General features: G+C 43.3%; 2 protein-coding genes across 6 annotated transcripts in view; both read right to left on the bottom strand.

Annotated features, from left to right (window-relative positions):
• Positions 1-27,385, bottom strand: part of ASMTL (acetylserotonin O-methyltransferase-like) — a 57,031-nt gene extending 29,646 nt beyond the window's left edge. Inside the window, exons 1-7 of one of the 3 annotated variants that reach the window (XM_019529395.1) lie at positions 27,198-27,385; positions 23,392-23,523; positions 21,564-21,611; positions 20,913-20,977; positions 17,287-17,348; positions 13,586-13,694; positions 2,834-3,260 (exon numbers count right to left, since the gene is read on the bottom strand). In XM_019529395.1, coding sequence (XP_019384940.1) covers positions 2,834-3,260; positions 13,586-13,694; positions 17,287-17,348; positions 20,913-20,977; positions 21,564-21,611; positions 23,392-23,523; positions 27,198-27,290 — 936 coding nt within the window. In that variant the 5' untranslated portion in view covers positions 27,291-27,385. Of the gene's footprint in view, positions 1-2,833; positions 3,261-13,585; positions 13,695-17,286; positions 17,349-20,912; positions 20,978-21,563; positions 21,612-23,391; positions 23,524-25,301; positions 25,359-27,197 lie in introns of those variants that run through there. The other 2 variants (XM_019529396.1, XM_019529397.1) reach the window with 2 other exon arrangements.
• A 27,184-nt stretch (positions 27,386-54,569) lies between these two features.
• P2RY8 (purinergic receptor P2Y8) lies at positions 54,570-105,272 on the bottom strand. Of its 3 annotated transcripts, XM_019529391.1 has the most exons (4): positions 105,198-105,272; positions 92,089-92,188; positions 85,889-85,933; positions 54,570-58,997 (listed from the first exon to the last, which is right to left on the bottom strand). In XM_019529391.1, the coding sequence occupies exon 4, from the start codon at positions 58,931-58,933 to the stop codon at positions 57,857-57,859; it is 1,077 nt and encodes a 358-aa protein (XP_019384936.1). In that variant the 5' UTR covers positions 58,934-58,997; positions 85,889-85,933; positions 92,089-92,188; positions 105,198-105,272; the 3' UTR covers positions 54,570-57,856. The 3 variants fall into 3 exon arrangements, with proteins under 3 accessions (XP_019384936.1, XP_019384938.1, XP_019384939.1); XM_019529393.1 differs by lacking the exon at positions 85,889-85,933; XM_019529394.1 differs by lacking the exons at positions 85,889-85,933; positions 92,089-92,188 and having other exon boundaries at positions 105,198-105,266.
• Positions 105,273-122,356: the final 17,084 nt, after the last annotated feature.

Below are 122,356 nucleotides of genomic sequence, written 5' to 3'. Positions count from 1 at the left end.
ATCCCCCCCTCAGCCTTCTCTTGTGGAGGCTGAACAGGTTCAGGTCCCATAGCCTCTCCTCGTAGGGCCTGCCCTGCTGTCCCCTGATCGTGTGAGTGGCCCTCCTCTGGACCCTCTCCATGTTGTCCACATCCCTCTAATTTTCTAAGATTCTATGAAAAGCTATTAAATGAAGAAGTCAACAGCCTCACAGAGGGCATATCTACATGTCTTCAATATCCAGTAGCTTATTTTAATGTGCAATAAAGCATTGTAAAAGGAAGTGTGCGTTTGCTAGTGAGCAAAATAATGCTAATATTTTAGTATGTTAATGCACTGTTTTCTAGTACTTCACAATGAAGGGTGCATTTATATCTGCATTTTAACGTGCATAAAGCATCACTATAAAACCCATATTATTTAGCCTATTTTAATGCTCATTAGCTACTGTGCATTAAGCCTCACCTAAAAACCATTTGTGTTTACAGCTGTGCTCCACAAAGGCAGGTGGGGAGGAGGAGGAAGAGGAACAGGACACATGCTTTAATTAGCGCTGTTCTGAGAGCTGTGCTAATTAAAGCATCCAGAGTGTCACATGTATCAGTATCCCTGCACTGAAAAGTGGCATAGGGACACTTCAAGCTTTAGTTAAAGTACTTCTATTTTTCAGTTCGGGGATACCAATACATGTGATGCTCAAATCTGCTGCAGCATAGAATCATAGAAGTAGGGTCGGAAGGGACCTTGTAGATCTTCAAGTCTGACCCCCCACCTGGGTGGAAGAAAAACTGGACTCAAATGAGTTCAGCCAGGTAGGCATCAAGCCTCTTCTTAAAACCCCCCAGGGTAGGAGCCAGCACCACTTCCCTTGGAAGTTAGGGCGGCTAGCATCTGGAACCAACTGCAAAGTAGTTCTTGCGGATGTCTAATCTAAATCTACTCTCTAATAACTTGTGTCCATTGTTCCTTGTCATGCCAGGGGGCACTAACGGAAACTGTCTCCCCCAAACCCTTCTGGTCCCCCCTAGTGAGTTTATACAGTCACCAGGTCCCCCCTCAGCTTTCTCTTGTGAAGGCTGAACAGGTTTAGGTCCCACAGTCTTTCATGGTAGGGTCTGCCCTGTAGTCCCTGGATCATGAGGGTGGCCTTCCTCTGAACCCTTTCAATGTTGTCCACATCCCTCCTGAAATGGGGCACACAGAACTGGACGCAGTACTCCAGCTGTGGCCTGACCAGCATCGCACAGAAGGGGAGGATCATCTCCCTGGCTCTACCTGAGATGCACTTGTGGATGCACAACAAGGTCTGGTTAGCCCTGCCAACCATGACCTCGCACTGTCGGCCCATGTTCATCTTGGAGTCAATGACTCCAAGATCCCTTTCTGCCTCCGTGCTCTCAAGAAGGGAGTTTCCCATTCTATAAGTGTGCTGCTGGTTTCTACTGCCTAAGTGCAGCACCCTGCGCTTGTCAGTATTGAAACGCATCCTGTTCATCAGCCAACTCCTGTAACCTTGCAGATCTTGTTGCGATCTTTCCCTCCCTACTAGCATGCTCACTTCACCCCAAATTTTGGTATCATCAGCAAGTTTAAACAGGTTGCTTTTCACCCCGTCGTCTGGATCGCTGATGAAGAAATGGAACAGCGCAGGTCCAAGGACCGAGCCCTAGAGGACTCCACTGCCCACTTCCCCCCAGGTCAAATATGACACATCCACCACCGCCCTCTGCGTATGACCCTTGAGCCAAATCTGCAATCCATCTGACTGTGTAGGCATCAATGCCAGTCACCTATTTTTTTTAAATGAGGATAGGGTGGGAGACAGTGTCAAAGGCCTTGCTGAAGTCTAGAAAGACTACGTTCACAGCAACACCTGCATCCATTGCCTTTGTGACCTGATCATAAAAGGCAATTAGGTTGTTTTGACATGACTTGCCCCTAATGAAACTGTGCTGGTTGCCCTTGAGCATCATCCCTGAAGCCAGCCCATCACAGATGTGCTCCTTGAGGATCTTCTCAAAGAGTTACCATGCTCCAGCAGACTCAGTTGAGTCCGCTCCAATGTGCTGTAATTACAGCACATCAGAACAGACTTTCCACACGTGTATAGGAGCATGCTCTTCAGTTAATGTGCATTTTCCTAATACCTCACAATGGAGGGTGCCTATACATTACCTGGGAGGCTGCTCCAACACGCTGGAATTCCAGTGCGTCAGAGTCAACTTGATTGAGTGTGGCAATTACCATGCTCCAGCAACCTCCTGTATCATCATCCCCATGTTTCAAAATGGTGGCAGGGGCGATTCCTCTAAACCTCACCATTTTGAAGCACAGGGACTCTGATACATGAGATGCTCTGGGCACTTTAGAACAGCTGTTGGAGCCACTGTAATTAAAGCCCGCCTGGTACTCCCAAAGCTATATATAAACACCTGGAAGTACTAAGTTTGATGCGGAGACACAGAGACCGAGTGTATCCACATTCCCTACAGGCACTTTAAAATGCCCCTCAGCTTCTCTCTGCGTAATACGTCTTTTGCCTGCTGGATCAGATGCATACAAGTCAGTCCTGAGGCCCCTCCTGTATTAAACAGCTTCCCACTGGAATGTGCACTATGTAAATACAAATAGTGCAGCCTGTGACACTGGTGTAGATAGAGCAACATACACATAGGTATATCAAAGAGCTGGCCTAATATGCCAGGGTATTTGCCAATGTTTTATTTTTGAAAGCCTCTTTTCTCATGCCATTTAGTAGTTTCCACAGCTTTTATTGTTAGAACCTGTATATGTATTAAAAATTAGTAATATGAATTAATATTTTAATGCTAAAGAGTATATAAGACTGGTTTACCTTTGAAGCTCTAAATCCATCCAGAAGTTCTAAAATTTTAGATGGGAATTTATCTGGATTTTCCATCACTCCATTCTGATTTTCCACAGGCATCATGCAATTAGGCTTGATGATATTACTGCTTCCAGGGCTGCAAACACCTCCTGAAGAGTGTGTTTTACTTCTGTCCAATTTGATAGCACCTTTATACTGTAGGGGACTTGAAGAATCATTCTCCTCATCACTTAGGTTCTCAAAAGTCTCTACAGACGGGATAGAGTCATGCTTTATATGATGTATAGTATGTTTGGGAGGTGGATAGTACAGCTCTACTAACTTTTTGCAGAAGTGATTCAGAGGAAATCCCACCACATTTAAAAAGTCTCCGTGAACGTATTCCACTAACATTCCACCAAGGGCTTGGATTCCATAGCCTCCAGCTTTGTCCCTGGCAGAAAAAAAATGCAGTCATGATAACAGTTAGAAGGAAGCCTAGCAGTAACTAACAGCATCAGTCACAGATCTCAGTTTGTAAACATGCCCTCACAAGAGAAATAGCAGAACTTTGCATAGTTTGAACCATCAAGTTAACACTAGGGATGGATTAAACCAACCTGTAAGAGGTCAAAGTTCAACATTTCAGCTTTTGAGTTGCAATAGAAATACTGTGCTCTATCACTACAGCCCCAACAGTTCAAGTACAGAAGGTATCAACATCTATCAAGCTTTTCAGCCCTGTGTAGCTCCAATGAAATCAAGGTGGCTCTTGTCCACTATCTATTCTTAATCTTTATTTAACCTAATTAAAAGTCATTTTGTAGATCTAATTTCAGTGTCCGGTGCATAGCACTTCAGATTTCAATGGGCCAAATTCTACCCATGGAAGCAGGTATGCAAGTTTCACTAGATCAAATGCACCCCTAGAAAATTCCATCAATAAAAGATCCTCTTGGCCGATACCAGTAGCCAATTATTATTAACCAACCATATTGGTCAATACCAATCCAATAACCAATACTTAGTATATTTAGCACCCTTTCTAAGTGTAGGGAAGCCGATACAGGAAACATAGCAACACTTTAGAGTGGTTCTGAGAGCAGCTCCAATTAAAGCACCACCCCTCCCCATTCATAGAGCACATGTAAAAGTGCCTGTACTAGTTGCAGCAGACAGGGCTAGCTTAGCAGTGCCTGTGACTGGCTGTGCAGAGCCCTTCAGCCCCTGGCCTATAACCCCAGCCTGGGGACAGTTGCCAGAGCTTGCCTGGCTGCTCGTAGCTGGGTGGTCTCTGGCCCAGGCTCCCTGCTCTCCTCCCTCTGCCCAGGGCAGGGCCATGTGCAGGGGTGACTGGTGCCTCCCGAATCTGGGGGGGTGAGGGGTGTCACAATTTGTAGGTGGGCCCAGGGCAGCCCGAAAGCCCCATATCCACTCCTATACTTCTGTGCCACAGCTTAGTGCCCTGCTCCCCCCCGTCCCACCATTGGCCTGCATGGCAAAAAAACTGCCCCATCCTGAAGGGTGCTGAGTCAGGGGCCAAACTCAGGGAGAGCACATGCCTACCCCCACCATGCTCCTCCTACCACTCACCTGTGGCCATGGGACTGAATGGACCCAGCCTTGGGAAAGGCAGGACTCTGCTGCACACAGCAAGGGGGAGCAGCTGCCTCGGCCGCTGGGGCACAGACCCCCGGGCACTGCAGGTTGAGTCACATTAGGGTGGGTTAGGCAGCTCAGCTCTGCCCAACCTTCCCTAGTCAAGTCTATGGCATTTGGTGCCTTTTTCAGCAGCTACCCTGACCCTAACCCCAGCCCAGTCTGTGCCGTGCCACACCAGCACTCAGCAGCTGCTCTACCCCAGCCCAGCCTGGCTCAATAGTGAGGGGATGGGGGTGTACCCGGGGTCAACCTGGCTCACAGGAGGTACCTCAACTATCCAGGGTCCCCTGCCAGAAGGCATAAGTATCAGAGAACATCTTTGGCTTCAAATGTCCAAAAAGAGCAGATAGCCAATAATGTAAGTTTCCCATTTACTGATGCCGATTTAATGTGTACCAATTCATCAGTTGCTTCTCTAGAATTTTCTCCACACAAATCCATGGTGAATTAAGCTCAGTGACAAGTTACTATAAAATGTTTTATTAAACAGCAGTCACAAAGCCTGCAGAACTCTGAAGAGTATATTACCTGGGACAAGCTTCTGCCATTTTTATACACAGTGTACTCTTTTTCCTTGAATTCAGTGCCACCTGCACAATAAATTACTATTTCATAAGACTAAAGTTGATGAACTCTAGCACTTAAGTTTGAGCAAGATAGGCTCCTGACATTTCACAATATTCTCTTTCCAAATTGTCCACTCGCCAACAATTACTGGAACAGTAAGAAATCAGTAAACTAAAGGAGTCAGCCTCACTGGAATTGTGATATTCCACACAGACCATGGGATCATCTGTCCTTCATATGGTTTCTAGACATCTTTAAAAAAAGACAGTATTTAAAAAGAGTTTTGTTGACTATATGAACATTTGTACAGTACTTTGAAGATAAAGTGTTTTCTGTAGGACTGTTATTTAAATACTAATATTAATGACTAGTATTAACATTAAAACTTATTTTAAAAGGAAATAACGCAACACTTCTGAAAAGTGTATTGTGCAAAGACATTACACTGTGGCAAAATGCAAGTGTTACACTGACCGCCTACACCAGTAATACTGTTATGCCAGAACAGATGCAATAAATCATACAACATGACCATGAGAATACCCTTCTCTGCTTCTATAATTTTAGACTCATCACCAGGGATCCTGGTTTTCTCCAATAAAAAAACCCAAACAAACAAACACCCCCCCTCCCCCCAATTTCCAGGTTAAAGTAGTAACCCCAAATCCACATTTTTTCCCCTGTGATCAAAATGAAACGCCTCTATATATGCATTTCATTTTGATCATGGAAAAATATGGATTTGGGGTTACTTTTTTCTTTTAACCAAAAAATTGGGGATTTTTTTTTTTAATTAGACAAAGCCAGGATCCCTGCTAATCATCTCCCACTATAAAAACTATTGATTCAAACATTCGATTAATAGTGCTCACAGTTCACACCTGCTGCAGTGCCTCAGCACTTTCTTGTACAGAACTGCATGCAATGCCACAATATCACCTAAACAGAAACTGCGTTCAAAAGATGAGAGGTCACGTGGTTAAAACATGACTTTTGGTTAAACTCCCTCCCACTCATTTCCTAAATAACTCCTCCAGTGCTAAATTTTAAGTAACTGGTAAATATTTATACTTTCTAGCTTTGATAGTGAAAGACTTGCACCTCACCGACATTTGAAACTAGATGCAGTTACTGATATGTGGCTAATCATAAGCATTTTTTCCTCATTTAAGGTCAGAGGCAGCATATTATAACAGTTCAACTCTATTAGATCCTGCAACCAATAAAATGCCCTCAAGGCCCTGGTTTTCTGAAAAACAAAATGTCTTTTTGTTTTGTGTTTAATCCAGTATACAAGTATCAGTGCTGTCAACAAAATACTCTTTACTGACTGCCCCCTAGATCACTATTGAAAAATGTAACCCGTGATCTAAGTCACTATTTTCCTACAGGCAAACCAAAGGAGACAGGATTTACATTTCATAAAAATATTTCTAAAGCTGTCTGAGAAATATGGTAGAAAATACTCTTTTTGTCATTTGTTCAACTAGTAAATCTTGCCCCCTTAAAACTGTTAGTTCCAATGTACTCCAACTGCTTAGCAAAGGGCAAGTGGGCAGGACAATCTCTCTGCTACATTGGCCACTGCAAAAGGCTATAGTGGACAAGCCAGATGGTAGGATAATGTACTACCTGTCTCAGTCTGACTGAGACGTTTTAGTTTTTGAGCAGACACAATATTAGACTCCAGAATCCCTACAAGTTAAAGTTAGGTTCAGAATTAACTGTGGTTTGAAGTGGGTACAATTCCCCCGATTTCCATAAAGCTGTCCTTAAGCCTACACTCCTTGGGAAGACAGGCTAAAAACCTAAAGCTCTCTCTTGCCAAATCTGCACTATGAATTTTAATTACACACAGGGTTTGAAGAGTCTGCTTGCCTACACTAGAGGCAAACAGGAAATGTTTTCTGGAGATAACACACATGATGGGAGGAGACCCAGGTCATTTCCGTAGAAACTCAGTTTCATTACAGGAATTACTTATAACAGTTCCAGCACTTGTACAGCAACATCTCAGAGTTTTCCTAAGGCGCAGCACAATCTCACAAGATTTGACTGTCACCATTCAAAAGTCACAGACCACAAGTCATTAGCCTACACCCTGCAAGCTGTACCCAGCCCAGGGAGCCATTTGATCCAACCTGCAGACACGGGGTTTTGGCAGCAGGAGCTTTCTCTGTGTTGCCACAGGGAGAAACGACACTGGTGGCTGGGTCCTAGTGACCATCTCTTCCAAGTGCTCATATTATTTTGCATGCATTTAATAGGTTGCCATCTTTAATTTCTCCAACACAAAACCAGAGATCAGGCTTCTACTCCTTTCCATTACACAGTTTGAAGCTGGACTGGCTTGTGCTAGAGGGAGAAGTAGAAGAGATGCTATGAGCTTCTGACCTATCAAAGCACTCTTGGACACTGGGTAGTAGCAGAGACAACCATGCTGAAGATGTGTTCACTTGCTCTTTCAGAGGCATAACCATAACATGCATTTCTCATGACATGCCTGATATTCTAGCTAAAATTGCCAAGAATTTGCCCCTCAAGGTCACAGTTTAATCAGCTGTATAGGCAGGGGAGATTAAATCAAAGTTTCCAAAAGCATACTTCAAATTTCTATTCTAATCTGTACTCTACAAAATGTATTCCTCCCACTCTTAGGCAGCTTAAGTGACCACGCATTCTTTGCAACAGACTGCTAATGCCTTAGGTTTCTTCCCCCACCCAGGAATGAATATGCTCCTGCCCAAACTTAAATGTTCTGGTTTCAATAGAATTTACATTGGTTCTTTTCACTCTAATAAATATTTATTAATTAATTTTGTAGTCAGTTGCTTAAAGCAAGGTTAATGAAACATGAAAGTTGATTTTAATGCAAGGTGACTTACGGAGTCAAGTCTTCAGGCCCAGATGAGCCATGTTTATTGAACCACCCTACGGAACTATCATAAACTAGGTGAAAGCCACCTTTAACTTTCAGAACTGGAGTCGGCTGGAAACCAGGTCTGCTCCAGGTGCTATAAACTGCCAGACAGACAGACAGTTGGACACACCCATTCACCCGAAGCATGTCTCCTGTAGCAGAAGAATCCGGCAACTGTGGGCATAGAGCTGGCAGAAATGCATTTCCGATGCCTTTACATGTCAAGAACAGTTGAAAAGAAATAGAACTGAACTGAAAAGTCAGATCCACGGCTAGTCATAAGAAAGTTTAATTGATTAAAATAACTAAAGTCAAAACAGTGGACAGCATGATCAATGATATGGGGAACAGCTACATATAAATGCCATACCTCTCACTTGGACATGCAGGGCAAGTTAAGCTTGGCGCTTAGCTTATTTACCCCTAGCAACATTTGTTATTTATTTATTTATTTAAGTGCAAGATGGCATACGATTGTTCTCTGTAAATACATGAGGAAAGGGGAAGACTTAAGCTAGCATGCAATACTAGTGCAAGGACAAATGGGTCTAAGTTGGCAGTGATGAGAAATATTTTTGAAAATTCAAGGAAGTTCAACTATCAGAGTTTAGAAATGGTACAGCAGTAAGAGTAAAAAGAAAGCTACCTAATTAGTGGTAAGATGGAGACTGATCAATGTACAGAGGAGATTGTATGCCATGACTATATGAATGAGCAAGGAATTGGATTTAGTGCCTTACAGTTAGAGAGAAAGAGTTGGGCTAGGTCTTGTGGGAAACCAGAAAGAAAAAAAAAAATCTTACAGCATCCTCACGCTGCTAAGGGATTCTATACCATCAAGTACCAAGCATTTCAGTGGACATGGTCTACACATGTAACTGATGCAAAGCAATAAACTCTGGTGCTTTTTGCACCAGTTTACTGCTCCTGAGCACCATGTCTTGATGTGCACCTGGGACCACAGCACACCAAGCTGGACTGAACAGCCCCAGTTCACAGGAGACCCTAGGAGTCAGCCTGCCAGTCCAGGGCTGTTCCGACTGGCTGAACATACTAGAGAGAGGCTGGCTGGGGCACAAGGGTGCTCCAGTGTGGGGCTAGCTAACAGGTAGCATGCCCCACTCCACACTGAAGTATCCTCATGCCCCAGCCAGCTCTATCAGCATCTACAAGCATGTGGCTGTGCACTAAAGAATGCTGCTGCAGGATAGTACTTGTAAATACAAGTACTACCCTTCAGTGGAGCTAATCAGTTTCCTGCAGCCTAACAGGGCTGCACATGTAAGTGTTGAGACTTTACTGGACAACTAATTAGAAAACACTGCAATAAACATCTCATGTAGATGTGCCCTGTGAGATGTTTCACACTTTCAAGACCCATTCTAGTAATGAACAAGTTTCACTCCAAAAGACATGACAGAAGCAAGCATATAGCCAGTTAGCATTGAGTGTTCCAGTTATGCATCCCCTGACAGAACTCTTAAAGGAGACAAAACACTTTCTGACTTGCACTTGTTAGTAGAGAGCATGAAAACAAGCCAGGTTCTATTCTGTAGCGATTGTCTAGGTCAGTACTGACAACAGAATTAGGATCCATAGAGAGCTAGAAAAAAGTGCTTGCTTAAACTCAGTGTGATAAGACTTGAATTTAACCCCTTAGGTAGAAGACTTGAAGGGACTGTACTAAAATTAGTGCATCCATCTTCTATGTTTAGATTTTAGACTGGTAACACCTGCAAAATGTTACTATTTGCCCGCCCAGTCTAGTGGTCTCATTTGGTATTAAGACCCCTGTGGACAATTATCTAGATGACCAGAATCAACACTACAGATGGCACTTTTTATTTGCAGAGGGACTGAGGGTTAAGTGAGGCTAGAGGCTGAGAAACCCTTCCAAGCCTAGGAAGCAGTCCATTTACTAGAATATAGAAGAGGTAAAGCCCAAACTATATGTAGTGAGCCCACTCAACAATCAGAAATTTGGCTGATGCACAGACAGTTGATAAACTTTGGGCAGATCTCAATACTGTTTTATTACCAACTCCAAAGCTGAGTTGGTCCAATCAACTTGCAGGTTATTAGTGATATACAGTTCTCCAACAACAGTAAAGGGACAAGCCCTAATCATGTGTAAGCAGCCAAGTATAATCTGGTGCCACACTAATTGGTGTCCATGTTTAAGTGGCGAGTGCCTTCTAATGTTGAAATCAATGGGATTTGGGCAGTTTACATGGCTCATACTGAACAGTGGTTGGACTGTTTAGGTGAGTTTGCTGTGTTACTGCATGTCAACTATATCTTGTAAGCAGAAAACTTCAGCCTTTTAAGGGACCTGACAAATGTTACATTTATGGTGCAATTAATGGATTAATCTCACCATATATTGTAATGCATCATGGATTCAGCCAATTTATGGCACAATAAAAATGGAACACTTTTGTAGCTGGTTTTGACTGCACTTTAAAAATTGAAGGTGTAGCACGGGCCAGACGTGTGACTGCCCAATTTCTAGTCCTGATTTCTGAGCTGAGCATTGGGATTGAGGACTGGGTCTCAGGGTTCAGGACATAGTTGTTCCCTGCCTGAGGACAGGGTTTGGTCAGGAGACCTGAACCACAAGCCAGGGCTGCCCTGTGCCCAATCCTAACTTGACACTCAGAGCTGTGTCCAGGCAAGCAATCGAGCATGGCTATGTAGTGTGTGGCACCACAGACCCACCTGCAGTACCACAAACACACCACACATTCAGGTGTTCCCTGAACTGCAAGATGCAGTGTGGGAGGTTCTTTTGTTTGCCTGTTTGATCCTGGGGTCAAAACACATGCAAAAAAGAAAAGAAAAAAAATTATTTACTTATTTAATAGGGAAGCAATGCATGCCACTCAAAACCAGAGCCTGGCCGGCTGTAGCGACACTTCAGCTGCAAGCCAGGCTCCAAGCAGAAGGATTGCCATGGTTGCAGCTGCCCAAGGCCCCCAGGACCCAGCTAAGGCTGCTGGGGCAAGCACAGATGCCGATTTCAGCCTACCCTACTCTGTGTGGGGTAACTTCCTGCACACCAGATAGGTGTTCCCCAGGGACAAATAGCAGCACAAGGTGTGCTGCTGCTTCTTGTCCCCCGGAAAACAAATGTCTACGTTTATGTGGGTATGGCTGAGATGAGCATCAGGACTAAGTACAGGGCAGCTTTGCATTCTGGGACACAATTGCCTCCTACCAATTGCTGGCTTAAGCTGGGAATAGCCCCAGGTCTAAAAACCTGAGGCTGGGGAGAGGCACTTGAATTTTGGGTACCCTGGGTTTTAAACAGTTGGGCTGCACACACGCAAGGCTGCCCACATGTCTCTTAGACCCAGGACTGGCCCCTGCCTGACCTTGTAGCTCAGCTGAGCATTGGGACAGGGCATAAGACAGTCCTAAGGTTCGAGACAAAGCTGTACCCTGCCCAGTCCCTAGACTGATCCCAGGGACAGTAGCTGGATGTGGAGCAGTGGCGGGCATCATCGCATGCAAGCTTCCCCTGTTCCCCATGTCCAGCCAGGCAGGCTGTGCCTGTGCAGCCAACATGTACCCCTGGTTGACAACCCATTATAGACCATCTCTGCAGCTGTTCCAGTTTGGGTTCACCTGTTCTGAACATTGCTGGCCAGAATTGTACACAGTATCATCTCACCAGTGCCTTGTACAATGGTATAATACTTCTATGTCTGTATTGGAAATCCCTTGACTGCTGAAGCCAAGATTGCTTTTTGCCCATCATGGCTACACCACATTAGTAGTCTACTAATACTGCCTGATATTGCTTCCCCCCCATCATTTCCAAAATGACAAAATTCAGTTTATAGCAGATTATTTTAATCTAAATATACAACTTCAGACTATTAATAGCTATAAAATTTGGATAAAATTTATGTGGTAAATTTCTGTTTCCATAACATCCTTTCCATTAAGCATTGTTGCTTCCATGTTCTACACTACTGTCCATACTGAAGACTGGGGGAAAAGTCCTCTTTTAGTTTTTTAATCATATGCAGATGATTTAAATCTCAACCCCCCCCCCCCCTTCTGTTACACTTGTTTCCTTGGGCCCTTGTTATGTATATAGTTGAAAAGGAGTGTTGCTACTCATTTTAAATATTCTTGCAAAAAAGCAAAAAACTCAACTTCCAGCTATTACCACTCCCATAACTATACCTGCTGACTGCTAAGGTAGGATACAGACATTCAGTTTCTGGAAGAAGTTACCACTATTCTGGTAGAATCCACAAGTCTGCATCCATTCAAGCTTTTTTTTACTAGAGCAAAAAATGGAAGTGCCAGGAAAACAATACCACAACAACAAAACAACAACAAGGTAGAAGTAGAAGACTACCTTGCACACTTTCCTCTGGGTTAACTCCTCCTGGGGACCAGGAGAAAATGGAGCTAGGGGAAAGGCTACTATCCCTTGCAGAATGCATGGGAGGCAACTACTCCCACCCCTCCCATAGACCAAGAGAAGGGAAGAACAGCTTGTAAGCTGCTCCCCATCCAATTCTTACTCTCAGGTTCCCAATTCTTACTCTCAGGCCTTTACCCTGCTGCTCCATTCCCCTGGGAATGAGGGGACTGAAACAGCTTATACCTTTCCTCAAACTGCAGTGATTCTGGTCTCAGAAAGGTGCAAGGAGTAAGGGAGAAGGCGTGATTGCAGGCTGAATGCCTGTTTTGTTGCTCCCAACAAATGAATTTCTAGAGGTAGAAATTTCCACCACTCAAAGTGAATGCTTACAAGCAGCCTAAGATGTAGTTCTCTTTGTTAATGGAGTCCTTCTCATCCATTTTTGTAAGTTCTCTGCTTATACCCAATACCATTTCTGAGCCAATTATCCAAGCAATTAGTTCTGGAGCTCTTTTCCACAATATTGTTTTCTTTGCTCGAGATACACATTCCAGTTTTCGCACATTTGACTTGAAAGAATTAAGCCATCTCCCCTTGCAAATATTTGGGCTGTTTAGTCTTGCCAACTTCAATAACTAGCTCATTTAAATTTTTCTTGAATTAGTTTCTTTATAGAAGAATCTATCATGGAACGTTACAGCTGTCCCTGCCCACTAAAAGCAAGTCTACAGACAGACCGCATCACCTCTAGTTGTTTCAGTTACTTTTTGATGCGATTCAGTTCCACTGAATTTAATAATATATCATTTTTACTTCCCAATATCTTCAATGGCATTAGGCCCTTACACTGGTAAGCAACTCTGTAAGAAGATAATTAGCTAATGTCCATCATGTACATGCATTTCTGTAATATACAAAATACAAATTGGCTTATTGCAGAATATTACAGTATTTAACTGTGCTGTCTATTGCCTGAATTTTCAAATGAAGGGAGTATTGAAAGTGTTCCTAGAAGTCTTGGGGAGAAAAAAAATTATCGTTAACAATTTTTAAACTGGGAACTCCTGTACTAGTAAAATACTGAGAACAATATCCACATCACTTGCTTCACACAGAGCATCAGCTACTGTATAGAGCTATGACCAATTTCTTCAGAACACATGGCAAAGTGCTTCTATACAATTGAGTCTCAGAGCCCTCTAAGGCCTTAATTCAAGTCAATGCTGCTGGCTTCCACAAAACTACTTACATTGGTTCTCCACTGTGAATGTATTCCCATAAAAGCTCCTCAGATAAGTCAGCAAATTTAACTTTTGTCTCTTCATAGAAATCGGTGACTTCAGTCTCTAGACGATTATCTAAAACGTTAAAAACAAAAATTTGATAGAAATTAGAATAAAAATGATAAAACAGGCAGTGTTTTATCTTTAGCCTATACTGTACCAGTCACTGTTTACCTGACCAAAAAAATAAAAATTGAACTATTCCCTTTAAGAGACATTATATATATATGTTGATGTTCCTAGAATTAATGGGAACAAGTAGGGAGAAGGGAGGGAGATAAGTGGACCTATGCGAGTCAAAAAAAAAAAGTCAAAATGAGTAGAACTCTACCACCTCTTTTTCTGCAGGTTCACCTCACAGCATCTCTCTACCCAGAGAAGTCATTATTTGTCAAAATCTGGATAGTAGTAGCTTCTTCCTAAATGGGATGCTTGCAGAATTAATTCTGTTCTTGCATAACTATTGGTCAACTGCTGACATTGACAGCACATCTCACTTGAGCAAAGTCACATTTATGGCACATGTCCAACACCAAGTAAAAGAAATACAGGTTTCCCCTTGCTTTATATGGTATATGCATTCCTGGAAAACTGTGCACAACTCAAATTCACATAAAGGGAACCCACTTTACTATGTAACAAATAGGGATATGTTCCAAGACATCGACTGTACTGACCCCTAGACCCATTTCTACCACTTTTACAAGATAATTTTGGTGCTCTCCAACAGCAGACAGTGCCCACTGCTTGTGTGTACCATCATAATGGGGATGGCAACTACAGAATCACACATCACAGACCACAAGCAAGGAGTACGGATCCATGCAGGAGATTATTGTGGTCCCTGTCACTCTCACAATGCCCCACACAAAGTAGCCATCTGCAGGTTTCCACCACACTGATTGCATAACAGTGAATTTACCTCACATAATGAATGTTGGTATCAAGAGGGTGATCACATGAGAGCAAATTCGCACATAACAAACCTGCATAAAGCAAGGGAAACCTGTACAGCAACCACCCTCTAACACCATAGATGTCATCAAAGACCCATTATATCCAAGAGGGTGCTACATAACTGCAGCTGCATGCATATGCATACAACAGCTGCATAAAAGCAAATCTGATCCAGAAGTCCCCACTGACCAATTGCTTCCTTTTAAAATGTAACATCCTCTCTCCCCTTTTTAAACCTTGCCTCAGGCTGGTTTCTAGAGCTGGATGGGGCAGGGGGAGGCTGTTTTGTTTTTTGTCTGAGACAGCCTACAAGTTTCACATATACTGGTATCAAACCAGGTTCTTATTTCTTAAGGCATGTTGATTTCCTTCCCTTCCCCTACCACATCAATATCTTCTTTTCATTTGCAGTGCAGAACTCCAGCTAGCATTCTGATAGCAGCAGAAGTTGCTCAGGCAAAATATGCAAGAGATCTGCAGCACAAGTCATAGTGAGGAATTTTATCTAAGGCTATAATGAGTAATGAAAAGTTTAAGAACATTTCCCATACAGCAAACCTTGTTTGTTTGTAACCATCTGGTTAAAATAAATAGTGTGCACGTGTAAGTATATATTGTTGATAATATATGAACAGAATATACATTTATAAAAATCTGACTGCTGTTTAAAGATAACAATTCAGTAACTAGGTTTCCAATGACCCACGAACTGAAAAACTACATGCTGTAAAAAGATCTTGTCAGCTGTAGTATTTTGGGAAGTATATTCATTTGAGTACACAATATTTTAAATTACATTCTACTGTGACTTAAAAATTCATATGTTTAGCAGACTCTAATGTAATGCCCTCAATACTACAGGACTAGTCTTCCTTACATAGACAGTTATTACTAGCATTTTATACGGTTTGTATTAATCCCCTCAAAGTTTTTGGTCTGTTGTTAGACAGGGCTCTTGCCTACATCCGCACATTATATTCATAAGAGTATGGGCCTACTGACAAACTTTTGTTTTCAAAGATTAAAAAGCAACCCCCCCACCCCAAAAAAAAAAAAGCCCCAAAGCCACCACATCCATTCTAGGGAATGAAGCTTCCATAAGTGTTATACAGAATCTATAAAAACAGAGAAAAAGATCTGGTCAAAATTCAGCAATCTGATCCTCATAAAGGGAGTTTCACTAGCGAACGACCTTCTCAGTTTTTAGACCGAGTTGTAACCAAGGTGGGGGAGGAGAGGAAATCAAGCCATGGAATAATACAACACAGAACAGTTTAAAAATAGAATCCCTTATTGGTCAGATTTTTTTTGTGATGTTAAACAGATTTACTGTGATGTTAAACACAAAATGGTCCAACTCAAGTCTTACAGAATTAATGTCTTAATACACTGCCTTTTATTTAATCCAGCACCCAAGGAGATTTATTTAAAAAAGGACTACTATTAAAAAGAAAACTATTAACAAAGGAAACCTGTTTCTACTAATCTCTTTCTACCATTTAAGTATTGAAAACACTAGATAATCTTCATGTTATGTCTACTCTACGGAACCACAATTCTCAAAATAAGCCAAACAAACACAAACAAGAAATTAACTATGGGCCAGATTCTACCGCCTCTCACATGTTCTACAGGATCATACTCCCAAGTCTAATCCAATACCCAGAATAGCGAAAAAATATTCTTGTACATTTAGCACCACTGAAGTGACTACTGTGCCTCATACTCCTTGGATGAAGGCTGTGCAAGATGTACAAAGTGTTAGCAATAAAAACCTAGGATTCTGGACTAGCCCAGGGAATGATACAACACCTTGTTCGATGAGTGACAAAAAGATTTTAAATACTCGTAGTAAATCAAGCCAAGTTAAGTGAGCCTAAACAAAATCAAAGTCCAGTAATTAGCTATAAAGTGATGAATTCTCAAACAGGTGACAAAGAGGCAGTCTGTTTCTCTTCAACTTCTCAAGTCAGTCGGGCTCTTCGGCAACTGGTGTCAGAGACTTCTCACTCTTGAAGCGCATGAGCTGTTTTACTGCCTTTTTATACCCTTAGTTTAGCATCCTCAAAGCATTCTTTAGTTGTGTAAATCAAGAGCGTCCCAAGCAGTAATTGACAGGAAAAGCCTGCTCATTACTGTTATCAGGAATTTTTAATTTGAATGAGTTAACCTCTTCTTACCGAAGAAGGTATCCAATTTGAAACATCAAGAAACTGATTAACAGCCAGGAAAACCATTCTAAAAATCAGGAGGAGACATTACATAATGGAAAGTGTCTCTTCCTGCACATAAACATGAGTTAGTCGCAAAAGAAATATTTACCATACTAATTAATCAAGGATAGATATTTCATATGGTTACACACCAGACAACCAAGAGTCTGCTTGAAATCATTCTGAATATAGCAAGATAAGCTGGAAGAGATACTTCATTATTCCTTCTTAGATGGCCTAGCCATGAACTTGCATCCTTCTGCGTAATGCAGTTAGCATTACTATTCTGTATTTTAACTTTTAGTAGGCCCAAGCTTAGCATGAGTTCCGGAGTCAGTCATTATAAAGTTTGTGTTTTAGTGGGGCTGTTTATTTAATCAACTGACAAGGGGAGCAGAAATAGACCCTCTACCAAAAGACTCTAACCTCCTATTTAGGCTATGGATGCGTATAAAATACTTGGACTTTTATAAAGTGCATCTCTACTCTGTAATTACCTTTACTGTTGCAATGAACAATAGCCACTCCTGTAAAGACACTGTGTTCCTTCCCACTCAGCCTATAAAAAAGGAAAAAAAAAAAAAAAAAGAAAATTACAATTCAGACAATAACTTTATGAAATCTGTCATTTGCAAAAAGTCTTAATAATACAAAGATGCATTACTTATACCAAAGTCGGTTGCCCAGTGAAATAAGCAAGGCCTGGAAAACTACAAACAGCGCTATGATTTCCTATATATAATATACAGGGCTTGGATTTATACTTCTTTCACCCCTCAAAGTGATAAAAAGGCAAACCCCCCCAAAAACAACAAACCCCCCCCCCCACTATGGAAGGTTTTTAGAAACTACCAAATCCAACACACAGGTTATGTCCCCATGAGTAGGAACACGCATCTCCCCAGCGACAAGCAGTGGCACCCGAGTTGCCCCCAGCAGTCTTACCTAGGGTCCTGGGGGCCTCCCATGACTGCAGCAATCTGGGCACCCAGAGCCCAGCTGGCAGCCAGATCATAGTTCTGTCTGTCCAGGCTCTGGTTTTGGGTGGTGCACACTGCAGCCACACACACCATCCTGCTCTTTTTCCGGCATGGGTTTTTTAAATACCAGGAATTCCCAGTATCCAGTTTTGCCACTGCTACAAATATGAAGAATGGCAAACAAGCAATCACAAGCACCATGTGCATTTCACAGTGCCTCAAAAGGCTTTGAGGCGTCACACGTTCCTGCTTGTGGGGATGCGCCTAGTGTCCCAAAGGGATAAATGCCTGCTGGCTCTTCAGGGGTTAGATAGCTGGTGATGTCAGCATTTACAACGCCAGAAGAGATGCAGCCATCCGACAAAATAGAAAAAAACCCCACATTATAATTTCTGTAACCAGATACCAACACCTAGGTTATACAGCCTTTTTTCGTGCCAAGTAGTACATGAGCGAGTATTCGCATATATTTCAAATCAGCCTAATGACATGGCAGGTTACCGCTAAAAAAAAGAGTCAGTAATCTATTTGTAGGGGACCCCAGAACCTCACACTTCTCCCAATGTACTGTCTCTTGTACCAAGAAACAGACTGAGGTTGCCCTGGAATAACTCTTTACCCCAAAAAGCCTCTATTCCACTGCCCTTATACTAGACTCCACAGCTACAGTAAGGACTCTGACAGCTCTAGCTTGTGAAAGAAATGTTAGGTCCCCCTTTGCATATAAAGAGCTAGTGTGAATCATCTGAAACTCTCTACTGACTGCTTATGGAAAGAGTAGACAGAAGAACAGAAGGATTTATTACATAGAAGAAAAAAGTTATCCAAGGAATATCTCTGGAATTCAGCTAGTGATTCCGCCAGCACTGGCTCCTGGAACCCCTGAACCTCAAAGCCTGGGATCAAAAAGCCCATGATTCTCTCCTACTAGACAGTAAAGAGCCTCCAGGATAGCCCCTAACATTATACTAGTTGCTTATGGAGTCAGAAGCCTCCAGAACGGTCTTGTCTTTGAGACGTCTGGTATTCCTCTGCTAGTGATGGCACATCTCCCTCAGCTGCCTTTCATATGGGGGAGTTGATTTTCCCATTACAGGTAGGCAACACCGAGTGCCAATTCAGTAATGTCTCCTGCTTGTATCCAGGAGGAGCAATCACCTTTAAATATACATCCCTAAGTTCCTCAGCTAAACCACCTCCAAAACTATGAAGACGTACATAAACCACACAACAATCTACATGGTGATAGGTGATGTAAATGGATACAACCCAACATATTCTTTCCAACAAGAACATGCATGCCATAGCTGTACAACAAAATATTTGTGAAACCCCATGGACCCCCAAAACATAACTGGGACACAAATATCTTTACTCATTGTTAGGGGCAATGCTTTTAAATTAGGCTCGAGTTGGTGGCAGGGCAGCGTGCAAAGCCAAACTTGCTGTTTTATAGCAAAAGGATTTTATTCTCCAGAACAAGCGATGGATGTTTCTCAGGGAACGCTGAGCTTATACTTACACAACTGCTAATAAACTTAACAAGCAGCTGATCATTTTTGCTTTTTATCTATGAAGTGTAGCCATAACGTATATTAATAATGCAATATTAGAAAAACAAATATGGAATACCTTAAAATGATCTTTGACACAATTATTAAAAAAAATAAAAAAAAATTCAACTAAAATATTACACTGAGTGGTGTTAAAGTCAATGGGATTACTTGAGAAATGAAGTATTACTCCATGTAAGAAAATCTGCAACTGGCCCTTTAAGAGTCTGTATGACTGATCATGATGATTAGTTTACACAAACCAAACAAGAATTTGTATTAATAATACTGACAGAATATTAACCCTAGAAGGGATTAACTGGAAAAAAAAAAAGTTTCAGGTATACTGAATGGATATCTATGTTTTTTAAAAGACCATTTGTGGTGATAGTAATGCAAATCAGAGGTAATCCAATTCTGAAATTCTCTTTTGTAATACGATTATGGGTTTTTTGTAAAATAGAACATTGATATAATAAAGTTACATAAACCATAACTGTCTCACTATTGACAAGCAGCATGGAAGTGTTAGATGTTTGTTATGGTATATTTTGTGCAGAATTGCAAGTCCTCCAAAATAGAAGGACACCAAGTTATCATGCAAGGCAAAGTAGTTTTCTTCAGATAAAGTACAAATCTAAGTTCTCCTTTAAAGCATCAGAACAGGATAAACAAGCCAACATTAGAGAGATCAAATAAGAACTACTGTATTAGCCTATCACAGCTTCCAGGACTGTGTAATTAGAGCTTAAAAATGGCAGTGGCGGCCTTAGAGTTGCTGGGGCCCTGGGCAAGTCATTTGGGACCCCTTAGAGGCTTTAGTTCTGATGACCTACAAGCAAGTCAGGCATTAGCCGCAAAATTTTGGGGCCCCCGGCAGTCGCACAGTTTTCCCTCCTCTAAGGCCGCCACTAAAAAAAATGGCAACAAACTTTAAAGAAACAGCTTGTAAATGCAAGAAAGAGAGGCTCCAAAATGGAGAGTATGGCATCATTAAAACTTAAGGGATCAAAAAAGTGTTCCACAAAGAGGAATGGAGGCCCAAGATTACTGGAAAGATTCCAAAAATTGATAAGAAGGTATAACAAGGTAAGCAAAAAAGGAAAAAAAAAAAAGTTTTTCTCTTGCCTAAAGTACAATAAAAAAAATAAAATAAAATTTGCCGATATACAGAAGAATACAAATAAACAAGTTCCTGATTAGCTTTCTCCAAATTCCTCACAAACACCAACTCTGTATGCAAGAGAAAGCAAGGGTCCAATAACTAAACATCTGCTTCATTTTAAGAGGTTATAATAGATTAGGAAAACAGTAAAGATAGGAAGAAACTACATTAGTTAACTTTATAGTTGAGATGTCAAAAGGTCAGTTAGAAGAGTCAAAATAATGATCACTATATACACACACACACACACCATAAAAAAAACTCAAAAAACCTCCTTTAACATATTAATACTTTGTGATAATGCAAGTGGTAAGTTTTACATACCTGCATGTATGAGTTTAGAGAATCTGCACATCTACAACCACTTTTCAAAGCATTATTTTGAATAGCCTGACTTGTTTAACAGCCTACTGAAAGCTACAAACCTTGACAGCATCCTGTATGCATCTTGTTTATCAATTGGTTTCTCCAGAATGTGTTCATCAACAGTCTGAAATGGAAAGACAAAAAGTTCTGCCTCTCTGCTGAAACTGCTTAAACAGGTTTCATTCCATGGCATTACCTGGCCCCCTAAGCAATATCAGCCAACTAAAGACCTGTCAACAAACCTTGGAGAAGCAAGCCCCCCCCGACCCTCCTCCTTTTTTGAAAATATAAAGTGGATATCAGTCCAAGCTTTCTTTCCTTCCTTTGGCAGTTAGATCTGTAAAGGTAAGAGGATAATTTAGCCTCTACTAATATTGTCCTCCCTCCTGAGGCTACCAGTAAAAGAGAAAGTGCCACTTAAATGGCACTGCTAAATAGCCACCACAGGACACTGAGCATCATTCTCATTTCCCGATGTACACACAGTCTCATAACCAAGTGCCTCTCCCCAAATACAGAGCTCAGTGTGAATTATGGAATAAAAGTCTCAATAAAATCCAGGTGGGGACCTACTGTCTGTCACTTGGTATTAGAAAGTATACAAGAGAAATAATGTAAGACTGGAGGGGAAGGGGTGGGGGGAGAAAAATTGAGTCGAGTCATTCAAGTGCACCACAAATGAGAAAAAAAGAACAAAACAGAATTCTTACCACAATAGTGTCTGCTCCTATGACAATATCTGGAGTTCTAAGGTGTTTCTAGAAAGGCAGAGAGAATATTTCTAAAAAAAGACTGTAAATCCACAGTGGAAAAAACTGTTAAAGATACTGATTCATATTACCATCCATGAGAAGAACCGGTGGTTTACTCTCCCACATTATTTAGAGATGTGCAAGCACTAGTCTATGGAGGAGGTCTGGACAGGTGTAACCAAGACCAGCATTTTACCTACAGGAAGTTATTGGTAAGAAGTACATAAAGCAAAGTGCTCAATTTGATCCGCAGGGTTCATGTGGAGTTTCAGGATGGGCAGTAGAAAAATCAAATAGTTTTTCCCGTAAGCCAAGTAGACTGCAAGTCACTAAGAGATTAAATTTGGGGTCTCCGCAATTCCAGTCATGTTTGAGACCAGAATTGCCGATTTGGTACATATTACTAGCACAGTGCTCAGTCACTCAAGTTTAAATACAAAAAACTCACAGAGGTCTGGAGCTATAGGTTCCTCCCCACCCTTTCTTTTTTCCCTTTCTTGAACTGCAAGCTGTTTTTGCAGTCCAGTTTTGTTTTGCTTTCCTATACTTTATTTTTGTTAATTCAAATACTTGCCCTACAATTTGCCAGATTAAAGCTAAAATATAGCTAGGACTTGCATTTACTTATTTGAGATGGAGACAACTCTATATACAATATACTGTTTAAAGCAGCTTGCTTTCATATAATGAAGAGGATCTAGTCTAACTATTAAAGTAGAAATAAAGAATGTATCTGCTAGGAAGAACACAGCCAAGTCTGGAAAACAGTAACTATGGTTTAATATAAAAGCAGCAGTAGTATCTTTTAAATTTTGCAAGTTTTAACTGGAAAAATTTTGCAATTACAAGTCTACTATCTGCTAACACAGCACACAACCTAAAAAAAACAAAACAAAAAAACCAGACATAAACAAGTACTATTTGAGTAACCATTTACCATGGAGCTATTGCAATATTTGCTCTGAGAAGCCATTTAATTTGGCAACAGGGTTTATTTGAAGTTTTCAGCATCCCCAAGTTGACCCCGCACAGAGGGTCAGTGAGCCATTATTCCTATCTTCCAGGATAAAGGTCATGAAGGATATGTTGGCAAGTCCAACAGGATATGACGTTCTATAATCAGGTTTTTCAATTAGCTGGACTTCAGACTAGGTCATGGCACAGAAATAGCCATACTTGCTGGCTGAGCATATTACAGGGTAATGGATCAAATCAAGTATCCATAGCAATACTATCCCAGGCTGTTGTTGCCTTCACTATGAACTTTACAGAGGGACAGACAAGATGCCTTTGCTCACGTTGTTAGGAGAGAGAGCAAATGTTAGTTTTCCCCCTTCATTTATGAAGGCTTAGACTGCTCACTCTTGTTACATCTCTTATTCAATGATATTTCAAGATGCTGAGGAACTAGGTATATTGTCAACATGTCTTCGGTGGGACCTAAATGAAACTGCATCTCTAATCAAGTACCTGAAAAAGACCAGCACACAATCTGCTGATTTTAAAACTTAAACCAATTGGTTGTAGGCTCTTGAAAAGAATGGACAATTACACCTCTGCAAAAACAGCAGCAGACACTCTACAAGCTGAAGGCTTTGCACTGCCTCCTGCCAAGACTAATCCATTTCAGCTGGTAACTGTCAGCAACAACATGCAGGAAAAATATCAGTCCACCTTAAAATGAGTCAAGTGTGCTTTGAAATGAATTTATCGATGCATTCAGTTTAATAATAGCTACAACACCCACCTACCTCACAAAAGTTGATTACTGAAATAAATGACTTACTACATGCATTCTATTTGCCACTTCAAGTGCCTTCTGCTTTGCTGTTTCTATTGCATACTTATAAGGGGTTGCAAAAGATGACTTCTCAAGCGTCTCTTTAAACCATGATGGAACCACCTCAAATCGGAGGCCCTACATGATAGGAAGTAAAAATAGAGCAGTGAGCCTCACTCCAGTATATTAGAGGGAACCTGCAAAAGCAAGAAATTAAATGAGTGAAATAAATATGGTTTTTGCTTGGTTTTGTTGTTAAGTAGTACTTAATCAAGAAGTATTAATAGTAAGATAGAGGTGCATAGAAGCTAAAATAAATTTACCTGAGAAATATTACAGAAAGCTTTCTGGTTTACCATGTTAAAAGGTCAACTACAGATTGCAAGCATCTTTAAAAATACAGATAATTTTTTAAACTTATATTACTACTAGTTTTTCTTTATTACTACAAATCTACTGAGAATTTCACAGTCCAATACAAACATTGTAAGTTTTACTCTTTAAGTCAGTATAAGGGTTTATTTTTCCTTATTTTATAAGCTATGTCCATTGTGTCAGCAATACTCAGTAACCTGTTGTAAATTAAAATTTTCAATAAGCAAACAGCTCCATATAAAAGTGAAGAAATACAATCCAGGAAAGCATTCAGCTTTTACATTTGGTATGCATGCAGTCTTTTTACTTCCATCACCTATTCATTTAAGCACGTACAAAAAAAAAAAAAAAAAACCTGTTCTGGTAGGATCTTCTGACATCTTCCTGTATAAGATTTGTGTTCTTTCCAATTAAATTATATTGGTTTTATGGCCTTTAATGAGCATTTCTTTAGCCTCATGTGTTTATTTGTGCAAAAGGTTTTTTTTATAGTTTTATAGTACATCCTTTAATGGAAACGGGAATCCAAAATATAGAAGCAGACATTCATAACTAGATCACATACATGTAGCTTTATCACAGCAACCTTGCTTCACAGGTTTCTTCCTTGAGTCTGTAGCTTTGAGGCAAGACTTGATCTTGTTTTACTAGTGACTTCAGTAGGAGCAAGACTGCACTCAAGAGACTTAAATCACTGTATGCAACAGTTCTTTCACTACTTCAGTTCACCCATTTCTTCCTAACTTGCTCTCATATCCCTCTTCATCCCCATGTATCATGTACATTCCAGCATTTCTTCCACCAAGTATACTAATAATGAGCCATCTTGATTAGATGAGATACATGCGTTTGGAAACTGCTATATTCATGTAACCTCCCTAACTCAAGGTCTTCCCAATGAGTTTCTATTTGTTCCATTTACACCATTTACACCACAAAGGCTGCTGCTTCAGAGTGTGTTTTTCTAAGTACTATGCACTTTGAGACTACTTAAAAAAAAAAAAAAAGTAATATAAAAACTGTGGTGGATTGTCTTTCTTGATTATTACTTCACCTGAAGTCCCATTCATTTTCAGGTGATCCCCAGAGGCAATAAGAGTATCTTTAGCACCATAGGCATGAATCCTTAACACACTGAAGAATCATTAGCCACTATACCCTATTAATTATAGGAGTATTGTTTCAACAAGTCTGGGACTTGTCACTGCTGGAATAATTACTGCTGCAAAGTAGTGCAAGACTATGTGACTGGTCCTTTCATTCATTTATGTATTTTGCTGTATTACCCAAAGGTTAATAAGTGTATGGGATACATTATCAAATAGACAGCAAAGAACAAAACAAGGCTAGAGAGAGAAACTCAGTTCTAGAGAATAGATGATTGAGGGACAGGGGCATAACCCCCCCAAAAAACAACCACATTAAAAACACACCTTCCCCCCAAAAGGAAGGAGGAAAAGCATACGTTTATTGGAAGTGTTGACATATGCACTCCTAAAAATAGAAACATTAATTGCTGGTAGGCAAAAGTAAAACCAGACCATCTCACAGGTTACAGCAGCAATCATGATGTGCTCACCAGGATGCCCAATAGGTTCAAATATAAAAAATGAGAGCAAGTACTACAGCACTGTATAACGTAAAGAGGGTTCCCCCTCACCCCAGCCCTGAGATTCCAACCCACAGCAATACAAAACTAGTTTACTGGGCCACATCTTCAAGTGCAAAGAATCATAAATCTACCCATTAACACTGACTAACGTCCAGTCAGTCATTACCACCGATTATGGACCTGGCATCTTATTTTCTACCTTCACACATTTCACTGACTACAGGTTATACGGGTGACTGGCTCAGAAGATCTCTCCCCCCTCTGGCCTGGCAGCTCAGATCAAGACTGTCCTGCTGATAACCCACCTGCTCCCTTGACCCAACAAGCTCCATATGTTGCACTTTGGGCCCAAGAACCCCAGATCTGCACAATTCCCAGAGCTTCCTTCCTTATAGGATCAAAGAGTGGGATAGCTGGCAAGGACCTCCAGGAGGTCATCTAAATTCTACTCCACACCCCTGCCTGAGGCAGGATCATCCCTATCCAAACCATCCTATATAGATCAATAATCAAAACACCTTAAAAAACTACAATCAACCCTGAAACAACACCACAAGACAGTGACATAACCAGCCACAGGTAAAAGCAAGAAGAACACAGCATCCTGCTTCTGTAAAAGGTTGTCAAGAGATCTCAGGTGAAGAGCTACTCCCTGGCTATAGAGTCAAAAAGCCCTCACAGCCCTTACCACTCTGACCACAGGGTAAAATACCTTCCTGACCCCAAATATGACAACCAGCCTGACCCTAAGCAGAGGGGCAAGACCCTCAAGCCAGGAACTTGCAGCTTTACATCCCAGCAGGAGCACTGGGACACCCAAGGGCAGATTCGCGAGGGGGGGGGGGGGGCCGCAATGTACTTGCACCTCCCTCCAATTCCCGCTCCACCCAAAGTTTAAAACCTGTCAAAGACAGCAGCATTTCTAGACCGATAGAGCCGAGGAAACTACGTAACCTCATGCCTCATAACCGTCTACCTGATAGCTTCTAAACTCTTCCACAAGTATTAGACTACCATATTTCCAGAATCAAAAAAAAAGAGGACATCAGAAGGGGGGGAGGGGAGGGAGCTGGCACTTTGCCCACTGCACCCAGTCGGAGGCATTCAAGCTGCTTGGGCCCAGGAAAAGTGGAGGCAAAGCAAAAAAACACTGGACGTTTGTCCACATTATAAAAACCCTCCCAGACATGAGGAGAGGGGCACAAAAAAAGAGGATGTGCCCTGGAAAGCCTGGACATATGGTAATCCTAGCCGTTAAGGACCCTTTCTCCCATTTCAGCATCTGGGTGTATGCCTAGTCAAGCTAGTCTGTCTTTTGCAACTCTGCTGTCTGCCAACCTCTCCTGGCCACACAACTCTTATTTCACACCCCTGCAGACTGTTTGCAAGGCATCCCAATGAAGGCAGAATAGCTGTGGCTTCCATGCAAAACCCAGCAATACACCGCCATTCCCAAAGCTTCTAGCTTCTTTTTAACTGGAGAAAGATACGTGTTGCACTAGGGCCTTGTCACACATGAGTTTTGGGCAGCTCCCGGAGCTCTTCACCCCTGGACAGCCTTGCACCTGGATGTGGGGAACTGGGCTGAAGTCCTTGTTGCGCGGCTCGAAGCGACACCACTCCCGGGCAGGCTTTGCTCGGACCCGGGGTCCCTAACTCGTGTTGCTGGGCTAGAGCAGGCCGCAGCTTAGTGCGTTTCTCAACCCCAGAAGTAGGCCGCAAGCACATACACGAAAGGGTCAGGAACCAACTTTGAAAACGGATCCTCCTTTAAAGGAGAACAACGTGAAGGGGGGGTGCCAGCTAAAGGACAGGGGGCACTCACCACGCTGCAGAGGATCTCCTGCCGGCGCGGAGAGGCGCTGGCCAGCACCACCCGCTTGCTGCCCAGCTTCCCTAGCACCGGCTTCAGCGCCATGCCCGCCAACAGACCAAGGTAAGCGGCGCGGGGGCAGGACGCGTTTATACGGCGCCGAGCGGAGTCACCCACGCTGCGGCTGCCCCGCCCCGGGCTCCAGAGACGCCAGACTGCCCGCATGCGCATGCGCTCTGCAGACGTGCGCACGCTCGCTGCCCGCCTGCACACGCGCCGAACATATTTACGCACGCTCCCTGCCTGCATTCGTACTCACACGCACGCTGTCCGCCTTCACCGCCCGATGCTCCTCCGCCCATAATCACGTCTACATACAGACACAGCCGTATATTCACACACAGCAGCGCGCCCTGCCCGTGCTCTCACACCCATATTCGTATATCGCCAGCGCAAGCGCTGCCTGCGCTCGCACACATTGCCCGTGTTCATTAGACCACTGGTTTAAACTCGAGCACTCCCCGTTCAGAAAATGCCGGCTCGTAGTTTTCCTTTCTTTTTTTTTTTAGTTACAGAAAAATAATAAAGTAATTGATTCTTCTGTTGCAAAGAGCTGAGAAAACCAGTGTGCCCTGCTGCAAGTTTTGACCCTATGGATTTTGTGTGTGGATTTCCCCTGAGTTTTTCCTGTGAATCCTGTTTGTGCACACTTGAAAGGATATCAAGGCACCCTGGTTGAGAATCGTTGTGTATTCACACATGCATGTATATGTGTGTGTATGTGTGAAATTATATATAAATAGATGTGTGTGTGAAATATAGACACCTGTCTATCTTTTACACACACACACACACATATATATCTATATATATTTCACACACATACACACACTCCCTCCCATCTAAATCCTCCAAAAGCATTGGCATGGATTTTCAAAAGCTGGAGAATATAAACCTTCTTCAGTACCGAGCCCAAATGTCTCGCCTGTTTGAAGACAACTGTGGGAAGTTATCATAGTCCATGTAGATACACCTCGGTAGAAATTCTTTAGAAACACGAGATAACCTGCAGAAATAAGCAGGGAAACTATGCATTTGAAAAAAAAAAAAACAACCCAAAACACAGTGCAAATGCCTTGTATAGTTTTTAGACATACAGAAAAAAATGAAAGATGTGCAAATTTGGTCTTTTTTTTTTACAGGAATGACATTTTGAATGAGGGGTTCTAGATATTATCTATAATTCCTTGTAAGCTGGCCTGTGACCTCACCCCTGAGCTGTTGATAATTACTTACAGTCCATCCCATGACAATGAGCCAAACTATTCTTATAGAATAATTTAATTCATTCAGAGATTTTAAGGTTAGGGGAGACATTTGAGACAGATGAATGCTTTTACACTGAGGTAGCCTAAATTAACACAAGTCTTGTGAGAGCTTCAGGTTTTGGGGTGGAAACCAGCATTACCTGCACAAGGGTGCAAAGTGCAACACCTCTCCCTATACCTTCAACTAATGACGATGATGGGTCAAAGAGACTGCAGAAATATATTCACAGTATATTTCAGTTGGCAGTTGTGGGTTCACATGAAGGAATTAAGAACTGTGAGAAGCTCAAGTTTTCTAACAACTCATAAAAGTCAATGTTGATACCGAGATGTAGTGGCATAACAGTAGCAGCATGGGTCCCACAGTGGGTGCTGCTTGTACCACAGCTGCAGTGGGTGCCATGTGTGGTGCCATGTGTGGTGCATGTCCTAGGCCCCATGCACAGGGTTGGTCTGGTGGCATGTGAGTCTGCTGAGACTCAGGCAGCGCTAGGGGCAATAGGGCTCTGCAGGCTGAATCTGGCCCTCAAACCATATTTTTGACACCCCTCAAATCAGGGAAGCAATTTTTCCCCCCTTTGTCTACACTCCTATTTGTCAGCTATCCTCTTGATTTGCAGTAGGATTTTTTTGCTTTAAAAAATCATGCAGGTAGTTGAGTTTCTATATGTTCTGGAGTCTGTTCCATAAGAATGCAGACACCTCAGACAAATAGAGGAGGTAACTGAAAGACTATAATTTCTCTGGTAACAAAAGCAGATAGTTTATAGAGGTTCCTTTAGGTGAAAATCACGAGGAATTTTGCCCTTATTATGTTTTGTCTATTGCTTTAATTTTGAAAAAGGGCATAACTTCTAGCCTTCTTTGACATATTTTGTCCAGAAAAGGGTTGTATATTTAAGTGCACTACGAATGCAAAAAGTAACAAATAAAACATTTTAAAGCCCTCCCTCCTGTTACTCTACCTAGCTGCTAAGTTAGTTATGAAGGTTTACAAAGTTCAAAAAACTCTATGTGAACAAGCCAAGCAATATCACAAGTAAGCTAACACAGGAGGTGATGTGACAGGTAATCGTTATAAACTACTCAATGGCAAATTTTCAGAAGTTAGAGGAATAAGTATGAGACTCCATGAGTTGACTGAGATGAAGAACAATGACACCAGTAGTTATCAGAAAAATACCTATCTAAGCTGGCTGAGCTGGTCAAAGTTTAGCTTGTCCAAGGTTAGTTATGAAACTGTTGACTTTTTCAAATGCCCACTGTATTTTTAAAAAGCAGAGTAAGAACTGGAGCTCTGAACTGCAGAGGTTTATCCTGTATCCTAAGATCTGTTATTTTAGTTCTATATTCCTGCTTTCTTTTCTACATTCTCACACCCACCTCATCTGTAAAGTGTAAGAGAGGATCAAGTTCTACTCTTCTCTACAGCAATATAGATTCAGAATAAATTTCTCCAGTTGAAATTTTCAGTTGCTTTACTCAGATATACTGTCTCTACAAGTTCTAATACTTATTGTGCAAGGGAACTATAAACCCCCCTGCTCCTTCCCCATCCACCCACACTTCCACAATAAGCTTGCAGGATTCCAGTGAAGTCCCTATAGAGGAGAAATATTACATACTAAATACAAGATTCAATTTTTCAGGGAAAATCTTCATTATAGAAATCCAGACTTTTTAAAAGACATCCTACAGAACCCTGAAGCCTTGTAATTGCTCATTAGCTGTGTCCTCACTATTTGTAAAAAGAGTAATCATTTCCCTTATGTAATGTATAGGGATGTTTTAAGAATACATCAGTACACCAGTATTAGAGACAATCTATCTCTGGACAATCTGAGCCCATTTTTAAAAGATCAGCTCCAGGAACCTCACACTCCCTTCTAGTTAAAAAGGATATTGTTCAACAGAACTTAAATATTAAAAAAGTGAGTTTATTCATGAGATTTACATCCTGCCCTTTCCAAAGGGCTCAGAGCAGCTGACAATAAACAAATGACAGGATTCACCAACACCCCAAAACGTGAGAACTCCAACTCCTCCTACCCCCAAACACCACCTCCCTGGCTGTCTCACCCAAGTAAACCCTCCCATCAATCTCAGCTACACGTCCCAGCCACCACTTGCATCCAGCTACAAGAAACCTTTCCCCCCATTACTCCCTGCCTACCCCATTCCTACCACCTTGCCTCAGCCCCAAAGGAGATCCACCTCCTCATTCTTCCCCGATGTCCTCTCCAAGCTTAACGTAGTCATTTTCAGTCTGTAGATTTGTAAACATTAGTGTCCAAAATGATCTACTGTCTAGCTAGATTTATTTAAGTAGTTGTTCTATATTGGAGGATTTTGTTTTGCTTGTTTTTTGTGTTTTGTTTGTTTGTTATTATCAAAAAAAGCCCAAGCCTCTGATTAATTCCTGTGGTCATGGTGAGTCTGGGAAGAAAATTAAATTATCTTAGAGAAAATCACTTTCACTAGATCCATTTTCACTAGATCTATTTGTTTTGCGCGATGCCTAAGTGAATTTTGTGAAACTATTTGCAGTCACCAGAATGTATTCTCCTTTTGTCTCCTATCTAAAAATCAACCAATACAAGTCTGATGCATATATATTACCTTTTCATGTTTCACACATTTAGAGATTCTTGTGATAATATTGTATGGATCAATATATCTTAGGCCCAAAGGAACCTAAATGAACCATTCTTAACAAAAGTATTTATACTTAATAGTTTCCAAACTTGGAGTTGAAACCTTAAGTAGGTTATAACATATATGAGTGGATTACAGGTCCAACAGAACTGTATTTAACGACAATGTGGAAATAGGAAATCTCCAAAAATGTATTAATCAAATGTTATAGATTCATTTTAATTAGCCAGTTCTATCATTATAGTGGGATATCCAATATGAGCTGTAATTGCTGGTCCAGAGATTTTTCTTTTCTGTAAACCTTGCTGTTATAACCCACTTTAGATCTGAAAAAGTACTCCAGGAATAGCAGGAAATCCCTCTTTCCCAGAGTGTAAGTGGTGGTGGCTATGTCCAGCCATCTTTTTTAGAATCAGCATGTCTGTGTAACCAGCTGCAGGATTGGATTAGTTAGCACCTGAATAAGTTGTTCTACAGTTGTGTTTACAGCACTGGTTAGTAGCAGATAACTGACTTGATTCCTTGACATTGTCTTTTTGAAGCCTGAATGTTTAAAATAGAAAGAGAGGTCATATGGACCAAGTACAGATAATCAAAAGGCCCAAGGCTGAATTGATTTAGTCTTTGCAGGTTAGTCTAAACTGCAAAAATTAAACTGAGAAACAACTGTACAGACATTCATTTTTGATTCAGGAAATGCAGCCACATGCCGGCAGTAGCTCAGGCGAGAAGCTGTGGGGTACTAAATCACAGCTCTCTGTGATGTAGCCAGCATGGGATGTGTGTTCTCTTTCACCAGATTGTTCATTATTTCACCTTTGCTGATCACAGAAGCACATAATAAAAGCACATAAACTTTAAGGTTGATCACTTCCTGTTCACATGGTTGTCACCCTTTCTTTTTTCCTGATATTTATCTTACAACAACATCCTTTTGCCCAGAATGGACTGCTACTTCACTTGTAGCAAATGATTTTTTCGGCAAATTTTCCTGCTGTACTATGGGATAATTCTTTTGCATTTGTATTTTTTGGTTTGATTAACTTAGTGAATTGTTATCTTTGTTCCTCAGATTTATGGAGCAGAATCCTACTTAACTTTACATCCCCAAATGACATTTACTGAACTATAAAAGTGCCACTTTTGGCACTTATTCATAATTGTGGAAGCCACTTTTGTATCACCAACAGACCATTCTCTACCTGGCTTCTTTTACAATTCTCTCTCTTCACTTGCTTGCCATGCCTTTCCTTTTGGGAGGTGGGATTTCCTGACTATAGTCAAGATAGTGGCTGGGATTACTTTACAGGATTCCTCCACTCCTACACCCTGTGATCACCACACCTTAAATGTCCTGGGCATATGCCATCTTTGGGATCTAATATTACTCTTCTTACCAGATGCAAGATTCAGTAACAGTAACAGTTCACTCCCCTTTCTCATTTACTTATTCTAAGGCTGCTCTCACCACAGCCAGGTGTGAAACTGTCAGATTCGCTATCTTATTCATTTATTCCATGGCTGTTCTTTCCACAGCTGGGAATGAAAATGGTCCAGTTCACTTTCTGAGATGCTTATTCCTCAGCTGTTCTCTCAACAGCCACAGTTAAAGCAGTCCAAGTCACTTCCTTCCTCACTCATTCCCTGAAGCTTGTCCCTTTATCCCAGGCTGTCCCAGGGAAGAAGTGCCTGCCCTCTCATCTCTTGGTCCAGCAAACTCTCCTCTTCTTGCTTTCCTTCCCTCAGGAAATATAACACCAAAACTGGCACTCACCAAATCACCGCTCACAATTAATCCAGGACGATGGTGTTGCCACTTCATTCCAGTACGTAACTGTGGTGCCCCCAGCTGGTGCTTGTGAGTATCAACCCACTCCATGGTCTGGGCCCCCGACTCGCCTGCCATGACTTGATGGAATGGAAAAGGAGGGGTTCAGTGGTGTTCCTTCCCCCGACCCAAAGGTGGGGATACTCAGGAGTTCACCGCAGATGTTCTCAGGGCTCCGCCTCCCCTACATCCCATCCACTCACCAACCACATGGGTCTTTGTGTTACCACACCAGTGCTGGGCTACAGCCCATCTGTTGCCCTGAGGGGCCTTCACCTTCTCTAAAGTGGATTGGGCACACACTTGGGGATTCAGCCTGCCCACCCATCTTCCTCTTGGGTCCACCCCGATCCTTGCACCGGCCCTGAGGCCTCAGATGGGTGCTTTAGAGCTGGGGTGGATAGGCCGGTTGTGTTCCCTTATGGAGAAATGCCGACTGTGAGCCTCTCATGCTCTGTGACTGAGGTTTATAATGTCCTGGGTGGCTTCCAACTGCTGCCCTTGCCCGTTTACAGAGCTGGAGAACTGGTTTGTGCTAGTGTCTAAGGCCTCAGCCAGCCCAGAGTCTCACCAGCTGGCTACCCCCCCCACCTCATCTGGCTTCTGGCGGGGTTTTTGAATCTCCTGTGGTAGCAGCCTCAGCTGATATAATCAGCTGGCCACTATCCAGCTTAATCAACAGCTGCTTGAGGAACTGGTGTAACACTGGCTCATGCAGCTCTTTCTCCACCCCCATCTGCCTCCTCAGTAAGTTTGCGGTGGCATCGGGGTCCCTATTCCCCTCTCTGGGAGCATTGGGGTCTGCCCCCAGCACTTCCAGCCCTCAAGGGTGTATGTCGCTTTTAGATGTCGTACGGCTTCAGCCCCTTCTTGATAGGTGCCTTGCTTCCAAACGACGTCAGGGTGAGATTGGGCTCTGGTGCCACCTAGATGGTGTGGGTGCTGCTCCTACTCGCTTGTCACGTCTTCAGTGTTCTTTATTGGGGAGGCAGTTCCCTTCAGGTGGCCCCCAAAGCGAAGAGGTCTCGACCCTGGTCTTTCTTCGTGGGGCTCTGAACCTCCCCTTTATCCCACCTTTATCACATCCATGGCCTGGGCAAACGCTGCACCCTTCAGGTCTTCCCCGGATGATCTTTTTTCATCCAGACTGCCTGCCTTGGAATGGGCCGGATCTTCTCAGCCAGCACACTCTTACCCACAGCCAGTTCCTCAGCTTTGGGTTGGCTTGGGCATCTAAACCTGCCCCGGCTTGGGGCGAACTGGAACTCAAAATAAATCCAACAGAAAATATCCGGCCTTTGTCAACGGACCCCTGGGACCCTGTCTCTCAGTGCCCTCTTGGTCACCCAGAAGTGGGGGGAGAAAGAAGAAGGGGAACTTGCCTGTCCCTTCCCTCCTAGTAGTTGTTGGGGTGGGCAGCCACCCTGTGCCCCACCCTGATCCGTCTTCCCAGTGTAACCACCCCCGGGTCTCAGCTGACCTGCAATTGATCTCCTGTTCTTCCCAAGCTGGTGGGGCTCGTAGTTCCCACGCCAGTCTGTACCTTCCTCCCTGCTGAGCTGCCTGTGAGGGCTAGCAGCTCCTTGCCATCCCCAGCCACCATAACTGCATTCCCTACAATGGCTGGAGCAGAGTCCAGTGGGGAACACCTGGATTCTTGACAGTGTATACCATCCCAGCCCTTCAAGTGTGGGATCTGATACATACAATCACTCTCACCCTGTCTCAGGTCAGGTGCTACTGCTTCTACTGTAATAAGCATCAAGGTAGGTCCCTTGTTACAATAAATTACTATCCTATAAGAATAAGAAGTTAATTCCCCAATGAGAGAGGGTGTAGTAAATCACCCCAGAAGCAAGATAAAAAAAAATTGGTTTATTAGTAACTCCCCTGTAGTTTGTGTAGAACCCTTCACCTTCCTTTTGCCCTCCACCACTGTGCAGCCCACTCCCCCAAGCCAGTCAGCTCCACTCCAATCCCACTCTCTTTTCTCTTTCCTGCCCATACCAGTGGATCCTTTCTCTATGGTACCTTCTCTCAGCCAGTAAGTTTCTCCTCTCTTCCTCACCAGTAGCTGCTGGATCCTAATTAGTTAACATTCACCCAGGGTGTGATTCCCTTTCCCAACTGTGTTTACTAAGAAATTAACTTTGCCCTGTCCCTGACCTGACTCTCTCCTGTACTTGCAACTTTGTAACATCAAAGAAAGGGGGCTGTCTTTGCCCTGTTACACCCCACCAATTCACAGTCGACTTAACTCCATTCCTTCAAAGAGGGTCAGAAAAAATCTTTTCAAGGACAATGTTGTTAATCTTTGAGACATCTTCCTTTAGGAGTTTCCTGTAGAAGATGGCTTTCTCAATGCACAACTAGAAATCTCTCACTTACACATGAATATTCCTGACCTCACAAAAGCCTGCTCACTTTACTTATCTCGTTCTCCTAGAGAGTAAGAGACTAAGGGTGAAGTTACATTACACTCCGGCCATCCTAAATCTGTGGAATGTTAAGCAATGTCAAAGTTAAAATGTGCTTGTAAGGAGGGGCATGGCTAAGAGCCAAGACACCTGGGGTCTATTCCTGCTTGAGGGTGAAGGAAGGGGGCTGGGAGGAGTGCTGGGTTGCTGGATTGCTTGATTTATCTCTGTGGAGTAGACTAAAGTTACCCTAACACAAGCTAGGTAGTACAGCCCAGAGTTAACCCTTGCCAAAAAGGATATAACTTTGGGATGCTCAGGGTGGTATTACAGGTTACCTGTAAATTATTCTAAAGGCACTTAAAATGGGACAATCCATACATTAAAGTATGTTGAACTGTGCTAAGCACTCTCCAAGCCTCTTAAAGCACTTTGGGCAAGGGGTTATATTTGTGCTAAGCTAGGATATTGTTAGTTTGCTTCACAAATATAAAGCAACCAATTTTCAGTCATCCAGCATCCCAGGATGCATGGCTTTCAGCCCATCTACCACTGATAAACTGTCCACCCTCCCAAGCTCTACTGCCAAGGAATGGTATTGGCCCCAAGAAAACACTCCCACTTGTTCCCAGTGGGTATGACCTCAACCCGTGTGGCACCATGCTGCCAGCTCCAAAGATACCAGGATCTGGAGACATGATCCAGACCCCTGAGCTGGGGGCCCTTCAGAGCCTTTGTCCTACATTCAGGCAGGTTTTAGGAGAATCTGTGGGCTTGTGGGGGTGGGATGTAGCTTCCTTCCCTAGCTTTGTGCATTCCTGAGGGGAAGGTGGAGCCAGCTGGTCTGCTAAGCACAGAGCATGGCGAGACCATGGAGCCTGGGGATGGATGCTTTCCTGGGCTTCATGCTCTCATGGTGCTTAGCCCCTGCCACTCCACTCTCAGAGGAGGGATAGAGTCCTGTTTTCCAGGCCATCTAGTGGCAAATCACAGTTGTGCAGGCTGGAGGTGGCATTGAGCCAGAATGTGGAACTGCTCTGAAACTGTTCTAACTTTAACACTGCCTATTGTTCCATGGATGTAGAATGGCTTAAAGGTAACCTGTCAGAGGGCACTTAGTGTGAATTAACAAGCTTTAATGTGTCCATAGCATGGTCTAACTGTAATGTGTGTGTAAATGCACTCTAATGGCCCAGGCTAGAACCAAGCTGTCTCTCCTCCCCCTTCTCCCACACCTCTCCCTCCCTTCCCCACACCCCCACTATCCAGAGCAAAAGGCATATAACCTTGTGGCTTGTTTTCTTTCCCTTAACCTCACATATTTCCTTCTCTTGGCTGCCCAAAAGACCAGCCATCAAATGGATGGCTGGAGAAAGGGACTGGATAATGGATATCCCGTGGCATTTTGTCACACAACTCTAGTTTAATCATATGCATCAATAGCTACCTAAAGTTTGTACATTAAAAATCAGACCAATTTTAGAGAGGAAGACCTTAAGGGAAGGTCCCACACAAAATTAGTTGATGTACAACTGAATTAAAAAATTAGCAAAATATTAAACAAAAAGATAAAACACTAAGTGACTATTAATTGTTTTAATGGTGCCAAAAGCAAATTATACAACTGGGTTAGTGCCATTTAGATGCTTAAAGAGAAAGAAGGGTCTGCTCTTGGACTCATCTAAGAATCCCTATCTGGTATTTTAGTGAGGTTATGGGTCTGGTGCAAGTTAAGGGTCTGACTGACCAAATGTATCTTATTTAAAGGTCAGGCTAGTGCTAGATGCACTAAATTAGCATCTGTGAGTGATTAGGTCTACAGTGTTTTAGCACAGGGGTGGGCAAAATACAGCCCATGGGCTCAATCCAGCCTGAAGCGGTGTGGCAGGGTGGGACCTAGGGGTGCCGTGAGCTCCCCTAACGCCCCCTACCTGCCGTGCCAAATCGGTTTCAATGCACCCTCTTTATCTCGCCCGCCACATCTTTGATGTTAATGTAGTAAAAGGGAGACTGCCTTTTTACCCTCTTTGGCACGGTGCCCTGAGATGTCCCAGTCCATGCCCTGCCTTCGGTGACATGGTGCACTCTAACTTCTGGGGCTACGCGTGGGCCCTACCATCACCCGGGCCCTCACAGGCTCTCTGCCTTGTCTCTGTTCCCCGTGCCCTCACGGACACTCCCTGGCCTGTCTCAACTGTCTGCTTGCGCTCTCTCGGGCACTCCCTGGCTTCTCCTGTGGCTACCACCCGCTCTGGGGCCCTTGTCTGAGCTCTCCCGCCCACGCTGGGGCCTGTCTCTGCACTCCCGCCCGCACTGGGGCCTCGCCTCGCGATTCCCTGCCCGCACTGGGCCTTGCCTCGTGATTCCCGGCCCACACTGGGCCTTGCCTTGCGATTCCCTGCCCACACTGGGGCCTTGCCTCGTGATTCCTGCCCGTGCTGGGGCTTTGCCTCGCGATTCCCACAATCAAGGCTCAGGTGGCCGTAGCCATGCCTAGACCCCAGACCCCCTTCTCGGGTCTTACGCCCCACTGGGGCTTCTTGCCTGTGCCCGCACCAGGGCTTTCCCTGCAATACTGTCCACAGTGGGGCCGGGGTCAATACACCCCAAAACGCGGTGCCTTCTCCGCGGATAAAACTAATATATCCTGGTTTCCGGTGCTACTTCAGGGAAGCAGCCCCACGATGTCCAATGCCACCCGCTCAAAGAGAACCTCCACCAAAGGCATCGGAACTAAAGGAGCGTTTGGAGGTTGTCTTGGATTCACTTTTTGGCAAACAAGACATGAAGTGCAATACCTCGCCACTTCCTGCAACAGTTCTGGCCAAAAAAATCTTGCCTGAATACAGGCTTCAGTCTTGTCCCTGCCCATAGGGAGCAGGGACAAGACTTCCCCCCATAGGGAGCTCATGAGCCACCTTCAATAAAGCTCTTTGATACCGCCGAGGCACCAGCAACAGTATGACCTCCCCTCCTTCGGGCTTCCCTTGTTCAACTTGGTACAGGAGATCATTTCTTATCTTGAATCTTGGTGTCGTCTTCATCAGCTCCAGCCATAATACCTCACTGTTTCGCTGGGCCAAGTGTTCTTGCAATGCAGACCAAAAATCTGGCTCCCGACTCTGTTCCAACTGGAAATGTTCATCTTCCCACAAGTGTGCAATGTCCACCTCTTGTTCAGCCCTTTCCTCGGGAGGAAGATGTTTGGTTGCATCCGCGAACACTTCAGCCCTCTCCCCTGGCCTCATGCTGGTTATCTCTTCCAACAACTCGGGCCAGTCACAGCCCAGTGCTACTGGATAGGGTAAACACTCAGCAACTCCAACTAGTATCTGACAGGTCCTCTTGCCTACTTGTAGGGTGGATGCCACCCTGTTGATTTCAAGGGAATCCCCACACCAACATTGCACCTTTACTCGATCCGCTACTACCCTTTCTTTTCTTGGTACTATGTCACTCTGCACCATAGTCTGTAATGAGCCTGAGTCTAGCATAGCCCGTACCTTTTTTCAATCCACTGTCACTTCCATCATAAGTGCAGGTGGCTTGTCTCCTGCCTCAGCATCACCTCTGGTTCTATAGCCACATATCCCTACTCAGATCATTGGTCATGGGTGTTGGCTAACAGTGTCTGTTGTCCTGCAGCATGATCCTGTAGGCCTTGTGTTGTTAGACGTAGCTGGTTCTTGACTTGCTGCTGTGACTCTGGATCTGGGATTGGCGTCTGCTCCCGTTGCGTGCTCTCGATGGACCAAAGGGCTCTTTTCCTCATACAGGCAAACGACAGTCTTATGATGCATGCTGCCCTATGAAAGTTTCCTTGGCAATGCACAATTGTGACAGGTGCCCCTTCGGGGTCCATCCACTGGTGACCCCGCCCACCTGTTAGAGGCCAACCACCCGTCTTCTCTCCTGCCATGCCTTGTGTTAATTGATTAATTAGAAGATGTTAATTAAGCGGGAGGCTGCATATTTTACTGCCCTGAGGCAAAGGGGGCATTATCTGCAGCTCCTTTCCTCCCCTACACCACAGCCCAAGCCTCACAGATGGTACTCACATCGTTTAGTCTGGACCTTACTCTACTCTGTCCCCCTTGTCCTCCCTGGGCTCTCCACGGCCCTGTCTTGCTCTATGCCTCACTGGGTAAATGCTGCCCCCCCAGGCTTCTCAATGCCCCCCCTCTGGGGCTGGGGTCTACATGCTGCCATGGCTCCCCTATGAGGCCTCCTCCAACCCCTGATAGCCTCACCCAAACCTCCGGTTCTAAACAGCAAACACAAAACACAAGGTCCTGGGGTATAATATAAAAATCTAAGATGCCCGGCTAAAACATCATTCAATCCCTACCAGGGAATTCTCGCTCCCATAACAGCAATCAGGAGCTGCTCGTGCAGTCAGGCTTCTCCCCTTTGCTTGCTCCGGCAGAGCTCTTTCTCCCTTGACTGCTAGTGGGGAACTGCCAGCCTGGCCCCAGCCCTGGGGGCTTAAATGTGAACTAGGCCCTGCCTCTTCCGGTCAGCTGACTGCTGGCAGGTGTGGGTCACCAGCTAACTCTGGTTACCCTGGTAACTGGCAGCTGGGGCTCCTCACTCACAGCTAGGGCTTTCTTTAAAAGAAGCAGGGCACCTAAGTGCTCTGCAGCATCCCCCATACTCACCCACCTGCATCCACGCACACACCCACACCCTTCCCCCATGCCCTCCACACACACCCACAGCCCCCCCCCCCCCACAACAACCCACCCCTCAATACCCCACACCCCCCACATCTTCCAAAAGTAAGACTTCATTTTGAGCTATTATGCAATCACTGTTATATACACCACACAAACACACACAAATCAGGACAAAAATGTTTTTAAAAATAAAAATAAAATATGTTGTTGTTCATGTTTGATTTTTATTATATGATTTTTTTTTCTAGTTCCCAGATGGCAAACCCCTTTCCCAAAAGGAGTACTTCTAGGAACAAGGGAAGGGACTTCTGGTGACAAAGGTCAGGGGTTAGGGGGGTGGGACTTCTGGTTGCAAAATGGTGACCAGGGGCTAGGGCACTTGTCAAGGGGCGGGGCTACCCTTCTGGCCCTCGAAGCTTGCCAAAGCTTGTTAAGTGGCTCTCCACCCAAAATAATTGCTTGCCCCTGTTTTAGCTGTTCTGTCACCTAAATGACTGGATCTATCATTTTTTTCTCCTACTAATACAGTAAAACATATAAAGAAATGTTTCACACACTCTTTTTTCCAGTATACCCAAAATCATAACCCCAAGATCAAGAGCTTGACCAGGAGTTCACCAGGGAATTGGCCGAGGCCGCACGCTCCTGGTCCATGGTTGTCATGGGAGAGTTCAGCTACTGGGACATCTCATGGGAAGAGCACTCAGCCAAATCCTAATGGTCACAAAACTTCCTCTCATGCGTGGATGAGCTGTATTTGATACAGGAATTCTGCGGGCCGATGAGAGGTGTAAAGCACTGCTCGACCAGGTTCTGGCAATGGGCGACGACCTTATCAGCGACCTAATGATCAAAGGGAAGCTGGGTGACAGTGATCACAAGCTGATCACCTTCAAAATCCTCTGTAAAGCTCGCAAGTCAGTCAGTAATACAGAAGTCCTTGACTTCAGGAAAGATGACTTTGACAAGCTCAGAAAGCTTGTCAGTGAGGTCCTAAGGGACCATGACCCAAAGGAGAGGGGAGTTCAGGAAGAGTGGTCACTCCTCAAGGGAATGATCCTGGATACACAAGCGAAATCTATCCCATCTCAGAGGAAAGGCAGCAAAAGGGCACATCAGCCCCTTGCCTCTGCAGGGAACTAGAGGACTTCCTACATCTGAAAAGAAAGGCCTACAAAGGATAGAGGATGGGATCCACCTCCAAGGAGGAATATTCTGCACTGGTCTGAACGTGCAGAGAGCAAACCAGAAAAGCCAAGGCTACGACTGAGCTTCAACTGGCTACAAGTATCAAGGACAATAAAAAGTCCTTTATTAAATATGTGGGGGGCCTGGAGGAAAAGCAAAGTTGGGTCCCTGCTAAACCAGACAGGACAGTTGACAACTGATGCCCAGGAAAAAGCCAACTTGCTAAATGGGTATTTTGCATTGGTCTTTCACGAGTCCCACGGGATGCCCCTGCCCATTACAGGATGGGAAGGCCTGGTTGAGGGAGATTCCTTACCCTCCATCAATGCTGACCTTGTGAAGGAACACCTTGAGAGGCTGTATACCTTCAAGTCAGCCAGCCCTGACAGCTTACACCCCAGGGTACTCAAGGAGCTAGCAAGCATCATAGCTCAGCCCCTGGCATGGATCTTCAAGAACTCTTGGTGCTGTGGTGAAGTGCCCAGTGATTAGAAGAAGGCCAATGTGGTGCCTATCTTCAGGAAAGGGAGGAAAGTGGATCCAGCAAACTACAGGCCCATCAGCCTGACCTCTATCCCAGAGAAGATCCTAGAAAAGATTCTCAAAGAGACCATTCTCAACATACTGGCCGATGGCAAAATCCTGAGGGATAGCCAGCATGGGTTTTTCATGGGTAGGTCTTGCTTGACCAATCTTCTTTCCTTTTATGACCAGGTGACCTATCCCATGGACAATGGGGAAGAGATTGATGTCATATATCTTGACTTTGAAAAAGCCTTCAATTTGGTATTTCATGATCACCTTTTAGCAAAACTGGCCAACTGTGGCCTCGGCTTCACCACGGTCCGCTGGCTGGGGAATTGGCTCCATGGTCGGACCCAGAGGGTGGTGGTTGATGGAAGTCAATCGTCATGGTGCGCTGTGACCAGTGGGGTACCTTAAGGCTCTGTCCTTGGGCCTATAGTATTCAACATCTTCATTAATGATGTGGACATTGGCATCAGCAGACTGGCCAAGGTCACCAATGACACCAAACTTTGGGGTAAACCCTGAGGACAGGAGGGCGATCCAGGCTGATCTTGACAGGCTCAGAAAATGGGTGGACAAGAACATCATGGTGTTTAACAAGAAAAAATGCAAGGTTCTCCACCTTGGGAAGAAAAACCCACAGCATGCTTATAGGCTCGGCAGTGCTACGTTGGCTAGCACTACGGATGAAAGGGACTTGGGGGTCATAACTGACCACAAGATGAACATAAGCCTTCAATGTGATGCTGCAGCTAGTAAAGTGAGCAAAATGTTGGCTTGCATCCATAGATGCTTCTCGAGCAAATCCCGGGACGTCATTCTCCCATTGTACTCAGCCTTGGTGATGCCGCAGCTGGAGTACTGCATCTAGTTTTGGACTCCACAATTCAAAAAGGATGTGGAGAAGCTTGAGAGAGTCCAGAGGAGAGCCACGTGCATGATCAGAGGTCAGGAAAATAGACCTTATAATGAGAGACTGAGAGCTATGGGACTCTTCAGCCTGGAAAAGTGCAGGCTTAAGGGTGATTTGGTAGCCATCTATAAGTTTATCAGGGGTGTTCACCAGGATCTGGGGGAAAATCTGATCACCAGAACACCCCAAGGGATGACAAGATCAAACAGTCACAAACTCGTCCATGACCGTTTCAGGCTGGACATAAGGAAGACTGTCTTTACTGTCCAAGCCCCCAAGTTTTAGAATGGACTGCTGCCGGAGGTTGTTCAAGCCTTCAAGAGACTTTAAACACCTTTAAGAGACATTTGAATGTTTATCTTGCTGAGATCCTATGACACATGCTGACTTCCTGCCTCTGGGGCAGGGAGCTGGACTTGAAGATCTTTTGAGGTGCCTTCCAGCCCTAATGTCTATGAAATCTAAATGTCTATGAAATGACCCTAAACCCAGGGGAAAATGCTTTAAGAATACTTTTGTTTTCAGCACTGGCATGCTGGCATATTGTTTTTTTCTTTTCTTTTTTTTTTCTCAAACCACAAATCAGTTTGTATCATTTGTTACCACAAATGTTGTAATACAACTTGCTCTGCTTCTAGATTGTACCAGTTCCTGCAAAACAAAATAAAATAAAACCAGGGCACAAACAATACCCCTCCCAAAACCACAGATCTTAGTTCTTTATAATGGAGTTATACAGGTAAACTGTTTAACTGACTTAGTCCACAGCCTGCTGAGTGACCTTGGATGTCAGTTTCCCTTCTGTAAAATGGGGATAATAATTCTGCCCTTTTTTTGTAGAATGATTGGAGACCTAGGAATGAAATGGGCTAGATATTATTATTCAGTTTTGTAAATTATCATTCTAATCTACCAGCACAAGAAATTCAAGAATTAGTCCTTAAATAGTAAAAATGTCAAAACTAATAATATTATTCTCTACAAAAAAAATTCTCCCACACAAGAAATTTAAACAAAACAAAATATTCAGAGTTATTTTTTATTTACATCTTACATCTTAGAAATGTATCTCTTGGTTTTCCACAATGAAAATTATAAACTTTGAAAATAAAATCAAGTGCAAGTTTAATTATATTTTTGGCAAAATTAAACAAGTATCTGACTGTAAAACCAATTTGAAAACATTGTTTTCATTCTTAAATTAATCAGAGATAAGTGTTAAAATAATTTATTTTGATGTGCTATTATAGAAAACAATTTGAAATAAACAAGCTTATTCTATCTTAGTCAGGCTTGCCTTTTCTGCATTCTGATGTAAAGAGGAAATCAAGGTAAATTCAACAAATCTTTTGCAAAAGATATTGATTGCAGAATATTTATTGGTTAATCAGTAATACAAGTCCTACTTTAAAATGACTGACTAGCCCTTAGCTTCTTGTTTCTAAATATATAGGTGGCAATATAAAGTCTAACTTGTTCTGAAATGCATATGCAAGTTAGTCTTTAAGGGCATTCATATACATATCTTTTTGTCCTGGGATGTGCCAGATATCCATCACTTTGGAGTAGATTTGATTAACCAAGTCTGCTCTGCACACAAGCTGATGTGAAATGCACTACACAGTGTGCAGTTGCATAAGCAGTGAAATGTGTGTCAGCATGTAGAAAATGGCAGCAGTGCACTTTTGAACTAGAGCACCTCTGATGTGTTTTAATTCAAAAGCGTGCCGCCACCATTTTCTCAGTGCTGACATGCATTTGGTCACTTATACAACTGTAAGCACCCTGCGCCCTTACATATATAAAAATGTCCTAAAGTGCCAACCCTGCCCTTCCTTCTACTAACCTCAGACTAACAGGGCTAACTACCTCTGCTTAAATATCTAGTTTAGATATATAGCTTTTTTCAGATTACCAGTGGAGGGCAGTATATTACTGTTCTCTTTGTATTTCCTATGCTGTCTAATCTTCAAATAACATCTATCACATAACTGTAATGTTTTTCTTTTTAATATCCTTGCAAAAGATCCCAATAAAGGTGCAACTCCTTCCAACATTTGCACATATGATTAATTTTAAGCATGCCAACAGCCTTACTGAATATATCTCAAGGCTAATAATGGGTATGCAAACATACTTAGAAGTTGTGTGCTTGCAGGGCCATAAGCAGCTACTTGACAGCTTCATAGATAAATTGCTTTATTATCTGGATAGAACACTGATAAAAGCTAGGTCCAAGAAAGCACTTAAGCCATGGAAAACTTTAAGCACACACTTTTATGCTCCATACTGGACACATCTACACAAGATGTTTACTGCAGAGTAGACTTATTAGTTCCACAGTAAACATCTCACCTATAGGACAATATTTATATTTCAATATTTAAGTATAATATCTCAATATTCCTTACCGTGATGCTATATCTGACCATGGACAATTTTCCAGCCAGAGTGGAGACAAATGACCAAATGGATGGTAAACTATTTCATCTCAGCAGACTCTGAGCCAAAACCAAGACCACCCTGACCTCAGTCATTGAGCTCCAGTACACTGGTGATGCTGTAGTGTGTGGTTACTCAGATGCAGACCCTCAGACAATTGTTGACATCTTTACAGATGCATACAAGACAATGGGACTGATGCTTAACGTTCAGAAGACTAAGATCTTCCATCAACAAGCTCCTAATGATAGTCCCCAGCTCCAGTAATCCAAATCCATGGTGAGACTCTGGAGAACATTTTGTATTTCCTGAACCTCAGATGCCATCTAACAGAAAGCTGACATCAGTGAAGAAATCCAACATCACCTCAGATGTGCAAGTGGTCACCGGAAAGAAACAGGTGTTTGATGATCATGATATCAGATCTGAAACCAAGCTCATGGTTTATCAAGCAGTCATGATCCCCCACCTTGCTGTATGGAGCTGAGTTGTAGAAAATGAATAGGAGACATCTAAAGTTGCTGGGAAATGACCCTCTCAGCAGCACAGAAGTGGAAAGGGATCTCAAAGTCATAGTGGACTCCAAAATGAACATGAGTCATCAGTGTGACAAAATCATCACCAAATCTAACCACACTTTATCATGCATCAGCAGGTGCATGACAAATAAAACCAAAGAGGTGATACTTCCCCTCTATGCGGCATTGGTCAGATTACAGTTGAAGTACAGTGTCCAGTTTTGAGCACTGTACTTCAAGAAGGATGTTGATAGACTCGAGGGAGTCCAGAGGAGGGTTGGTCAGGGGCTTACAGGACAAGCCATATGAGGAGAGTCTGAGGGACCTGGACCTCCTTAGCCTCCACAAGAGAAGGCTGAGAGGTGATCTTGTGACTGCCTACAAATTCATTAGGGGGACACAGCAAGGGATCGGAGATGCTCTGTTCACCAGGATGCCTCTTGGGGTAACAAGGAACAATGGTCACAAACTGACAGAGAGCAGATTTAGGCTAGATATCAGGAAAAACTTCTTCATGGTAAGGGTGGACAAAATTTGGAATGGGCTTCCAAGGGAGGTGGTGCTCTCCCCTACCTTGGGGGTCTTCAAGACAAGGCTAGATAGGCATCTGGTTGTGGTCATCTGCCTAGGCAGGGGTTCAGACTCGATGATCTGTTGAGGTCCCTTCTGACCCTAGCATCTATGAATCTATGAATCCATGAATAAGTACCATCAATGCTGCCTGAGGAAGATCCTCTGAATCCAGTGAAAAGACAGATGCACCAATGTTAGTGTCATCCTGCAAGCAAATACCACAGCTATTGAGGCAACGATCATCTGGCATCAACTTCACTGAGCTGGCCGTGTCATCAAGATGTCTGACTCCAGACTCCTGAGGCAAGTTTTATCCTAACACCTCAGCCAAGTTGTATGCTTAAGAGGAGGCCAGAGAAAGCACTTCCAGGATGTCCTCAAGGCCAATGTAAAACAAATGCAACACTGGTGTCAACTCATGGGAGACTATTGCCCAGGACCACCCCAAAGGGAGTGGGGAAAGCAGGAGCAGCAAAAACAGTGTCATAGATCGAATCAACAATCCAAAGCCACCGAACCATACAGAAATGTGTCTCAGCTGCAGTAGAGTCTGTCGTTCCCAGATAGGCCTCATCAACCATCTTTGGACACAGATAAAATGATCATGGAAGACAAGCATCCTCAGCTCTGAGGGATCGCCAAAGAAGAAAAAACATTTCATATCTATATGTGCAGCCCTACTAGGCTGCAGGAAACTAATTAACTCTGCAGCAGGGTAGTACTTGTAAATACAAGTAGTATTCTCCTGTGGAGTTTTTTACAGTAGACATTGATGTGGCTGATTGGAGCACTAGGGTGCTTCAGTGTGAGGGATGCCTGCTGGCTGGTGCCAAACTGTAGCACACTCGTGCCCCAGCCAGACCCTCCTCAGCATGTTGAATCAGATTAAAGCAGCCCTGGGCTAGCTGGGGCTGTTCCTGTCAGGCTCAATGTGCTGCAGGCTTGAGTGCATGTGTAAACGCAGTGCCTGGGAACAATAAACTATGGTGCAATAAGCACTGTTGTTTATTGCTTTGTCTTAAAAGCATGTATAGACACACCCAATGAGGTCTAAAACTTTTTTAAGTATAAAAATTAAATTAGATCATCAGAAAACTTACACTGAATAAGATTAATTTAAAAATATAATTTTCTGGAAAGTTTCAAGGACATTTTATCAGAACTGTATTTATTTGAAAGAGTTTAAAAGTGCCTTTAAAAAAATGTATCTCTTCTCCAAAACTTTATTTCCGTGTCCCTTTATTTCCGTGACCCCAAGACTGTATCCAGGGGTCAAAAAAACTGGCAGGAAAAAAAAAAATCAAGCAATGTACACTCAGGAAGCATGCCCTTGCAGTGCAGCGAACACCAGACTGTGTGGTATGTAGCGCTGCAAATGTGTTTGTAGCACCACATACCACACAACCATGCTTGTCTGGATGCTTCCAATGTGTTTGTAACCCGAGTAACCTGTTTGTTTAGCACCTCATGCTGTTTATTGCTTTCTTTTCCTCTGAGGTTTCCTATCAGATGTATATCATAACTTGCTTATAGACTCTACTTCCTGGTCCACAACAAATCTGTTGTTTTTAGATATATGTCTTGCTGAGAGTATCTGCCACCAGTGATAAGCAAGGATGCTGTTTTTCTCTGATTGAAAAATATCCCAATTTTCAATTTACAAAAAGTAACCCAAATCCACATTTTTCCATGATTAAAATGAAACACCACTATTACATAGATACATATATGGTGGCGTTTTATTTTGATCATGGAAAAATATGTATTTTGGGTTACTTTTTTAACTAAAAAATTGGAGACTTTTTTTAAATCAGAGAAAACCAGGATTCCTGGTGATGACTTTTCTGGGCAGACTCATACCCTCATATCCTAGTGCTAAAGTCTTAACAAATAGAGTTTCAAGAGCTTATCTAGCAGTGTCCACTTCTGAGAGGCCCAAGAAGGAGAACATTTGTTCCGATCCATTATCCAGTCCAAACTGGCCAAACACAATGAACAGGTAATATGCCCCAAATGATGCCGTATTCTACCTAGATATGAACTTAGAAAAGGCCTGCTTTTTAGAACCAAATTGGGCTAATATGCAGGGCAAGCAATACCACAACTCTTGATCCCTCAACCTTATTGGGCCCCACTATCGAAGTTGGCCTATGAAAACCCCTTAGGAGGGCACACGGGAAAGGCAAAAATGGAGGCTAGACTAACTAAATGGTGTTTTTGGCTATACCTATACAAACAAGTGGACTGGACTTGCCCTAATTGTCAGTGGGTCAGCCTCTGGAAGCCCTCTCAGGCTCCATTGCAGCCCATGGTGGTAGTGTTGGACCCGTTTTCACAGATAGTGCTAGACATAGTTGGATTGCTACCAAAAAGTTCAGCGGGCCACCAGTTTGTATTGGTACTGACTACGACACTCAGTTTCCAGATGCAATTCCTCTACATACTGTTACAGGACCCCTCATAGCAGAGGAACTATTCAAATGGGTATCAAGGGTTGGCATCCTCAAAGAAATAATTACAGACCAAGGAACAAATGTTATGTCCCATGTCATGCATAGCCTGTGCCAGGTATTTAAAATTCAGCACCTACGTACAGCTGTGTATCACCCCCAAACCAAGGAGCTGGTGGAAAGATTTAATGGGACCCTGAAAAATATGTTACACCAGTGCACCCAAGAAGAACCCCATAAATGGGACTTCATAGATTTTAGGGTCAGAAGAGACCATTAGATCATCAAGTCTGACCCCCTGCTCTGGGCAGGAAAGAGTGCTGGGATCAAGTTACCCCAGCCAGGTGCTTGTCTAATCTCCTTTTGAATACCTCCAAGGTAGGAGAAAGAGCCACCTCTCTTGGAAGCCCATTCCATATTTTAGCAACCCTCACCATAAAGAATTTCTTCCTGATGTTCAATCTAAATCTACTCTCCTTCAGTTTATGTCCATTGTTTCTAGTAACCCCGAAGAGCATCCTGGTAAACAGAGTATCTCCCTGCAGGGAAAGAGGAGCCTTCTGGGGAAGAGACAGCAGTGGGGGAAGAGAGAAGCACGCCATGGGAGCAACACTTCCAGAGCAGTTTCTCCATGAGAATATAGCAGCCCTGAGAAAGGAGGGTCAGCGTGCCAGATGTGAAAGGGCAGACGGAGATAGAAGGGGAAGCCTGGGACAGCAGGCGAGCGGGGGGTGGATCCCCAAGAGCAGGCTCTGAGCAGGAAAGGGAGCTTAGCCATGCTCTACTGAGCAGTGAGATTGCAGCTTAAGGGATGTCATTGAGAGGTGTGGTGCAAGGGGCAGGAGAGCTCCACCTGAAATAAGCACACTGCCGGAGAAGCAGCTGCTCCTAGCAGGTTCCAGTGGAAGCTGGGTTTTTTCTTTCTTTCTCTTTACTTAAGTAGTAATTGAGGTAAGTGGGACTATCAGTGGGTTTGTGGAATGAGGGTGTCAGAGTGGCTATGACACCACCTGAAACTGTTAAAGGGACAGAATTTGTTAGAGCTGCAGACTGTGGCTGGAGCCCAGCAAGAAAGGTGGTAAGAACTATCAGAGAAGCAACAGGTTGAGAGTGAGAGAGAGGAATAAACCCTGGGATTACAAACCCCAGAAAGGGCTCTTTTTTAACTATTTAATTTACAATTCCGGGCGCGGCATCTTGAGATTGGGACACATCAGGCCCAACCACAATAATAGGCAGGACTTACCTGATGCAGGTGGAAGCCAGTGAGTCTATTTTCATCTGGGTCATTGAGTCATACACAGATAGCACCTAGAATGAAAAAAAAAAAGAAAGAAAGTTATCTCACTTAAGAAAGTCTATGATTGCAATTAGCAACAAAACATCTGGGTGGCACTAGGACAGGGTGTGGGGGAGGTTGGAGCCCCAGAAAAAATCCCGACAGTAGCTGCCGGTGACAAACTATAGTTGGCTATGACCCAACATCAGGAAGAAATTCTTTATGGAGAGGGTTGCCAAAATACGAAATGGGCTTCCAAGAGAGGTGGTGCTTCCCCCTACCTTGGAGGTGTTCAAAACAAGATTAGACAAGCACCTGACTGGGGTTACTTGACCCCAGCGCTCTTTCCTGCCCAGAGCAGGGGTCAGACTCGAAGATCTAATAGGTCCCTTCCGATCCAAGAAATCTGTGAAGTCCCATTAATGGGGTTCTTCTTGGTCTTGGGTACCACCTCCTGACTAATAATATCACAGGAATTTAAAGACATGGAAGGTGAGCGTTGGAACATACTGTAGCAAAGCAATGCTAAGCAACAACAGTAAGAAGGGATTAGGCCGTGAATATCCAAGCTGCATTAGACTTACGTTTGACCTGAAGTAAGACCCTTACAGTCTTGCTGTAGTTCTTGCTGCTCTGGAGAGTTGTAGTACATTTGGACTGTTGCCTTGCCTATAATACATCACAGTCTGTGAATTGGCTCAAGGTTTCACAGCTTCTAATATGTATGAGCAGAATCTGGAAAGATGGTTGGCCACTTGCATAAATCTTATTACATCCTTTGGTTTGAGCATTTCCTTAATGGCTCTTACTTTCTCTTGGTCTAGCCCAAGTCCTTCAGAAGTCTACAGACATCCAAAGTGGGGGAAATCGGTTCTCTTGATCTTCTGATTGGTCACACCCAGCCTAATAGTTCTCTCCTGCAGCACCAATTCAAAAGTTGCTGGAACTTGGTGCCATGGCCCCGTATTGTCTCTTCCTTTACATTTCATTTTCCCTCAGTAAGAACGCTCACAGCTCCAGTATTGAGATCAGGAAGTCTCTCTAGTGTCTATTTCAGTTTTCACAGAAACGTCTTTAAGCTCAGGTTGAAACCCATATATATGTGAACCCAGCAGTATGTTACAGAAGGTAGTTTAGTTCAGCATGCCCGAAATCATTCTGGAAAATGTATTTTTTCCCATGGATAAATTAGGTGCCATTATCTAGCTTGTAATAGATAGTGATATCTTATTCACGTTCAGTTAACTAATTTGGGATCAATGCAGATTCTCAGTATCCCTTGTGGTTATTTCACCACTGTTTGCTGATCCATGCTATGGTTGTTTCAGTGCTGTAATTAAACCTCTTCTGTCCAACCTTGTCAGGTCATTCTGCAATCAATTCACCAAACTTAATGCTACAATGCAGTTTAGTAGCCTCAGGAAGTTGGAGTTGGTTTCAAACTGTTTTCCCCAAAGGTAAGTATCTCCTTAGAATATTTAAATATATGTTTAAAAATTGTATTTGTTGGTGAATACTGAACACAGCCCATTGTGACTGTTTATATTAGGGGCAAGCAAAATACAGCCTGCAGGCTGGTTCTAGCCCTCCAGGCCATTCTATCTGGCCCATAGGGCCCCTACAAAAAACAACTATTACTAACCTGCAGCTGCCCCTCTAAAATCCAGCAGGAGGCATGACCTTTCAGAGCTTGCATGCCATTGGACTGGGTGGGCTCTGTGCTTCCACCTCCATGGGGCTCCCAGCACTGCAGCTGGAAACCCTATGTGGAGGCAGCAAGCGTGATGGCATGCTGCTGGACAGCTAGTGAGTGGGGAGGGGAGCTCCTACCTGCAGGAGGGGGATGTTGGCTTAGAAACGGTATTTAAAGTTCCAGACTGCTGACACCTAAGAGAGAGAGCTGCGGAGTGGAGCCTGGATCCTGATCAGATGTACCTTGACTCTGATGACAGCCCTAGGATTGGTAGATATAGAATTGCTTGATTGTTTGTATTGTTGCTTTTTTGTTATTGCTCTGTATCAATAAATTCGCCTATTATCAACTGGAATGGGACCCACAAGAGGTCTGGGAACCCTCAGGGTTCACGGAGGTCCATCAGGACCATGTCTATTTGGATGTGAAGGCAGCCTCCCTATATTATAATTACATCAAGATGTGGCAGGCAAGAAAAGAGGGTGCCCATCAGGCCAAACTGGCATGGTTGAGGGGCCCTAGGAGATCACGGCCATCCTTGGAGACCCCATCCCTTGACAGCAGGGTATGGGTATGAGGGAGGGTGGGAGGTGGGAGGACCACCCACACACTCCCCCAGAGGGTGCGCAGCTTCCACTGTCAGCAGCAGCCACAGGCAGGGAGCTCAAGGCACTTGTGCCTGGTGCAGGCACTGATACCCAGCAAGGCGCAGGTCCATCCAGCGCTGTGGGCAGGGGCAGGGAGTGCAGACTGTTCGTCCGCCCCTAACATAGGGCCTCCACACAGCACTCCTGAAGCTCCTACCTTTACACTGGGGGAAGCCCCACAAGCCAGCTGCCTTTGTTGCCCATGCCATGCAGGTCCCTGGACTGCTGGGAGTGGAAGGAGCCCTGCCCACTGCTTTCCCATGGAGTCCAGTGTGGGGCTTACCCTGCTGTGAGTGCAGGAGCTGCAGGTGCACGATGTGGAGGCCCTGTGATAGTGGCAGGCTGGGCAGGCTGCACTCTTTGCCCCTGTCCATAGCACTGGCCAGAGCTGTGCCCCACTGGGTGCTGTGCACCACATGGGGAAGTGTGTGGAGGGTCCCCACACCCTTCACCTTCTTTCACACCCCCCACCCTGCCTCCATAACTCCCACTGACACACCCCAACATACCCTATGCCTCCCCACAGCCACATGCCCTCAAACCCCCACACCTCACCATACACCCCCCCAAGCAAACGCCATACACAATATGCAATAGTAAGACTTTATTTTTGAATTATTATGCAATCACCTCTATATAGACTACTCAAACACAAATCATGACAAAAATATTTTTTGTAATAAAATTACAATATGTTATAGTAGGTGTTTGGCTTTTAGCATATGATTTGGTTTTTTTCTGGTTCTAAGATAGCAATTCCCCCTCCTAAAAGGAGTATTTGCTGCGGTAAGGGGAGGAACTTCCGGTAGCAAAGCTCAGGGGTTAGGGACTTCCAGTCCCAATATGCTGGCCAGAGGACGGGGCAACTGTCAAGGGGCAGGGGTACCCATGCATCCCTCAACAGCTCACCAAAACCCATTAAGCGGCCTTCCATCCAAAATAGTTGCCTGCCCCTCCACTAGGGCTTTTACTTAAATATTTGTATCTATCAAGTGTGGGAAAAACCAATCCCTGATTAACATAGATATGCTGGCAAAACTTGTAAGCACACATCAGGCTGATGCCTCAGAAGTTGCAGGAAGGCCATTGGCTTGGGACACTGGGGAGCTACAAGCAAAGAACTGCTAACACCCCCAGGGAGCTTCAGGTTCCAAAGAGTGAATAAAATATACCAGCATAAGCTGAGAAGCAGGAAAAAAGTATCAGAACTGGTTTAGTAATTAGATGCTTTCAAGCAAAAGGAGTTAACTCCTCCCAGCCTCGTCAGGGAATTGCTGCAGGAGAAAGACTAGGAAGACTGCCGTTGCCTTAACACAAGCAGACACTGGCCCAAACAGGAGGTTGAGATCTATCAGAGAGGAGTTTGTTGTCAGGCCTTTGTTGTTTTGTGGCATCTATAACTCTCTTTGTACTGTGTTATTTCTTATTTTACCTGTCACATGGTCTATAAACTATGTATTTAGAAACCAGAAATCCCCTGCTAGGTAGACTGAGGAAGTAATGTATCTAAGCAACCAGATGTTTGAGACCACTGTGGTATGACAGCAGTGTTTAAGGTGACTTGCAGCATCCCACTAGCCATGAGACGAATAAGAAATGGAGTCTGCACCTGAGAATATGCCTGAAAGAGGAAGAGCTAGCATGCTCGTCACTACTAAGACCCACAGAGTTTGAAAACGTGTAGGATTTAGTGACTGACTCCCCCCACTGCAGACTAGTGTCTATCTAGTAATCAGGACTGTAGCAGGATGTGACAGTGTCACCTCTAAAGCCATTTTTTATTTGATACATTAAACAATGTGTTGTCAAGTATATTGGCACTATTTTTATGTTCCAAAGAGATAGCAAAATTCACAGCTATATAGACTTAATATGTGTTTTTTCCAAATGGTAGTGAAAATGAATCGCTGTGTAGATCCTGTGCAGAGAGGACAGTCTAATGGGGAGTCAATGACTTATTTTAGTGGTATTCTAAAATCTGTTTTTTGAATTTAGTTGTGGATAGTGTGTACAGTAATGTCAGCCCCAGCTTTTAAAATGTCAAGAAAATTAACAGAAAGGCAAAAATCTCAGTCACCAAAGGTGCTTAGGAAACAAGAGAAACCATTGAAGGAAACAGAAAAAATAGAAAAGCATACAGAAATAGAAAACAAATACCTATTACTTCATACTTCCTCTGCCTGTATAACTCCAAGCTTTAAAGTAACTTACATATGACATAGACACACATAGGAAACAATTTCCAATCATGTTTTTTGCCCTTGTTTTGTATTTATTTTATCACATGCGCACACAAAATGGCCGAAGTACTTTACAGCAATTAAAATAGTAGATCACACAATCCTAGAGAAAAAAATAGAAATCTATACAGTTATCCTGACACGACCCCTCCCCATAAAATTATCCCAGCCGCCCAGAAAATAAAACAATCAAATATCTCTGAGCTGTCTGTATTCCCTCAAATGAAGGTGCCACCTACAAGGACTCCTCATTAACATACCAAACTATCCAATCACCTCAAGAGAACTGGTTTCAAATCATGCTTCACATAGAAAAGTTGGTAAACTTTAGGCATTTTATCCAAAAATTCAAATGATAGCAGTCATGGTAGGCCAACGTATAAAGCCTCATCCAATATTCACAACTGTCAACCAAAAGTCTCCTAAATGAGCTCGCTCAGAGTTAAATCAACCTCAGTTAGAATCTACAAAGATATTGCTGAACTGTTTTGGCTCAGTTTTGTGGGAAAACTAGCATGTCTCTGACAAAAGTGGCATAAGCTTCTTTCCCCAAGATGAAACAAAAAAAATTTTGGTGAGTGAGATCGGCTCAAGGGGGACTTTCCCCACTTCCCCTGGGTCAGGGAGATCGGCTGTTGGCCCCCCCCCCCCCCGGGTTGCTGACTGGTGTTGGGGGGGCACGTGCCTCCCCTGACTCAAGAGGCACCAGTCACCCATGGGTCTATAACTTTGTGGCATTTCACAAAAGACTTTCCAAGGGTCAAAGGACAATAACCTTGGTTCTTTGAATGCATCAGTTATATATCTACTAGGAAATTAGCTTCACAGTCCACACCACCCAGTCCAAAAGGCAATATACTTAGGGCCAGGTTCTGCATTCCTTATGCAGCGAAATACTCTCTTTGACTTGAATGGAAGTTTCCCTGAGCACCTAGGGTACTCCCTAGGGGTGGCCTGTGGGCCCTTGCCCAGCCACTACTCCCCTCATCACTGCCTGTGATAGCAGTTGAAATCTCAGGGCTCCCTCCTCTCTTCTCAAGCTTCCACTTTTGGTGCCTGCTCCCAGGAGCAGACAACATGCAGTGCAGTGCAGGGAGCTGAGGGTGAGCCTGGGGCCATGCAGGTCCATGGTGCAATGGTGGCTGGGGAAGCATCTGCACAGGTATATGGTGTAGAAGTGAGGGGGGGCACCTGCATGCCCACATGTTATATTGGGGATACATCCATATGGCATGCAGCCTGGGAGGCCTGTGGCTCACCTTGTCTAAGGCAAGTAATATTTTTACAAAGTGTTGTGCATGTATTATATTTTATACATCTTATTTTACTTTCTTTTTAGAAGTAGGTGTTGGATAGCTTCCTACGCATTCAAAAATGTCAACTTTATATGAAACACTTTAAAATATCACTAGAATATTATATGAAAAATTCAGATAATTTTGGAACAAAATCACTATATGCATTGTTTTTCATCTTGGGGATAATTTCCACTGGTACTTCACTTTTTGATTGGGGATTAAAGGCAGAAGGAAATCCTTACAAAGTTAGATACAAGTTTTGTTTTGTATTTTTTGTTACCTAGCAAATATAACAAAAAACGGACTTTAGAGTGTAGGCGGTGCAATAGTTTAATGATAGAACAAAGACATATTCATCTCAGGAGGACTGGGTTCAAATCGTGCCTTAATTGGAAAGTCAGGTAGATTGCAGTGATCTGATCTTGAAACTGTTGATGAAAGGCAGGGCTTCTGTGTGATACCTTGTATTAGACCATTCGAAAAGTTGGGAGAAAAGCCCAATAAGATTTTTGGCATCAAGGTTTTTTTCTCAGGTCTGAGAAAGATGCAGGTTCAGTTGTGCGGCAAAGCTTGCTTTTCCTTTTGCAAGAATGAAACCACATTTTAAATAAATAATTAGGAACAAATATTTTGGGAAGTTTAACAAAATCTTTAGTTACCATGTTTCCAATAATTAGTCAGTTGCAGATCTGGGTAAAGTATGATGCAATGTACTGCAACACAATAGGTCAGGATATTGAAATAAGTAGTTCTGAACATATCATTGTCCAATAATCCTGAGTACCTAATTAGTACCCAGGAAAGTGGTGCATGTCAACTGTCCAGACCCTTTCTTTCGTTCCTTTTTTCATTTGTTTGTTCATTCCTTTATTCTTTCTCTTATCTCTCTCTCTTTCTCTCTTTCTCCCTCCTGAAACAAATGCAGTTCCAATATGGAAAGATCAAAATCAAACATAGTGATGCCAGGACTTATGAGAAGAGTTTAGAGACAGGATCTTCAGGTGGGTTATATCAGCCAGATGACCATGAATGGCAATATTCCCATTTCAAATTGTTAAGAATCTGGGCCATAAACTTTGAGAAAAGTGAAAATGCTGTCCATAAATTAAATAATGCAATATTTTCATGGTTTGTAATGGGAATTTAGTTTAAGGGGACCACAAAATTTGTTGTATTTTAAATTGGTATAAAACAACCTGAGTAACAGCAGCAAAATTATTACTGTAGTGGGTTGGTGTATGAAAATTGCTACTTAAACTATCCATATCTCACTCTCATAAATGTCAGTTTTTAAGAATGTTATGATGTAATCTGTCTAGCAGTTGGGGCATTGATGTGGCTTAAGGTACTGATGTTGGTCTTCAATAGTTTCTTTGTCCTACGAGATATTGTGATATTTGAAATTGAAATAAAAATATTAACCTAATTAACCACTTTTAAGATTAATGTGGTTAGTAAAGGATGTGTAAAAGTCAAGAGTGCAAAATATCAGTGTTGTGATGACTTCACAGTGGCTATACATAATGCATTCATGATAAAATCATTCTTTTGCTATTACAAGATAAGAAAGCAATATCTAAATATACAATATACATGTTATTTACAAAGCTCTCTCTCTGTGCAGAGCTCTGTCTCTCTCTGTGACATTCTAATATCATTTTTATACAGTAATTTTAACTAAAAACTGGGAATAATTAACCTTTGAAGGTTTTTTGGCTTATTGTTTGCTGTCAAATCATAGTTACACTCCATACAATAATATCTTGCACTTGAATCCTTGGAGTTTCACTGGATCATTTCTCTCTTTGGATGACTTTGGTTCATCTTACTCTTTCTTATGCTGTCCTGTGTGTTTTCAAGATGAAATGGTAATTTAAGACAATGCGTGAAATACCTTCTGTTTGATGTCACTGGATTCCTGTTGCTGTGGGAAAGGTTTTTGCAGGGTACCAGGTAAAAATAGTTTTCATGCTACTTTTCCACTTCTGGGGTCGATGGTTAAAAAACACTTTCTTGCCTTTGCAAACATACCTTAACTCCCTCTATCCCTTCCATTGGCCCACTTGACATTGACCTGGCTGACATTGTCCTGGCAGAGAATAAACTTTCCCTCCTGATATCCATGTTGTCACTGAGTGATACTTTACGACCAAACACCTGTTTGAATTTTTGGTAAAATTCTTTGGATGCAAAGTAGTAAATGAAGGGGTCAAGGCAATTGTTCAAGCAACTGAGGCACAGGGTGAGCTTGTAAGCAGGGTAGAAACTCTTGTTATAAAAGATACGGTTGATCATATGTACGAATAAAATAAAGTTATTAGGAGCAAAGCAAGTGATAAACACCAAGAGAACTATTCCAGCCAGGTAGATGGATCTTGTTGTTTGTCTGTTATGATGGGTGTTAGAGGTCTGAACAAGCTTCCGAATAGTGCCAATGTAGCAGGCTACAGTCACGATGAACGGGATCAGGAAGAGGAAAACAAACAGGGTGAGAAGAAAGACTGCCCATTGTAACATGCTGGGTAGCATGTCCCGTTTAAGAACATCAAAACAAGTTACAATCTTCAGTTCTTGCACATTGTAGGTTAGGTCTTTGGTTGCCAGTGGGTGCAGGGCTATCATTAAAATGATCCATATTCCAATGCAGGCAGCAAATGCATATCTCTTCCTTCTCCACTTAATTAACTTCATAGGATACACTACACCCAAGTACCGCTCTATGCTGATGCAGGTCATGGTGAGTATAGAAGAATACATGTTGGAGTAGAACATCACTGTTACTAAGCTGCACACTTTCTTACCGAAGATCCAGTGGTTGCCCTTTATATGATAAATAATCTGGAAGGGGAAACAGCTTGCCAAGGCGAGATCTGTGATGCTGAGGTTAATCATGAAGATCACTGAGGGTGTTCTGGGTTTGATGTGACAACACAGCACCCAAAGTGAGAACAGATTGCCGGGAATGCTGATTAAAGCTACCAAGCTGTATACTATTGGGAGGGTGTACGTAATAGCTTTATTCTGAAGCATTGCCACAGTATCATTGTCCAGGTGGTTTGTGTTATTATTCATCATTCACAAAGAAGTTGTTGATTCTGAAAATCCTGTTGGCTCATATCATGAATGTTCCATTAAAAATCTAGGAGAGAAATGGAAAGGATAAAAAAGAGATATGTCAAAATAGTAGGTAAGAACAAACTCTTCCTATTAACGAAATGTAAAAAGTAGCATAATTCAAGTTTGTGTTTCAGTTCAATTTTGGATTGAACTATATTTTATATCAAAATGATTTCTTAAAAATATTATGTGTGCAGTCCAAATACTATTAAAATCAATGGCAAAACTCCTATTAACTTTAATTTATCCTCAAAGTTCTGGTTGACCTTTGTGTTTTCAGCAGCATCTTCCTGGTTCTGTTCAACTAAAGCCAACCTGCCTCCTTTGGATTAGAATAGCTTTACGTCTTACACCAATACTTTCCTGCTTTTGTCCAGTTCCATAGCAATGCAAATCAGTTAAGTACCAAGGATTCCACTTACCTTAAAATGGAAAACTGTTGAGTTATTGATTTTTAATACCTTCAAAACATAAACAAAAAAGGTAGAAAAGTACTGGCTAAGAGCGTGCACACTCTAGCTTTCACAAGATGCAGTTTACCAAATAAATGAGGAATGGTACGATAAAGGTTTGGATTGGCTTACAGGACAGAGGCATTGGCCAAACTAGAATTAATAAGTTACATTCTAATAAAAAGAAAAGTTGAAGGTGTTCTACTATATCCAGCTCTGTGTTTCCAAGATGAAAGTTATTAAAACAGTATCTTATTTAACAATAATTGTTATCTGATAATAGGGATTTTGCAAAAATCTCAGTCATCTCCTCTAGCTTTGTAGGCTCCAACCTACATGACCATTGGCTTTGTCCTTATATAGAAAGTTTTCCTTCAGCAATACTATCACCTATGTCATCAGGTTATCACTATTTATTTCTTATACTAGAATAGCAGCTTGCTGTTTTCTCTTTATTATATCTGTTTTTGTTTACTTAGTATGTATTTTTTACATTATTCTGTGTGATTTTATGACCCCATGACCAAACACATCCTCCTTTTATGTCTCTAGTTGACTAATCTGAAAATTCATTACATAATGTTGAGAAGCAATGTTAATGTTTCTCCATTTAAAACTTCAGTAGGGATTTGCTTAGTATTAGATTCACCATCTATTTTCCTGAAGTTACCTGTTTCCAAAACAATTCAAATCAGTAAAATTGTAGGATTAAAGAGCAAGGAGATTTTTTCCAGAATTGTGAGAAAATATTGACTCTCTATGTATATATTTGTACAAATAAAAACCTCCTTTCTCAAATGCTAAAAATATATAGTTCGGTCACCAAAATGCATTTTATAATTGTGCTGGTATTTCAGTGGCAAACACATTGAAACTGTGATTGACAAGAGCAGTGATTCTTACCTAGATGTCTTGAGATCCTTTCAAGGGTGCATGCAATGTTAGGTGTGCAAACATGATTTACTAGATAAATATAGAGATTTCAAATAGGAATTCATAGTTTCAAAACCATTCTGTGGGCTTTCTACATTCATTGCAATAGACAAATTGCTCTTCTATTTTTCTGTAGGCAAAAAACTAAGAACTGGAGTTTGGAAGGCATGTCCTGAGACTATCAAAGCATGCCTTGAGTCAAAAAAGGTCGAGAATCACTGCGCTAGAGAAATAGAACAATTGATCAACTGACTTAGGATTTTTCAGTGAGAAAACAAAGAGGAATCATTGCCAATCACCTTGTTATCTGCACTGTCCAAAGGCAAGTGTTTAAACAATGAATACAATTTGTATTTTTATGAAACATTATATGGATTGATTTATTTCATTTTAACTTTTGATGATAAAACTGCATGGGTCTTCTGAGACACTCTGCAGAGTCTGCATAGGAAGAATTATTTTCTGATTCCAATTGTTTTTGGCCATTGATATACAAAGACTTATGGTATTTGAATCCCAAAATCTGTTTTCTCTTTTAAACTGTAACATCATATAAAGATAGCAGGTGGTAGAAGGAGGTAAGATATCTTTCCCTCCAATTGACAGAAAATGCAAATCATATAGTGAAGGAGTACGCTGAAGCCCTAGAAATAGATACAGGATAAGACAGGGGGTTTCTTGTCACGGAAGAGTAGCACTGAAAGAAATATGTCTACTTTCTTCATATTAAAAGTGCTAGAGAAAACAGATGTTTTTCTTTTTACACGTTTGTTCTTTTCCTGTTGTTAATGCAAAATGCACCTATGAAAATTGTAACAAAAACTGCTGAAAAATGGTATTACTGTTTAATGAAAAGTACCATGATTTTTAAACACGGTACACTAATTGCTCTATCCAAACTCAGGTTAGAGTATGAAACACCATGTTTCAAATCTTTTTACAAGACAAAAATTCAAAATGTTTCATTTATAATCTGTCAAAACATTCTATTTCAATATTCTGATCCATTTTATGTCAAAATAAAATGTTTTATATAAAAATGTAAAAATACTTAATGTTCTTAGCTTTGATACATTTGTGAGACAAGATGCAGCAATCAAAAACACAAAGGGCAGCATATGAGTATAGGAAAGATCAAAAAGGTGTGGAAAACTGAAAAAAAACCTTAAAAAATAGAAAATCTAGAACAAAACAAAAGAAAAAAAAGATTTCCTTCAATGGAATATTTGTTGAAAAAAATTGTTAATGTGTACATGATTTTAAAAAAGACCCTTGCTTTCTACACAATTGCATTTTTCAATGGAAAAAGTTGTATTGACTTTTTTCTTTTTGATTAGGATTGATATAATTAGTGCCCTATCAGGGTAGCGTAATTTAGGAACATGAATTTCTATTGCCATATGGGATGATGGGGCAATATTTACATGCATCTGTCTGATTCACTGATGTGATGTACCCATTTACAGTTGGGTCAACTGTGGCAGTACTTGACAAAATCCCACCCAAAGCTTGGCTCATGCCTCTGGAGCTATAGTATGATGCCTTAACTGCTCTGCCACTATGTTCCAGCAATAGATTTTTTTTTCATAGCCTGATAAAGTAAGCAATTGGACTGAACAGGAAAGCTTAAAATTTAAGCAACAGACAGGCATGGCTATTGGTTAAAAAGAAACAAATCAACACTATGCTTAAAGGACAGGATGTAGAAGGTAAAGCATCTGCTGAGGATTTGATTCTACATGGACCTCTCTGATTACTCCCTTGATAACACGACTCTGGGCAAATATTGGAGATATGGTACTCAAGTGAATGGATATTTTTTCCAGAGGAGGAACAGAAGAACGGTCATTGTGCAAGGAGAAGTAGCAATACTTTGGAAATACTGGCTAGAGCAAGGGTTTCTTCAAATGAGGAAAAAAACACATCTTAGTCACTGTTCTGGACCACAGGATTGTCAGTTTAGGTTCTGATTAAACTAAGTTGAAATAATTATTTTAAACAAAAGAATGTACCATATTCTCTCACATACACTCACACTTTTTTCCCAGTGCATGGGGGGCATGGCAAAAAAGAGCAAGATGAAAAGCGCAGCTGTGCCACAAATTTCTGCCTCAATCAATGTAGATCCTGACTCGTAGAGAGCAGAACAACGAGCAGGCTTGGCTCCCTAGCTGCTGCTACTCAGGGCCCTGCCACATGCTCAAATTAAAGTTGGATTGCAACCAGCTATAACGTTGCCACACATTTTCAAGTCCTAACTTTGTAGCTGTTTGGCTACAATTATAGCTAAACATTTTGGACATTTTGATGGTGTGAAAATTACTTTGCATATGTGGCCAGTCTCAAATTACTGTGTGATTAATCAGTTAATTGTGTAATATATATTATGTGTGGCTGGGGGCTCAGTTACTGCCAGGAACTCTTTTTTTCTTTATCTTTCATTTAAAAAACAAGGTATATAGTCTATTCTGGTGCATGTTTTATAGTCTATTTTGGTGCATGTTGTATGTGAGAAAATATGGCATGTTATCTGCTTTGCTGAATAAGAATAGACTTACTATGATCATGAAAGTTAAGCATGTGCTTTACTGAAACAAGGTCTAAAATAATTGGTGCTGCTTTGCCATGGTAATAACCTTAATCTGATGAATTTAACTTCTAAAACAAAGGCTACAATATTGATTGAAATCACAGGCAGTGATGTTGATCACTCCAGGAATTGGTTACTGAGGCTTTGCTTTTCCGCGGGAAAATGATGTGTTCTTACGCTTTGATAGTTATCTCAGTAAAAAATACCAGCAGAACCTGTGCACTGTAGTTTTTACCTCAGTGTAGCTAGACAAGATAAACAGAGGTAAAAAACTCAGAAGCAAGAAGGATTAGGATTGGCCCTATCAACCAACAATTCAGTATAAATTATCCATGCCTTGTCTTCTTTAAGATTTTATATTGTAATGATTATTTGAATGTAAAAGAAAAACAAAATGCATCTATTTTTGCAATGAAGACATAGCCTGAGAAAATTACCATAGGAGCCTTGAACCTGAGCCTTTTCCATGGTAATCTGGCTACAAGCTGGCCTTACCTAGTCAGTATAGCAGCTGTTTTGCATTACTGCATTCTGCTGTTCTTCTGAAGTCCCTTTAGGTGTTTCCTGGGGCAGCTCACAAATGATGGAGTCAACTGAACATATGATTGTCTTCTTTTCCTTATAATATATTGTGCAGGTTTTTTTCCAGTTCTAATTTAACTAGATGGGAAGAAAACAGGACTCTAAATTGTTTCTTGTTCTACAAATGTAGTGTTTTCTTTGTTTTTCTCTTTGAGTTTTCTATTGCCCATCTCCTCTGTATTTCTTTATATATTTCTATGCGAGAAGCAATGCTGCAAGTTTAAGGATGCTTCCCATAACATGTATTGGGAATTACTCACTTGCACTGGGCTTAAGTTGTATTTTGGCATGATTTCTGGCTCTTAACATGCGATTCCCTTACAGAAGTACTTCTTTTCTGAACTCACCATTTATTTCTGAGTCCCTCTTGGCCTAGCTATACTTTCCTTCCTATTTTGCGACACCTGAATTCCTCTGGCAGTGATTTTGAAGGGGGCACCTTCCTGGTATCTGTGACAGGGTTTGGTGAGTCTTGGTTCCTTGATCTGGCTCAGTAAAATCAGGACCTTCACATCAGGTGGAAGACAGTCACCCCAGTCAGATGCTCTAAGGTATTTAGATGCCTAATCCCCACTCAAGTCAATAAAAGGTATCTAAATACCTTTGAGGATGTGGGCCTAAACCTTCTAGGAACTTATGCTGCTGATTTGTACTAAGGTTTCTACTGCCATTTACTTCATACTGGGTGTCTCTACACATGCATTTTAATACACAGTAGACCATTTTATTGTGCATTAAAGTATCACATAAAAAACCACGACATTATGATAATGCACAGTAAAACAGTCTACATTAAGCATCATTAAAAAACATACACATATGCTACTGTGCATTAGTGCAACCTAATGCACATTAATTTAGTCACTTATATTAGAGCTGAATCATTTATACATAGCTAAATCACTTATATTAGAGAGCACTTACACATGTGTTGGACTTTTGATTAATCGAGTCTGCTGGAGCACATAAATTGATGCACTCTGGCAGCCTCTCACATAAGGTCTATCAGAGGTGCATCATGCCTTCGCAACGAGAAAATGGCAGCAGTGAGCTTTGAACTAAAACACATTTGATGCGCTTTAGTTCAAAGCGCGCCACCGCCTTTTTCTCGGTGCTGAGATACTGCACTGCTGATACACAATGTGCGGGTGCTTTTAATTAGCATGGCTTGCCAATTAAAAGCATCCAGTGCTACAACAGAAACACTTGGAAAAATGCCCGTAGGTATCAAATTGAATGAACATTAGAAAAGGTGCATTAATATGCATGTGTAGACTCGCCTACTGTTTCCTAGTGTCTGAAGTATTGAAAATGTCTGCTGTAATCAAAGCTCTCTGAGCCTGTGATTTACATTGTATTAGAAGGGCAGAACTTTTAATTGCCTGACCTTCTTTAAAAAAAGGAAAAAAATAAAAGGGCACGTCGTCTTATGTTGTGTGCACTGTCCATGGATTCAGGTGTGCACTTCTGGAAAAATAATAACATTACATAGCTAAATTATTTCTTACTGTCTATCTTTTGGTGTCAGAAATCAAATCAATTCCCTGTTTTATTTTGCATTTAAGTTTCTTTTGAGTAAAGTACAAAACATGAATAAAGAAACCAAAACATAGATTTCACTCCAAGAATGGCCACGTAAGATAGCTAACTTGAGGTTAAAAAGTGACATAAAGTCCTTCTGGAGATAAAAGCGGCTTTATGTTTTACCTCAATGTAGTGAGTCAAACTGAACCTCGCTGGGAGTATAGAATTGACCTCAACCAGCTAAGCCAATGTGAAAATTTTGGAAAAAATGATTGAAGAGACCCTTCTTGACGGGCTGGCTGATGGCAACATCCTGAGGGATATCCAGCATGGGTTTGTTGTGGGTAGGTCCTGCCTGACCAATCTCATCTCCTTCTATGACCAGGTGACATATCATCTGAACAAGGGAGAAGAGATTGACATCATATATCTGGACTTTTAAAGAGCCTTTGATCTGGTATCCCATGATCTCCTCATGGAAAAACTGGCCAACTGCAGCCTCAGGTATGTCACAATCTGATGGCTGGGGAATTGGCTCTAAGGTCTGACCCAGACAGTGCTAGTCGATGGAAGTGAATCACTGTGGCACTCTGTGACCAGTGGTGTCCCCCAGGGCTCCACCCTTGGACCTGTACTCTTTAACGTCTTTATAAATGATGTGGACACTGGTGTCAGAAGTGGACTGGCCAAGTCCAGTGATGACACCAAACTTTGGAGTAGAGTGTCCACACCCGAGGATAGGCTGGTGATCTAGGCTGGCCTTGATAGGCTTAGAAAGTGGGCAGATAAAAACCTGATAACTTTCAATACAGATAAATGCACAGTTCTCCACCTCAGGGGAAAAAAACCCACATCATGCTTATAAGCTCAGCAGTGCTACGCTCGCTAGCACCATGGGCAAAAGGGACTTGGGGATCATGATTGACCACAAGATGAACATGAGCCACCAGTGCAATGTCACAGCTGTAAAGCAAACAAAACTCTGGCTTGCATCTACAGATGCTTCTCAAGCAAATTTCAGGATGTCATCCTCCTGTTGTACTTGCCTTGGTGGGGCCACAGCTGGAGTACTGCATCCAATTCTGGGCTCCACAATTCAAAAATGATGTGGAAAAGCTTGAGAGATCCCAGAGGACAGCCACACACATGATCAGTGGGCAGGAAAACAGACCTTATGATGAGAGGCTGAGAGCCATGGGACTCTGCAGTCTGGAAAAGCGCAGGCTCAGGGTTGACCTGGTGGCAGCTTATAAATATGTAAGTAGTGTACATCAGGATCTGGGGGAATGCCTGTTCACCAGAGTACTCCAAGGGATGACAAGATCCAATGGTCACAGACTCCTCCAAGACCATTTTAGGTTGGACATAAGGAAAAACATCTTTACTGTCCAAGCCATCAAGGCCTGGAATAGACTCCCTCCAGAGGTGCAAGCACCTATTCTGGACTCTTTTAAGAAACATTTGAACACTTATTTTGCTGGGATCCTTTCACCCTAGCTGACTTCCTGCCCCTGGGACAGGGGGCTGGACTCGATGATCTTCTGAGGTCCCTTCTAGCCCTAATGTCTATGAAATCTTGTCAGTGGAATCTTGTCAAAGGAAACAGTGTCTTGTTTCCATTATTATCTGACATCAAGGTAGGCCTCTTGGTGTAGAAACAACTTATTTTTGCAGTGAGGACATAACCCTAATGTATAAATATTACCTCTTCCCTTGTAATACAGAACTGAGAACCTGTGCAAGAAACCTGCAAGAAACTGAACTTCCTGACTATAGCAGTTCAAGAAAAAGATCTATTTTTGCAAGAGAAAACATATAATTCTGTCTCATAAAATGTATTTCACCTGTCAAAGTGAGAGGAAGGAAATGGCCATTTGGAGACAATGTAAGTGGTTAGACTTGCAAGAGCTAACCAAACAATTCTTATTAACTATGGAATTTAAACACACGGGAGGGTAGAAACACCATGAAAAAAAATGTACAAATCTGATAGCACTGCTGAAGAAGTAGCATAAACACCTAACTTTAAGTTTCCTGTGTCTTTCCTGGACCTCTTTTGTTTCCACAGATCACTATTTCACACCATTCAGAATTTCTCAGAAGTAGTTTTTAAAACAATGTCTATTTTTGCTAAACACTGAGTCAGCAACATTGAGAGCTCTAAGCTCAACATGGTTGCAGCAGCCATAGCTGTTTTATACATCAGGCCAGTCAAATTGCTCAGAGCAAAATCCACAGTCACACAATCTCCATGTCTGTAGGATCCCTGTCTATACAAGAGGCCAGATGCTCGGCAGGTATAAATCTGATGTCAGTGGAGTCAGGTTGATTTACACCAGTTGATGATCTAGTTCTCAGACTTCTATTGTTGCCAGGCTGGGAATTTCTAAAGAAATGCCCTCATATTTGTCTGTGAATTAGGTGTCACAGTCAGAGGCATAACAGGGCAGCTCTGTACCTTGGGCAGCACTAGCTGCAGTACTAATGAATCAGCTGCTGCTGAAATAGGAGCTATTTTTGAACCTCCCCCCCACTACGGTGGCACCCAGGATTGTTGCACTGGTTTCCTTCCCCTCTCCCCCTTTTAAGTTACACTACTGGTGACAGTTACATTTTTCATGTTGTAAACTGCATCACATTAAACTAATGCCAAACTGTACCTACATGTTCTTTGTCCTATTGACACCTGACCCATGTTGATTTAGCTTAGCTTGTCTTATTGATAAGGAGAATTAAGCAAAAGTGCTATAGGTTTCAGTAAAATTAAGTATACCTACAAAGCTTTGAACAATATCCAGTGATGTAGCTTCATCCAGTGATGGAGGTTATAACTTCCAATGATGCAGTTTATGATCTTTGGCTTTCCTATGAGTATTCACAGACGTTAGTCTTTAACTTAAATTGTTTTTTAAATAGTTTTAGCTAAATCATTGTAAAGGAAACCCCAAGTAGATCAGAGTAAAAATTGGAGCAAAAACACATATTTTAGCACAACAGGGACTAATTTCATTTTGTCTTAAACCAGAAATTAATGCTAAACTGAAAAAAATATATACTCAACCTGAAATAATATCCACATAGTAGTTTGTTCCCATTTAACTGCTTGGGTTTTACTTCACTTTTAAAATGATGTTGCTTTCTCATGTGGACAAATCCCAAACTAGTGCAAGTTTGGATACAGACAAGCTTTGTCATTGTGGACCTACAGCTTTTCCACACTGGAGCCTTTGCTGCTCTAGCTGTGGCAGCACAGCTACTCCAGCATGGTAGAGTTGTGTCATAAGCCAAGAGAAAGAGTTTTTTTATGATTGTTACACTACCTCAGCAAACGTTAGCTAAACTGACAAAAGCCCTCTTCTGCCAACAGACTGTACCCAGACCAGAATTTGCCAGCATACTTATGGCAGCTAGGGAGTGTGGTCTTTTAATACTGATAGCAGACATAGTTCATCCTGGCAACACATTGCAGAGTAGACCTGGCTTTAATGCAGTGCAGGTTTAAGTGACTTGTACCTCCTATAGTCATTTGGGTTTAAAACACTACTAAATACAATGACAGCCTCTTACACTGACTTTGCACTCAGGTCTAAATAATAAGTTCTAACTTTCATATAGTGCTTTCAATCCATAGATGACAAAATTCTGCACAAGGGAGGCAAGTAGCAATATGAGAGGGTCCAGAGAAGGGCCACTTGCATGGTCTAGGGGCAGCGGGCAGACCCTATGAAGAGAAGCTAAAGGGCCTGAACCTACTCAGTCTCCACAAGAGAAGGCTGAGAGGAGATCTGGTAGCCATTTACAAACTCACCAGGAGGGAGGCTCTGTTCCCACCGAGGTTACTAGAAATAATTGCCACAAATAGTGAGAGAGAAGGATCAGGCTGGACGTCAGGAGACATTACCTTACAGTTAGGGCCTCCAGGCTCTGGAATGGGCTCCCAAGCGAGCCGGTACTCTCTCCTACCTTGGGGGTCTTCAAGAGGAGGCTGGACAGATATTTGGCTGGGGTGATATGACCCTGGCACCCATTCCTGCCTGTGGCTGGGGGTCAGAGCTTATGATCTGTTGAGGTCCCTTCCAATGCTAAGAACTATGATACTATGATACTAATATTTCCATGATACAGAAGGAGAAATCAAAGTGCAAAAGAAACAAAGGCCATTCTGTAGGTCAGTGGTAAAGCTAGGCCTGGAATGTAAGACTCCTAAGTAGCAATCCAGAACCCTGTCTGCTGGGATGCACTTCTTGTAAGATGACTACAAATGGAAAACAATGCAGAACCAAACCTAAGTGTTCATTTGTTCTTTGTGCTGAGGCTTCACAGAAATAGACTTCTTCAGAGAAAGCTTCTGAAGTGAATATAACATTTTGGAATGGCACTGAATTAAAGTGACATTGTGAAATTTAATGTTCATGCTGTGCTTTTATAATGCAAAGTTCCATTTCAGAGCTCAGCTTAATTAACATATTGCATAGTTCCATATATGATTAAAAAGTTTTTGTGTACTGTCTACATCCAAAATCAACAATGGCTTCCGTTCTGTAATTGCTTTGTACGACAAAAGATGTTATTAGATATGTGTGATGCAATCAAAAGGAAGACGTGTACTTTTTTATTTCCTTCAAGATCTCAACTGCCTGTTCCAAAAAGTACGAATTTCTAGTTCAGGATACCTATAGGTAGTTTTGGGAAAGACTTTGAAGAAAGCCTCAACATTCTTGGAAATCTCCCCCACAATCTTGTATTTATGCTGTATAGTATAATTACTATTGTAGTATTTTTATTTTAACCTTCATACATTCCCATGGGGTAATTTCCTACCCCAGACGCATATTTTCTGCAGTAACTTAAAGTTAATTAATTCTAAAAACTTTTCTTTGTAGGACATTGTCACCTGCACCACAGTGCAAAATATCCCCAAAGAACAGCCAGCTTACATGAATAGTTAGCTCTCTGTGCCTAGAAGAGGTCCAGGAAAAACTGCCCAGGGTAACCTGTTACCCCAGGCATGAATGTGGTTTTCCATATGGGGTAACAATTTACCCCAAGCCCATATTAAACGCATTGAAGTAACCTGTTACCCCAATGCAATTTCTGTATAAATGACAGGCATAGACCTGTGGTCACTTTGGACGGATGCATCTGAAAGTTCAGCATTCATTCACACCTGATTCATGTCTTCTTCAGGTATCCATGGTAACTAATGGATGGCGATCCTCCACTCTGCTTGTGCAGAAGATGTGGTAATCCCTTTTGCTAACCACTTGTTTGCAGGCAGCAAGGCCATCAAAACACCCCGTCCCTTTCCAAAAAAACCCTTTGTCACACCCAAATCCACTTCTGCTCTCTTTTCTCATGGCAAAACTCTGCCTCACCTGCCCCTTTCATAGCATACAAGCTAGTTTGCCCTGTGCTTGTGGGAAGTGAGGTCAAGGAGCAAAGGGACAGCAGAGAAGAAATACAACAACATCATACTAAAATACAGCATACACTATGGAGTTCCCTTCAATGATAAGGGCTTGACACCCCCTATTCCCCTTTTACCTGCTTTTAATAAGCCCCTGCATGTGTGGTTTCCAAACAACATCCATCCACATTTGGCTTGCCTGCAAAGGATGGATGGTGGTCTCTGGCTTTTGTGCCCAGGAGGAGAAGGTGCTGCCTGTGCTGCCATAGGGCAGGATGGAATTGCTTCTGTGACAGCATAGGTGGGCAGGCTTGTCTTTGATTGTTATATGCATTCAGCAGTAATCAATTTTTTTCTGCAGTCCAGAGTGAGAAGACAGTGCATATTAAGTACTGAAGCCTGTCTTGCACAGGTAACCAGAGATGACAGTGACACATCCACTGATCAAATCTTATCCCAAGGCAGTGAGGATGCTGACTTTGTTCCAGACATGAGAGACGGTTCAGAGCAAGAAGACAGTGTGTCTATGGAAGTTTCATCCAGCTCGGATGAGGATTAGCTGGTGCCACAAGCAGAAGTGGTGCCAACACTTCCAGTGGGAAAGGGAAGAGGACCAACCCAGGGCCACCGTGGAAGGCGGAGGAGAGCTACAGCAGGACATGGAGCAGAACCACTCCCACCACCCCCAGAAAACATTGCAGATAATGACACCTTTGAGGAAGGAATGGCAAATTGTGGGGAAAGATTCCACAGCAAATATCATCGGAGAACAGCCAAGGACATAGCTCATGAAAGTGCTGGGCCAACAAGAGAAAGTAATTAAGACACAGTGGTGGAAATGGTCTACCCACTTCTCTCACAACAGATCCTGACTGTTATCATAAGAGAAACTAAAAGAAAAGCAAAAAGAAGATTCAGGAAGTGGACTGATAGCCATCCTGAAAATAGAAGAGAGTGGAAAAAGCTGGATGAAACAGAGTTGAAAGCCTACATTGGCCTGCTGCCACTGAGTGATCTATACCATAGTGGTCACAAGGCACTGGAGGAGTTGTGGGAGCAATGTACCAGGCATCCTTGCTTCCGTGCCACCATGAGTTTAAAACAATTCTGCCAAATCAACAACTACCTGAGATTTGACAACAAACTGACACATGAGGAAAAGAGAGCTATGGACAAGCTTGCTGTCCTCAGAAATATTTGGACACAATTTGTGGAGCAGCTCAGGAAATGGTATATTCCAGGAATACACCCAATGGTTGATGAGCAGCAAATTGTGTTCAGGGGTTGCTGTCCCTTCAGACAGTATATGCCCAGCAAGCCTGCCAAATATGACTTGAAAATTTGGTGGTGCAGTGATGCACCAATATCATTCCCCCTGTTTGGAGACATCTATCTGGGCAAGGAACCAGCAGCTCCATGCCAAGGTGATCTTGGTACCCAGGTCATTGATGTAAGATGGGAAGGAATATTGCGGGTGACAGTTTCTTCGAAAGTACTGAGCTGCAGAAAGACTGCTACAGCAGGACTTGACCTATGTGGGTACAATTAGGAAAAACAAGACCAATATCCCAAATAAAATTTAAGCAAATCGAAGAAAGAAAACTTTTTTACTTTTGATGGGGAACTCACCCTAGTTTCCTATGTTCCAAAGAAGTCCAAAGTTGTGCTGTTGCTGTCTTCAGTGGGTGAAGAACAAAAAAAGCTGGACATCATCCATGACTACAATAAAAACAAGGGTGGGGAGGATAACCTTGACCACTTAGTCCATATGACCAGCTGCAGATGTAAAATCAACAGGTGGCCAATGACACTAGTTTTCAATATGCTGGATGTGGCTGCCATTGCCAGCCTCATCATTTCGCTAGGCCACAATGAAAACTGGAAGCATATTAAGAATATGGCACTTTTTTTTTTTTTGCAGGAGCTTGGAGAACAGTTGATCAAAGAACGAATAAAATGAAGATTGATGGATACATGTAATCTGTCTAAGTCTGTCAAGTCTGATATGACTGCCCTAAATTACAAATTGCCACAACGTACCCCAATAGAACCTTCTGCAAGCATGAGTGGACATTGTGTTTCTTGTCCAAGGACAGATGACCACAAAACCTGTGATATACTGTGGTGCACACAATGCAAAGAGTGTAAGCGATTTGCTTGTGTGCACCACAGTACATCATTGCTGCTTTGTGAGGAATGCAATATTTAGTTAAAACAGTTAGGAAATGTTTTTGGAAGTAATTGTTAGTTTGAAAACAGTGTGAACTGCAGACTTAGCAAATTGTTCATTCATGTTTTGAAAATAAAAAATGTTTACATTTTGTCCATAGTTCTAGTTAAATAATATTTTGGGTTCAAATCATCATAAATACTCTTTCAAATAATCTGTATGTTTAATAAATAGTTTTTGTACATTTATACTGTTGTTACTGGTTCCATTTTGTTCACACAGGTAGGGTAGCAAGTTACCAAATGAGAACAACTATGTTGAACTGTGGAGTAACAAGTTACCCCATGAGAACAACACTTAGGGTTTCATGAGAATGGATGAGGGTTAAAATCATTTTAATTTTTCATTTCCCTCTGTTTTGTAAAACTCTTAAGTATTTCCTGTCATGTTCTTGAGAAAGCCACTCAGAAATACACACACACATTTACAAGTTTGTCTTGATGATACAAAACTCATAAATAACATTATTTTTTTCTTTTTCTTTTCTTTGAAGACAGGCTGTGACAGTACTGAACTGTGGTTCATTTAAAGACACAATGGAGTTCATGGAATTGTGCTGAGGTAATTGAGAACAAAATGCACAATGAATCCTAGCTCCACATGCAAAGGCTATTATAGGATCAAAACTAAGATCTTCAGCATCAGAGATGAAGGCTTCTAGATCCTGAGCTGAAGGACATCCATACTTTCAGTGCAAAAAGGCCCAGGTCTGCTCTTTGCTGTGAGTGGTAACTATGAGCATGTCCATAATATATTTAAGTGCTAGGAAGCAATGCTGTAAAATATACCTTACCCTCTCGCTCCTGCTTCACATGCTGCCAGCTGAAAAACTGTCATGTAGTCAATGTTTAGTGAGCACAACACAGGACACATCCAACACTACTGTCAGGCTCTCAGGTTTAGTTGTACTATGAGACCAGCTCTGGCTGCACCCTGTGGTGCTCTACCAGCAGCTATGTAACATTTTTCTTTCAATATGTGACATGCATAGAGTAGAAACAAGTGGAAAGGGCATTTTTCCATAGTAGTGTGACCTGTCTGATGCTGTGTTGGCAGCCTTATGAACCGGAACCTTGGGCACCTCTTGAACTCCTGTGGACCTTGTTGAGTGAATGTGTAAACATTAGGGGCTACAGACTATACAGGCAGGATAGAACAGGGAGGAAAGGTGGGGGTGTGGTGCTCTACATCAAAGAGCAATACACGTTCTCAACTAACAGTTTGGGGGCAGAGGAGGGGCAAGCTGAAGTGCGCTGGGTCAGAATACAGGGGGGTCATGGGGAAAGGGACTTAACAGTCAGGGTCTACTACAGACCACCCAACCAAGGGCAGGAGCTGGACTGTGAATTCTCGAGTCAGCTTGCAGAGGCACTTAAGGCAAGGGATATACTCGTCATGGGTAATCTAAATTACCCAGACATCTGCTGGGAGAAGCAGTCAGCCAGGTTGGACCGCTCATGAAAGTTCCTTGCTGAGAGACACAGCACCTCCACTTCACCCAGGAGGTGCACAGTGCCTCCAGGGGGAATGCCCTCCTGGACCTGGTCCTGGCCACAGGTGATGATCTGGTAAAGGGACTCCAGGTTCTTGACCACCTGAGTGACAGTGATCATTGCCTACCGGAATTCACCATCCAGCACAGGGTGTCAAGGGCCTGCAGCAAGGCAGTAGCCCTTGACTTCAAGAGGGACAACTTCAACAAGTTGAGGAGATTGGTAGGAGAGCCACTGGGATCCTGGAGGGTAGTGGAACTGTGTTTCCAAGATGAGTGGCTGTTCCTTAAGGAGACAATCCTCCAAGCGTAAGGGGTGACAGTCCCAACAAGAATCAAAGGGGGCAAGAGTGCTCAAAAGCCCCCCTGGCTCACCAAATGCATTCAGGAATGCCTGAAAGCCAAAGAAGAGGCATACATCCAGTGGAAGGGAGGGGCTATTACCAAAGAGGAGTATACCTCCATCGCTTGGGTTTGTAGCGGGGCTGTTAGGAAAGCTAAGGTAGATACAGAACTAGAGCTAGCATCAAGAATCAAGGACAACAAACAGTCCTTTTTTAAATACATAGGGAGTATGAAGAAAGCACCAGGTAATGTGGGGCCCCTGTGGGATATGCTTGGCAATCTGGTGGTTGCACCAGAGGAAAAGGCAGACTTTTTTAACAATTTCTTTGCCTCCATTTTTTTGTGCAGGGACTGGGACTCCCCCACTGAGATTCAGGACAGACTCAGGAGAGAGTCCGCCAGGCCTAGGGTCAGGGAGGACTGAGTTAGGGAACTTCTGGAGGGGCTGGATGTGTTCAAATCAGCAAGTCCAGGTGCTCTCCACCCCAGGGTTCTGAGGGAATTGGCAGGGGTTATTGAGGGGCCCTGGCATGGCTTTACAAGCACTTGTGCTGTTCTGGCCAGGTGCCAGATGACTGGAAGAACGCCAATGTTGTCCCCATTTTCAAAAAAAGGAGGAGGGAGGACCCAGGCAACTACAGGCTCATTAGTCTTACTTCAGTCCTGGGAAAGCTCTTTGAGAAGATTATCCAGGAGCAAATCTGGGAAGGATCAGCAGGGGGGATGATGCTCAGGGGCAACCAGCATAGATTCCTTAGGGGCAGGTCCTGTCAGACCAACCTGATTGCCTTCTATGATCAGGTGACAAAATCTTTGGACACAGGTGTCGTGGTGGATGTAGTCTTTCTGGACTTCAGGAAGGCCTTTGACACTGTCTCCCACCCCATTCTCATTAAAAAGCTAGGCGACTGTGGCATTGATGCCTACACAGTCAGATGGGTTACAAATTGGCTGAGGGGCCTCACCCAGAGAGTGGTGGTGGACGGGTCATATTCAAACTAGAGGGATGTGGGCAGTGGAGTCCCCCAGGGCTCAGTCCTCAGGCTCACACTGTTCAATCTCTTTATTAGTGACTTGGACAAGGGAGTGAAAAGCACCCTGTTCAAATTCTCTGATGACATCAAGATTTGGGGTGAGGTGGGCAGGCTGGAAGGGAGGGACAGGATACAGCTGGACCTGGACATGTTACAGGTGTGGATGAATAAGAATAGGATGGGATTCAATACTGACAAGTGCAGGGTACTGCACTTGGGCAGTAAGAACCAGCAGCATACCTATAGGCTGGGGAACTCTCTTCTCGAAAGCGCAGTAGCAGAAAGAGATCTTGGAGTCATTATTGATTCCAAAATGAACATGAGCCACCAATGTGAGGATGTGGTCAGTAAGGCCAACTGCACCCAGTTATGCATCCACAGATGCATCACAAGCAGGGCCAGAGAGGTGATCCTCCCCCTCTATCTGACACTGGTCAGGCCACAGTTGGAATACTGCATCTGGGTCTGGGCGCCGCACTTTAGGAGAGATGTGACCAGCATGGAGAGGGTCCAGAGGAGGGCCACTCGCATGACCCAGGAACAGCAGAGAAGACCCTATGAGGAGAGGCTACGGGACCCAGACTTCACAAGAGAAGGCTGAGAGGGGACCTGGTGGCCATCTATAAACTTACCGGGCGGACCAGCAGGGAATGGGAGAGACTCTGTTCCCCTGAGCACCTCCCGGAATAACAAGGAATAACGGCCATAAGTTGTTTGAGAGTAGGTTCAGGCTGGACATTAGAAGGCATTATGTCATAGTCAGGGCAGCTAGGATCTGGAACCAACTTCCAAGGGAAGTGATGCTGGCTCCTATCCTGGGGGTCTTTAAGAGGAGGCTTGACAGTTACCTAGCTGGGGTCATATGAGCCCAGTATTCTCCCCAGCCCAGGGCAGGGGGTTGGACTTGAAGATATACTTAGGTCCCTTGTGACCCTACATCTATGAATCTATGAATCTATGATGGGCAGCCCTTCTCCTTAATTGAGTGGCCAAGGTTCAGGTGGTTCATGGCCCTCATGGCCCCATGCTACCAAGTGTCTGCATGCATCACCTTCAGCAGGATGGTGGTGCCCCCCCTGTATGAGGCATTCAGGGGGATACTTGAGGGAGGAGCTTTGCAAGGCAGGACCATAGGTGGCCTTATACTTCAACTCAGACATCTGAAGCAGCTGGGGTGGAGAACATGCATACCTCTCCCTCACAGAGCACTGTTGCGACCAGTCAGGCCATTGGTGGGCTCTCCTTCAAGCTGAGGTGATGGATGAGTCCCACACGGCAACTGAGATCATGGGGCCCATGTACCGCATGGTCCAGGGGTGGCTCATTGGGCAGGGCAAGCTCACCTGCACGATCACGGTCACCGACAGTGGAGCCAATATGGTAAAGGTGGTCCTGATGCCAACTTTGTTGGCATCTGCTGTGTGGCACATAAGTTCTACCTCATTGTCAGGGATGCCTTGGAGGGGGACAAGGCTGCTGGTGAGGGCACCAGTACCACCAGTAAGTTCATTTCAAAATTCAGGAAGGTGGTAGGCTACTTCCTCCAGAGCATCAAGGGGGACAAACAAGCAAAGCTGAACATCCTGCAGCACGAAATCATGCAGGATATGGAGACTCGGTGGCACTTCACATACCGGATGTTCGAGAGGCTGGTGGAGCAACAGAGGGCCATCCATTAGATAGCCTTGCTTGGGGAGATTGGGATCAGCGGCCCCCTTAACAGAGCTGAATGGGATACCACCTCCTAGATCTTGGTGGTCCTCAAGCTCTTCCTCAAGGCCACTGAGACCCTCAATGCTGGCAATGCCCTCCTTAGCCAGGTGATCCCCATAGTGAGGTAACTTCAGAGCCAAATGAAGAGCTTCCAGGCGGTCAGTGTTCCTGGCTGGGGCAAGCTGTTGTCACCAGATGTTGAAGCACTGGTGAGGCAGCTGAAGGAGGGCATCAGGAAATGGCTTGATCCCTTGCACTCCAGAATGGTTCACATGCTGGCCACCATGTGTGACCCAAGGATGAAGGACAGAGTATGTAGCAGCCAAAGCCTGAATCAGTGGATGGAGGTGCTGCTGAAGAGAGTCAGGGAGGCGGAATGGTGGAGGTGTGGGGACATGGAAGAGGAGGATCCACTGTCCCATGCTATCAAGGGATGCTAACAAATCTACCAGCCAGTCTCCTCCTCCACCACAGGTGCTGCCAATGTGGGTCAAGGGCATGGCTTCCATAGTGGGGTCCAGTGGCACCAGACTGCACCATCAGGCAGGTAGCACTCAGGCCTTGGTGGCTGCCTATCTTTCTGAGGATGTGCAGCCACTACTGTGTGACCCCTTGGCCTACTGGGCAAGCTGCAGCCAGATGTCGCTAGATTTGGCCACGGTTGTCTGGGAACTCCTATCCTGTCCACTGACCAGTGTTCCAAGTGAGAGGGTGTTCAGCATTGCTGGGGATGTAGTGACACCCCACCACATCTGCTTGGATCTTGGTTTAGTGGAGCAGTTGGTGTTCCTCAAGGTGAAACTCCCACTGCTGGGGTTCCCCAAGTTCCAGGTGCAGGCAGAGTGAATGCTGCCCTCCTCACCCTGTCTGCATCTATTTCCTTTTTTCATTTTTGAAAAGCCAGTTAATGCCCTGCTCTCAGGGCTGAAGGGGGCACTCACTGCATCACCAGCCAGAAGGGGAAGAATATGTCCCTGCTGAGCTTCCATGCCAGGATGAAATTGGAGGTATGAGTTGGGGCTATGGGGAAAGAGGAGGCCCAGGTCCTGGGCATGACCACTAAAACAGCACTCTGCCAGGGTCATGGGGGGGGCCTGGTGGGACTCCTGGCAGGGTGGCAGCCCCAGGAAATGCCAGGACTGAGGATCCTCCTGGTAAAAGGTGGGTATGAGGTACCATAACCTCCAGCTACCACACGCACGCACACAGTCCTGGTTGGGGAAAGCCAAACCCATCACATCTTTGACAGGCCTGAGGCTTGCTGGTTGCAGTGAATCCTTAAAGATTGTCTACTTAAGAAACGGCCACTTATCTTGGACACCCAGTTGTGAACTCAACTTAGCTGCCTGGGATGCCAGCTTTCAGGTTGAAAAACCCTTTGTCAGGCAGAGGAAGCACCTGCAGTTGGTCTGTTTGTGTGCTGTTCCTGGATGAAAGGAATAATAAAGAAGCCAGAGGCTGGCATGCAATGTAGGCAAGAAAGGCAGTCAGTGAAAATGGAAATGGAGGCATCAGGGGGTGAGGGACAAGTTGGGGGAGGGGAGGGGGATGTGGCAGCACAGGTAAAAATGGAGAGGTACCTGGGAAGTCAGATGTCCGGCAGGTTGTAGTGTGTCATAAATCCAATGTTTATATTGAGTCCATGAGTTTCTGTACCACTTGGCTTTCTTCATCAGGAAAGAAAGGCTCTGTGACAGTTTGGCCGGCTGAGATGCTATTCATGCTACTGTGCTGCTCGCTAAGTTACTTTATTACCTGTTGTCATTTAAAGTGGTAGACAGGAATGAGGCTGTAGGGGTGGAAGAGACCTCATTGGGGCACACTACCAAGTCATGTAGAGGTCTCAGTGCCAGTGAGGGCACGCCTTAACACATACACAGTGTCAACCATGTCACAAGTTTTGCTTGTCAGCAGCCTGAGGTGCAGTTTCCCACAATCTCCTGTACCTATCTCCTTGAAAACTGGCAGGCTTCATGGCCTCAGCAGGGATAGCATGCCCGCAGTTTTCACCCTGTTGTGCCTTAACACACACGTAACACGAGTTTTGCTTGTCAGCAGCTTGAGGTGCAGTTTCCCAGAAACCCCTACACCTATCTCCTTGAAACTTGGTAGGCTTTGTGGCCTCAGCAGGGGTTATCATCCCTGCAGTTTTCACCCTCCTGCACCTTCACACTTACAAGTGACATGAGTTTTGCTTTCAAGACTTTGGAGTGCTGTTTCCCAGAAACCAGTGCACCTATTTCCTTGAAACTCAGCAGAATTCATGGCCTCAGAAGGGGCTACCATCTCTGCAGGTTTCATCCAAATAAGAAAGGACAAAGTTATAGGCAGTTTTATGCTTCCCCATTATAGCCTATGGGCAAAATGTCAAAACAGTGTCAAAACAGTGAAACAATTTTGACTAAACAAAATGGAACAGCTGTTTCAAAATGAAGCAAAACTCAAAACAAAACTCTGTTCTGTCAGAACATTGAAATGGAAGTCAAAACAGAACAGTGCTGTTTCGCACAGCCTTACCAGGGATCACCATTGCCACAGCCACCCCTGTTTGGGAAGCTAGTACTGAGCTCATGCCACTGGCACAAGTGCAGCAGCCTCTTTGTGAAGAGGTAAGCATTTGCTTCCCCACATCACATCTTTCCCAGAGTGCCAAAATTTCAAGTGAGGCCTCTGCTGATATTACGTTTTGCATTTTGATTCTTAAAATACAGCTGTTGTACTCTGCCTGATAGGCAAGGGGTTTTGCAGGTCTTTAGCAGGCCCTGGCCTTGGAAAAGTTTATACAAGTACTGAAACACTGGCATGTTAGAGGAGTTCCAGAGAACCTAATGAGTCAGATCTGCAGCTGGTATTAATTCTCACGGCTCCACTTCCACATGTTTAAATGAGCAGGGGGTTAATATGTGTGACACTGCAGCATTTTAATTACAGTGGCTACACGGGACAGTGAGTGAGCTTGGAATGTGTCTGCCCCCAGCACCTGGCACAGCTTTCTCTGCTCCACCCACCTCCATCCTGGGCAAGTGCCCAGCCTCCCTGCTGGATGCTGCCCATGAGAGAGGTGGCACGAGGTCTGGGGGCTCTGTTTAGCCTGGCCCCAGCAGTCAGAGGCTCGGTCTTGGACAAGGGGAGCCAAACAGAGAGCTGAGACCCTGTCTGCATTGTGCCCAGCTTGCCGGGGTTGAGCTCAGCAGATCCCCCAGGACCTCATGCTGCCTCTTCCATGGGCAGCATCCAGCAGGGAGGCTGGATACTTGCCCGGGACAGAGGTATTTGGAGCAGGGAAAGCCATGCTGGGTGCTGGAGGCAGACACAGTCCCAGCCTGCCTGCTGTCCCGAGTGGAAGCCCCAGCATGGGCTTTTAAGGGCACCTGAATCCTGGGTGGAAAGCAAGGCATCCCATCCCAATGACAGGGCTGCATTGCCGGGCCAGCGAACTTGGCCTCAGGGAGAGGCATGGGGGAGCTGCTATCAAAGGCCCTGCTTGCGCTGTGCTGCCAACTTCCCCTGCAGGAAGTTGTGGGGGGACTTTTCCCTTGTGCTTTGACAGAATCCCTCATGCCTCCTACCCCCTCTTCCAACTAGTCCCCAAGTCAGTTGGCATACCAACAGGGACTGCTGCTGCTGGAACCACTGCTTCACCTCCAGCATCTTCGCCTTGCACCTCCCACCACATCTTTTCTTGGTAGCACCTGGTGGTAGTGTGGGGCCCCACAGGCTTGGCTCTGGCCCGCTCACTCACATAGACAGCATTAAGGTGCCTTAACCTGTGGGTTATTAATTGTGTCTAAATTTGATACTTGCTTTATGCAAGTATTAAATTTAGGCAGTTAACCTAAAATCTCTGTTTTTAAGGTGCATGAAGACCTGTACACATGTAGTCCTGCACATAGTGATCAGAAGAAAATGAAATAAAATCTTTTTTGGTCTGAATGATGCAACTGTCTACCTCTTATTTATTATCATCTTTCACAGTTTACTTGTAAGACTGACTGCTTTACGTTGTCCAAAAATTGCTTCCTCTTTATTTTCTTTGAGACAAACTCATGGCAGATGGGCCAAATGTGGCATTTTTGTCTCACATATCACTTAAAATTATTCTAGCACAGGTTTAGGGAAAACACAAAATGAAATGTGCTGTGAGATGATGAAATTCCAGGTGCAGAAGCCTATGAGTCTGATGGAACTAAATTGTTGTGCACTAGTCATGTTTCTTCAGCAGTTAATTCAGTGCGGCTGTATTTCTTGGGCAATATGTGGGTAAATCATGGGAACAGCTGGAGCACAAAAATGCAGCTGAAGGTGGTAAGAAATGCCAGGAAAGGTAATACTTAAAAGAATTAACCAAAAACAACCATGACATGAGAGCCACATACAGGCATTATGTTTCTACCGGGAGAATCACTGCTCCCCTGAAACAGCTTCTCTTGCTAGTATGAAAGTCTGTACACTTGCCACCTGTGTGATCAAAGGTGGAACTGAGCACCCCTGCAGACTGGGATGGTCTCCATGTGGAACGATTTCTCTCCTCCCTGTTCTTTGGAGAAATCCAGCTGCAGCTTCTCCTGAGCCCTTCCTAGACCCAGCTCACTGGGAAAGGCACAGGGATCAGGGGAGAGAGGGCATCTGCAGGCCAGAGTACTTGTATCTTTCATCCCTTGGGAAGATATTAGGAAGAAATAAATACCTGTCCATGGCCAAAGAAAAGAAATGTGAAAAAAGAGGAGAGACTTATTGGTAAGTATTAAAGAGAATAATACAATAATACAGATAGGCAAAATGGGAAAAAAATGGTTATCCCAAGTCTAATGCCTATTTGTTATGTCTACTAAATAGAACTGCTCTCAAGTATACCTGTATAACCCCGCTGAAAGCACTGATACATTGGGACCAGGTGAACATATGTATTTTGAGGAGGAAAGTGTTACTGTGACTTCTGGACCTTAAGTAGTGATCATAATCCAGGTAATTGAAAAAAATATAGTGTTCTGTCACACTATTTACTGTCCATAGCTTCAGACAATACTTCTCACCCTTGTTTTCAAAGTCCACTACTTTTGGTGACTGTGCTCATCACATGAGATCTCTTAGGGTATATGCAGACAAAACCGGGGCCCTAAATTGAAGCAGTGGGTTTTAAAAAACACTGCTTCCATTTAGGGCTGATTAAACCCCCATGTTGTGCATACACCCTGTTGACTTACCTGCCTCTCCGGTAGGGAAGGGAGGGTGGAGCAGTGCCTGGGCTGCGGACGCGTGGGAGGGAGGGAAGCTGATGCTTCCCCCCACGTGGCACCCACCCACAGGCATCTGACTCAGGCAGTCCCAGGAGGCACCACAGCTACAGAGGGAAGCACCAGGCCCCCGCGTACCTCAGGCAGGCAGGCTCCAAGGGGAAAAAAAAGATCAGGCTTGCTGCTTTTCTTCGGTGGAGCCTGCCTTCCTGGGCTGCTGCCAGGCTGCCTGCAGGCCTTCCTGCAGAGCTGTTGAGCTGCACGGAGCTCAGTGCTTCACTCGGCAGCTGTAGGAGCAGTAAACTAAAACTCCTTCAAAGAGTTTTATTTTGCCGCACCCTAAGTCATTTAAGGTGCATTACACCACTGAATTTCCTACAGTGGTTGGAATTAATGCGCAATATGCTGCCAAGGCGTGCAAACACCGACACCATTAAAGTGGTGCAAAAGCGTTTAGCCCACTTTAAAGTGTTGGACACACATGCCTCTTGTTTCATCTACACACAGCCTTAGGCTATATAACAGCTGTGGTCCACAAGGTAGCTTTCAGTGCTTATCTTCCTATAGTTTCTCATTTTGTGTGTACTCTTACTTCGAGACATTTAACAGTCCTATTTTTCTGTGTCCGGTTTAGTTAGCAGTACAGATATGTCCCTTAGTTGGATATGATCCTGTTACTGTAGGAAGTTTCTCTGTTTCACCAATAATTCCACAGGCAATCAACAGGATATGGACCATGGTCATGCGACACAATGGCTGACTGCCTTCACTCTGTGGTCCCCTGATGTTTGGTACACAGATCTCTAGAACAGTCATGTGTTGTTTACATCTTTTTTAATATGAACAACTAAGGACATGCATATTGTCTGTTCACACTCTACAATACACAGGAGGAATAATTATGACTCAGTAATCTTAAGGCCAGTTCTGCTGCTCTTTCGTTTATGTTACTTACACTGGAGTCAATGGCAGTTTTATGTCCATGATGATTCAAAGGCAGCACAAATCTGATAGGCACTTTGGAAATAATTTTGAAAATAGATAAATCACTAGACTGCAAAATTTAGACTGGAATATTTCAATAAGACAAGAAGGTGAAAAGGGAGAAGGGAAAAGGACTTTTCTCAGAGGCACCTCATTTCCTTCAAGGCCTTTTTTGCTAGTTGCTCAATATAGAGACTAAGAAGACATATAACAGTATAACACGATGAAAACATAACCGCCCACTTAGCAGTAATTGTTTCATTCTCTTGCAAATACGTCTTCGATTGATGATATAGGCCAAAGTTCACTTGTACTGAACTATGCTAAAGCCAGGCTAAACTAATGCTTTTATATTTTAAAGAGCAGAGTGTTCCTTAGAACTCTTGCTGAGATAAATTATGTATATAAATTACCTACAAATCAAGAAAGGAATCCCATTCCTTCTAGTACTGAAAAAAAAATATGTCAGCTAATATATTATTCATGGAATAGTATCAGAGTCCAGACAATGCACTGATGGTGTGGGGCTAACTGAATTAATGGAGCAAATTATACTTTCACTGACTTCAGTATGACTTCCAATGCATTGTCAGGTAAGCCTTATTTCTGCTGATGTAAGAGATAATTTCAGACATACTCTGTCAAGTGGACTTAAATGTTTTCAAGGTGCTGTCATTGAACAGGTGCTGATTTTTTTATGACTTGAGATTGAAAAAGAAGGGCAAAGATGCAGAGGTTGTGAGTGTTATTCATTTTTTAATTAAAAATTATACCTTAATGTTAGTTTAATCATTCTGTGATCTTTGCATGTGATTTGTCTGGTCCTACCTTGAAAATTCAGTTGTTGAGACTACCACAGTGTTTGTAGCAGCAGAAAGATAGGATCTATGGGACACACCCTGCTTGCTTAGGTTGAATTTGTGGTTTGCACTCTTTAATTTTGAAGTGTACAGAATAAGACTGAAAAACAAAATGAGGTATGAAAATAAGACTAAGTTTCAAGTTGCGTAAGGTCTCAGGAGCTTCAGAATCATTCTGTGATATGGAAATGCTTACAGCCTGATATAGAAAAAAAAGCCTAATGTGCTAAAACACCAAACTTTTAAGTTTCTGATCCTATATGTGCCTGCACTAGCACCCAACCTCCTTATTCAGCATATGGGAAAAGTTAATTGCCTTATAATAGTGATCTAAAAGACCCACAAGCTGAGTGAGGATTGCCTAGTGTTAGGAAATAGCAAGCCTAAAGGCTTCTTCTGCTGTTTAACATCATCTTCAGGGCTGCTGGCTAGTGCCTTCATTTAAGAAGGAAGCAGAAGCCTTGGTCCTTGTCATGAGGGTAGACACCTGCACATTTTCTTTGAAAGAATTGAACAGGATTACTATTTATAGCAGTGGTCTTCTAAACCAATGCTTTAATGGTCTAAGCACTTGCCCAGGAAGTAGGAGACTTGGATTCAATGCCTTCTACAGCCTGAAAGGATTCAAACCCACATCTACACTCCCCAAAGAGTACCCTACCCAAAGTCTGTTGGAGACAGTGTTCATTCTCCCTTCAGACACTGGACCACAATGGAGAAAATGGAGGCAGCATCCATGGTGAGCAGGAGATAGCTCTGTACTCTGCTCAAGAGCTTTAGCTACAAGGCCATTACACAAAAGGTATATCACAATACTAACGCATACATGTTTTTAAAAATAAAGTAAGTACCTGAGAGATCTGATCTGGATGGCAGATATGCTGTGAGAGCACGTACTTGACTGTGTCTAGCAATGGTGTTTCTTCTTCTAGTTTCTAGATCCTGACTGGGCTTAAGTAAGAGGCAGGTACTGGCTGCTCAGACTGGGGCAGTTCTGAACATGAGCAGAAGCAGAACTATAGATGCCAGGGGAACTGTAAGGTCAAACAGGAAGGAGTGTCTGCAGTCCAAGGTTCTCTATTGCTGTAACCACAAGTTAGACTTCATATTAAGTTGGGGCCTCAGGAAATAATGGAAAGATCATTTTGATAAAAGTGAAGAGCATTATATCATTGAAAGATTATTTTTTCTTTTTAAAATGTCATCTGCTCCTGCTATTCAAAGAACAATCCCCATGGTTGTTTTATTCCAAGGTAAAGGAAGCCTTTAGGTAATAAACTAAAACAATGATTCTCGGCCAGAGTTCAATGGCACCTTGGGGTACTGTGAGATCCTTTTAAAGGTGCTGCAGGGTGCAGTTCAATATTAGCACTGCTAAGTGTGAGTCACAAGATAAAGCCAGAGATTTCAAATAGAAAATGATAGTTTCAAAAACATTTCTAATCTCTTGTGGTCTGCTTGAGTACCTTGCAACAACAGAGTTGCTCCATTATTTTTCCATAGTCAAAATACAAACAAAATTCAAGAGCTGACCTTTTCCAAGTGGTGTTTCGAGTCTAATGGGAGGGTGTCTTGAATCTGAAAAGGTTAAGAACCACTGCATTAAGAAAATGATTTGCTTGCCTTGAACCTTATGAACTGTTTTTATCAGCACAAAGTAGATGGAAGTTGCTTTAAAATGAAACCTGGGTCTCTATCAGAAAAGTAAAAAGTTGAAAGCAGGTCTTTCTCTCCTAAACAGAAGATTTAATTTCTCTTTTTAATCTATATCATTTACTGGACCATAAAGGAGACTTTACTGTGGGAGTTTCTTCATTGCTGTGGTCCTATTTCCCTAGCAATGGATGCAATGCTGCTAACAGGACTTTGAAGCATCCTCCAAAAACCCAAATCTCAATTTGGTTTCAATGAGAATGGAAATAGGCCAATCCCAAGTACTGTAATTAGAAAATCCTGTTATTTGTCTGTCTTTGAGAAAGTATTAAGAAACATCCACATTAGTGATTTTCATTTTTCTTTCTTTAGGGATTTTGCTTCATCTATAGCCACAGGACTTTCAGTAGAAGTGTTAGCCTACCATTCCACCATGAAACAGGACTGTGTGATATGGAAATATGTATATTATTTCTGTAAACATCTTCTATTTTAAACTCTTGATACATGTCTTTAAGTGCAAAGAGTAAGCTGTTTTAGTAAATTAATGGTCTATCTAAAGTTTATGTGTAGATGATTCATAAGAGGCTAAGATTGAATCTGTATGTCAATCTAAAGGGCTAGGGACAGAAATTACGCATAAACTGCTATAATGATTGCAAATTAGTTCAAATCTGTAACACAACAGAAGTTCAGTACAGATAAGCAGCTTTCAAAATGGCCAAAACCAGTTTAAGGTAAACCTGGAGGGATGTAATCTCACACTAACTGATTTAAGTTAAATTGCTTTATTGAACTTGTGTCCCAGCACCTCTCCAGAGTCAAGTTAACTCACAGTCCCACAACATCCAAGGTGCTTTGCATCTCCCACACAAACCTCCTCCCACCCCACTTGTAGGGAGGGCAGGCTAGCCTTGATCTAAGCTGTTTGCTCTAGCCAAGCAGGGTGGTATGCTCTGCAACTTCTGGCCTGGGTCACTGCAAGCATGTGGCTGCTATTCTGGAATCAAAAAGTGAATTTCTGTTCACTTCCTTATCTACACAGCTTCAGCTAACCTGCAAAGATTGAATTGATTCAGCCTTGGGCTTTATGGCTGCTTGTACTTAGCCTAGGAAAACTCTAGCAAAAACAATTCTTGGTTAAAAAAATGACAGTCTGTTAAAAAGGGGAATAGCTCACAGTGGTACCAAAGGGGAAGTGATAACCATAACACCACACATAAATAGATTTGAGAGAGAAATTATGCTTGAATTTCACTAACATGGAAGAAGAAGTTAATCAACATTTGGAAATCTAGAAGGTTATCCTAAGGTCTTATAGAAGAAAGCCCACATGATAAAAGCAAAGACAAGAACATGCAAATATAAAGGTTGAGATTTCTATAGTAGGGCAAGGAATTATGTGTAATTGAAGATGTAAGTCTGAATCTCTTACAGGACTGAAAAATCTCAACCAAGGTCCCTTAATCAAAACATATAGTCAATGGGAATTTCAGGAGAACAGCTTTAGGCTGCTTCCTCCCTCTCTCTTTGACACATACACGCTGAGGAAGAATAGGAAAGCAGAATTTCAGTCTTTAAAAAGACATTTGTTTAATTTTTTTTCTGTTTAAGCAAATTTTTACATTTTATGAAAGAATCTGGGCAGGAAATCTCATTTGTTATTAAAATCTTTTCTAGAACCAGCTGTCAGCTGTGCAGGTAAGCAATGCTGGAACAAGCAGACATACTAGATACCAAAGATAAAAGGATATGCTGATTAAAATCACTTCCTCAGATGAAAAGAAAAAAGTTTTAAAAAGTTAAATTTGCTGTTCAGCTCAAGTTCCTCTTTCTTCCCCTTTCAATTCTCTGAAATGTTTATAGAAAAATATCAAAAACAATATTCATATGTTGTTTCCTCAGTTCAAGCTTTCTATCCCTCCTACATTTATAGAAATACTAAGATATACTATAAAAGATACTTTTGCAAACTACAGTTGTTTTTAAAGCATTCTGTGATGCCAAGAGATGGATGACATTACAAACAAACACAATGAACTATTTTACTTCCCAGCTACCGGGCAATAGAAAACTACTCTCCTTTTCCAAGCATCACAGAAAACAGAAAACACATAGAAACTCATCAGACAAAAAAATCTTAATGTTTATACCATCACAACAGGAAATATTTTGAAAGGGCCATGCTAATCACAAGACAGACCACTTTGTGAACAGTGAACATGTGTTTACATTAGGTTCCTATTTTTAGGTCATATCACGTGCATACTGCCTGCTCATACTGTTTGTATTTTATGAACAACAAAATAATGGATTACCATTGCCTTAAATAGGTGCAGGATCTTACTTTATGCCTATCTGGCTAGATTTACCACATTCAAATTCATTTTTTCAGTAAAGAGTAAGGCTAGTTTATTATAATTATAGGTTTCTCTGATTTGTCACCCCTAGCTTTAGCACAAGAATTCCAGTCTGGCTTCCATCTCCTGTGCAAACAGGGAAGGGAAAAAAGAAGGCAATGCTTTCCTCTTTTTGTCACATGGTGTGAAACAGCAACAGTGATGCTGTGACTAAGAGATACCACTTGGAATATATGTTATAGATTACAAAAGTAATGCATTTTGTTTTAAGATTAAAGGAATTGTCCATAGCATTGAACATGCCTACAATGTGTGGACATCTGTGAAGATGACCTGTCTCAGTATGCGTTGAGCTAAAGCTAAACGATGGGCAAAAATTAAACAAAGGCATTACAGTCCTTCTCACAGCTTTCTGTGAAAATAGTCCTTCTCCAAATCATACAGAGAAAGCATTAATTGACTGGGAGGGCAACGTATTGCTAGAACCCTGGCATAGACTCAGGAACTGGCAGTGAGTTTAATTATCAGATATCCCAGAGTTTAAATGCTGAATTGGCTGCTGACTTTTTTGTGATTTTTTTGCAAAGCACTTTCCCTCTCCCATTCTTCAGTGGGGAATGACAAGTTTGTTTACATCTTCTCATGGGAATGTGTGAGGGATGAATTAATCAGTGTTTGCTTGGACCAATGGATCCCTATAAAAGTTTAGGGAAACAATAAGGCTAGGGATAGACATTATACATAAGCTGGTTGAAGTGATCAGAAACTGGCTTGACTCTGTAACAGAACAGACGTTCAGCGCACATAAACCAGTTTCAAAACAATCGAAACTGGTTTAAAATAAACCTGGCTGAATGCAGTATCAGGCTTAACTGATCTGGCTCAAACTGATTTATGCATTGCCTGTCCCAGACCTCTTGCTGGTTTAAGGGCTCTCTACTCCACCCAGCCAGGCTGGGCCCATCCCTCTGCTCCCCAGCTGGAGCAGGGACAGGCAGGGGTGGGGGTCTGGCCAGGGAGGGGTTTAATTCCCCCCTCCCCATCCCACCGCCGGCATCTGATGAAGCCGCCTGGAGCCAGCACCGGGCTGCCCTGTGTCTGTTCTGTTGCCACCACTGCCCCGTGGGGCAGCCAGAGGGTGGTGATGCGGTGGACACACAGGGCAGCCCAGTGGTGGCAGCTTCGGGAGGCTACACCTGGAAGTGCTGGCTGTGGGACAAAGAGGGGCTTTCCCCCCAGCTTTGAATGTCTGTCCCCTACCTAAGGATTTTGAAATTACTGGGGTACATAGTACCTGTCTTCCTTGTCTGGATAAGCACCATGCCTAATCCCCAGGGGCCAAAAAAAAAAGATGTATTGCTTACCATGAGTTGAAGACTTTTGCACACATTAGCACACATTAGCTCCCTTGCTTAAAAAGCTGATTCCATGCATAACTGTTTTCTGGCCAAACTTTTTCTCATTTGTACTTGCATCAGGAAGAGAAAGAACTTTATGCACACTTTTAAAAATAATTGACTGGATTCACTCTGGCCTAGGGATGACCCCTGCTAAAGGTGTTGGGTGCACAAACACAAAAGTCAACAGAGACTGGAGATGTGTGCTAGCTAAAACAATAGCTGATGAGTTTCTGTGGGCCTCTGGAAGAAACTGAAACCTCAATTTGAAAACCTTATCATGTGCATAACTACGTATTCGAATTGCTCTTTTGTTGTTAATGGGATTCCTAACATTGTACAGCTAAGTATGCATGTGTGCATATATAACATATTTTATGGATGAGATCTACAACTCTTCTCCTACAGCATAATCTTTTCAGATACTATGGCAACTCTTTGTGGCAACCACATGAAACAAGCCTGAGGGAAAACATACCAAAGTTAGGGTCAAATGATTTGAAATGTCATATTTTTAGTTGCCTAATTTCAGGCACATTAAAGGGTACTGATTTTCATGGGATGAGTTCAACATGCTAGGCCCATTTAGGGTGTTCTAGGTTGGGCACCCAACAACTGAGGAACACCAAATCTTGAGTCACATTTGAGAAATCTTGCTTTACATGAAATATATGAAGAGGGTTTTGCTTCTGCCTAGACTGCAGTAAATCAGTAACAAGAAAAAGAAAGCAAGCTGTACAAACATTGAGGTATATTTTTTTCTGGCTGTCTTTCTATGCACATCAAGTGCCTAATATTACACAACATCAAAAAGCCAACTTTCTCTTTTCTTTGTACACTGAGTGTGGGTACTTTTGATTTTTTATCTTATTCACACCATGACTTCCCAGTAAAATTTAAAAGCCACAAACACTCAAACTTCACATGACAAAAAAATGACTGCTGTCTTAACAGTTGTTGTTTGAAAACTAGAGGGTCATGGTTAGTCAAAGAGTCATGCTTAGTCAAAGCTATATCATACAAGGAGTCCAAAAAGGCATTTGATTTGGTCAGAGTGCAACCCAACACAAGACCTACCCTATACTATGGGCTTTATGTAGTACTTGTTACATTTACCACAGCCGTGAATTGGTGCTTAAACTTCTTTGCAATGCCTGGACAGAAATAGGTGCCTAAGAATATGATCCAAAATACAGCATACTGAGCAAGGAACTGCCTAAGGTAGACTATGGCAAATAGCTGAAGTGCCATATATCTCATACATACAACTTCATGAGATTGCATAGGGCCTCTCTCACAAAACACAGCAGGGGGAAACAAAAGCATCACTGCCTTTGTTTCACAGCAGGGGGAAACAAAGGCATCATCCAGTGGCTAGAGCCCAAGATATGGGAGTCTTGACTTCAATTTTATCTACTATCTGAGGAACTAAGCCAGCATTTCCCAGATGAGCAGATTAACCATCTGACAATAGGGAATTCTAGGGTACACAAATACTTGCTTTACACTAAGATTTTGAAGTATGCATGGCAGCATGGACAGGGGCCCACATCTTTCCCTGATGGGGAGAAAAATGGGTCTTATCAGAGGTGCCTGCTTTTTTGCAGACATGTGGTTTTGAAGTTCTTTTAGCTAGAGGCAGAGGCAGTAGCTTTGCTGGATTGGTTTACAGAAACCAAAGCCAGAAGGGGTCACTGATAAGCATGAATTGTGAAGCCTGCAGCCTAGGAAGTATATGGTTAAAGCACTGTCATCAGAGATAAAAGAGGCTGTCGAAGGGAAAGAAAGGTTGAAAGTTAAAGGGAGTCCCATAGGATGAATGTCAAGACCCAGAAAAGAGCGTGGGGACTTCAGAGAACTGTTGGAGAAAGGGACTGAGAGTAGGGCCCTGAGCAGAAAGCTGCTTTTGCCCAGCTTAAGATTGACATTGCAAGTGCCCCCGCCTTTGCTTATCCAGTCCCTGGCCATCCTTCTGTTACGCAAATTTCCTGTGCTGAAAAAGCAATTGTAGCTGTCATCCTGCAAAAGGATCTGGCAAGTAATAAATTACACCCTGTTGCATATACTTCTTGCATGTTAACCACTCATGAGCAGCAATGGGTTGTTTGTGAAAGAGTATTTAGCACAAATACGAGCTATCCAACATTGGGAGTATCTTATTGGAATGTCACAAATCTTTTTGCAGTCAGTACACTCTCTTTTAAGGTTCATCTTATCAGAAAAAAATGGTGAGGGTCACATATCTAACACCTGGGTTGCACAATGGGCATTATGGCTGAATATGAAGTTACATTTCAGAAAATTCAAAAGCCAGCAATAGCACCTTTTGGTCTTTTGGTGCAGGTTTCTATGCATGAATGCCCTCTGCCACCTCTGTTTCATGCTCAGCCATTGGTCTCTGCAGGTCATCTGCAACAGGGCTGCTGAAAACAAAAGACTGGAGTCATTTACTGTCTTGTTTAAGCAACATTTAATTATGCCTTACAAAATTTAACAACTGCAACAGAATGGACTGAGAATAGGCCACACATGAACACCTTACAATCTACATAGTTAGAGCATTCACCCATAAGGTGGATGTTTCAATTTCTCAGTCAGCAGAGGGACTTAAACCTGACATTTATGGAAGGCATTGTCCCTTGTGCCCCCCTCACAGGAACCTAAATGATTCACAAGGAGCTAAACCCAGTGATTAAAATACCAGTAGTCTGCATTGGTTCTGGTGCTTAAAGACCTCCTTCCTGATGCTATAGCTGAGATGGAGCTGTGATAGTAAGTAGGACTTTTCAGAAGAAGATAGCACCAGGTCTCCATGGAGGTGAGACTACTCAGCATGGAGGCTATGGAAAAGATAATGCATCCAGGGGCTGTATTGCCTTTTCTACTGAAGCTGCCTCCAGCCCATCTTCTGGGTGAAGCCCATTCCCTAAAGGGCCAGTGCCACAGAGGCAATGGGGTCTCATGCTTCCACATGAAGCCATCCAAGCCTTTGCACATATATCTCAGGACCACCATGACTAGGGAAAAATATTACACATAAACCAGTTTAAGTGATCAGAAACTGGTTTAAACCTGTAACAGAACAGAGGTCCAGTGCACGTAGATCAGTTTGAAAATGGCTGAAATCAGTATGAGATAAACCTGGTTGAATGTATCAGACTTAATTGATTTGGGTCAAATCAGTTTATGCAATGTCTGTCCCAGACCCCTTCCTGGTTTAACTTAAACCAGAGTTCCCCAGCATCCCTTGCAGCCCTGGGCAGGGCTGCCTGCTCCACAGCAGAGCTGGCCCCACCCCTCTGCTCCCTGGCTGGAGCTCTGGCAGAGACTGCAGGCACAACAGTTTCTGCTTGGCTTCCCTGTGTTCCCCTACTCCACCTGCCCCACCACTCCATGTGGTATGCCAGCTAATACCGAGAACTGTCTGTGTAAGGCGGGCAGAACGAAGCCAGACAGAACAGTGTTCACTTAGGACTTTTTGGAGCTAATCAACAGTTCAGCTGGTAATTTCCCTCCATTCCTTCCTTGGGAAAAGTTGTATAAGAGCTTGAACTAATGAAAGAGGCTTTTGTTTTCTTGATGGGGTGTTAAATGCTGCTATCAACTCCCTACTGAGCTGATCAGGAGCAGTGAGGGGAGGGGATCCCTCCTTAATCAGAGCATCCTGCCAGGGCCTGGCCACACCCCCCTCACTCAGCCCCCACCGTGGCTTCTAGCCTGAGCCACTTCAGGTACATGCCTGCATTTTCTCAGTGCAAAAGGAATGTCTGTACGGTTACAAACCAGTTCAGCCTAGCTAGGTTAGACTAACCTGCAAAGATTGAATCAATTCAGGCTCAGACTTTTTGAATGTCTGCCCCTAGCTGTTATGGCTGGTGAATTAGTCTTTTTAAAGGGGCTCCTGCCCCTTTTGTTGAAAGAACTCTTTGCCCTGCCTCTGAAGCCTGTACAATCACAACTTTGCTTGGTCAAATGTCCCTTGTTTCACAGATTCTTTTATGCACTGTTTGCTCTCACTGATTTATTTTAAAATCGTAGATTAATCAATTATAAAGAATTGTTTTTTCTACAATTGGCTTGTCCCAGTCTGTTCTCTTTTCAAGTTCACTGACTGGTGAACAGCAGATTATGCCCCAGGCCATGATGTATTAGACATTTTGGCTGTATCTTCTTTCAAGTGTCCTGCAACAGACAGACTAGAACAGGGAAGAAGGGGGTAAATTCTCTCCTTATCCCTATTAGGGGCTTAAATTGAAAGGGGCGGGGGAGTGGGTGGAAATCACAAGAGATAGACATGGAATTCCAACTTGCAGTTCTCAGTTCCTGCCCCTGTGTTTTGTAATGCACTCCACATAGTTTGCAGCTTAATCAGCCTTTCATGCATTTTAGAGCATCCACCACAGTAGGTAAGTGGAAAACAGATGTATTGCAAGTATTTCAAATATTTTGCTGGCTTATCTCTTACTTTTACTCTGGCCTTCCATTGAAATATGTTCAATATCAGGAGCTCGGATTAAAGACAATATATACAGATAGCACATTTATTCCAGCCACCTGCTCCCAGGGGTATTCCCTTTTAAAGCTGGGTCCCCAACCCCACTTCCTTTTCAGACCTATTTATGCTTTCAGAAAAGCTTAATGGGACCTAATATACATGAAAATCCAGCTCACTAAATCATATGGCAGGATGGATCAGCCAAAGCACTCTGTACCTCAGATATCCTCTGTTAAATATCATTAGACTCCCAAAAGGCATGTGGAGCAAGGCATGTGGAATAATAGCTCTGCACATGCTATATAACTCAATACAAGACCTCAGCTACCTTTCACAACTTCCTTTCACTTCCCACAGTACTAATGTATAATTAGAGCATATTTAAAGGGCTAAATCCAATTTCATTGTGTATGCCTAAAATGCAAGGATGCATCTAGGTAACTGCATTTTGTTGCACTTGCAAACAGCTTGCAATCTAGCTCTGCACACACAAAACTGTGTGCACCCACTCGGCATTCTCTGTAGGGCTATCATCTAGCTAGCACCTGAGTGGCACAATAGGATTACACTGAGACGTGTGCAAATCCTTACATTTTAGTTGGGAAGGAGAGGAGGTAGGGCACCGCACACCTTTAAGCCCAATAACATTCTGGCACTGTCCCTAAGGAGAAGAGAGTCAGACCCTAGACGCCGCTCATTTAGATGGGAAGTATCTTACGCTTCCTAAGCCATTATTTTAACTACCACAGGCCAGACAATGCCTAGAGCCCTCTACAGGCCTTGTCTGGAAGTTGACCTATTAAGTGGCTGAGAGAGAGAAATACATTAGTTAGTGGTTTTTGGCTCAAAAAGAGAAGAGGGCAGAGTTACTTTAGGAGACAAACTTGATAAAATTTCCCTTCTCACCAAAACCACTACCACTGAGTTTTCACAGACTTCTTTCTTTCAAACATTAAATCAGCTGGGGAAATGAGCTATTAAAACATTCCCTGTGGATCCACTTACTTGGGAAGAAAAACAAATAGACTAAAACAAGGAGAGAAATTATAGTATAATGTTCAGTCATGAAACAGCGTATCAAAGAGTTAAAAAGAAGGGAAGAGAACTAAGGAAGTAATGATTGCTTTTGAATGTATTGCAAATCTGAGATAGGTTTCGGAACATACAGAACAAAATGTATAGATGATTAAGGAAAGCTAATAAAGTAAGTTAATTTGTAGAGCTAATAGAAATGGTAAGGTCCACTTTGGCAAATGAAGTCCAGCAGGTTAACAAAATAACAGGTGCAAGTTTTTCACTCGTGCCTGAATCCTAAACCAAAGAGATAATTCTAATAGTAAGTGTTAGCCAGCTTCTCTGGTTTTTTCAGGAACTTTTTAGGAAAATTAATAATATTTATAGATGAATACATTTTAATATTGGATAAAATACAGAATCAGAGGGAATCGTTAAGATCCCTTATAACTGACCTCAGCATTAGTGTCCAAAAGTCGGTTGGACTGCCATTGTCAAACGGGCAAAAGCAGAATGCTTTTAGGAGTAGTTGCATGCTGATATATGTTTGTTACAAAGATGTTATAAGCTCTTCTGCAGCAAGTTTACTGTATACGGCTTTGTTCCCACTAAGGAAATTAGTAATTTCTTGCCATTGATAATGATTCGGCTTCAGGAGTGTTAGTCTTAATATAGCTGTGCTGTTTTAACACCATGCTAAGAGCATTAGAATTCTCAGAGCAAATCTAATCATCACAGGCTTCAGTCCTGCTGTTGGGTTAATCTCTATCTCACATTGATAACTACAATACCATAGAACAAATGATGGGAAATGTCTAAAAAATGTCCCTAGTTTGCACAAGGCTTTCGCATCAATAGAGAAAAATAAAATAAGCAGTTGACAGAATTGAGATCTCACTTTTGCAATCTCTTAGGCTCCGATGTACAAATGCATTTTGAAGCTTAGGTGCCATTAGTAGCACCCACATACTTAAGTTTTTAAGTTTTTACTCCTGGGCAATCCCACAGTGATATTTACATGCATAAAGTTAAGTACGAGTATTTGGTTTGCGGGATAAGGGCTTAAAAGGCAGCAATTTAAATCCATCTATGCTCGGCAGATGTATGACAAGAAAAACACACTTACACTATGTGGCTTCCTTGGTAGAGGGACTTTCATTTACTATATGTCTGCCTAGTACTGAACACAACAGGACCCTAACCTGTTTAAAACTTCTTTGATACAACAGTACCAAATAACAATGGCCAGCGTTATCCAACTGTTTTTAAACCAAAGTCCACTATGAATTATATGGCAAGACATTCCTATCTCTCCAAAGGGACAATTCTTCAGAATTGACCTACCTATACTAAGAGAAAACACCTTCACTGAAGAGAATGTCATACAGAAGCACAACCGTATGTAACACATTGTCAATCTAGAGAAAGAGAGAGAGAGAGATTATGGCCATGTCCAGACCCATTGCAAGTCTATCTGCAACATCACACACCACACATGTAGCTGTTCCCTGTGCTGCTACCTTGCAGCCCAGGAGGTTTTTTTTGACCCTGGGAAATCCCAGGGACCCAGGTAAGGCTGCTGGGGTCAACACAGTTGCTGGCCCCAGCCTCCCCTACCCCATCCAGGGTAACCTACCACATGCCAGAAAGCACGTGGCATGGGCATTCCCTGGGGACAAGTAGCAGCAGCACAAGTCTAAACTCATTCCCACTGAACTCAGTAGAAACTTTGCCAGTGAGCGAAACTAAACTCCTAAAAAAAGTCTATTCTAATTTTGTGTATAATGCTTCTTTCCTACAACTGAGATTTCTGATATTAGCCAAGATAGGGTAGTTATTTGCTGTGGGTTTACTTTATCACGCCCCAAAATGTGATTTTGTATTAATCTGATTCTAATATTATTATTATCTAGTATTTATAGTCCAGTGGCTTTTATAAGACAGCCAGGTTGGGCCTCCATTTTGCTAGGTGCTAAGGAAAGATAATAAACAAGAAGAGTTCCTCTTTCAAAGAATGTATAATATAGCTATAAGCAAGTGGGTTGGGGTGGATGGAAGCAACAAAAATAATTGCACAGAAACTGTGTTGAGCTAGGCACAGCAATAATCACACAGGAAGTACACAGAGTCTGGTTCAAAGAAAGATTTTCTGTGTCTCTTCACCCAAGATAAAAAAACAGAGATGAGTATATTTAGTTACACTGTATACTCCTATATTTAGGAGACTGGATGCACACTTTGCTAGGGTTATTTAACCCCAGCAGTCTTTCCTGCCCAAAGCAGGGGGCCTTGGACACGATGATCTCATGAGGTCCCTTCCAGCCCTAAACTTATGTGAATCTGTGCATCTGAGTTACTCTGTTGGTGGACTACAATGTGGGGGTTTGAGAGTGGTGGCACAGAGTACAGGACCTCCTAAGGTGCCTTCCAGTACTGTTTTTATGATGCTTTATGGACCAACACAGTCTAGAGGTCCCATTGAGCATCTAATGCAGGAGTGGGCAATTATTTCGGGCAGATGGCGGCTTACTGAGTTTTGGCAAGCCATAAAGGGTTGCATGACACGCAGCCAGAGGCAGATAAATATACATTTTCTAAATTTTTAGGGGCCCTGCAGGCTGCATAGAATAGCCTGAAGGGCCACATCCAGCCCACAGGCCACATTCTGCCCACCCCTGATCTAATGGATAAAGATCAAGCAGCAAAAGGCAGTTACAGAGTACCTACCTACCTGCTATATTAAGGGTAAAGATATGACATGCTGGTTTATATAGTGCTTCACATAAGCCACCAAACACTGTCACATAATAATGATTGTTTATTAACAACAGGGGCTGGATGGAAGCTAAGGTGAAAAGATCTGTAGCTTGTTGTGTACTCCCCCCAGTTGCTGGCTAGTGAAAACCATTTTGGAGTCACATTTAAAGGTTTGCTAGTGTGTGTTTATGTCCTTTATTCTTCTCTTGAAGCTCCCTTGATATGGTATAGGTGGGCACAGACTAGAGCAGCTCATCTGCTTTACTGGCTGCTTTAAATTGCATCAAGATCTAGTTCAGTCATCAAGGTTGAAAGAAGAAAGAAATGTGGTCAGAAAAGTCTATGCCCTCCTTCATCCTTCAAGAGAAAAATAGAAGACATAAAGGCATTAGGTTGCATATCAATAGAGGACAGAATAGCAGAAAAACAGAATGTCCTCTATGATGGCCACCCTAGTGGCACTCCTTACCCTCCAACAGGTGTCAGTGATGTCATTAGCTCCTGCAGGAGAAACATCTGACCCCAAAATCAGGTCTTCACTTAGAATTAAAGGGCAAACTAGGTTTCAAAAGCTTAGTTTGATAAGGCATTTATTTGTAATTGTATAAGGTACTACATACGGTATTTAACTAATGGCTTTGGCTCACAAAAAGTGTTTTGTATGATATACCTTTATTATATATGTACCTATAGTATGTATGTGTGTGTGTGTATGGATATAAACATACATGCATACTATATGGATGTACACACACACACACACAATTTTTATATTAATATAGTATATTGTTATAGATCTGTATCATAGTTTAGTTCAGCTAATAGTCTTGATCTGGCTCCAAGAGGACTTTCAGTGTGTTGTACTAGCATTCATCTTCTGGCAGTGGCAAAAATGAATGATCTGGATTTTGATGAGAGGGGATGTTTTGAAGACCTGTAAGACTACCATTTATTACTGTTCTGCATAATTGGAGGACCTAGTGGGGAGGAGGTTTCTAAAAACACAGATAATACAGATAAAACACAGATAATATCCTCCCTTATTTATTGTTCAGAAATGCCTGAGATGTTCTGATACTGCAGTGAAGGCAGTCCTGTATGAACTTAGATACATAAATGAGGGGCTGAGGAACCTGAAAGCCAGGGTTTTCCTGGAGACATTAGGTGGGAAGACAACTAGAGACATGTCTACACTACAGTGGCAGTGTGTTCCGGCTGGGATGGTGGAAAGGTCTTGAGCACACATTATGCATGCACTTCCATTGACATACTTCAAGCTTAAAAATGCTACCTTGAGGCTTCTCAGGGCGTTTCTCCTTGGCCTCAGGCATGCTTGAAAGTGATCATAAAGCAGGCTCATCATGCATTAAGGTATTGACAGTGGGAGGAGGTAGGCAGGACACTCAGGAATGTCCTGATCACTTCAGTGTGCACCTGCTCTAGGAGTCTTGATATGCTGTCTTAGAGCTGGGCACCTTGGAAACTTTGGGAGTTGGGCTTCTGACTCCCACCTCCTACTTATTTGCCAGGCAGTCTGTGGGTTGGCTCTTAGGAAACCAGACAGGTTTGAAAACATGCATTGCAGGCAGAGGTCCATCAGCAAATCTCCTGGCTTTTGTTAGAATTTGGTTGTAATTGCTGTGGTCACTTGGAATGCTTTGATTTCCATGAGCTGGCGTTTTTTTAGACGATTGCAAAATGTTTGGCTTTTTCCATTGTTCAGTGCGTAACCTCATGCAATATTTACAACACATTCATTTGAATACTGAATTGCATGTTTCCTCATGGCTATTTCTACACTGCTTCTTTCTATGGCAATGTAGAGCTTTCCTAATATTGGGGAACTGACTTTCACAGCATTTCCACATGTAACGTGTGTAGGGGGGATTCTCATGACCATTTTAATATAGGGAGCTGGGGTGCAAAGAGCACGAAATGCCTAGGACCTGATTTTTTCAGAGTGCTGAAATTTCTATAGCACCTTATGGTCCCAAAGTGCTGCTTCTATTGACTTCACTTGCAGCTGTGAGTACTCAGCCCTTCAACACATCAGGCCCCAGGTGCCCCATATGAGGAAGTAGAAAATGAGGAACTCAAAATTTGCAGCCACCTGTGGAGGAACCTGGTGACCTGAGATCATTGTGATACTTTATTTTGAAGCACCTGGCACCAGATGAACCTCCTAAGTGAGGGGCCAATGGGAGAGCCAAGCCCCCTCAGACCACAGTCTGAAAGAACCAGCATGCTCTAGCTAATAGGAAAATTCAAAGGATAGAGCTGAGTCTTCAATCCCATGCTCCCCTCGTCCTCCCCTGTTAACCTACTCAGGCCTACAAGGAGGAGTCTTTACAGACCGGAACCTGCCCCTGAAGTAGCGAGGTGCCTAAGTTTGAGCACTTTGTACACATTTTTGTTGTTATTTTGTTGGTTTTTGGATTTGGCTTTCTCCAGCAGCATGCATGATCTGTGGGGCAGAAGCAGCAATAGAAGTTTTCAACAACATGGCTTAAAATGTGGTATTCTAGCATGGACAAAGAAATCCATTTTCCCTGGACCTTGTTTTGAAAAATGCTAGAAATATTTTTGCTGAACTTTTCTAAAAATATTTGTTATAAAGCAAACAATAAGCAGGGGAAAAAAAATGGAATTTGAAAGAGCTGTAAGCAACTGACTTCTGGGTCACATAATAGAAACAGTTTGACAACTTTTGACAACAGTTTGACAACCTGGAGGATATGTACCACTATGGGCACTGCTACATCACTCATCATCACTCCTTTGGTGTTATCTCCCCATCTTGAATGGATTCCAGCAGGTTTCTACATAACTGCTGGTGATAACTGATGTTAGTTCAGTTGAACATGTTGTGTGCTAATGGGGAGAACAAGGATTTACCTGGTAGCCGTGTTTGTCTGAGACAAAAAGACGTACAAAAAACTAGAATTCTTGGTTCCAAAATGAAACCTTTTATTAGACCAACTGGGAAATAGCAAGAACATTGTCCTTTTCTGCAAGCTTTCGGGATCAAAGTCTCTTCATCAGGCTCTGGGAAAAGTACAGATGGTACAAGATGGTAAAATGTCCCCATAGGTAGGAAATTAACTTCATTTTTGCATAGAGGGAGCTGAAATGGACCCAGAGGGAGACAGCCTTCCATCTTCAGCTCCCTCTGTGCAAAAATGAAGTTTGGTTCCTACCTATGGGGACTTTTTACTATCTTGTACCATCTATACTTTTCCCAGAGCCTGATAAAGGGATTTTGATTCTGAAGTCTTGCAGAAAAAGGACAATTTTCTTGCTATTTTCTAATTGGTCTAATACAAGGTATCATTTTGGAACCAAGAATTCTGGTTTTTTGTATGGGGAGAACAAGCGCACATACAGGAGCATTTTGATCAGTTGGTTCTAAAACACTGGCTTTTCAATAATGTTGCTTTAATCACTGTCTCTTGGAAATTGTTCCTCAACCTTATAATGGTAGTTATTTAACCATTTCTGTAATGTTTAACTGAAATAAATCCTTGCTCAATTCCATCCTTAAAATGCCATGCTCTAGAATACCCCCTTACTCGATTAGTAACTGTCTATGTAATATATATAAACTATTATGTATGAAAACTAGCTAGAAATAATGCAATCCTTTCCACCTGAAAAAATGGGTTCAGCTTACGGCAGCTCCCTAGGGAACTGGTCTTTTATTGATTGGAGCTGATACTTCCACGAATAGATTTTACTCTGTGTACCTGTGTAAAGTGCAAGAAAGAGCGGGGGAAAGTCTTTACAAATAATCTATGACTGAGAATCATAGTTTAAAAAAAATAAAATTTCAAGATATATCCAAGTTCAAAGAAGCATTGAGACCACTTGCTAGCAGAGTTTTAGAATGTGGCACTTTTTAGAAAGGTCAGCAACCACAACCGAGACCAGATCACTGAAAAAGCTGATCGGCCAAGAGGTGCTTTCTTCTTGTCCTTTTGAATGTATCCTTTTCTTGTGTTCATATTAGTTGGAATGAGCATGTGTTCTGGAAGTGTCTGGTAAAGGACTGTGTGAAGAAAGGAAATTAAAAGGTATAATGGAAGGCATGCCTCCCCAGAAAGGGAGAATCAAAGTTGTGGTCTTCAACGTACCATGAGTTTTGATAATGAAAAAGTATGTGTTTTGGCATTTACAGTTTTGCATCAACTGTGTTGTACCTGTAGTCACCTTAATTGCTTTACAAGGAATATCTCTTATATGTGTATTCATTTTCTAGGTATGGCATTTTAATGCTTAATTCCAAGTTTGTTTCTAGTGTACGAACCTATGGGGCTATAATTAACTAGAGTGCATCAGCAGCTAACGGTTAACTCTTCTTTACTGTAGGAAAGCATCTGACAGGAAAATATAGCTTCTCATGAAAAAAGCTGCATGAACACCTAGCTCTGAGATAGTAGGCTTATGTACTCTTGACTGTCTATCAATCAAATTTGTCTGTACAGCGTGTGAAGTTAAGTTATAATATGAATACTAGTTAAATTCAACATTTAAAAATGACCTATTATATCAGATCTACTCAGAATCCACTTCTTTTCCAGGTTTTGTTTAGGTGGTCGGTGCTTTTAAGATACACTGATCAACACTGAAAAATGAGGCGGTCATGGGAAGATTTCAATCAGAGCCCCAATTGAAAAGCTTCCTAATTAAAAAATACATGAAAAACATTTCAAAACACAAACAATTCAATGGCATAAAAATTAATCCTGTGTAAACTTTGACATTGATTAGAATTACATTTAGAAAAATACCTGGATTACTCATTTTAAACCCATTTTTAGAATGCAGCCCTAAGTATGGAATCACTGTCAGATTTCCTCCACGTGAACAGTGAGCCTGAAAGTGCTTTTTTTGGAACCAGAAAGTCACTATGTTATTTACCACCAACTTCAGGGAAAAAAAAATAGCAACTATGTGTAAATCAAACACATGATTTAAATATAATTGAGATACAAAACTGGAACTTTACAGTGACATTTGTATTAAATCATTTTTTGGAATGGAAGCTTTCTTTTAAATCTGTATTTAAAGAGAATTAAATGCTTTTAGATAACGTCTGAAAGCAGGAAACAAAAAGCACGGCAACCAACTGAACTCATCAATCTACCAGTCATCAGAACTGCAGTTGTCAGCGGTGTGGCCTCTTCTGCATTTCTGTTCATTTTTAAACCAAGTGACTACTGTGTAATTATCAAGAGACAATAAATGTGGAACACCACTGTTATTTTAGCAGACTTTAAAATGCCCTTTTGCTTAGTCCAGTGACAGATTGTCATGAACAAGCCATGGGTGTCCTATTCCCCACATCCTGTTGCGAGAGTTGTATAGAGAGAGCCAGGGATGGTTTATTTCATCATGCTAACAGTAGAATATAAGAAATATTATGAAAACCCTTCCCCCTCTCCAGTCCCCCCTCCAGCCATAACCCACCCAAAACACAGAGGTCTTTAATGGGTAGACCACATTTACCACAGTCAGTTCCCCAGATAGATTTGATTTTCATTTTTGTCGCTGTGTTTAAACTGCTTTTTTCTCCAGTGCAGGGTTCTTTCTCTCCCCTTTTCACACCATCCCAAGTCATTGATCCCAATCAAGAATAAATTACAAAAATATTTAAAAACTACTGGGCTAATTCATGTGCTTACAGTTACCAATTAAATAAAAAAATACATAGTTAATTGCAGGCACAGAAGACACCATTTGGAAATGGTCCTACGAAAGGAAGGCACAAGACTCCTACGTGATTTTGGACCAATCTCTTAGGCTATGTGCAGACTACAATCAAGAAATGTCCGTGTGTAATCAAAGGTGAACTAACTTTAATCTACCTAGCGCTGGTGGGCTTCAGTCCAGACAGTACAAGGCTGGCTGGGATCCTGGATACTAACTTGGATGCTGTAGTCTGCCCTGCTGGTACCTGAGGTAACTAGATTACTGATAATTTTGTATGCTTCTATGCGCGCTATAATCATGCATCAGAATGCTGTAGATGTATCCTTAATCTCTTGATTCCCTTTCTGTAAGGCGATACTGGTAGCACTTTACCTTTCAATTATGGTAATTGTATAGTAACATATATATATGTGTAGGATAGATATGCCTTGGGAACCCACTGAAAATTGATCTAAGTCACTTAGATGTTTTTCCAGATTTTACTTAACCCCTATTTTTTGTATATTGTTCAATATTTAACACCCAAAAGGCACTTTTTCCAAAACAGCAGCTCCAGACAGATAGCCGATGTCTAAATATTAAAACATTATGAGCAAAGGTCACTTTCAACATTTAGCCTGTGGTAACTGGAACATATTCAGGAATCATTAAAGAGAGTTAAATCTTACATTTCTCTTGATGATCTGCTAGGCCTACAAGCAACATTTTTAATTCTTTTACCATAGTAGTTTCTCTAATATTCTCTTCTGAAGGACAGCAAATGAAGCATGCAGGTGAGTACTGTACCCTGAGAAGCCATGTGCTGCTGTCACACTGTCTGGATTACATGTTTATACCATAAGGCTGCCAGTAAAGCTCTTAGTAAAATCATATCTTTTTATGATATGCATAATATGTACTAATTTCATAGGGCGGGGAGGGGAGGTTTGTGTCTGCTGTAAGCCTCACTGCACATCTCAGTCTTAGGATGAGTATAAATCAGGACTCTGCAATTATTCAAGGTATCTGCCTGGTTCAGTTAAAAAACTCGGCACAAAATTCTTCATTTATTACTTACCAAAGCTAAAAATGGATTTTCCTTCTATTTTTAAAATATTAGTTGACATTCAATACAGCTATTACTGTTCTTCTTACCAAAAGAAAAATACACACCCTTTATCTCTACATTCTGACAAGTGATTTATGCCGAATTCACATCTTTAATTCTAATGAGTTCTCGTCTGCTGCTCTACCTCCTGCAGTAATTGTGAGTGATAGCAAAGTTATGCCTTATAATAATTATTTTATTTCTAAAGTCCATAGTCATCAGATGTATATAGCTCATCACTATGCAATGAACTTTGGGCCTTTTTCTGTGAATAACAAACATGGCAAAATGAACCAATCTTTACACTGCCTACTGAGAAAATAATTTTAAAAATAAGCAAGAAAAATAAGGGAAAAGTTGTCTTTCTTACCTGTTCCAGGCTGAACTGTGGAGCATGAAATGCCTTTAGATAATAGAGAGGGTTTGAGGTTCCACTCGCTCAGTGTTCTCAGGAAGTGACCATATATTTATGCAACCGTTAACTGTTTCCTCACTCAAGAAGGGAAATTAAGCATCTCTCTTTCAATTTAAAAAAAAATATTGGTAATAAGTCCCACTTTTTTAAGTATAGTGTTGTAGTGCTTGACATGTTCTGTACCTGATTTCTGTGTCACAATGAAATATGAAACTTGCAAGAAAAGAGATGAGTTTTACTAAGTAGGTAAAGGAAAACAAGTATAGCTAGTGTACATACTTCAAAGTGAAAACCATGAAGTGTTCAAAAGTGGCAAATTAGTCAGTTAGAAGCCTTAGATGTTTTCAGAAAGACTTTCAACATTCAGGAGCCTTAATCTCACAGAAAGTCAATAGCATTACAGCTATCGAGGCCTAGGCCCCATACAAGGACTTGGCTACGCTGAGAGTTGCAGTGCATAAGACTTAGATGACTGGTCACAGATCCATTCCCCTGAATCAGATACTGGGGCTCTCCATGTCATGCCTGAAGAAAGTTAGAGCCACAAAAGCCAGTGTGAGGGGTGGAGAGCCATCCTAAGCCAGTCAAATGAAACTCTGAAGACAGGTTTGTGTCTAAGTCCTAGAGATGGTGGAGGTCTGACAGTTTACTTGTGGCTGCAAAAAGGTCCTTCCCTCCATGCAGGATTCCCAGGCCTGATCTGTATGTGTCTCTTTAAGGTAGGTGTCTATGCTTTCTTTCAAACACAAGTGCAAAGTGAATTAGCATCTCTCTTTTGGGATATGGCTGGAAGGAAAGTAAATGCAGGTGCCCATTTTTAAACAATTGTCTTATGGTTAGAAGTTTAAAACCCACAACCCCTACCTCCCAGCAGACTGCCAGGATATCTGGTACACCAAGGGACCAGGGGTTTGAATTCCCTTTGGCTAAAACTCTTCCAGCCTGCATAGACTGGAATACCTGATTACTCATTGGGTTGGAAAAAGAAAGGGAGAGTGTGGCCCCATTGTATGGTGCTTACCAGGGAAGGGGACAATCTGTATCCTAGTCCTGCTTCAGAAATCTTGTTGATGTGTTTCTACATTAAATTGTCTTTGGATAAAATCCATAAGTACTTGGCAGAGCTGGGACTGGAATCTCCCTCTGCTGGGTGATTGCCTTCATGCTAATATTGTCTTCCTCTTTCTGGTGCAATTCATATTTAAATACTCCATGTACTGTAGTGTGCAACAATGTCAACAGGTAGGTGTGAAAGTGTTTCCCCCGCCCACTCACCCAAAGCTCTAGACTTGTGGTTAGGTGTTCTCCTGTGAGATGAAAGATGTGGACTTGATGTGCTCACCTCACTTACAGGAGAGAAATTAAGCCAAGCCTTCCACAGCTTGGCTTAGTGCTCTAACTAGCAAGCTACTGATAAGGGCCTGAGTTCCTAGAGTTACTTTGAAGAGCAGTGTTTTTGGAAACGTTGCTTTAAGCATTCTCTCTAGTAGGGAAACTCCTATGTTCTCTTGTCACTTTCATTTCCAATAATGCATTGTTCAACTTCTAGTTCAGCCATTTGCCATAGACAGCCCATGCTTGTTTAAGCCTTGAGCACTAGTAAGGGTCACAAGAGCCCTGTATTAATAGGGGTCATAAGAGTCCTGTATTCATTCCTGCTCAGGGCAGGGGGTCGGACTAGATGATCTGCTCAGGTTGCCTCTGACCCTTCTTCTATGAAACTATGAAACACTTAGGACAGGTCTGAAGTTCCACGATGTGTATGTTCAGAATCTGGTGCGTTCTTTGTTTTTGTTGAATAAACCGCTGTTATGATGGATGACATTCTTTAATATACTCAGAGTTTAGCTAATGCCAGACCCAGAGGTCTCTACTCCCGCCTTTGGAACTTTGATCAAAAGTCCACTTGACTTTATTGGGCTTTGGAGGTGGGTTTTTTTGATGCAGACTTTAGACCTGAACCTGGGATGCCTGTAATAATGATAGGAATTTTGACAGGGAAAACAGTTATCAGAGTGTTTTGTATGGAGGACAGGAGAAGGAAATGAAGTGGAACATATTTGGTCTAAGAAGCCATGTAGCCACATATGGGTGCATATAGTTTAAGCTATACATTAAGAGGCTAATATTAATATTAATCAAGTAGTCTCATCATGATGCCTCTTTTCACATAGGAACAGACCCTTTGTTTTTATAAACAAGCTCTTACATACTCAAAACAAATGAGGCTTCTAGAAAAGCTATTAACACTCAAACTAGCCACCAGAAGTAGATTTCAAATTCACTTTATGGGCGTGTCCACACATGCAAGCATGTGCACTTGCAGCAGCTCAAATAGAAGCAGTGCAAATTTGAGCTGGGGCTTTTTGCCTCAGCGCATGTGGTGAGACATGCTCTTTGTTAAGAAGCAATTTGTGCCACTTGAGGCAAAATAACCCTGCCTGGCTCCTCCCAGATCTGTAGCCAGGGGGAGCTAGAGCTTGGGGCCAGCACCTGTGCTGTCCCCAGCAGTATAAAAAGACACCCTATCTTGGCCTGATCTGTACAGAAAGCTGCCCTAGCAAGCAGCTCAGGGCTACTCACTCTCAGGAGTTCCTGGGGCCCAGCTAATTGGTATCTGAGGACACTATCCCTTGTGCCAGCTGGACTGCTGCAGCAGCATCCCAAATCCATTTTTAAAAATACCCCAAAATTCATGGTCTTCTACAATTAAAACAAAAGAGCACTCTACACACACACACACACATATATATATCTATAGAGAGAGAGACAGAGAGACAGCGATCAGTTGGGCAATGATTTATTGGTATATTTACAATATTAACGCAATTTGGAAGCCTTCCAGTATCTCTATCATTATGATAAAAATAAAATCTAAATAACTATATGTGTTGACGTATGCTTTTGGTTTTCTTCGCATTTGATGGGTATGTGATGGGGGGACATGGTGTTTGCAGGAAGGGGGTGAAAAAGAGTGTGGGAGAAGGTGGATGGGTATGTGTGTGTGTGTGTGTGTGTGGAGGGATGTGAGTTGGTGTGTGGGTAGGTGTGGAGCAATTGCTGGGGGGACTGTGACTGTGGGGGGGTGCTCAGGAGGGGTGGGTCTCCTGGCCCCCATAGGGTGCAGCCCCCCTCCCACAGCACATGGAATGCCCCACCCATAGGGCCCCAGCTCCTCCCTGGAGGGCCACAGCCCCCCTGCCCAGGGCCCATAACTTACTTTTCACAGTAGCAGTGGGAGTGGGGTGCTCTGAGCCTGCTGCTGCCAGCTCCTAGCTCTTGGGGACTGTGTGCTAGGCCCAGCTGGGTCCTACCAGCCCTGGGGACCCTCTGCTGCCCAGCCGGGCTGGTCCTGTGTCAGCAAGACCTGGTACAGTATACGGGGACCATGTTCCAGGCGCAGCTGGGTCCTGCCAGCCCTTGGGACCCTCTGCTGCCCGGCCGGGCCAGTCCCTTGGCAGCAGGACCCACTGTGGCACATGGGGACCACGTCTGGGTGCTGTGGGCCCTGAAGCTGCTCGTGCTGGCCGGCTGGGCCAGTCCCTTGGTGGCAGAACCTCGCATGGCATGTGGGGACTGTGTGCCAGGCCCTGCAAGCCCTGGGGACCCTCTGCCACCAGGCTGGATCGGCCCCTTGACAGAAGGACCCAGTGCAGCATATGGGGACCGCGTGCTGGGACCAGCTAGGTCCTGCCAGCCCATGAATACCACCCCCCTACACACTTATCTTGGACAATACCGAGGGCCAGGGGCAGCAGGAGAACCAAAGCCAAAACCAGAGCAACTCTTTTGGAGGACTGACTCCCTGCTGGGTCTGGGCATGGTCTGGGACTGTGCCTTGCTCCGCTGTTCTGTGGAGCAGGGGTTTTTTTGATATTGAGGGGTCTAATTTTCTCCCTGCACTGCAAACTTGCAGACCGGGGAACATTTTTTCATTCCTGCATGTGCCTCTTGCCCCACCTCAAAGGGGTTTGAGATGGAGCAAGAGGCACATGCATTCTCATCTGGACACACCCTATGTGTCTGCAGCAGGGCACTGTTGGTGCCTGACACTTTAAGGTCTGAGACAAGCAGCCAACAGGTGCTTGATTGTGGCAGCCATTTTAGATCTCTGGCAGCCTATATAAATGGAGCAGCCTGCTGCTGGCAGGCTAGGCAGAAACATTGCCTGGCTGCAGGCTAAATGCTATAGCTTGGAGATAAGGGCAGGCACTTAAGGGGATGGTTTGGAGGCTCCTGGTCCTGCACATGACCTAAAACTTCACCCTGCTGGGAGTGGGTGGCCTGGTGGGGCTGCCAGTGGTCCAGGAGCCCCCAGGAAATGCCAGGCCAGTTACCACCTTGGTGAAATGTGGGTCAGGGTGCCTTAACCCTTAGCTCCCACAACACTGTGGGTACAAGGGGGCCAGGTATGGCTATGGCCACCTGAGCTGAAGGAGGGTATAAGACCCACACAGGGCCAGGCATGGCCATGGCCACCTGAGCCCCTGCCAGGGAGGGAAGCCCAGTGGCCCCAGTGAGGGGGTGGGTGTGGAACCCCAATGAGGGGGAAAACCAGATGGATGGGAGCCCAGTATATGCATGCGTGAGAGTATAGAGTTGCCTGGTGAGGGGTGTGGGGAGGAATTAGCCCAGGGTTCAGCCCAAGGCCAGGCCATGCACAGCAGGGGAACTCGCGGGAACTGAAGGGACTGTGTAGCAAAGCCAGTATGTGGGTAACAAAGCCTGATGGCCCAGAGGGGTTGCTCAAGGAGGAGCAGAGCAGTGGAGTATGGCCCAGTAATGGGCCATATGCCAGAGACCCCATTGAGAGAGGGGCAGAATGGAAGAGGCCTCCTCTAAGAGAGGAGGTGGTATGAATGTGTGTATGCGTGGAGCCCAACTTTAGACTCAGTTTGCTCTGGTCTCAGGCCAGGAATAATATTAACCTGGATGCCATCTGCAAGGCTTGGACTGTGGTGTAGGGGAGGATTGGAGCTGCAGATAGTGCCTCTGGCATTGGGGCAAGAATGGGAAGCCTCCCACCTAATTAATACCATAATTACATATCATCAAGGTGTGGCAGAAGAGGAGGTGGATGGTTGACTCAGAAACAGGTGGGTGGGCCAGTGACAGACCGGCCCCAAGAGCCCTCTGTTACAGTGTCCATACAGAAGTTTTCCAGCTGCAAAAAACTGGTGGCATTTATGCATAGTCTGCAATTTCATCACACATCTAAAGTCCACACAGCTACTGAGCATATTCAGTAGGGTTAGTACTAGCTGGGGTATTATACAATTATGTGCACATGTACCTGAGAATAAGTGAGCAGGGGGGAGCTGTTTTATCCCTAATCATTGGGTGTATCTACACATACCTATTAACGCACAGCAATAAACTCTAGAGCCCAGGTGTGCATCTCCACATGTGCCTGACATTGCAGCATGTAGAGTTGGATCAAAGCAGCCCTGGCTGACAGGGAACCCCGGGAGGCATCCTGGCAGCCTGGGGCTCCTTCCTGCAGCTCAATGTGCTACAGAGGGGATGGCAGAGGAATAAGGGTGTTTCAGAGTAAGGCTAACTGGCAGGCAGCCCCTACATTGAAGCACATTTATGTCCTAGCCACTCAGGGCAGCATCTACATGTGTGTTGCTACAAGTACTAAGGTGCTGTGGAGTAAATTGGTTTACTCCAGCCTAATAGGGGTGCATGTGTAGGCACCAAGAGGTTAGCTGTACAGCCAAGTAGCTAGTGCTCAGTAAACATCTCATGTAGATGTGCCCATTGAGTAGTTAGGACATTTGCTTAGGAAGTGGGAGAACCTAGTTCTAGGCCCACCTTATTTAAAGGCAGCTTAAGCCTATACCTCTGTGACTTCCCAGTACAGAGCTCCAACTGTTGGGCATTATCCAGCCTTCCTCTTGAAGCTGAGACACTGTATCTTGCATTAGTAATCACTGAATAAAATCAATGGAGAGCAACAGTGAACTTGCTGCTAACCACCATGACCTGCTCCCTTCCAGAACAGTAAGCATGTCTACATGTGAATATGCACACTTCTAAACTTAATGCACCTTGTCCTAAGGTGTATTAATGTGATTTAGGTATGCATCGTCTACACATGCACACCTTAAGGTGCATTAAAAGTGTCTCCACCCACCTCCATCCTTGACAAGCACCCAGCCTCCCTGTTGGACACTGTCCAAGGGGAGAGGCAGTATGAGCTCCTGGGGGCTCTACATGGCTCAGCCTGGGCATGCTAGGTGCAACATACTTGAGGGCTCAACTGTGGATCAGGCAGGCCAAGGAGAGAGCCTAGCCCCACCTGCTTTGCACCCAGCCTGTTTGGGCTGAGCCATACAGAGCCCCCAGGAGTTCACACCACCTCTCCCATACACAGTGTCCAGCAGGTAGTTTGGGCTCTTGCCGGGGACAGAAGTGGGTAGAGCAGGGAAAGCCATGCTGGTTGCTGGAGGCAGATGCAGTCCCAGCCTGCTTGTTGTCCCAGGCAGAAGCTGCAGGCTTCTAAGGGCACCTGAATCCCAGGCAGGCAGCGAGGTGTCCTGCCCCTGCAGGGCTGCATTGCCCAGCCAGAAAACCTTCCCTGAGGGACAGGCCCTACCCACACTGTGCTGTCGCAGGGGAGGCCTTTCCCTTGTGCCTTCTGCCCTCTCTGCCCACTTGGTGCCTTGTTGGTTGACACACCAACAGGGACTGCTGCTAGCAGAACCACCAGCTCCAGCATGTGTGCCTTGGAGAACAGCACCTACCGTGTCATCTTCTTGGCGGCATCTAGCAGCAGTGCAGGGCCCTGTGGGCTCAGCTCTGGCCCACTCAGTTGACACAGACAGCTTTAAGGTGCCTTGAGGCATCTACATGTGGGTTCAGGTGCCTAAATTTAATATCTGCTTTATGTGGGTATCAAATTTAGATGCAATTTTACAATTTACCTTAAAATTGCAAATCAAATTTACCTTAAAATTGCCCTTTTTTAAAGTGCATTAAGGGCATGTACATGTAGACCCTCACACTTAATATGCCTTAAAAATGGTGCCTTACATTGACATATGTAGACATGCCCAGTATCTATCTCACTAAGCCATATGCCCTCTGGCATGTTTGTTTCCTGCTAGTCCCAGATACCTCTCTCTCTTGGCTGCCCAAGAGGCCAGCTTTAAGAGGAGGGCTGGAAAAATAGTTAGGTAATAGCTTGGTGACTTATTCAGTATGGTCAGAAGGATCTAGTTTCTCTTTCTGCCTCAGCTATTGGAGGTAAAACATGGTAGGGTCTTTTTCACCCCAGCAACTTTGGCAAGGTAAAATTCTGTGGTTTTTGCATAGCTGGCATATAAAAGTCACACATCTGCCTAGACAGGCCATGTGCATCCTCAGCAGCCATGTGGGTGCTTAGACATTAATGGTGCACATGGAGTAGAACTGCAAGCTGTGTATGAGGGCCAAATATGCCAGCTATATGGCTGGAAAACTGCCATTTGGACAGCAGTGTAAAAAATTTGCTCTGCCTGAGCAAGCTCCTTCCTTTATGTGTGTTTTCTTTTGGATTTTAATATAGAGATTAAAATCATGACCCTAAATGACTACTTTACCAGTGACTTTCAAATGGGCCTAATTTTATCTCCTTATTATCTCCATATTTCCAAGAACAAAAACCCCCTTATCTTATAGGCACAGTCCTGCCCATCAGTATTTGTTTTGGCCTCCATCAGAAAGATGCATAGCTATGTGCAACTTTAAACCCATGCCTAATCCTTTGGTCCTCACATGAGTGCAGTGGGAGTATGTATGCTTTTGTGCTTTAAATTAAGCACATGCTTAAGTGTTTTGCTGGGTGGAGGCCAGACTGTTCAGCCCCAAGTCAGTTATTTTTATCTTTGTTCTTAAAGGGCTATGTGCAGAAATCTCAACAGCACTTTGCATAAAGATGTCAGGATATGGCCTCAACAGTTATTCTCTCTTTGAAAGCTTCTGGTTTCTGCCAAAAAGCTGAATCAACTGTCAGCATTCTCAGTTACACTGAGCTTAGATAAACAGAAAGCGTTTTCAGATTGTTAGCTCCAAGCAGCCAAGCACCTCTGGCTATCCCTCTGCCCCCTAAGCGTGAGATTAGCTAAAATCATGACTTTTTTCCCCCCGCTTTATCTTCTGGAGCCTTTCAGCTACATGTAGTTCGTTTTCAAGCCTTTCCCTGCTACCATATAATGTTTAGAAACTTGCTGCTTTTAATTACAGAGATAATTATGTATTGATTTGGCTCCAGGATGTAGAATTCCACAAGAACTTCAAATACTGTTCAGCTTACGCTAAAACTTCAGTAACTGTAGCAGTGCTATTTGGAAATAATTGCAAGAAAAACAGTTTGGTGGATTAATTTTACAGAATGCAGCCACTTGCAGAAAAAGTTCTGTAAAGATTTGGGGCCAAATTATTATTCATTAGCTTAGGGGTGCTAAAGATTTTCACATTATGACTACTGCTTTAACTTTATATGAATTCATTAGCTTTGGATGAAACCCCAGTGTTTTTGTTGTCAATTGTAAAATTCAGCCTAACTTTCGTAGGATCAGAATATTACCTCATGAGTCTTGCTGGAGTTGAACAGAAACAGCATCATGAGAGGGCCTTTTTTCCGTCTTCGTTAATTGATTTGCATTTTTTATTAGTCCACCATCTTAGAAAATGCGGACATCATTGTATTTGTGGTGGACTTACCAATACAGCCTGGCATGCCAGGCTCAGAGAATCTTTGTTGTGATTGGTGGAGCCCGTCCATCAATCAGGTAACTGCTGGGAAGGGGCTGGCCCTGCCCCTGCTGGGGCTGAGGGTGCAAAAAGCCCAAGACCTGATTATAGCCTGCATTTTGCAGGTCTCATAGCACACTGGGGGAGGAGCCTCTGGAGTGAATAAAAGGAACAGCGTTCTCAGCGTGCAACACAAGCGTCAAGGGACAGAGAAGAGGAGAGGCAAAGAAGAGCTGGTGTGAGCTGGCCAGCGGGCAGAACCAGTACCCTGAAGAGCCAAAAGATGCCTCTTTGCGAGTGGGAGCAGCTGTTTGAGAAGGCTGAGGTCTGCAACCCCTGGCATGAGGCCAGGGACCCCAGTGCGTGCAGCAGTGCATGGAGCCCCCAGACCCTGAGAGCTTCATGAGGCACCTTGGGTCTTCAGCCCCCCTGGTGTGAGGCTGGAAACCTGGAGCTGGCAGCAGGGTGCGGAGCTCAACCCAGGGAGCTCAACCCAGGGAGCTGCTTGAGGTAGCTGGGGTCCACCCTTTCCTGGCATGCAGGCAGGACTCCTGTGCACACTCAGTGCGTGGCTGGTCCCAGGCGGGGACCCAGGCCTCGGCGCCACAGAAGGTGGCCTGAGTCCCTGACCGTGAGCACAAGGCAGAGCCCTTGGTGCACGTGATGGTGCATGGGGCCACCTATATTTTGTGAGAGATCACATTATATGTTGTGAACATTTTTATCTATGTATTTGATAGTTCAGTAGAGTGTTAAGTATAAACCTGCAAAGGGACTCTGCTGGGATCCCATCCCTGATGGTTATATACACTTACCTGGGTATGGGTGTGTTTTGACTGTTGTTTCATTGGATTTATACATGCTTACCTGTACCTACCTATTGTTTGTCAGTCCCCAGGCTGTAGCAGTGCATGGGATTCTTCTGTCCTAAGTACATGACTGCACTTGTCCTTGTTGAATCTCATGAGATTTCTTTTGGATCCAATTTGTCTAGGTCACTCTGAATCCCAGCCCTACCCTTCAGTATATCTGTTGCCCTGAGGGGTCAGGGCAATGCTCAGGATCTCAATATTGCACTGTTAGACAGGAGGGCATGGTGTACAATTGCACATATACAAACACACAAATCAATTAGGTGCATACGCACACACACTACTAGCTCAGGCACATACACATCCGAACCAGCCTAGGCACATGCATACCTATCACCAATTCAAGCACATACACTATACACCCCAAAAGTTAGGCACAGATCACTAATTTGTATATCATGCCATGCACACGCACACGCACATATTCAAAATAGCCAGTCTCTCTTGGGTAGCCAAGAAAGAGAGGTATCTGGGACTAGGAGGAAACAAACACTCCCAGCAACTTTCACTCCTTACGCTTCTACTTTCTTACTGTAACCTTTCCCAGGTATCCCAAGCACACATGCGTGCATACATGTGCACACACGCACAACTTAGGAACTCACCTGTGTGTATGCGTAGGAGGGTGGCATGTGCGGAATTAGTGAATACACATATATAGATATCATTGTGTGTGTGTGTGTGGTATATGAATTAGTAATCCATGTATGTGTATTGGATGTGCAGGTATTGGTAACTGATTCTGTCTAAATTTAGTGTGTGTAGTGTGGATGGGCTTAAACTGATGATAAGTGTACATGAACCTAGACTGGTGACTCAAATGTTTTCTTTCAGTCTGGCAGGGCACTGTGTGTGCCTGCCACTTTAAGGCCCTGGAGCTGGCAGCTTCCATGTGCCTAATGAGGGCAGCCATTTTAGGCTTAGGGCTGCCTATATAAACAAGGCAGTTTGGCTGCTGGAGGGCAGGTGGTAGCACTGCCTGGTTAGAGGTCTGCTGAGTTTCATTTGAAGTTAAGGAAGGAGCTGTAGGGGATGGTAAGAGGCTCCTGGTCCTGGGTATGACTGGATAGTGGATGGCCTGGTGGGGCTCCCAGTGGTGCAGGAGCCCCCAGGTAATGCCAGGTCAGTGCTCACCCTGGTGAAAGGCAGGTTGGGGTGCCTTAACCCCTAGCCCTCACTTTTGGGTGGGTTGCATACACCTGAGGTAGTTGTGGGGGTGCAAGCCCTGAGGAGGAGAGTTGGAAGCCAGGTGTGGCCAAGGCTGCCTGAGCCCTATGGGGGTTTGAGACCCTGAAGAGGAGAGTTGGGGCCAGGCATGGCTATGGCCACCTGAGCCCACCTGTGGAGGGAAGCCCCAAGACCCTGAGTAAAGGAGGTGTTATGAGCAGTGTGGAGCCCCCAGTATGGGGGGGCTCAGAGAGAGAGGGAGAGAGAGCTGAGTCCTGATCCCTGATTCCAGTAAGTCCTCCAATGTGGGGAGGCAGAGTTTGGGTTGAATATAACACCAGTGGTAGTACCATGACCTGCCTGGGGGGTGAGAGTCCCCTGTGAGACCCTGAGGCCCCAGCTGTGGTATGAGGTAACCCTAGCTCCCCACCTCCATGGAGGAGGACCCAGAGAGGGGGACCTAGGGATAAGAGTATGGGTCATACGTGCTCTTTTGAAAGGACCTGCATCAATCTCACTTCTGGCTGCCTACATAGCAAGAGGATTGTACATGTGGCCAGTGTATACAGTATTATCTTGTATGCTAGGTAAATAGGCAGTCTCCTAGAATGTGGGAGACCCCTTCTTTTTTGAATCGGGTAGAGAGGAAATTTAAATACTGCTTTCCGAGAACCTGTCTGAGCAGCCTACCTAGTAGTCTATAGTAAGACCAGACCCCTGGTCTTTTTTTGTTTGTTTGTTTTGAATGGCACCTATGCCATTCAAAACAATAGTACATCATGATATTCTTGTGTATCTAGCCCAGAAAAATCTAAACATCTTATTTTCAAAACACCAAAGCAAACTGAGTGTTCCTCAAATATTCTCTTCATTTTCTATTAATCTGTTTTTTGTTGTTGTTTGTTTTTTTTATTTATTTCCCCCCCTCTATTCATCCAATATTCTTTGTTTCTCACTTGAAATGGGAAGCAACTTCATGGTCTTAAGGCACCAGGATCACAAAGGTGGCCTCTTTCCTCTAGAGCCCCATGCTATAACATGTCTGCACTAGAGAAACGTAAAATTAGGCCTTGGGATTTACAGGAAAATATGATAACACTGATTGATCAACTATTAATATTGCATCAATAATTTTATTTCCAAGTGTGACCAAATTTCTAAGCAAAGTGGCCTGTCTGGAGGTGGTTTATGAAGCTAACTAAATTGTATTTCATTAACAAAAAACTGTGCCATCCTGATGGAAGGGCACAGAAAAGACTAGCTTTATTATGAAGGGCTAAATAAATTTCCCTTTTCTTTTTTTTTTGAACCCCCCTCCACCCCCGCCCCCCCGACTCAAAACAATGAATTTAATACAGATCCACTGTGTAAGGGGGGAGCTGTTTCCCTGCCTTCTGTGGATCCAGCTTCATGAGAACTTCAGTCCTTCAGTAAAGGGACATCTTGTTGTTATTCCTTCTCTTATGCATACATTAAGGAAGCTAGGAACTGCTCCCAGTAAGCTAGCACGCCTAGTTAGAAAAAAATCTCCCCATTCTTTCCCCTGTTTATCTATTCACAGCAAAGTAACCATCTCAGATTTTCTGGGGCAATTTTGAATTTTGGGGCTGTCCCAGTGTCCCATTTGCCAAAAAATAGGACTCATGTTTCAGATTTGAAAAATTAGTCTCGGGGGTTAAGTACAGACTATCAAAAAGCTGGAGGCTGAATCAATTGAATCTTAACAGGTTAGTCTAAGTTGCATAGTTTGAACTGATAAGCAAGCCAACAGGTATTCATTTTTTATTCTATACAGGCAATCGCATCCTTGCAATAGCCCACGCCAGAAGCTGGGGGGTGCTAGAGCATGCCTCTATGCTTGGGCCAAAACTAGCCCACCCACCCTGTTAGGGGGGAAGGGAAAAGCATCCTGGGATGCTAGGGGACTGTGAGTTAACTTGAATCTAGAGGGGATTTGGGACAGATATTCAATGAACTGATTTAACCTAAATCAGACTACATCTACCCAGGTTTATTTTAATGGCCATTTTGGTTTTGGCCATTTTGAAAGTGGTTTATGTGCACTGAACTTCTGTTTATATTAGATTCAAACCACTTTGATCACTTATACCAATGTAATGTGTAATTTCTGTCCCTAGCCAGGCTGATGCCAAACAACATCAAGTTATGTTTGCTGAGAGGACAGAACACAATGTTTCCTGGTGCCATGGGGATGCAGCTCTATTACTTTCAGATCAGAAAGTGCTCATGGGCTGTCTCTTGGAACAGAGGGAGTATAGCCTCAGTCATGAGAATCACACTCTGCTGAGAAATGGAGGTAAAGCAGACCACTCTATCTCCACTGCAAAACCAAGGTAGTTGCCTTGCACTGAGGTTCTCATGAATGTGGCTGTGTTATTTCTGGTTTGAGAGGTTGGCTGTGGGTTACCACTCAGACAGAGTAGTACAGCCGTGTGAACATATGTTAATTCCGTCAACAGTGCTACCCTATAGCTGATACATTAACTAGAACCAGAAGCCATATCATATACTGGTTCTGGAGGCCAATAAAGTATCCAGAACTGTGTTCTGAATTTTGGTCTCTAAATCAAGGTGGGCACCTTAATTCATAGTGCTTTCCAAGTACCCCTAGGGGTATGCATACCCCAGTTGACAACCTCTGTTCTAGGAGAACAGGATTTAAATTTCCCCTGTCTGATTCAAAATAGAAGGTCTCCTACATCCTAGGAGAGTGCCCACATTCCTAGTTTGAGGTAACCTGAGGTCAAGGTCTGTCAGTTGAAACTGTTCTGTTCTGTCTTTTATATAAAATATTATTAACATGAAGACAGAATAAAAATAACTTGTATAGTTTGATGCTTCTGTGGGACATAGAAGACCTTAGGTCAAATTTTCTCTTTGAATTGGAAAGAGAGGGGATTTGAACCTCGTATCCCCCAGCACAAAACAGTGATATCTTGAGTCCCCTGAAATTAATGGGAAATCTTCCATTGACTTCAGTGGAGCCATAAGTTCACCATGTCTCCAGCTGTCTATGTTTGTGGCAAAGCAGCTAAAAAAGCACAAGGCAAAGCATATGATACTTGGACTGATTCCATGGTTTGCTGAATAGCTTGATGTGTCACCATGAGCTCCTAGAGAGAATTAAGCTAAAGTTTTCCCAATTTCAGCATAAGCAAAGGAAGTGATTTAGGATTTTTCTAAATGACAGTTTATAACCTACTGTAAAAAAAAAAAAACAAAAAAAAAACCCTGAGCTCACTCAGGCCAACCATATAAGCCAGCCACACAAGTATGGAACTCAGCACAGACTAATTAACTTGCCAATTTAGCTCCTTGGTAGTGTGCCTAGATTGCTTCTAGCACCTGGCCAAGCTCAGGACAAATGCATGTGTTGGTATATATCTCTGCGCTGCACTGCAGTCTGCAGCAAGGAAATACTCTGAGCTGATAAAATCTCTCAACGGTAACAGAGAAAGCAAAACAAAGACAAAAAACAATCCTATCTTCAAGAAAGAACCTGGAGGATGACCTACTAAAATCCCCAGCAAAACCTACACAATTAGTGGACTAAAAGCAAAACCTTTGGTAAAAATCTGTTGGGCATGCAGACCAGTTTACCTGGACAGCACTTAACTTGACAAAATGAAACTTCAGAGGGACTTTAGACCAGTATCTGCAAACTATTATGAAACTAATATGTCAGAAGATGTTAGGACTCAGTGCTTTCCAAAGCATCATTGTCACGGAGTCATGGAAGTGCCCCATGACTGTGAGGGTGATTGGCAGAGCTGCCAATCACCCGGGCAGCTCAGGTGCTGGTTACCAGGGCGACCAGGTGGGTCACATGGCCAGAAGGGGGCAGGGTCAGGCCTTTATAAACAGCTTAGGCTGGAGCCTGACTTGCAGTTCCCTTCTGGCTGCTGTAGGAGCAGGAGCTCTGCGGCTGAGCTGAGTGGCCTGAGTTAAGTGGTCGCAGCCTTACCACACTAACCGGCTGCGATGATGCGGGGAACAAGATCACCCTGACGGGAGGTAGGACTGAGAGCCCTGGCAGGGCTTGGAGTTATGGTTAGGCGTATGGAGCCTCTGTGTTTGTTGCAGCCAGATGGCTTGAGGTTATGTTACAGTTTGCACCGGAGGACCGGGTGAGGCTGTAGGGGAGCGAGGAGGCCTCACGGGGGCTCCCCAACAACTTGGGGGTTCCTAGTGCCCAGTAGGGGCACAGTTGCCAGCAGGGCACTACTGTCGGTGCCGAAGAGGCACCGTATTGCGCCAGGGAGGCGCGGTGGACGGGGTTGCCGACCTCGGCCCATAAGGGTGGTGTTTGCCCAGTTGGGCAAACGGACCCAGAGCAGGGTCAAGGGGACAGGCACGGCAGCGAGCGCCCGTGCCCCTGGCGCGAGGCGCGTGGTGTCAGCCCCAGAGAGGGCAAGGCCCCAGAGCGGGGCAGAGACAGAGCGCGAGGCGTGCAGTGTCAGCCCTAGAGAGGGCAAGGCCCCAGAGTGGGGCAGAGACGGAGCGCAAGGTGCTAGGCGTCGGCCCCTAAGAGGGCAAGGCCCCAAAGCGGGGCAGAACAAGCAGCGAGAGCGAGCCGGCCCAAGGGCGCTGGTAGATAGGGCGGCGAGAGCGAGCCGGCCCAAGGGCGCCGGTAGATAGGGCGGCGAGAGCGCTCTAGACCCAGGGGGAGCCAGCTATTAGCTGGACGCCGGCAAGAAGCCGGCCCAAAGGCGCCGGTAGAGAGGGCGGCAATAGTGAGCTGGCCCAAGGGGGAGCCAGCGATTAGCTGGACGCCAGCGAGAACCCGGCCCGGGGGCGCCGGTATTAGGCGACGCTAGCGAGCCAGACCCAGGGGGCGCCAGCGATTAGCTGAACGCCAGCGAGACAGGCCCAGGGTGCAGGGAGCGGGCTGGAGATAGGAGCCCGGCCCAAGGGGGCGCCAGGTGGGCGAGGAGCCCCAGGGCCCGAGAGAGAGAACGAGGGCACCCGAGGGGCGAGGGACTATACAAACGTCCCCCAGAACAGCTGCGAGGCTTGGGGCGTGCTGAAGGGGAGGTTTGGAGGCACGCATAGCCCTTAAGGTGGGGCGCATCTAGATACCCCATTCTGGAGTAGGGACCGGAACATCAGTACTGTACACTAGGGAAACAGGCAGCCTCCCATACTACTTACTGGTCATCAAAGTCGTGGCGGGCGAGATTCTGAGGGTGCTACGTTCACCCTAACGTGACGGTAGGGGGCGCTAGGGAGTTCACGGCCGCCCCTAGGCCCCGCTCCCTCACAATCATCTTAGCACTGAATTCATATTCCATGAATGATCCTACTGACTTTCTGAGGTGCAGTGCTCTTTAATAAGAGTGCACATTTTGTATTATAATTTGGTCCTTGCAATCCATTTTCAATAGTTGTTACATTTTCTAGTCAAATGCCTGTATTTATGTGTTTGTATACAATTATTCTGTTGAATATTTAAAGTAATGTTGGGGTCGGAAATTGTGATGTTCAGTTAGACACCCCAAAGTTCAGAGGCTAAACAGAATGGTTTAGGGAAGGGTTATCCAACTCGTGGCTAGAGGGTCACATATAGACAAGGAGCCATGGGTATGGCTTGTGTGGGGTGTTACCTCTGGCCGCTTAGATGTTGGACAGTCCTGGTTTAGGGCTCTAGGCCTTATAAATGTACATCTCTTCCTTTCTGGTTTCACAGAGGAGCCCTTCAGAATTTCCAGACAAACTTACTTTGACTTTTATTGACATCAAAATCTGAAATTTTTTTTCCCCCAAGTCTTCAACATTTTTTCCCTTCCAGTTTTTTAGGGAAGGATCTCTTTTTAGTTTCCAACTTAATAGACCCCAAATGCATATTGACTGCCCCATATATTTTCTGTTTGAACAATGTGGCCTTGTATCTTTATCCTGTTGCTGCTGCAGCATTTTAAACCAGTTCTGGGCCTGAGATATGAGGGTTACATACTGCAATGCACTCTAGACTACAACACTTCAAACCCACACTGTATTTAAAAAAGTGAACGTGCAGTAGCAGGTGGACCGGGGTACAATCCTCAAGTAGTTGTACCAAAAAAACGAAACAAGGAATTTGAGAGTACAACTCCTTCAAAAGAATGAAACAGGAGAATAAATGTCATTACTTGGGGATAGTTGTGCCTCAGTAATGGAAGGAGTTCATTTAAAGCTCCTGCTTGCATGCTCTCATTCAGGTGTAAACTCATCTTAGCTTGCTTTGCATTTTTAAGCTAAAACCAACTGAAGTCACTCTACATATCCAAGGGTCAAAAAAAACCGTGCCAAAAAAAAAAAAATTCTTTTTTTTTTTTT

This window comes from Crocodylus porosus, unplaced genomic scaffold (genome assembly GCF_001723895.1).
Source record: "Crocodylus porosus isolate Cpor-Errol unplaced genomic scaffold, CroPor_comp1, whole genome shotgun sequence".
Lineage (NCBI taxonomy): Eukaryota > Metazoa > Chordata > Crocodylia > Crocodylidae > Crocodylus > Crocodylus porosus.
The sequence above is the reverse complement of the archived record's forward strand: the minus strand, read 5'-3'. Positions and strand labels throughout refer to the sequence as shown.

Bases quoted from the DNA above. Each gene is read 5' to 3' on its own strand.
- P2RY8 (XM_019529391.1), bottom strand. From the start codon at position 58,933: ATGATGAATAATAACACAAACCACCTGGACAATGATACTGTGGCAATG.